This window comes from Malus sylvestris, chromosome 2, assembly GCF_916048215.2.
Source record: "Malus sylvestris chromosome 2, drMalSylv7.2, whole genome shotgun sequence".
In the NCBI taxonomy this organism is placed as follows: Eukaryota; Viridiplantae; Streptophyta; class Magnoliopsida; order Rosales; family Rosaceae; genus Malus; species Malus sylvestris.
Genome location: NC_062261.1, coordinates 2,291,356 through 2,430,684, shown reverse-complemented (window position 1 = coordinate 2,430,684; position 139,329 = coordinate 2,291,356). Strand labels below are relative to the sequence as shown.

The following is a 139,329-nucleotide window of genomic DNA, read 5'->3' as shown; positions in this document are numbered from 1 at the left end:
CTTCCAAAGAAAGAGATCAAGTCAAAACGTAGTTCAAATGCATACATTTTTTTTTTGGTATTTTTCTTTTTGTGCCGTTTGCAGTTTTGACTCATGCAGGCAAGGAGTGTTGGTGTCGTTTGTAATTTCAACTCGTGCAGACAAGGAGCATTTGGTGCCGTGTTGCAGTTTCAGCTCGTGCAGGCAAGGAGCGTTGGGGTTGTCTTTTATGCTCGTGCAGACCAGGAGCGTTGATGTTGCCTTTTATGCTCGTGCAGACCAGGAGCTTTGTGCCATGCAGTTTAGACTCGTGCGGGCGAGGAGCCTTGTGTCTTGCAGTTTAGGCTCTTGCAGACAAGGAGCTTTGTGTCTTGCAGTTTAGGCTCTTACAGACAAGGAGCTTTGTGCCATGCAGTTTAGACTCGTGCGGGCGAGGAGAATTTGTGAATTTTGTCAAGCAATCCGGGAGAGGCGTTCCTCACAATTCTCATAGCAAGGAGCTTTGACCGCGTGATTGAAGAAGTCTTCGGGCAAGAAATCGCGCATCGTGATGGGGATGGACGATCTATGTGTCGAAATTTCATCATCTTCAACAAGTTCACGTTGCTTTGAAGGTTGACAAGAGCTGCTTTGCCCCCTTTCCGATTGGCGGTCTTGTGGAGGAGACGTATGCTTCTTGTGCAATTTCTTAGAAGTGACTTGAGTCCATCCTTCTACTTTGCTTGTCTTGGAGGATGCCCCCAGTGGTTGAGGTGAAAACTTTGAGTCGGAAGAGCCAGAAGTGAAGGTGGTACAGTTTGACTCCCCCACATCGTCGAGATCTAGCTCGATGATTCCTTTCTGAGCTAGCTTCATGATGAGATCTTTCAGCACGAAACACTTTTCTGTCGGATGACTGATGAAGCGGTGGAATTTACAGTACCTTGGACTGTCGGTGCGATTCATTTCTTCTGGCCGTCTGCATTCAGGCAAGCCGATCACCTTCTTTTCCAGCAAGTCTTCTAACATGGCAACCACATCAGAGTCGGGGAATGGATAAGTTTTCTCCTCGAGCTCCTTCAAAGTGCGTCTACGCATCTCTTGATCACGAAAGCCTTCGGCTTGAATTGCCTTGCCTCGTGTGGATATTTTGACGGGAGATGTGTTGACCGTCATCGCTTCCTTGGTGGGTTTCCATGCAGCCTTTTCCACCTTTGTCTCAAGAACTTTGTCATTCTTGTAGTTGGCGATTGGTTCCTTCTTCCCATGATGGGCGATGCTCAACTCCATGTCATGGGCGCGAGTGGCTAATTCCTCGAAGGTCCGTGGTTTAATGCCTTGAAGGATGTATTGCAAACCCCATTGCATGCCTTGGATGCACATCTCGATTGAAGAGGTTTCCGAGAGCCTGTCTTTACAGTCGAGGCTTAGAGTGCGCCATCTGTTGATGTAGTCAATGACTGGCTCGTCCTTCCACTGCTTTGTGCTCGTTAGCTCTAGCATGCTCACAGTGCGGCGGGTGCTATAGAAGCGGTTGAGGAATTCCCGCTCTAATTGTTCCCAGCTGTTGATGGACTCAGGCTCTAGGTCTGTGTACCACTCAAAGGCGTTTCCTTTCAGCGAGCGCACAAACTGCTTGGCGAGGTAATCCCCTTCGGTTCCTGCGTTGTTGCAAGTTTCAACGAAGTGGGCAACGTGCTGTTTCGGGTTTCCCTTTCCATCAAATTGCATGAACTTTGGTGGTTGATAACCCCTCGGCATCCTTAAGGCGTCGATCTTCTTTGAATACGGCTTTGAGTACAACCCGGAGGTATTTGAGCTCCATTCGTACTGTGCCTTGATGGTGTTGGTGATCATCTCTTGCAGCTGCTGGATAGAAAGAGATCCCATGAGTGCCGCTGCTTGGTCTGGCTCCGGCTTCGCATCGTTTTTCTCCACCTGAGGCTCATCTTCTTCGTCATCTCTTCTTTTTAGTGGATCATTCTCTGGGTCGGGTTTATCGCCGTCCTGCGCCTCTAGTCGATTGACGAGTGTTGCAATTTGCAAGTCTTTTTCTTCCACAGTTCGGGTTAGCCTTGCGATTGCTTCATTCATTTGAGCCAGTTGTTCTTCAACGGAGGTAACGCCGATAGTCATGACTTGTGCGACCAATAGACGTGACTTTCCTTTAGACATCCAGGATGCTGATGAAGAACGTCGTTGGCTGCTTTGGGATGTCATCTTGTGCGCCCCAACATCGTGTTTCGGTGCCCCCAGTGAGGTCAGGTTGATGACATACTCACACCTTGGATGCTCCCCTTGCTCTTTTAGCAGCACCAATTTTGAAGTGGCATGTTGAGGAACGGTTGTGGCGCCAATGGATTGTCCGTTTGCGGCAAAAGTGTTTAGGATCCTTCCCTCAGTGGTTGCAAGAACGGCTTGTCCCTTGCTTGATGCCATTGACTTTGAGGTGTGCTTGGATTCCTTGAACGGAGAAAGAGATGAGAGGTAGAGATTGTCCCACTGGGCGTGCCAATTTGTGAACACGGAAAATTCCTGAAACGAAAGAGACAAGAACAACGTGCACAAACAAATATTTGTGTTTTGATGATTTTGGGTTACAATCTCTCTCTAATTTGATCCTCTGATTCGATCTCCGTAAGGTGTGTATTTGTGGATGTGTGATTGATCCAAAGGGCCGTTGAGCTTGATCTAAGGATGAACGTTCTTCAAGGGTCGTGGGCTTGATCTTTGAAGGTGGATTTTGAGCGGGTCTTCAAGGAGCCGTTGGGGCTTGATCTTGAGGATGAGCGTTTCTTCAAGGGGCTTTTGGGCTTAATCTTGAAGGTTGATGGATGAACGGATCTTCAAGGGCTTTTGGGCTTGATCTTGAAGAATGGTGATTGACGGATCTTCAAGGGCTTTTGGGCTTGATCTCGAAGAACAGTGATGAACGGATTTCCGATGGCTTTTGGGCTTGAACTCGAAGAACAGTGACGAACGGATCTTCGAGAGCTTTTGGGCTTGAACGGATCTTCGAGGGCTTTTGGGCTTGATCTCGAAGGACAGTGATGAACGGTGAACGCTTTCTTCAAGGGTTGTCGGGGCTTGGGCTTGATGAACAGCGAATGAGCGGATTTGTTGATGTTGTCGATCCAAAGGGGCCGTTGGGGGCTTGATCCTTGAGGATGAACAGTTGATGAACGATGAACGCTTTCTTCAAGAGGCCGTTGAGGCTTGGGCTTGAAGGTGGATGATTGTTGATCCAAGGGCCGTCGGGCTTGATCTTGGAAGAACGATGAACGAAGAACGCTTTCTTGATTCTTCGGGAACCTGGATGCTTGAGAGCTTCGGAGTTTCAGAGCTTCAGAGCTTCAAGAGTTTTTGCCTAATGATTTTGGTCCCCCCAAAATGAATGAAATGGGCTTGTATTTATAGAATTTTCCAATGCCTAATTTTGAATATAATATCCCAGATGAAATAAGTCGTTTCTGCCAGGTGTTGACACGTGTCATATTTGATGACTTTTCCAACTCATTTCAATTTTCGTTGAGTCACACGCTACGTGTAAAATTTATGTAATACATGAGCGTTGAAACTTTGATTTATCGGTCAACATTTATTTACCGAAATTTCGATGTCTACAAATGCCCCCACTTCAAGTCGCGTCGTGTACATGTGCTTGTCGCGTGTATGAGATGCGTTTTGAAGTCCCTTACTGTAGATGTCGATCCAAGGGCCGTCGAGGCTTGATCTTGAATTGGGCTGGAAATTTCTTCAAGGGTCGTCGAGGCTTGATCTTGAAGGTTGAAATTGGACCACAAGGAGCTTCATGTGGTAGATGATCTTTGGCTTTGGTAGTGGGTGAATCGGCACGTATTTTGTTGCGCTTGTTGACTTTCCACAGCTTTGATCTTGAACTGGGTTGAAGGATTTTCTGGATTCCTCCAATTGTTGATTTTCCACAGCTTATTCTTGAACTAGGTTTTGATTCAAGGGTGGTAGACACTTAAATCTTGAATCGGACTTGTGATTTCTTCCAGGGCCGTTGAGGCTTGATTTTGAATTTGGCTGGAAGCTTCTTCAAGGGCCGTTGAGGCTTGATTCTTGAAGGCTGACTCGAACACATGGCAAGCAGGCACGAGGTGAAGGTGACGACTTGTTGCTTTGTTCAATCTTTCTAATTCACACCTGAGCAGTTTGGTCAACGGTATGATCTTCAAGATTGATGGGGCTCTTCTTCCAGTTGGTGACTTGGTCTTTAAGGATTTGATTCAAGGGTGGTGAATCGGCACGTGCAGCCCACAACGCCTAGTAAGTCGACCCAAGAATTTGAGGGTCAAAACGAGTTCACCGTCCTCAGGCAGATGCGGCATCTTCTCGAGTTCTTCATCTCAGACTCTTTCTGCCGAGTTGGCTGTGCATGCTGCATTCTTCTCTGCTTGTTTCTTCAGGCAGATATGGCAGCTTCTCGAGTTCCTCAGTTCGGACTCCTTCTGCTGAGTTGACCGTGCAGACCGCATTCTTCTCTGCTTGTTCCTTCTGCACCTTGTCTCCACATGCTGCAAGGTATCATTTTCACTTGCCTTATCTGTTCTTCAGGCAGATGCGGCAGCTTCTTTGAAAGTACAGCAGCAGTGGAAGGCGAGTACTCGAGAGCAGTGCTAGGTAGGCAATCAGGGAAGGGTTCCAAGCAGTCGGTTCCTTACCCGAGTTTGAGTGGAAGTTCCGGCATATTGTTTTCTTTATCCTTGTCTTTGTAGGTAAGAACAAGGACAAAGGAAAGGACAGGGAGAACGCATGATATGAGATACTCTTGCTTTCTACCCTGGTGATATGAGATACTTTTGCTTTGGAGTCATTGGCTTGCAGAGGTACCCCAAGGAATAAGGAACACTGGGTAACTCAAGAGGCTTCGTTGGGAAGACATTCTCAGAGATGAAGAAAGGTTCTGTATGTCTGCTTTGCTATGGAAGGTGAAGATGGACAGTTATAGGAAGTTCTTTAACACCTGTAGATGTACTATTCTTTCACTCGTGTCGGCAACCGTTGGATGATTGAACAGTATACTTCACGTGCTTTCTCCTTCACCGAAAATCTTCGACAAATTGCCCGTGATTTTTACCAAGCTGAGTGTGCATGTGACAGGTGTTGACGCGGCTGAGAAAAGGATGGCGCCTCTTCGATAACTGGGATCGGCGCTTCGACAAATTACCCGTGATTTCCGCAAAGCTGAGTTTGCGTGTGATGGGTGATGACGTGGCTGAAAAAAGACTGGCGCCTCTTCGATATCTGGGATCGGTGCTTCGACAAATTGCCCGTGATTTTCGCAAAGCTGAGTTTGCGTGTGACGGGTGCCGACGCGTCTGGAAAAGCAAGATGCTTCTCCGATTTCTGAGCTTGCCTCTTCGATTTTTGAATGGCCTCTTCGAATTCTGAGCTCGCCTCTTCGATCTCTGAAATCCCATCGAGTGCTGATTTTTTATAGAGGCACGCTGTTCATTTCAAAGCACACTTGAATTTTCGCTTGTGAAAACTCCCTTCTTGCACTTCTAAGATCTTGATTTGTCCGATCTCTTCTTTCTTCAATACTTTGAAAATGTCTGGACCCTCCGACCGTCGTTTTGACTTGAATCTTGGTGAAGAGGCAGTCCCGCCTTCTCCAGACAACATATGGCGCCCATCCTTCATATCCCCTACTGGTCCTCTTACCGTTGGGGATTCGGTGATGAAGAATGATATGACCGCTGCGGTGGTGGCCCGGAACCTTGTCACTCCCAAAGATAGCAGACTGCTTTCCAAGCGGTCTGATGAGTTGGCTGTTAAGGAGTCTCTGGCCCTTAGTGTGCAGTGCGCGGGTTCTGTGTCCAACATGGCCCAACGCCTATTTGCTCGAACCCGTCAAGTTGAATCGTTGGCGGCTGAAGTGATGAGTCTCAAACAGGAGATCAGAGGGCTCAAACATGAGAATAAACAGTTGCACAAGCTCGCACACAACTATGCCACAAACATGAAGAGGAAAATTGACCAGATGCAGGAATCTGATGGTCAGATTTTACTTGATCATCGGAGATTTGTGGGTTTGTTCCAACAACATTTGCCTTCGTCTTCTGGGGCTGTACCGCGTAGTGAAGCTCCGAATGATCAACCTTTGGCTCCTCTTCTTCCTGGAGTTCCGCCGAGTACTGAGATACCACCTGAGCAATAAAGACTCCCTCCCGTTTGTTTGCACATTTGTAAATTTTTTTTTTTTTTTTTTTTTTTTTTTTTTTTTTTTTTTGGTATGTAGAATGCAATTTTATGTAAAAATTCCCAGAAAAATAAATAAAATGGACTTTATTTCTCTCAATGCAATTTTTTTTTTTTTTTTTTTTTTTTTTCGGCTATATATATATATTATGTACATATACTCTTTTGTTTTTTTGTTTTTTTTTTTATCTTTTTCTTTTGGCCAGACGCACCAAAGATCCCTTTTTTTTTTTTTTTTTATATATATTTTGCCTTTAATTATCTTTTTCTTTTGGTGCTGGATGCACCAAGTTCCATATCATTTTTTTTTTTTTTTTTCTTTTGTTTTTTTTCTTTTTTTGCACATGGTGCCCATGCATTACCAGAAACTTTTGATCTGCCATGGGGCTGTACCCCATCTTTGATCCACCATTCCTCTTTCCTCTTTTTTTCACGTGGTGCCAGATGCACCACCACCTCTTCTTTTTTTTTTTTTTTTTTTTTTTTTAATTGTATTTCTTTCTGTATAAATTAGGATGCTTGGCGGAGGGATTTGTAGGGAAGGATGAAGACGACGGAGATGCTGCAGTTGAGGCTTCATGACCGGCTAGTCGTTTGACGGCGGTTATTGAAGTTCTCCGCCGTTTGACGTTTTGCCACTGCCACTACACAACCATTGCTCCGCCACTGCATTATTGCTACCTTACACTGCCGCCATTGCACAGCCGCTGTACTGCCTGCCGTCGCAAAGGAAGGGATCATATTTGTAACCTGGGCACTTCCCACCAGACCACCAAGCGTTGCCACAAGACCCTCGAAATCCACCTCCATGAAGGGACTTGCCAAGCCGTTGCTGTTCATGGTGGAGTCAAAGACCGTATCGCCAAACTTGAGCTCATGTGAGCTGTCGGACGTGGTGTCGCAGCTCACCCAACCTCCAGGGTCTCAACCTTTCCAGGTGCTTCAGCTACAGAAGCTATCTTATCATCCAGTGCTGGCATTTGGTTAGTAGAATCGGGCATTTCTGGCATTTGGTGAGAGGATGACTCACTCTTCCGAGATTGCAGTCCAGTAAAGCGTGCAAGATCAATCCGTTGCTGAGTTCCCCAATATGAGTTTATTGTCCGAGAAACAAAAGACAGCAGATTTACAAGTAATGTTTGAGAAGCAAACTCGTCAGAAATTCGATGCTCTAGTGTAGCAGCTGTGAAACGCTGGAGTGTTCTAAAACACAAGAGCTCCTCTCCAAACGACTTCTCAATGACTTCACCTTGGACAGTGACACGGAGTGAACCATGAATTGTATCCGGTGGTTGAGACAATATAGCAAGATGGGTGGGACCACCTCCCCTTCCAACAGTGCCACCATGACCATGGAACATAGTTAGCTTCACACCAAATTTCTTAGCAATGTTGATAAGCTCCTCCTGTACCTTGTATAACTGCCAGGCTGCAGAGAAACGCCCTGCATCTTTACCAGAATCTGAGTACCCAATCATGATTTCTTGCGTTCCGTTGATCCGCTCTCTATACCAATCAATCGAGAAAAGCCGTGACAAAGCAGCAGGAGCAGCCTCCAGATCTGCAAGCTTCTCAAACAGTGGAACGACTCTTAGTGGTTTCTTCACGTGGCATTCACGTTGCAGGAGCTCAACTGCGAGCACATCAGATGGAGCAGTCGCCATTGAGATGATGTATGCTCCAAAGTTATCAGATGGAAGTTCTGATATCACATGTAATGTGTCCAAAACATCAGAGATTTCTTCCGTTTTTGGAAGATCAGGACCAAACAGTAGGCGCTTGCCACATAATTCAGATAAAAGCCACTCCTGACGGCGTTCTTCAGACCACTCACGATAGGAACCAATTTCCAGATGCTTGGTGATGGCGTCGATCAGTCCGTCGGCGCAGAACGAGAGGGAGCAGTGGTCGATCCAGATTTTGCGAGCGCCGAAGAGGGAGATGCCGTCGCCGTCCGATTTGCCACGCCAGCCAACGTGGGTGGGGCTGGAGGCGATGTTGGTGTTGTCGGCGGGCTTGCAGTGGGTACAGCCTCATGTTCTCGCACAGCACCGCGTGGGTGTACACCATCTCCTTCACCTCGTCGTAAAACTCCTCCCGCTGCTAACTCAGACGACGCCGCTTCGTTGATCTGCCTCAAGATCTCGTTTTCTACACATGGGTTCTGCGAGAGAAGCCAGAAGAACCAGGTTAGAGCCGCCGATGTGGTGTCCCGGCCTGCGAGGGTGAAGCTGATGACGATGTCGGTGACGAACTTTGCGTCGGTGTGGCCAGAGCTCAAGAACCGGGAGAGCAGATCTACAGATCCCAACACCTTCGCCTCGCTCAGATCCCGCTTCTTTTCTCTGACAATGGCTTTCGCGAACTCGCGGACTTCTGACTCGACGGCACGGAGGCGCTTTTCGGACCCGATTCCGAGAGCCCTTTTGAGTTTCCATACTGGGTGCAGCAATCTGAGCCTGTCGCTGCTGATTTGCACGGCTTCGTCGAAAGCCACTGCGAATTTGGCTTCGGGCAGAGAGGGCAGGAGGCAATCCGGGTCGTACCCGAAAGCAATTCGACAGATGTTGTCGAAACCGAAGCGCTGAAGAATGTCTTGGAAGTCCAGGACTGAACTGCTGGCGGCGGAGGCGGAGAGAATTGGAATAAGGCGGTCGGAAAGCTCGGGGTCGACCACCTGTTCGACAAATTTACGCAGAGACTTGGTGTTGAACTCGTGGCTGGAGACTTGGCGCTGGAACTTCCAGTTATCTCCATCGGCGTTGAAAATGCCGTCGGGAAGAGGTCGGCGAGGGTGGTGCGGAAGGTCTCGCCTTTTTGGTAGTTGGGGAAGTTTGGTCTTCAGGATGTGCTGGACAATGTGGGATTGGCGGAGACGACGAAGCGGCGGCCGAGAGAGTGGTGGAGAGCGAAGGTGTTTGATGGGGAGTTGATACGGAACTGATCTTCTGGCCTTTGTTGCCGAGCTACAGGTCGTATCGCCGGTGCAGACCCGTCTCCAGTAGCCAAGGTGATGGTGTTGCTGCAAGTCGAAGGCACGGATGGAGGAGAAAACTCGGATTGGAGCTTTGAGAGCCGGGCTTGAGCTTTGTTGGGCTCATGGTTTGGGTCTAAAGAGACGGGCCTGATTTTGTAGCTGGGCTCAGACATGTATATATATATATATACATTTTTTTTATTTTTAGATAACATATGTATTATTATTATTATTATTTTTTTTTTTTAAAGAAACTGTAATTTAATTTGTACCAAGAAAACTGCAAGTAATTTTGTAATAAAATTGACCTTCACCAATGAGACTTTAATCAAATCTTTTTTTTTTTTTTTTTTTTTTTTTTTTTTGATGTGACTGAACTCGAAATTGAATGCTCAAGCTGCCTACGTACCCTTCCAAAGAAAGAGATCAAGTCAAAACGTAGTTCAAATGCATACATTTTTTTTTTGGTATTTTTCTTTTTGTGCCGTTTGCAGTTTTGACTCATGCAGGCAAGGAGTGTTGGTGTCGTTTGTAATTTCAACTCGTGCAGACAAGGAGCATTTGGTGCCGTGTTGCAGTTTCAGCTCGTGCAGGCAAGGAGCGTTGGGGTTGTCTTTTATGCTCGTGCAGACCAGGAGCGTTGATGTTGCCTTTTATGCTCGTGCAGACCAGGAGCTTTGTGCCATGCAGTTTAGACTCGTGCGGGCGAGGAGCCTTGTGTCTTGCAGTTTAGGCTCTTGCAGACAAGGAGCTTTGTGTCTTGCAGTTTAGGCTCTTACAGACAAGGAGCTTTGTGCCATGCAGTTTAGACTCGTGCGGGCGAGGAGAATTTGTGAATTTTGTCAAGCAATCCGGGAGAGGCGTTCCTCACAATTCTCATAGCAAGGAGCTTTGACCGCGTGATTGAAGAAGTCTTCGGGCAAGAAATCGCGCATCGTGATGGGGATGGACGATCTATGTGTCGAAATTTCATCATCTTCAACAAGTTCACGTTGCTTTGAAGGTTGACAAGAGCTGCTTTGCCCCCTTTCCGATTGGCGGTCTTGTAGTTTCGGGCTTGGTCAAGTGCGATACAAACCCTATAGTAGGAGTCCTCCAAGTCGCCGAGCTAGAAGATTTGCCGAATGAGGTAACAAACAAGGTAAATAATCAGACTTCTAAGCAAGCAACCTGGATCGGAGGTTCGACTTCGGCTTCCGGTTGATTGTTCTCATTCTCATTGTGTCGTAAACAGCAACAAGGATAAGGAGAAGCAAATGGAGAAGAGATGATATGAGATATTTTTGCTTTTGACAAAGTAGTGGATGTATCGACACGTGTTCTGTTACGCTTGTCTCCATATGTTTCCTTGTATCCTTCTCACTTGCCCTATATGTTCCTCAGGCAGATGTGGTATCTTCTCTGGAAGCATAAGATGTTAAAGATGAGTACTCGAAAGCAATGCCAGATAAGTAATCAGGCAAATGGTTCCAGGCAGTCAATTCCTGACTGGAAGTTTGATTCCAAGTGCTAACTGATTGCTCTCTTTCTTCTTGTCTTGCAGGTAAGAACAAGGCCAAAGGAAAAGATAGGGAAAAAGCTTGATATGGGATACTCTTACTTTTAACCCTGATAATATGAGATACTCTTGCTCTGGTGTGGCTTGTTTGCAGAGATATTATCGGGAGGAAAAGAAGCTCAGTATTTCAAGAGACTCTACTAAGAGTGCCCTCTCGGATGTGAAGAAAAGTTAAGCTTTTTTATTTTATTTGCAGGTCTGCCTGGCTGTGGAGGATGAAGGTCGACATATACATGAGTCTCCCTAACAACAAGTAGTAGTGTTATTTCTTTACCCTTCTTGGTCATAGCAATGTAGTGGAAGCTGCAAGCTTCACGTGTTTTAACTTTGTCAGAGCACTTTGAAAAAGTGGTATGTGGTATCTGGAAAGCTAATGTTGCGTGTGAAGATTGCAGACAAGCTTTATCCAAGGAAATTTGGCTCTCGAAGTTCTGAGAGCGATGCATCTTAAATTTTCGAACAAGCAATCCTGTCGGGGATCTGACTTTCGAGATTCAAAGAACGGTGCCTTTTCGATTTTTGAGAAAGCAATCATGTTGGGAGTCTGACTCTTGAGATTCGGAGAGCAGTGTCTCTTCGATTTTTGAGAAAGTAATCTTGTTGGGAGTCTGGCTCTCAAGATTCGGAGGGCGGTGCCTCTTCGATTTTTTAGCACGTAATCCTGTTAGGAGTCTGGTTCTTGAGATTCGGTGAGCAGTGTCTCTTCGATTTTTGAGAAAGTAATCCTGTTGGGAGTCTGGCTCTCGAGATTCGGAGGGCGGTGCCTCTTCGATTTTTTAGCACGTAATCCTGTTGGGAGTGTTTTCTCGAATGTGAGTAAAGGTTGGGCATTTTTGCCAATCTGCCTTGCTACGGAGCACGGAGGTTGACACATATTAGGACTTTCTAGTTATCAAGTAATAGTGTTATTCCTTTACCCTTGTGGGTAATAGTAGGGTAGCTGGACCTTCAAACTTTTTGTGTCTAAACTTTGTTAGATATCTTTGGCGAAGTTATCTGTGGTACCCGAGGAGTTGATGTTGCATGTGGAAAGTGGTGCCTCTTCGGAATCCAGAGAGTGGTGTCTTTTCGATTTTTGAACCAACGGCCATGTTGCCTTTTCTTTTATAAGGGCACCAATTGTGTGCAAGAAGTACATTCAGAGAGTTATTTCTTGTAGGAATTTTCCCCTTACTTCAGAGATTTATTGCACCTCATTTCTCCTTCATCATTTCTGAGAATGTCTGGCCCATCCGACTGTCGTTTTAACTTGAACTTTGGTGAAGAGGCAGCTATGCCTTATCAAGACAACATATGACTCTCATCCTTCTTATCCCCTACTGGTCTTCTTACCGTTGGGGACTCTATGATGAAGAATAATATGACCGCTGCGGTGGTGGCCAGGAACCTTCTCACTCCCAAAGATAACAGACTACTTTCCAAACGGTCTGATGAGTTAGCTGTTAAGGATTCTCTGGCTCTTAGTGTTTAATGTGTATGTTCTGTGCCCAACGCCTATTTGCTCGAACCTGCCAAGTTGAATCATTGGCGGCTGAAGTGATAAGTCTCAAACAGGAGATCAGAGGGCTCAAGCATGAGAATAAACAGTTGCACAGGCTCGCACATGACTATGCTACAAACATAAAGAGGAAGCTCGACCAATTGCAGGAATCTGATGGTCAGATTTTACTTGATCATCAGAGGTTTGTGGGTTTGTTCCAAAGACATTTATTGTCTTCGTCTTATGGGGCTGTACCGCGTAATGAAGCTCCAAATGATCAACCTTCGGTGCCTCCTCATTCTGGCGTTCTGCCTAGTATTGAGGCTTCGAATAATCATCCTTTGGTGCCTCCTCTTTCTGGGGCTCTACCGACTGCTGAGACTTCTCCTGAGCAACCTTTGTGAAGGCTTCCTCTTGTTTGTTTATTTTGATTCATGTATATGTATATATTTGTAACTTATCGAAGATATCAATAAACAAGTTTTGCTTCATTTCAACGTATTGTGTTAAATACACCAAGGCCTTCTTCACTAAGTTCTTTGAATTTTTCCTTTTGTTGAAGCTTGTATGTTGAAGCTTTATGAGTGAAGCATGTAGGTTGAGGTAGTGCTCCCTTAATTTCCCGAGTGAGGAAAACTTCTCGTTTGGAGACTTGAAAAATCCAACTCACTGAGTGGTCGTGAGACTTCCGAGTATCAAGGTGCAGTAGCATATGGTATGAGTCCCCCAAGTCTCCGGTCGAGGGAGTTAACGAAGGAGGCATTTCTTTTCTAAGTGGTAGCCCAAAACTCCTTCTTCATATATATTTGTTATGAAAGTTGTTAGGCCTAAAGAAGAGGATGCCTAGGCAATTTTTTTTTCGAAATATTTTTTTCAAATTATTTTTTTCGAATTTTCGAATTTCGGAATTTTTTAATTTTCGAATTTTTGAATTTTCGAATTTCCTAAAAAAAAAAAAATATATATATATATATATATTTTTTTTTTAAAGCTTTGTAGGTGAAGCTTTGAGGTTGAAGCTTTGTTGGGTACCATGAATTGATTTTGCTTCACACTATCTTGATCAAGATAGTGTGAAGTTTTTGTAGGTGAAGTTTTTGTAGGTGAAGCTTTTGTGTTGAAGCTTTGTAGGTGAAACTTTTGTGGGTGAAGCTTTTGTGGTGGGGGAAACTTTTGTGGGTGAAGCTTTTGTGGTGGGGGAAGCTTTTGTGGGTGAAGCTTTTGTTGGTAAAGCTTTTGTGAGTGAAGCTTTTGTTGGTGAAGCTTTTGTGGGTGAAACTTTTATAGGTGAAACTTTTGTGGTAGGTGAAGCTTTTGTGGGCGAAACTTTTGTTGGTGAATCTTTTATTGGTGAAATTTTTGTTGGTGAAACTTTTATGGGTGAAGCTAAGCTTTTATGGGTGAAGCTTTTGTTGGTGAAGCTTTTATGGGTGAAGCTTTTGTAGGTGAAGCTATTGTGGGTGAAGCTTTTGTAGTTGAAACTTTGTAGATGAAGCTTTGGAGTTGAAGCTTTTGTTGGGTACCATGAATTGATTTTGCTTCACACTATCTTGATCAAGATAGTGTGAAGTTTTTGAAAATTTGTAGTTGTCCTCCATTGATGAAGCTTTTGTGGTGAAGCTTTGTTGGGTACCACAAATTGATTTTGCTTCACACTATCTTGATCAAGATAGTCTGAAGCTTTTGAGAATTTGTAGTTGTCCTCCATTGATGAAGCTTTTGTTGGTAAAGCTTTTGTGGTGAAGCTTTGTTGGGTACCACGAATTGATTTTGCTTCACACTATCTTGATCAAAATAGTGTGAAGTTTTTGAAAATTTGTAGTTGTCCTCAATTGATGAAGCTTTTGTGGTGAAGCTTTGTTGGGTACCACGAATTGATTTTGCTTCACACTATCTTGATCAAAATAGTGTGAAGTTTTTGAAAATTTGTAGTTGTCCTCCATTGATGAAGCTTTTGTGGTGAAGCTTTGTTGGGTACCACGAATTGATTTTGCTTCACACTATCTTGATCAAGATAGTCTGAAGCTTTTGAGAATTTGTAGTTGTCCATTGATGAAGCTTTGTTGAATTTCCTTTTTTTTTTTTTGGGAAACTAGAAATTTGAAAATGTGGGAGAGACAACATATACAAATTTTGCTTCCACACTGTTGAGCAAGAGATTGTGATGCAAGTCACACCTTGTAATAGTCGAAGGTTTGGATGAACCATATAAATTGAATTTGCTTCGAACAATCTTAAATTTGCTTTGAAGGTTTAAGAATTGTAGTTGCCCTCCATTGATGAAGCTTTTGTTGGCGCCATAAATTGGTTTTGCTTCATACTGTCTTGATCAAGAGTGTGTGAAGCTTTTGAGAATTGTGGTTGAACTCCTTTGATGAAGCTTTTATTGGCACCATAAATTGGTTTTGCTTCACATTGTCTTGATCAAGAGTGTGTGAAGCTTTTGAAAATTGTGGTTGCCCTCCATTGATGAAGCTCTTGTTGGCACCATAAATTGGTTTTGCTTCATATTGTCTTAATCAAGAGTGTGTGAAGCTTTTGAGAATTGTGGTTGCCCTCCATTGATGAAGTTCTTGTTGGCACCATAAATTGGTTTTGCTTCACACTGTCTTGATCAAGAATGTGTAAAGCTTTTGAGAATTGTGGTTGCCCTCCATTAATGAAGCTCTTGTTGGCACCATAAATTGGTTTTGCTTCACACTATCTTGATCAAGAGTGTGAAGCTTTTAAGAATTGTGGTTGAACTCATTTGATGAAGTTCTTGTTGGCACCATAAATTGGTTTTGCTTCACACTGTCTTGATCAAAGGTGTGTGAAGCTTTCTACGAGTTGTAGTGTTTGCATTGTTACGGAGGGTAAATGTCTGAAGCAGGTGCAAGAGGGCTGAATAGCTTGATCTTCGTATGCCATGCACTGAAGTTGTTGGCTTGCAATAAGACTTTGTTGGTGACTATAACTCTTGTTGGGCATAAGTGCTCATCTGGTTGAGTTTTCAAGCTTGAGGGTGTTTAATTATTTGTGAATGCTAGGAGTTCACATGTACAAATTGTACCACTCGTCTTCTGGTAGGTGGAATGAATGGTGAGTTGCTTTCATCACTTGGTTGGTGGTACGAATGTGAGTTCCTTCATCACATTTCATCACCTGGTTGGTGGCACGAGGATGAGTTCCTTCTTCACCTGGTTGGTGGCATGAAAGAGAGTACGGGTTGTACATTTCATCACTTGGTTGGTGGCATGAAGATGAGTTCCTTCTTCACCTAGTTGGTGGCATGAGTGGCATGAATGGCAAGTTGCCAAATGATATTATAGTACTGGTTGTACATTTCATCATCTGGTTGGTGGCATGAAGGAGAGTACGGGTTGTACATTTCATCACCTTGTTTGTGGCATGAAGATGAGCTCCTTCTTCACCTGGTTGGTGGTATGAGTGGCAAGTTGCCAAATGATATTAGAGTACGGGTTGTACATTTCATCACCTAGTTGGTGGCATGAAGGAGAGTACGGGTTGTACATTTCATCACCTGGTTGGTGGCACGAAGATTAGTTCCTTCTTCACCTGGTTGGTAGCATGAGTGGCAAGTTGCCAAATGATATTAGAGTACGGATTGTACATTTCATCACCTGGTTGGTGGCATGAAAGAGAGTACGGGTTGTACATTTCATCACCTGGTTGGTGGCATAAAGATGAGTTCATTCTTCACATTTCATCACCTAGTTGGTGAGAATAAGGGCAAAATGTTGAGGCATATTGTAACAAGTGTCAAAGACGCAAAGTATGTTGAACCCTTTCGAAGCACAGTTGGCTTATGTATGGATGTGTTGGAATGTATGATGTTTATGTATGAATGTGTTGGAATATATGATGTTTATGTATGACTGTGTTGGAATGTATAATGTTTATGTTGATTGATATGAGTGATGCTTATGAATATTTTTCTATGCTTGAAGGGATCCGTGTTTTTGATATGCGAACCATGTTGGTTGTAACACTTATTATCACATACTTTGTGTCAAAGTACGCATGTTAAAGCTCTGTAATTGGAGTATAAAGGTAGGTCAGCGTAGACCAAGTGTTCCAGTGCTAGGAACGCAAAAGACTCAGAAGAAGTTGTCTGAATTTCCTCTTCTTTAAATATTTTCCGAATGGCTTGTGTGACAAAAGATCTCAAGTGGTTGAGAGTCAAAACATTTGTAATATGTATGCCTTCTTATAATAGTATTTCCTTCAGTACCTAGTTCTCCACTTTGAAAGAGTGAGGCTTGGCCCCATAGTCATAATAGTCGACGGTTCATTCACCCCTGGTTGTCTTGATACAAACTTTTATCCTTCTTGTTGTAATGGGCTTGTTGAGAGTAAAAATCATTCCTCTTACCAAGAGACAGATACGTTTGGTGACTTAGTGAGTAGCTAAATGAGGCAGGAAATGATGCAATGGGTGTCTAAATGGCCAATATCTCCTCACTTGGTAGAACTTGACTTCCACTTCCCATTTGTTGATAGGGGTTAACCATATGGGGGTTCCCTTGGTATGTTCTTGCTTCGACGAATGCGTGGTTGTAAGTCTGTGCCATCACCTCAGAGTAAGTCTTCCAAGTGTTGGCATTGATCATGTACTTGAAGAAACAATCATGTAAGCCTGCCGTGAAGGCCTTGTGGGTGGTCTTGTCATCTGCCTCAGCGTAGCGAGAATACTCATGGCTGAAGTGACTGGCATACTCTCGTAGTGACTTGTCCGGCTTCTGGCGAATAGTGTACAAGTCATCTGCAGAATGCAAGTGATCGGTCTGGAAGATGTGTTGAGAGAGAAGCAGTTTCCTCAATTCCTCAAATGAGTCTACTGTCTCAGGTGGAAGACGGCAATACCAGTTTAGAGCTCCGTCAGAGAGGGTAGAGAGGAAGAGAAGACATCGCTTTTCGTTGGTGTGCATCTGATATGCCATGGTGGACTTAAAGAGGTTAATGTGTTCAATTGAGTCCTGCATTCCAGTATAGAGTTGTAAACCAAACTTTTGTTTTGTCTTCGCTTGAAGGGGTGTCGATGATCCTTCTTGTGAGAAGGTTATGCCTGGGTTGGTTCGAGTCAGGTATCTCGGCCTGCCGTTCGGCCTTCAACTTGTTTACTTTCTCAATAAGCTGTAGGACAAGGGGGTCTTGAGTGAAGTCATGTACCACTAGAATTTTCTTTCGTAAGTTTCCATCGCCTCTTGGAAGTAGGAAAGTTTGAGCAAGGACGTGTGGTTTTTTCTTGGACTCGCCGTACTGACTTCTAAGGCGAGTCTGTTGGAATACCTCAGAGTCCCCCGTACCTTCATGTTCCTCTAGGACATGCCGTTCATTCCCTAGATTGGCAGCTGGCCTGGGTCGTGGGAGGGGACCGAGTCTTTCAGAAACCCTTAGATCATTTATCTTCGAGCATATATGGATAGAATTCTCTCAACGTTGCTTTAGTAAGTCTCGGCAATCACGATAAACGACTTTCGATCCTTCCAACCCTTCTGCAAGGAGGTGTCTTCCTCCACTTTTTCTACTTCGGGTCGAAGCATCTGGGTTGGGAAAAGTCTCATGTTGATTAATGTTTTGATGATTAACTCGCTCCTCATCAGGGATAACCATGTCGAAGGGAGGTGACCCTCCGTGTTGGGGGGGACCCAGATGATGGTTGATGTCCACAGGGGCAACGAGCTCGCGTGTTTGGGTATGCCTAGTTTCGTGGAGCGTCTCAAAGAGCTTCTCATACTGCTTCTGGAGGACCTCATTCTTCATTGCTATCTTGTTGTTCTAAGCTTCTAGCTCATCGACTTTAGTTTGAAGAGTAACCTTCTTTCCTTCCTTCTTTCGTTGCTTCGCACTAGGTGCAAGAGGGGTGTCATTCTGTGTGTTGTGGCTTTCTTTGCTCCCTATGTTGGAGATGGATGCATGGTCAAAAGAGAGTGTATGAATGGTGGAAACCAGCTTGGCAAAGCTGAAGAGAGTGGGAATAAGTGTCGTTCCCACAGACGGCATCAAATGTTGATGCACAAAATCAACGAGGACTTTGGTGCAACAAAAAGTATTAAGTTTGTGACCTTCGCTAGATTGCTCCGGTCACTAGTGTGGATAAGTATGTAAATGGATAGAGACAGAGAAGCAAACACAAGATGTACGTGGTTCACCCAGATTGGCTACGTCCACGGAGTAGAGGAGTTCTCATGAATTGTGAAGGGTTTATACAAGTACATAGGTTCAAGGTCTCATTTTGTGAGTACTAGTGAATGATTTAGTACAAATGACATTAGGAAATAATGTGAGAGAATGATCTCTATTTATAGAAGAGAGTTTCTAATTTCATTATGACATTGACACGTGTCGCGTTGTGATTGGCTTCTGATGTTGACACGTGTCGCACTATGATTGGCTTATGATGTCAACACATGTCGCGCTGTGATTAGCCTCCTGGTTGGAGGGAAACTCTTCTAGGTCCTTGACGGTATAACGTTGACCGGTGCTCAGTAGTTTCGGAATTGGTCAAGTATGGTACAAACACAACTTTATAAACCAAATTTCAAATTCTGTGATATGTCACTAATAGGAAATAAGCACGTTAAACAACACTTAAGCAATAATTCAATCATCAACAATCATGTGAGACCCTGAAATTTTAGAAGTGTTTTTATAAACTTTGGAGTACCTACGAATTTTACAATTTATAGTTCATTTTAAATGGGTGATAATTTTACTTGAGTTCATAGATTATTTTGAGGTAAAAAGATGAAAGTGGACGAGATTATGAGCTCGTGGCATCGTTTGGATTATTTTTCAGAGCTCGAACGAACTTACTATTGAAAATTTGAGTAGTTTGAGTAGAAATTTCTTTGTCCCACATTGGCCATTCCCAAGAGATTTTATCACTTTATAAGGCTTTGTCCTTTATAGAAAGTGATTGGAGTAATAGGCCTGGAGACTAAAATTGGGCTTACCCTTGGGGTTGGGCTTTGGGGTGTACTAATTAATTGGTAATTAATATATAATTAATTATAATTAATATATATTTAATTGTCAAAAGATGGGCCTTGGGATGTACTAATTAATTAGTAATTAATATATAATTAATATATATTTAATTGTCAAAAGATGGGCCTTAGGCTCTAATAATTAAATTAATTAATTATTTTTAATTTCGAATTTAAATTAATTAATTATTTTTACCAACAGACTCATCTTTTCAGATGAAGTCTGAAGTGTGAAAACGCAGAAATAAAAACACCATTTTCAACAAATGTTTCCCAACAGATGCATCCTTTCCTTATACCTGTTGCGAACAGGTATAATCGCATTATATATACATCCATCTGCATGGCATTTAGTACACAGAAAAAATCATAAATCTTCTCCTGCAATCATAAACATCCTTTATGAGAGAACCACATTAATATTCGCCAGAAGTCAATTTTCCTGTGCTGGAATTTCTGACTTAGATCGTTGAATCCTGGTGAAGCAGACGTCCGTAGAACTACAAGCACTGAGTAGGGGCGAAATTTTTGTTTCAATGACATTGCGGTACGCAAACCTCGATCTTTTATTACTCTGCTTAATTAATATTTCATCTTGTTGAGTCTCTGAAATATATTTATTCGTATTTATTATTAGCATATTTATTTTATTACGGATTGTTGACATATATCCAACACTTACAATGGAACTTTAAATCTGACGGATTGAAGAACACCATGGCAACCAAAGAATGGCTGAATTGATGGCACATGGCAGGCATTGAGTGACTAAGTTTGCCACAAGGGATTAACCAACATGCCAGCACGAATACATTTGTCATGTTAGTAGCATGCTAGGTGGAAAGTGATTAGATGGGGTAGTCAAATTGCTACACAAATATAAGCAGGAGGCGGCCTTTCTTTACACGTGGAAGTTTAAAAGTTAATCAAACTTTCTACAAATTACAGGTGGAAGTAAGTTTACATGCATGCAAAGGAGATGCAAGTGATTCATGTTTTTAGTAGTAGGACGTGTTTGTATGAGAGAAACTACTACCCAAAGTGGAGATAAAAATATCTAGCAAGTGACTTGCTTAATGCCCAAGCCTTTATCTGATTGGCCATGTTTAGAGCAGATGTCAATCTACACTATTGGCATGTAGTTTGTAGCCGCCTCCTATTGCTGTAAATATGAGATCATCACCATTTGTTTTCGAGGGAGAGCTAGCATGCAATGCATGCTCTGCAGCTCATGTGTGTATATATATAAGTGTTTATATATATATACCTTCGTTTTAGCTAAAACGAAGGTATATATGGTCAGTGGTGACGTGAATCTTCGTTTTAACTTCGGAATTGAGGGTTTTGAAGCCTGTTTGATAACTGGACAACGATTTCTGAGACATTAAGGTAAAGATTTACATATGATCAGATTTCAGGGATTTTGTACAAGTTTCATATGGATGAGATTTAGAGAAATATGATGTTTGACTCGAAATTCATCAAATTTGGTCTTTAAATTACGTTTGTATGGAAGAAGTGAGTTGTACTATTGATGGATTGTGTTTTGGCTTGAAAGATATATTGAATTTCTGGGAAAACAAACCTCAAAGTCGCTGGTTTCATACCAGGGATTGAACTGTGAAAATAGTTGTTGTTATGGGAATAAAGTTTAGTCATTATATATGGACATATAGTGACATATTGTAATTGTTGAACTAGGGACTCCAATTACTCGTGGTGCTTGCGTTTAATCGAGGTATTGGTGAGGAATATTGCTTGCTTGGCTTGGAGACCAGGTAGGGGGATCCTCACTTACCCTAGTTATGAAATTTTGTGCATGTATGTATATGTAAATATACGAATGTCTATGAAAGCTGCATAGATTTTGTTGTGATAGAAACATGAGGAAAAATGATTTTGTTTTTATATCATGATATCCATAATTATTTTATGCTACAAATTAAAGTGATGACTTGAGAGTGAAGGGGGCATAGCGACCGTCTTGGGTTTCGATCCCTTAAACCTTCGGATGGGTTACTACGAAGGGATTAGTATCGCTACCTTTCTAGGATAGGTACTATGATATCTAAGGGTAGAGCATTAAAGGACACTCTCGCTATACCTTACCATAAGTATGTTTGTTCAGAGTTAGTCCAGGTAAGGGGGTAGTTGGTCATTGGACCGGTCATCAGGCATGTAGCGATTTATTGGGATCGTTGTTTTCTTTTTAAAAGGAAATTGTGTGAGCATACAATCTATATTCAAAACTAAACAAAGCTTTTGTTGTGCATCAATCATTTTTCTATAGTATATAAAGTATCATATACTATTGTCAAACCTAGCTGGGGTGGATTCCTTGAGAGGGAGCGATGAACGTTTGTGATGCTCACCCCTACTTTATTACAGGACCGGTGCACCTACAAATATACGTTCTAGACTAAAGTCAGGACAAGCGCTATTTGTTACTTGTCAACTTCTCGATCGTTCATTGCCTCACCGTCTTGAAGGGATTTTTGTAGCCAAACTCAACGTTTTGCATTTTCAAATTGTACTAAGGAGTTGGTTTAGTATGATAATTACCTTAAACTCTTTGGTTTTGTTGTAGATTGTGAAGTTCTTTTCCTATGTAAAAATTTCATCCAAATTCAGTTGCCCTTTTTATTCTTCGTTTAACCAAAATGATTTCTGATTCCGTACTGCTTAAAAATATATTATTTTATTCCCCTCAAATAGCCTTACGTTCTATTAGGAATGTAGTGCTATAGTGTTGGATTTTAACACTATAGTATTGTGTTACTGATAGAGCGTGGCACTGTTAGTGCCTGTTTTTGGGGTGTGACAAATCACGTACAAAATTTGGTCTAAGTAGTTGTTGTACCTAGAATTACCGTTTATTGTATATTTATAGAGCGCATTTTTACTCACTACCCTAAACTAGTGGTGATGCATATCAACCCATTAGTTACCGTTGGATTACTTCAAGTTTCGAGATTTATATAGTAGATATATTAAGTCAAACTATCCAATAGTAATTAATAGGGTAGAGAGTATCAATATCATTTTAAGATGGTGCTAAAAAATATTCCCTGTTTAAGGTGTATTTGGGAGTGTTATTCAATCAGTGGACATCCACCCTTCTCAATTCAAAGTGTGTCATGTAATTGTTGACTCATACTGTATTGGCTCAAGATTGCAACACTCGCCTCTTATTTTATACAAACGCGTTATTCCTAGATGAATGAACCTGATAGAGTAAGAAGTCTTATCTAATTTCCAACTATATAAATATAAAAGAAAACTAATTAAAATAGTTTGAAAACTTTAAGTTTTAACGATAAGGACAAAATAAAGGGTAAAGTGAATAGTATTATGATTGACTTTTTAATGTAAAAATATGGTTTTTCGTTAAAGTGAAAAATACTAAGAGTTTTTCGTTAAAATTCCCTAAATATAATTGAGCCAGAGCAAAGTATCAGCGTAATCAGATTTTATATTTATTTATTAATTAAGGTGAAATGATAAGATGAGAGAAAATTAGTTATGATAGTTTAGTCACATGAATCGAAAATTTAAGATGTTTTAGTTGAAAAATGTGACTGTGAGACGGAGACTCAGAGGCAAAAGAGTAAAGGAAGGAAGACTTGGCGCAAAACTGAGTCCAATAACGTTTTAAAATTCATATAGTCAACCCACTTAATAAAATAAGGCTTGATTGTTGTTATTGTAAAGTGAAATGATTCAATCCCGCACGATAACACTTAAGAGTGTGATTTGATTACAAAATTTAATCAGAACTGTTAGAACCGACACAAGTTGTGCCAAATGATTATGCTTTATAATTTGGATGATTAAGAAAGTGATTAATACGTAAAAGTATAGAAAGTGATAGAAAGGGATTAATCCCCAAGTTGCTTTCAACTTAATCATGCCCTTTAGGTTAGCCCAAGGAGTGACGGAATGACTATGTGATTATATTCGGTTTAAATTTTTCCAACGTACATAGCAATAAAAATCTTGTTCGTCCAAAAAAAAAAAAAGAGAGAAATCTAGTAGTGGTCAATTTTTCCTAACATAACTAAATAGACTACAGAGTAAAATTGGAATCCCCAATACAATTAATTCATATTTTTGGGGAGTAGGATTTTTTCTTTTAAGTCACGATTAAATTTATAGGGAGATAAAAAATTAAAAAAATTGAGCGGTCTTTTTCAATTTGAACGATCACGATTAAATCACGTCAAGATTTTGTGTTGACTTATTATAGGGAGATAAAAAAAAAGTGAGAGAGTAAGGGACGGGAGGAGATTTCGAAAAGAGATAATCCTGCTCCTACTTTCTGCACTGTTGCAATTGCAAAGCCACTACAACGGTAATGTACTAGAAAGTAGTACTCCATACTAGGAAAGCACACAGCGTCACTATCCCATGTATTTAGCTATGTCCACATACGTATAATCAGAATTCCTAATCCAATTAAGTCATATTTTTCCTATCCAAAATTCTCGTTAATTAATACTTAAGTAATAATTTAATTATCAACAATCACGTAATATTGATTAACAAAATTTTATTTGAATAGATGATCTCTATAGCATTGCTCTCTTATGAGAGAATAAAAACATGACTAGATGTATCATGCATCTATGCAATATCTGTCAATGTAAAATAGTCACAATCAGCTCATTCGAGTACAGATCATCTCCGGATCTAAAAAAACTGAGTCTAAAGATCAAATAATCCAGGCCATTGAAATTTGATCAAACGGCTACAAACAGGGGATCCCTCTAAAAGTTATAATAATTGTAGCCGTTGAATCAAATTTCAAAGATCCGGATCATTTGATCCTTAAGTTCAATTTTTTTAGATCCGAAGAGGATTTGTACTCAGCTAATTCATATCTATAAGAAAGTCACAAATAAAACAACCCAAAATTAAGAAATGTATAGAAAAATACCATTTCAATTTTTTTAGATCCGAAGAGGATTTGTACTCAGCTAATTCATATCTATAAGAAAGTCACAAATAAAACAACCCAAAAATTAAGAAATGTATAGAAAAATACCATTGGCTATAGTCTATCCTCTCAGAATTTAAGGAAAAAAAATGGGAAAGGATAACCACCAACAATTTTTCTCTCTTTGCACTTTCATGATTAATCTTGTTTGTTATTTTTGTTTAATTTTTATAGTCAAGAATAAAATTGTGTATAAAAAGAAAAACGGTGTGTGCAATTGTCATATCCCGAAAAAGAATAAACCCATCGACTTAACGAAAGAAAGAAAAGCCAAGTTTTGTATCACGTCTGGAGACTTCGAAAGCGATCCATTGATTCTAACCCACACAACATTTTCCTAAAGCTACTTAGTATGAAAACGTCGTTCTTTTTGAGGCTTGAGCCATGCATTGGACCTACAGACAACTTCCCAAATTAATTTTCGTTTCAAATTCATTGCACATCCTCACAAAGCCTCTCTTTGTGCAAAAGAAGAGAAACAGATTGCATATGACATGTGGGTCCCTCCCACTACACCCATATTTCATTTTTAGGAATATTTTTGCTCAAGAAACTCAAGTGATGGTGGTTCATTGGTCGTTGTTTTATTTATCATTATTGAATGAGTTTAAATTAAAAAAATTATATGATGAATAGACACAAATTTAAAAGATTTAAACTCATTCAATAATACTAAAAAATGTAGTGTTTCAATAAATAAAAATAAAGTGATCAAATTATTACTGCTCGATGATGGTGGGGAAACTGGGTCTTCTTTTCTGGTTTGAAATTTCTTTTCTCCAAGGCTACCGACATGTATGTGGACACTCTCTTTGGGAAACAATTTTTGACCACCGCAGGTTTACTTGTGGTTTTGGTGTAGTTTGAAGGCTACTTGTCAATGGATGTGAAAGATTTACCTTTTTCTTCTTCTTTGTTTTAGGGATAGTTTGGAAGTGAGGTGCTTAAAAAAAAGGAAACTTTAACGAAAAGCACCGGTACTGTTCACTTTAACGAAAAACCACATTTTTACACTAAAAAGTCAATCCCGGTACTATTCACTTTACCCTTTGTTTTGTCCTTTTCATTAGTTTTCCTTAAAAAAAAGTATCTATGAAAAAAAGTTATGAGGGATTTAGGTGTTTGGTAAACTAAAAAAAAAACTTATTTTGGAAGCTGCTGTGAGAATAAGCTGAAATCAAAGAAAAAGCTGAAGCAGCTATTTGCAGCTTTGGAAAACTGGCTTTTTTTTCAAAGCACACGGAGCTACAGTGCTCTTTTAATGAAAAGACCCACTATCAGACTGTTTTTTTTCTTCCAAAAACACTTTTACAAAAAAGTTTACCAAACACTCTGCTGATTTATTTTACAGCTGCTTTTCTCACAGCACAACCGCTTATTCTCACAGCAATTTTTTTTCAAAACACAGTAATACCAAACTAGCTCTTAGTGCTATATGGATTTTAACTATGAAAAATGCTATTTTCACATTTATTTTTCTCACTTTACTGTTAGATTAAATAATGAGTAATTGAAATTTAGAGATACAAACAAGGCGGCGACGGTTAAAGAAGAAATTAGAAGTACGAAAATAATTCCCTTTTATATATGATAAGACTGAATATTTAACTCATATTAACTGTCACATTAGATTTCAAATTAGGTACAACCTTATCATTACACATTTGGAGAGCATGGGACCTCTCATTTAGTATTGTGGAAGAAAGAGATTATTAATCTAATAAATAGTTGGTACCAGTAACATGCTTAATGACGCTCAAAGATTAATTTGAATCTAAATCATGATAAATTATATTATTTAACATTGACATTCTAATAACCTTCTTTTGTTTTCTTCATGAAGTTTCCATTTTTTTGTTAGGTCTAGTATGAACATTTATTCAACTTTGTGAAGAAAATCGTTGTTTTTTCATATTAGAGAGTGCAAGTTGAATCATATAAGTTAAATGTTTAGAGTGTTGATGGCTGTCACATTTACAAATCCAAAGATATAAAGGAAGCCCCATAATCCACCAATCTTTATCCCACATAAATATATGCAACTTGATTAGACATGCCACCACACTCAGTAATGTTGTGTCCAACTTATAGCGGTCCAAATAAAAAGATAGTAATTCTGAATTTTTTTTTTTGGAAGGACAAATTAAAAGGGATCTAGCATAATAATTGTATCAATCTATGGGGATGTAATATCTACGTACAATTTTTTCCCACAGTCACACCCTTGATAATTTTTAACTTTGAGTTGGATAAACTGTAAAACAAAAGGTGTACATAAAATTAAAAGAGTTGTGTGAAAATTATTTCTCCGTCATGCTTCTTTTATTTTTATTTTTTTATTTCTGTGTTCCTTTCTTCATAGTCATTAGTCAAAGTTTAACCTTTTATTGTAGAGTAACGCTAACTTGACGAGTTTTTTAAATTAAATTTATAAATTATATAATATGTCATTAATAGGAAATAAGCACATTAAAGGGCTCAACACTTTTCCACGAGAAAGGTAAAGAGCCACATCGTCATGCAAAAGTTCAATACTTTTCCACAATGATGGTAAAGAACCACTTGCACCTATTAATTATTGTTAGATTACTTTAAGTTTTGAAGTTTATATAGCAGATAAATTAAATTAAACTCATTCAATTCAATGATAACTCATAAGGTAATGTACATCACCATTTCTTTAAGATCGCAAAAAAAAATTTCGATTTTCTTGAGGGACAAGGATTGTCTGCCCTTCCGTGCCCTCTTGTTTTGTGTGGTCACGATTAAGCCACGTCAACATTTTAAATTATTTTTTATAGAGATAATAAGATAAAAATAAATAGTAATATAAAATATTGATGTGGTTTAACTGTGACCATATAAACAAAAAAGACACGAGAGGGTATCAAAAGTAGAAGGACAGACAATCCTTGTCCTTTCTCGAGAGGGTTACCGAAATACTAGACATTCACCATTCTGAATGCAAGTGTTAATTGTTGACTCATCATGGTGTTTTGACTCAAGATTGCAAGACTTGTCTCTTATTTATACAAAAGCGTTATTCCTAGATGAACGAACCTGATCGAGTAGGAAGAATAAAAACAACAGAATATGTATAAAGTATAAATAGTGTTTGTTTATATATAAAATGATGATTCTCTTTGGATTTTTTTGTGTGAGAATTTTAGAGATTTTTTAATTATATTTGTTTATCATATATTGTGTAATTAATTTCGTCAAGTATTGTTTATGTTTAATTTTTAATAAAAAACTTAAAAATATTTCTAATCGTACAATATATGATGAACGAATACGATAAAAAATTCTTAAAATCCTCACAAAATGAAATCCTGAAAGGATCCTATTGGTTATATTAATCTTATCTAATTTCCAATCAAATGATTGAGTCATAGCAAAATATCAGTGCAATCAGATTTTATTAACATTTATTGATTGAGGTGAAAGGATTTAATCCTACACGATATCACTCAATCAGTAGAACTGTAGAGCCGACACAAGTTGTGCCAAATGATTATGCTTTATAATTGATGATTAAGAAAGTAATTAATAGATAAAAAAGTATAGAAAGCGATAGAAGGGTATTTAACCACAATTTGCCTTCAACTTCTTGTGTGTTAACCTAGGTGAGGATACCGAATTATGCCCGTTTAACCTATGGCATGGAGAGATTTTTTAGTGGGTCCGGAAACACATGACGGTACGCCACATATTATTATACAAACGAAGCAATTTTTTTTCTTCAAGTGTTCCTCCAATTGTATAATGATGTGTGGTGTACCCTCACGTACAAGCACACTAAAAAATATCTCTAAAGGGTGAGGAAATAAATATGATTACATTCAGGTTTAAGGTTCAACTTTTCCAGCGAGATAACAAGAAAAATCTAGGGTTCATCCTAAGATGATAAATAAATTGTCAAGTAAAATTGGAATCTCTAATACAATTAAGTCGTATTCCGCACCGTAGCAACGTCGTTACAACGGAAATATGTAAAGTATTATTCCCAAACTACGGAAGCACACAATTTCACTATACTCATGTATTTAGCCATGTCCACATACGAATAATCATGAGTATATAGTTGGAATCCCTAATCCGATTAAGTCATATTTCTTCTATCCAAACTAGGAGAGGAGCTTCTCTATCCTCGTTGCATATTAGGGAAGAATTACCTAAGGAAAGCACAAAGATTCAGTGTACCCATGTTTTTAAGCCATGTCCATGTACATTTAATCATATATACAAGAAGAAAACACAATACAATAGTTCCATTTTTTCGTTATTTATCTATTTTTAGGGCATATATCTTACAATGAAAAACTTGTTGGATTCTCTTTTCCTAATACAAGGGGACTTTGGACCACAGTATTTGATGAATGTATATACATATATACATATGGGGAAAAAAACCCAATGAAAATCCAGCATCCAATTTGATGTAATGTATGGAAAAAAAAAATCGATCTTAACTTTTATAAAATTTCGAAATGCAAATAAAATTACCAATTAAACAAACCATTATGCATGACACAAGAACATGCAAAATTCAAGGTTCTTCCCCCCAAAAAATATAAGAAAAAAAAATTCCATTTAGTATTCTTATGAATACATTACACACTATATGTATCCATAATGACACATGCATGATACTTACAATAAACTCCTCATTACAAACTTAATTAGGCTTAAGCAAAACCATTCAAAACCAAAAGCGTATAACACGGTAATCAATCGATGCAATTTGTAAGCAGATGTGAATTAAGTCAAATAAACGAACTAGCATACCCATTTCATTATCTCATTTCTTCGTATATATATGTCTATTTAGGGTAAAACAGAATATCGTTCAATGCATCTTGTTTTTTTTTTTTTTTTTGTTTTTATAAATATAAGTTTGTAGAGATTGAGAAAAACAAAAATGTCTTAAAAAGTTTTCCCAAAAAAAAAAAAAGGGGAAAAAGGGAAATGGCGGTTTCCGGTTTGGCGGTATTGGGCTTAGGGGAGGTGGTTAGAGCAAGGGGAGACTGGTATCCAAGAAGGATACAATGCATGTAGCAGAATCAGATGTATGAGAGGAGAGAGAAAGAGAGAGAGAGAGAGAGAGCGACAGGAGGAGGGAGAGAGAGAGAGAAGGTGAGAGCGACACCTTCATATTTCCCCTTTCTGAGTATAATCTTCTCCGAGTGACGTATATATATACCCAGTGTCCCCCCACACCTTCCCCCATTCAATTTCATTACGCTCCTCCTCCTCCACCTCCATTTTTTCCCTACTCGCTAGGGTGCTTCCTCAAATGCTCTGCGCCTTCGTCGCTCTGATCTCAACGCTTTTCGTCTTCGACTCGTTTGTTTTTGAAATCTCTGGATTGTCGTGGATTGTTACGAGCCTGCGATCATGCCTGCCCTCGTTAATTACAGCGGTGAGTCTCTGTTTTTTGCTTCTACTTTTTTGGTTTTTTGTGGGATTTTGATCTAGTTTTGGTGGATTTTGGTTAATTGGTTTAATGGGTTTTGTTATTCTTGGTTTAATTTTAATAGGTTGGTGTTAAAGTTGTAATCTTTGTACCTAGTTCGTATTGATCTGTATGTTGTATAGCTGTAATCTTTTGGTCCCTTAGTGGTTGAAGAATACTTAGATTTAGTGCCTGGTTGAATTTTCGATATATTATGTTGTGATTATATGCTTTGGATGTTTGCTCTGTTCAGAAATCTCATACCTTTCTGAGAATTTTTAGGGGGAAAATTTAGCTGAGAAATCCCAATTAGTAGTTTTTAGATTCAACAGGATTGCATAATATGTTACACTGAATGATAAATCCATACAAATTGAATTCAATATGAAAGCCTGTAGTTTTGTTCAGACTTAAGGCTTGGCATGCAGAATTTCTTCATCAGATGTTATGATTTTGGCTGGTTTTGAACAAATTTGTAAATACTTGTAGCTGAATTTAGTTTTTGTTTTCGGGTTTTTCAGGTGATGATGATTTCTACCCTGGGGGTTCTTTTTACTCAAATCCCATGGATTTGGGTTGCCTGTTGTCAATGGGCTCCCATGTGGATGTGTATTGCCCTCCTAGCAAGCGGGCTCGCATCAGTTCCCAATTCGCCTCAGGAAGGAGCGATTTCGAGCAAGTCAAGAAGCCTTCAATCGACGTTCTTCCCGATGAATGCCTCTTTGAGATCTTCAGGCGCCTCAATGGAGGTAAAGAGAGGAGCTCGTGTGCATCCGTCTCTAAGAAGTGGCTTATGCTCTTAAGCAGTGTCCGCAAGGTTGATCTATGCAAGAACCCTGTTGCAGACAATTCCGATGGCACTGAAATGACCAACGGTGATGAAGATCCAGAACAGGAAAATGATGGTTTCCTCACAAGGTGTTTGGAAGGGAAAAAAGCAACAGATATTAGACTTGCTGCTATTTCTGTTGGAACCAGTAGCCGTGGGGGACTAGGAAAGCTATCGATCCGAGGTAGCAATTCATTCCGCGGAGTTACCAACCTTGGCCTCTCAGCAGTTGCTCAGGGATGCCCTTCTCTCAAGTCTCTTGCTTTGTGGGACATTTCTTCTGTTGGTGACGAAGGCCTGATTGAGATAGCTAAAGGATGCCCTTTGTTGGCAAAGCTTGATCTTTTCCAGTGCCCGTCAATTTCCAACAGGGGTTTGATTGCAATCGCAGAGAACTGCCCAAATTTGACTTCTTTGAATATTGAATCGTGTTCAAGGATTGGGAACGAGGGCTTGCAAGCTATTGGAAGGTCTTGCTCCAAGTTGCAGTCCATATGTATCAGAGACTGCGTTCTAGTTGGCGATCATGGAGTATCTAGTCTGTTATCATCAGGTTCGTCCGTGCTGATGAAGGTAAGGCTTCAGGCATTGAACATCACAGATTTCTCTCTTGCCGTGATTGGACATTATGGCAAGGCTGTTACCAATTTGTTTCTCAGTGGTCTCCAGAATGTGAGTGAGAAAGGCTTTTGGGTCATGGGTAATGCTCAAGCTCTGCAGAATCTGGCTTCATTAACAATCACATCTTGCCGGGGAACCACAGATGTCAGTCTCGAAGCCATTGGCAAGGGATGCACAAATTTGAAGCAGATGTGTCTTCGCAAGTGCTGCTTTGTATCCGACAACGGGCTGGTAGCTTTTGCCAAAGCTGCGGGATCACTTGAGAGCCTGCAACTGGAGGAGTGCAACAGGGTTACCCAATCAGGGATAATTTCTGCCCTCTCGAACTGCGGAGAAAAGCTGAGATCTCTTACCCTAGTGAAGTGCATGGGAATCAAGGATGTAGGTGCAGCAGTACCTATCCCCTCTAGTTGCAGATCGCTTCGATCCTTGTCCATCCGAAACTGCCCTGGGTTCGGTAGTGCTAGCCTGGCCATGGTAGGAAGGTTGTGCCCTCAGCTCCATAATGTAGACATGAGTGGTCTATATGGAATGACAGATGCAGGGGTTCTGTCACTTCTTGAGAGCTTGGAGGAAGGGCTTGTCAAAGTGAATCTTAACGAATGCTTGAATTTGACAGATGAAGTCGTTATGGCGTTGGTTAGGCTACATGGGGAAACTTTAGAAGTACTGAATCTTGATGGTTGCAGAAAGATTACTGATGCAAGCTTGGCGACAATCGCAAACAACTGCTTGTTTCTTCGTGAGCTAGATGTGTCGAAGTGTGCGATTACAGATTCTGGGCTTGCTGCCCTTTCTTCCGCAGATCAGATCAACTTGCAAGTCCTCTCCATTTCTGGCTGTTCTGAAATCTCACACAAAAGCCTCCCTTCCCTGAAAAAATTGGGCCAGACCCTGGTGGGGTTGAATCTCCAACATTGTACTGCACTCAGCTACAGATCAATTGAGCTACTTGTGGAGAGCTTGTGGAGATGCGATATCTTGGCCTAATAAGGAATAGAACAATAAGCGTATATAGCGAAGGAGAGAAGCAGATATGAAGTAGGGGTAAGATCAAGAAATCAAAAGAATTCGGGTTAGATTCGTCAGTTCGTAGATGTTAAGCACTCACACGGGTATCCACGTTCAGCATACAACATTTTTGGCCCGTTGGTAGTGGCCTTGCTGGTAGATCAGCGGCTTGGTTGTTATCCAGGGGGGGACTTTGGCAGATAACTCCATCATCATCTTTTTTGCAGGCTTTCTCAAACAGGAAAGCCTGTTTCCGCTGTTTAGCCTCTCATCAACGGGAGGTTGCCTCTTTTCACCGCCATGGTTCCCCGAGAATACAGTCCACCAAGCGCCGATGTAAGGTGTTTCCGCTCGCGTTCGGTCCTCTTTTTGTTCCGCTGGATGGTTTACCTGGTGTTTTTAGCTTCGTCCCACATTCCTTAGCCGGCGTGTTAGATTAAGCTTTTACCTATTTTCAGTCTTATGGAAGTCTGTTGTCTGATATCTTAGTTTTCGATTCCGGTCGTTCTGCCATGGCAGCCTTGTTTAAGGGCAACCAAGTCGTAGTTTTGCAGGTTTCTATGAATTGTCCTTTTTCCTCTATATATTATGGGATGCATTTTTCTTGTACACATGTATTTGATGATTTACTATCTCTTGGATTTGATGTCCTCGCTAATAAGTTATGAAAATTGAAATCCAAAAACAAATGATCATGGTTTGGTGTTGGAAATGAATGGTGATAATAATTCATAGAGAAATGAATTGACACTTTTACTTTAAATAACGCGATATTCTAAATTACTCTAGTTAGGAATCTAGAAACGGGGTCAAACTAGGGTAAATGGCAAGTTCTAGGGTACTACCACCACTTGCATAAAGAGGGTCTTTTTCAATCCGTGGTTCCACCCGATTGAGAGAGGCAACATGGGGCGGTGGTACACAAGATTCTCTTAGAGCAATTCCACCCCAAAACCAACTCCCCAGCACCCAGCCAAAAAAATAGGCCAGCCCCCTGTTTTTTTGCTCCAGCCCGTTACATTGCCTGGCACCCAGCCCATGCCAGGCAACAGCCCAGCACATTTTGGACTGACCCAGAAGCCGGCCCGTTTCTCAGGAGCGTGCAACACAAGCGCGCAAGGCGCGAGTGGGTTTCAGTGAAACCTGAAAAGGTGTCAGCCCACTTGGGCTCAGCGACGTGGCTTCATGATAGCCGTTGGATTTCCAACGGCTAGTTTTTCTAGACCGTTGGATTTCCAACAATAAAAAAAATTTAAATTTTACTTTTAAACTGGACCGTTCGATCAAAGATCAACGGTCCAGATTAATTAACTTAATTAAAATTTATTAAAAAATACAGAAAATTTATTAAAAAATACAGAAAAATTATTAAAAAATACAGAAAATTTAAAAAAAAATTATTTTTTCTTTCTATAGTTTATTTGATGAGTTTATGTAATTTTATTTTAGTGTGTTTTTTTTTAAGTTTATTTGATGAGTATGTAATTTTATTTCAGTGTGTTTTTTTTTTTAAGTTTATTTGAAATTTTATCCAAAATTGGTTAAAAATCATATCCGAAATAAACTTAAAAAAAAAAAACATACCAAATAAATGCGCTGGGTGCCAGCGCATTTTTTAGGGGTGGAGATGCTTTGGTCTGTTACTGTTCACTAGGGTCTATTACTGTTCACTTGAGTGGATAAATGCGCTGGGTGCTGGCACAAAGTCCTTAGGGGTGGACTTGCTCTTAGGGTAAGAGCGGAGCCAAGATTTTTTTCATGAGTTTCATGGGTGGGCTGACTAAGATAATTACTATAAAGTAACATAATTTTTTCGTACCTACATAAAATTATATAATGATACATGAATATGAAACTTTAAAATCTGAAATAATAATCCAAACTAACATAATAGGTAATACAAATTCATTTTTTTTCTTTAAAAATCTTTATTAATTACATATTAAATTTTAGTTTTTATGAGAATTCGGTGGGCTATATATAAGTATAATATGTTAAAATAAGTTAATACATAAAGTATTAGCAAGAGTTCAAACTAAGGCTCCGCTACAGCCCACCTTAGTCGTGGGTGTAACTCTACCACTGCCCTTAGGGTAAACGAGTGGTGTACCCTTGATCAATTCATCTAATCTGTATTTGAAATGAATGACACTTTATACAATGAGGGCGTTTTGTATCCTTTTTTTTCTGTCTCTACCTGCGGTTCCACCCGATTGAGATACAAGCAATATGCGACGGTGGTGCATCTACTATGATCAATTGGTCTAATTCACATCGAAATTAATGACACTTTATGAGACGATTTAGAGGGCAACAGTTGAAAGTGGTGGTGGTGGTATCCCCTTTTGTTTACAGTGAAGACAATGGTGAGGTGGGGTGAGGTGGTGGAAATGTCAGGGTGATGCAACTGGTGATCAAGTAGAGTAGTTTAGTCGCCCAAGGTGATGAAAGCAAGCAAAGCAGCCATCTTTTCTGGTCTGGTGAAAGAATAACAATATGGCTACAGTGTTGATTCTTTTATCATTTGAATGACTCTTTGTCCTTTTGTACCTCAAAGTACCCGCCAAAAAAACTCCGGTAGGACTATCAAATTCCAACTAGGGCAATTGGATGGGATCACATGTTGTCGAATAAAACTAAAACATATCCGCGCTAATAGAATTTTTGATAAAGCTATTTAATTTGCACAATTAGATGGGATCATGTGCGATCAGATAAGATTAAAATAAAAAATAATCTCGTATTTTTTGTAAGAGTTTCGTGTTTGGGACCCGTGATTTGTGGTAGGGGGATTGATAGCCTACTATTGCTGCGTCCTCTCAACATGTGGTTCTTCTGAGGCCTGATATGTTGAGCAGTAGGACTGTCTCTGTGCACAGATTCTTCCCTGTTTCTATGAAAAGAAAAATATAGGAATCCCACCCGTGTCGTTCTTAATCTATAAGAAAATGAATGGATTGATGAGGCCTTTTGAGCAAATTGTTGTTTCTCTTCCACTAACTAAAATCGAAAATTCTAGTATGCTTCGGTGTTGTATATAAATATATCAGAGTATACTAGAACATCGTCTTACCACAAAAACATAGAATTTAATAAAAGTGATAACTGCGATTAATTTTTATTTTTTTAAGACACACCGCTGTAAAAACTTTCGAAGCATGGGCTCTTCACTTTTCAGTCGGTACAAATGAGACTTTTTTGGGTATTTCAGAATATTTATTATTTTAGATGTTTTAATTATTTAAATTTTATTTTAAAATATAAAAATTAAAATCGAACAGTTGATGAACACCCAAGAATTTTTGTGGTAGACATTTCCTCATCAATGAACGTGACCATGGTGATTGGCATGGCAATTAATGCAAAATTTTCAACTTAAGAAAACTTGATAACACCGTGTAGAAAAATGCTTTATTTCAAACCCTACTATCTTTGGACTCTTTGTGGAGGACTCAATTAGACAACTCTGACACTAATAGGATTAGTAGAGGGTTGAACGTGGTTAAAATGTAAGTGTAACTCATGTTTTTACAAGAGTTGTTTTACGAAACATGATTGGACTGCTCTATTGAAGATTTTTCTTCGAGATTGAAGACCATATATGTTTTTTAAAGAGAAGAAAGCAGATGGGAATGGAGGCAGATTGTCTGCCCTCCTAGTTATGGTGTCCTTCTATGCTCTTCTATTTGTGTGATCACGATTAAGCGACGTCAATATTTTATATTTATATTACTTTTTGTCTTATTATCTTTATTAAAAAATTAATATAAAATATTGACATAACTTAATCGTTACTGCACAAAATAGGAAGACATAAAAAGTCACCACAGGAGGGAATAAAGGGTTTGCATGATGACAAAGTAGAGGACAATTGTACACCAATAATTTGAAAAGGCAAAGGCAAGGAAAAGTCAATTCAGACAGAAAAACTTGTAACTTCAGTTAAAAAACAATATCATCGCTCCATCAAAACTCAGAAGATGCATTGCTTCAGACGGTGGTCAAAGTCACACTCATAAGCCATAGCTTCTTCTTCTTCTTTCCTTTTCCATTGATGGCTTCTTCAAGAAATCACCCCAATGGGTTAAAGATCACAGTCGCTGTCATGTTTCTCATCTTTTTTCTCACATTCTTTCCTTCCATTTCAGGTAACCGAAACGAACCCATTTAAGCTGAGACATCGCTCTGCTAAAAAAAAACTGTTATTGGCACTCCAAATTACTCCTCCCTCCAATATGATGACTTTTTTGGCATGCGAATAACAGTTCTCCGCTAAATGTATATCTTGGTTCTTCTAATTATTTTTTCCTTTCACTCGTAGCTGAGTCAATGTTGAAGAGAGCTGGTGATCAACGGTTAAAAAATCAAATGAAGATGGTGCTGGGATCGAGTCCGCCGCGGTGCGTGAACAAATGCATGAGTTGCAGGCCTTGTACGGCCACTCTCGTTGCTTCTTCGCACCACAAGAGTAGTAAACTCAAGGCAGCAACTTACCAGGGAGATGAGAGCTATTATCTCCTCTCATGGAAATGCAGATGTAGGAACAAGTTGTACCAACCTTGAATATATTGGATTTTAGTTTTAATGTAACGATGTTTCTGCAAGCAGCTTGTAGCTTAAGTGATTAAGAGCATTTATTCGGAGGTCATGTGATCGTCTGACTCAGATTCTGCTTTTGCCGGATACGGCTTGTATTCTAAATAATCAAGTTTACGCTTCCGATGTACTCTAGCAGCTATGATACTGATAGACTGATAAGCTCTCACAGTTTTAAGTCTACGAAGTCCTTCCATGGATTGTTTTTTGAGTTTCAGGTAGGAAAGCTCTTTAGATTGTTGCTGTTTCCATTGTCATCAAAATCATTACATAAACAGTGATATAACTTTAAGAGACTCTTGAGTCTCGTCGGTGCAAATGACCATATGTTTGTCTCTCTCGTCAAATACCTATATAGTGACATAATTCAATAGATGAAACTAGGGAGAGATTCTCGTGTCACGCCAGTGGTATACAACCATGTGTCGTGATAAGAGATAAACCCGTGATTACATATATACAACTAGTGATGGGACATTCTCTAATAACTCGAGGCCATGACATGGACATGCAGTGAGAAGAATTGTAGTGAAAAAGGTTGATGCAAGAAAGAATACTTGTGAAAGAATTCAGATCCTCTTCGAATCTCAGTCGAAACAGATGGACCGAGTAATCCAGACTGTCCAAGAGAGAGAGAAATCCAGACCCTTGGTTTGTGTAAGTAGGTCCAATGGGAAGAACTAATAGGGGCCATAAATTTTAAAATAAATGGTCCGAATTACTCGGTTCGTTGGCACCAAACTGCGAGATCCGAAGAGGATCTCAATTACTTGTGAAAAACATTAAGAAACTCCTATACCGGTGGATTAAATCAACAATCTTCATGATTTTTACATTCTGAGAATCCTTTGTATACTAAATACATGGCGATCTCTCTCAACGTAGATTAAATACATATCGAAACGAAAAACATACAAAAAAAAATTACAAGCAAATACAACATGTGGAGGACACACTAGTTTGTTGCCACTAAAACTTGGCCAAGCTTCAGGGCACGTTCCTTGTGATGTAGCCTTCTTTTGTTAGTCTGCTCACTGATTTGCTTCACACCCAGGGAAATGGATCAGTAAGTCATTGTTTTAAGGAGATTTGAATGACCCATACCCTCCTTCGGTTTCCAAATAATCTCTTCTAATTTGGCACAGAAGTTCTTGTAAAACTGCACAAAGAACCGAAACGAATCACAGGAAAGTTAAATTAACTGTTGCGGGCATGCAATCTTCAAAGAAACATTGTACAAGGAAAAACAAAATACGAATCCAGGAATGCCATGTTGTGTACTTGAGACCCGTCAAAAGATCGTACTGTTGCAGTCAAGCATGATAGGCAAACAATAATGAACTAGATTTGAATTTATGCCATCCACTAGAAGCTAACCTTATGATATTCAAGAGTATCTCCGGCAGCCTTTCGAACATCTACCATGAAAAGGGATGGTGCAACTTCATAAACCTATATGCAAAAGATAACGATCATGTTAAGTAGTAGTTGTACTGAGATCGGGCTTCCTTTGGGAAGATAATTACAATGGATATGCCGACAATCTTAAAAGATTACCTCTAGGACCACTGCAAATTGTCCCGTCCTATTTGCGGATATTCCTTCAAGTCTTGTCTGCGGTGCAAAAATTCAAACACTAAATTAGAACATGTGATATTAAATAAAGGTAGGAAAAATAACCAAATGATTTTCGGTAGCATCATCCAAAGTACATATTAGATTCCAATACAAAGCACTACGGTAACCCAACCGGTAATACTCAAACCTAAACCGAGATCATTAGTCAATGTTGGGCTGCTTAAGTCAAGGTGCAACAATACCTTGTAATTGCGCGTATGGACCTTGAGACCCATTGATTCCGCAACAGCTTCTACATTTGAAATTATAACATGAGCTGGTTTGCGGGAAACAAATCGGGTTTGTCGATTTACATAATCCTGCAAGAAAAAGGTGACATTTGAGAGAGGACAACAATTGGGAAGGGGAGGAAAAGTGCGGCAGCAGAAGTGCTGAAAGTATACAACTATACCTGTCTCCGGTCAAACAATGCAGATAGATTTAGCCCTTGGGATAGGGTAATCATCTCGAACGCATTCATTAACAAAGGACCACCATCCTTAATTTCTGACCGCTCCGCTACATATTGGTCCTGTGACATACATACCAATAGTGCAGAAATACTTTCTTCTTTAGTAATCAAATAGACCTTGAAATGCATATATCACTACTTTACTGCATCCTACAAATCTGTACACAATAATAATGTAAATCACAAAATTTTACAACTTTGCATTTGAAAGTTTCTTACTTATAGCACAAAAGAAACATTAACCAACCTCAATATCCTCAAAAACTGCACGAACATCATCCAAGCTTACTTCCTCATCTTCCCTATATGTGAGAGGGGCATAATTTTTCTTGAACCATGGATCCTTTCTGATTCCATCAATCCGAATTCGCTGCATTAACACATGAACCAGTAAAACAAAGTTAGGAGATTCCTTAACCCTCCAAAAAAATGTAGATTTTTTTTTCCTTTAACTGATTGAGAAACCAGTTTTCTCTCGATTATAACACATACTTTATCACCATATGGCTTCCGAAAAATATAGGATCGATTTTATATATACTTGTGTAATGCTGCTGAATTTGATCAATAAATTATAGTGTGAAGTTAATCATATAGACCTTTAATCAACTGGCACAAAAATTACTAATATCTGAATGTACTCACAGTTTTGGGATTGGGATCAAGTATCTTATGTATCAATTTATTTGCCTCGGGAGAAAACCAAAACGGACAGGAGAAGTCTGCATCATTAATCTACAGACAAGACAAAAGAAGAGTTAGAATCTCCTATCACTCTAGCGATATCCATACAGTTTATAGAGAAACACTGTAGGAGTGGCGGGCAGGACCAAATCCACATTCCTATGGGTGATAAAAGTGTAACTGTGTTCAGAAGCCTATGTTGGTTGCATTTCTGATACTGTGATACAGCATCTCCAAGTACGTGAACAGGCATGCAATAGGATAGTTACAAATTACAATATGACATCTCAGAAAAAAAAATTGAGAAAAATAAGTTCCCGTGCAAGATATTCACAAATAGTGAAGGAAACCATAGTGTTAGGCATGAACATTGCAATGCGCAATTCCAAACGTTGTATAAGTTGACATAATTCTTACTAAATCAAGCAATGGAAGCATACTTTTCTATAGAGGGTGGATAGGTTTGTCTCATCAAATGGGAGGTATCCAGCCATTAAAACAAATAGGATAACCCCACATGACCAAATATCAGCAGCAGAGCCATCATAACCCTGGTCACCCAGCACCTGTTAGGCAATGGTAACAGAACATATTTAGCATAAGATTTTGTTCTCTCCAACTGAATTCTATATTATTGTTTTTGCACAAATTATCAGTTAGCTATCTCATCAAGTGGATGGTGTGAATTCAGTAAGTTTCAAGAAATTTTACCTCAGGCGCAATGTAATTTGGGGTTCCACACGTGGTATGAAGAAGACCGTCCCCCTGCTCAAGGATTAGGCAACACAGGACCATTGGTCAAAGACATAGGAGAAAAGACGAAAAGGTAAAGTATAAGAAAATCATGCACGTAAAATTAAAATTCTCAAGCTTGATTGAATATTAAAATAACAAGATCATCCTTACTTGCAGGGGCAATGCACTTAGTCCAAAGTCAGAAACCTTCAAATTTCCATAAGCATCAAGGAGAAGATTTTCAGGCTGTAAATGTACATCACAAGGAAAAGAAATAAAAACTAATAAGAACCACAGCACTGTACAGAAACCACAAAAGCAAGTACAATCAGCGTCAACGGGATATTGGTTTGCACCTTCAGGTCTCTGTGGTACACACCCTTACTGTGACAGTGGGCAACTGCATCTATAAGCTGTTGAAAGTATTTCCTGGATTCATTTTCAGGAAGCTTTCCTTGGTGAACCTGTAAATAAAAATACAATTGTTAATACAGAGATTCACCTATACGAATTATAATATGGGTCCCAATCTTGAATAAGTAGCCTTACAATTTTATCAAACAATTCTCCTCCAGTTACAAACTCAAGAATTATAAATATCTTCGTCCGACCAGCCAAAACCTAGAATTTGGAAAGGAGAAAGCATATAGAAACAGGGGCGAAAAAAAAAATGCATATCAGCATACAAATTTCCAAATATTAACAGAAGTTCGGAAATGAGGCATTAATCCGGGACAGCGTAAACATACCTCTAGCAGCCTTACAATATTAGGATGCCTGACAATCTTCATTATGGATATCTCTCTTTTAATCTGAAACAGAAATTGAATAGAAGTTAGCCTACTCCATAAACACAACAATTTTTTTTTATACATACAAGCAATATTTTACCTAAAACTAATCTAAAAACTATATAAACTAGAGATATGGGGATTTAAACTCGGTGTATAGGAAGAGCATCCTCTATATCCAATGTGGCTACGCCCGCGTCTGCAATCCAAAACACAATAATTTAAGAAGGAACAAGTAAATCACCTGATCAACCATTCTGTGCTTGAGAATGGTGCTTTTGGCCAAAACCTTCATGGCCACGCTTTCGCCGGTCTCGCAGTTCCTCGCAAACTTAACCTTGGCGAATGTCCCTTCACCGATCGTCCGCCCCACCTCATATTTCCCTACATTTCTCGACTTCTTCTTCATTGTCGTCCCTCTGAGCTCATTTCCCACAAAAATCACAGAACCAAACTCTCCGATTCCCGGAAAACTCAAACTTTCACGATCTAGCAAGACAATTTCAGCTTCAATTTCACTAAGAATTCAAAATTAACACGAAATTAGAAGTAAATTCAGTCAACCCAAGTTCCAGTTTTCATAAACAAGCATAAAAATTAAATCTTTTCCAATTAACTTGAATCAACACGAAATTTATGAACCCTAAGACATTGTTTGGGATGCTGAACGATCAGTCATGGATCATGGAGCATAAACAGAATTGGAAAATTGGTCAATTCAATTCACGTGGCTGTGATTTTCACCACAAACTAATCAGGAGTTGGAGAGTCGAAGTCAGAGAGCATAATTTGAAAGAAAGGAGAACGATGCATTCATAATGGGGAATATTCCGGCGAGGTACTTACCGGAGAATGAGAATATTCTGGTGGATAGTCACCGTGGGGATAAAGGTACGTGCTTTCGGTTGCTCTGGGTGCCCCAATTAAACGGTTTGTCGGAGCGGCTCCGACGAGGCTGAGGCTGCCCACAGAGATGGAGAGTCCAAATTTAGCCGCTGAAACTGTGAAAATAACGTCGAAGGTTTGCAAATGATGACGTGACGTAAGTACGACCATTTTGTATATTCATGTCCCATCAAAGTATACATATACCATTTTTCTTTTCTTAAGGAAATATAACGAAAAAGTTTTGAAAATTTTAAGTTTTAAAATAAATGGTAAAATAAATAGTACCACATTTGATTTTTTAGTGTAAAAATATGATTTTTCGTTAAAATAAACAGTACCATGAACTTTTCGTTAAAACTCGATTTTTCTTTTGTTATATAACAAAATCTATTTCATTAGAACTAATTCAAAATCCAACATCGATTATAATCGTAACTCATTTCTCTATATTGTCTGCTATTTGATTACATTTAATAGAACCTAGCATACCTGTTGTTGAAACTCGATATGTAATCCCTCAAGGATTTGCTCGAACCTTTATATACCAAGGCAAGAACGATCTGTGTGTACTATTTTTTGGAAATAACCATATAAGTATCAAAAAAGACTTGCCTAAGTCGAAGGAAGAGGTAATCGATCCCGGAGCAATCTGTTTGAACCAGTCCCGGGCTGCACATCTGAAAGTGGTCAGGAAGAGACGACACTTGGTGGCGTCGTTGTTCCCTCTGCCCTCAACAGCATAGATGAAGCCGGTAAGGTGGTCATGCGGGCCTTTCATAGCTCTGCATTTTGAGGGTCCATGTGTCGTCCCTCGTTGTAAAGCAAACTATGATTTTGCCTTTATCCATTGTTTTTGGGATGTGCTATTCACACATCCCATTTTACTTCTCACACATCTTGATAATTTATGTTCATTGATATTCTTCAATTCATCTGATCTAACGACTGAAAATTAAAAAAATATATGAGAAATAAATAAGGTGTATGGATACCACATCCCTACTTTTTTTTCTTTTGGTCAAAACTTTATCCGTTACTTTGAAATTATACAACAATCGCAGTTAAATCCAAAATATGTGATGTGATCGTAAGCATGAAGATTGCAAGCCAACAACAATAACATGAAGATAATATAGGAATTTAGCTAAAAAACAAGATACTGAGGGATAAAAAAAGGGGAATTTTATTTAAACCTATCTAACATATTTCTACACCTAATTTACTCTTTTCACCCATTTAATTTTTAACTAAACTATTAATATCTCTTTAAACCCAAATTTAATACCTAATATACCCCTATAAACCTAATTTAGTATGTAGATTTATTTTTACACCCATTCAATTTTTTAGTCAAATGTAAGATTGAAATAGAAGAAGAAGACTAAGAAGGAGAAGGAGTTGCTGCTCCATTTGTTAGCCATCACTCCATCAAAGCCTCTTCTACCCCTGCTAAATCTTCCCGCCACCGTGAATCTACCGCTTGGCAGCCTCTAGATCGTCAGACCCGCGGGGAGTCGAATCGGCCGGCACTCCGTTGTCGTCGCGCGGGGATTTGGTACTTTGGCTGTTTCTCAAAAACAGCCATGTTGGCAAGGCGCCGGGAATACCTTTACCTGGGGGGTTTGCTTTCTTCTGGCCTTTCTATGCTAATTTGGTTACACTTTGCTTCTTCTGTCTTTGGGGGTTTTGCATCTCTTTTCAAGTTTGAGGTAAGGAATTATCAATTAGTCATGTGAATGATGGGCAATGCTACATTTTATGTATAAAAGCTAAAACAGGGTGATATATGCAGTTATCTAATTGTTCTCTGAAATTGTGTTGCAGCTGTATTTCGGTCTTGTTGCTGTGTTTGTCCGTATACTGGTTATCATGGTAAGTTCTCGTTAATGCTTTAAGAGCAAAATCCTCATCTCGGTCTTGTTTTCTATCATATTTATGACTGTTGGTGCTTAGACCATTTCCTCTTCTATTTTATATTGTGAGATGTTATATCTGTTAGGCTAAGTATACCTGTTAACTAAAACGGCTATCGTTTCTTTACCACAGTTGAAGAACTCGGTCGAGAAGAATGAGAATAAGAAGAAAAGAAAGGATTGATGCTCCTCCTGTAACCCTGGTGATGCAAAGCAATGCAAAATGAGATCATCACTTGTCTATATAGAGTTCTCCATGTGACCTCAAAAACAAAATGTGTAGTTGATATATTCCCTACTCTTTGGTGGGTGGTAGACTGATAGTGATTGTCTAGTGTTGCTGCCGTTAAACTTCTACTTACTGTTGTGAATGACATCGTTTTAATTCGTGACGACGTTTATTGTTGTGCTGTGTTAATAAACTGGCTAGCTCCTCCATCTGCACTACTTGTATGTTGGTATAGCAGGTAATCTAGTAGTGATTTTGATACTTCCGAGTCCTTATAGGGACAAGGCTCACCTAGATCCCGACATGTATCCCTCAAAGTTAGTAAAACTAAAGATGGCAATGGATATTTTGTAATCCAATAATTGCTTAGTGTAGAGATTTTCCAGTGCAGGAAACAATGTTGGAAACTTTGAGCCGATAAATCATTTGCTTCTAAAATGTTTTAGTCATTGGGAAATCGAAAAATAAACCCTCAAAAGAATCAGCAAGACTGCAGAATAAAGGTTCAAGATTTTTCTCAAAAAAAATCCCTTCACATCAGTGGCAATTCAATGGGAAAGTCCAGACTTCCTCAACTCGAAAAATCTTCCATAAAGCAAAAAATTATAAGCTCATGAAGGACTCACCACCCAACCAAACATGCCTGAAAGATATACACATGCAGAACCAGAAACCTTAAAGACATTGTTCAATTCGACAAGTAAACTTTAAAAAATTGAAATCGAACGAACAAAAAATTTATAAATTGAGTCATACCTTGGTTGGAGGATTCAAAACTTCAAAATCACCATCCATCAATAGAAAAATTTATTTTTCTCTATGAGAGCTATTACAGTTTTAGCAGAATGAAGAATGATCGTAGGATTTAATTATAGTGTTTGGGTTTATTGATAAATTTGAGTTTTATTATTAATTTCATTTTGTACTTAATATTAATTATGCAATAAGGTAAAATAGACAATTAACATTCAAAATTTTAAGTTGGGTGTAAAAAGAGGTTGCATGGATTTAAATAAAATTTCCCTAAAAAAAATTCTTATCTAAGCTATTGTAGTTAGCCTAGTGGCGAGGGTGGGTAGGATAGAACATGGTTTGAAACCCTTTAGAAATGCAAGTGAAAGTTGTTCATTTTTAGCAAGAGATTTTTTAGTGTACAGAACATAGTTTGGTATACCAAGTATACAAGTGGTTGAACACTTGAAAAAACAATTTCAACCACTTATATTATAACACATGATGTATTGAACGGTATTCCGGCTATCCCACTTGACGAGTTCCTTTCATTCTTATTGGAGGATGCAAAGAGATGTAAGATTTATATTTCTCCCATTGGGTGTTACAAGATTATATGGATTGAATTTGATTTGGTTGTTTGCTTTCGATCTTGAGGTCTATATTTTGACTACCACCCATATGCATGGAATCTCCATCACATAAATTGGATCGTCAAATTTTCACATCTCTTTCACTCTATTTTTTTGCTTTATATCTCTTTCATTCCACCTGATAAAACTATGCTAATTAGAGGTCTATTCTAAATAGGATTTCTATCTCTTTTGTGGCATTGTTAGGAGTCATTTTGTTCACTAGTCTACTACCCAACTTTTGCAAGTTGGAGTCTTCTAACGTTTACTTGGTTTCCAACATCAAGTTAGTGACAATCTACAATCTATAATCTCGACCTCTCGATGCCTCGAATAATGTTACTTCTTTTTTCCTCTCCACTTGAATTATTGGCCCGTACATCTAAACCTTTCATTTAGCATAAGGAGAATTTTCTTTTGCAGGATATAGCATATTTAGTTATCGTGATCGTAAATTTTGATAACAACGATATTGCAAAGGAATAAGCTTACACATACGATTAAGATTTGAACTTTACAGCAGTAGTTAATTACGTTATTTGAAATTGAGAGTCTTCATCTTTGGAAGTTGGAAGTACTTGTGTAGAAAATGACCCTTCACCAAGTCATCTTTTAAGACTACTGATACTTTGGTTCCATTTGCCAAATAATGGTGTGTGGGTATGAGATGCAGGCAGTTTGTGAGAATTAATTCCAAATCATGTCCATATTTGAGAGATAAAGACCATTATCCACTTCATGCATCTTTCACAGGTGAAAATAGCATCTTTGGGAAGTAAGGGTAAATCTACGTACGATAGACATTTCTTATCGTTCCTCACAAAGAGGGAAGCCTTGTTAGCCTGAGGTCGCCCTTTTTATGGGACAGAGATCCTAGCCGAATCTTACCCCACCAAATCCTAAGGATTCGGAGATCCGGACCATTGAAATTTGATCCAACGGCTGCCCTTCTAAAAGTGATAATAATTGTAGACGTTGGATCAAATTTCAAGGATCTGGATCTCCAGATCCTTAGGACTTAGTGGGGGAGATCCGGCTGGGATCTCTGTCCCTTTTTATGCATCTTTCACAGATAAAATACAATTCTTTTATTTCTTTGTGGTTTGTCACATAAAAGTTAAATAAATCTAAAGTTGTGGTTTATCACATAAAAGTTAAATAAATCTAAATGACCCTAAAGTTACATAATAAAATTCCTCAAGGTAATATCGCCCATGAGCTCGCGGGTGAATCCTAACCCTTAAATTAAGTAGGGCGTACAATACATTAACGGTTGAGAGTCATATGCATGTTAGAAAAGTGTGTGTGTGTGTGTGTGTGTTAGGAACGATGAGAACTTCATATGCTGGTGGTTAACGAAAGATTATGCCACTAAGATGGTTGAGAGTCATATGCATGTATGCATGTTAGAAAAGTGTGTGTGTGTGTGTGTGTGTGTGTTAGGAACGATGAGAACTTCCTATGCTGGGGGTTAACGAAAGATTATGCCACTAAGATAACACAACAATTAATGATGATTGTCAATTCTACCCATATAATCAACGGCTATGATCGAGCCATGCACGCAAACAACCCTAGCACAACTGCATGGGCAAGTACTGTAGAAGAGTCATATTTGACCTAATAATTTTGGACCCTCGTTGACTCACATGACTTGTAAAACTTTGTAGCAACAAGGGCCGCACACCGCACCTGACTTACATATACAACCTCTCCCCGCAATCCCGTCACTTTCAACTAGTGAAAACTGAAAACCAAAAATTAAAAAACACGGCACATATTTACCTCGATAATAACTAATGAAAATGGTAAATTGAAAACTTTTCTATGTGCGGCGCACACATATTTGCTTCTTTCAACATAAATTAGTGAAAATTGAAAACTAAAAATCTTCTTAACGCACATATATTTGCTTCTTTCAACATCAATTAGTGAAAACTGAAAACTAAAAACCTTCTTAACGCACATATATTTGCTTCTGTTGTATTAATCATTCACATAAAGACGAAGCAAGATTTGTCAAAACACTCGAAACCAAACAAGAATGAAATGACGGCTAATAAACACACAGGAGATACAAAATATCTTCCCCATCTTCAAATGACAAATTTACCCTTGACGGAGCAAGTTGGCCGCCCCGTGACAAATAAGGTTCTTTCATGGGATCCCACTAAACATATAGGCTGAACCATCCGTAAGTCTTGCTTATGACGTAGTCTTGATAATTGTTTACACGACTTGTTAATTTGACACGAAATAATTTAAAAATAACATATTATAGGTCAACTTGTTACGAGTTGAGTTGTTATCGAGTAATCCGTTAAGAACGCATTAACCTGTTGAGTCGTTATCATGTCACCAGTTATAAGATATCATTTGACATATATAGACATTAGGTTTTACAATTTCTTATATGACCATTTAACCTGATACGAAACAACATGACCTGGTAACGAATTGGATTTGAGTCATCTGTTAAAAACCCATTAAGATAACATGTTTAACATGACACGATCCATTAAAATAACAGAAATAACACGAAAATGATACAAATACGATCAATTTGCCAGGTCCACTATGACGTCATGACCAGCCCTTCTATGGCACAGCTCTACCGTTGAATCCGTCGCTGGTGGCCCATGGGCACCACCTAGGATGCAATACTGGTCCCAGCTCGAGCAAAGCCTGGCCACTAAACAGTTCCAGTGGCAAAATCGTGAATTTGAGTAAGACAAAGGGGCTTTTAGGGGACAAAACTATTTACCCGCAATAAATCAGGCCGTTACTTTATCGAAGGCGCCAAGAAATGCCGGTTGTTTGGGATAGGGGGAAAGGATCACGTGACGAGAGCCCATCCGGCCGTCCGATCCACCATGCATCAAATCTAACGGTTCTAATTTAAAGTTGGTGGCATGCGAAGTGGGCAATTGGGTTCTGTCCCGCGTACTTACGGAGAAGCCTAGTTTGATTTGGTAGGACGTGTTTGTTTATGGGAAAAAACGTTTATTTTTAGATTTGGCTAGACACTCCCCAAAATAGGAACCGATATCATCTCCGGATCTCGAAGTTTAAAGCCAGTGGACTCAAAGATGTGGACCGTTATAAGGAGAGAGAGATTCGGATTTTTGATTTGTATGAAATGAGCTAAGAAGATGTTAATAGTGTCTGTAAATTTTTAAAATGTGTGGTCATAAATCTTTAAATCCGTTTGCTCCAAACATAGAAGTACGAGAGGATATCCATTCGGTATTCTTTTAATCAAAATATGATTTGCATGCTTTTGTTCAAAGAGTTCGTTCAAAGTTAGTCATTTTCTGTAGCACAATGCGATTAGCCTATTATTTGGTGCTACCCATTTTTTTGGTAGATGGTCACATGAAGTTGTTTTGCAACATATTGTTAGATGAACCCAATTTCGGGATTTGGCTACAATGTTTAACGTACTTAATATAATCACCATTTCAACGGTTAAATTAATATTGTATTAAATATGTATATTTACATGAATATATATGACCATCAGATAATGATTGTATACAATACATATAAGTGTTGTAGTCATCCCCAAATTTTTTATCTAAAATCAAATTATTAGGGGTTCTTGATTGACTTCTCATTATATTTTATCAAGTTCTTTAATCAATACCGGAGGAGTGATTCAAATACGGGATCTCTTATAATTAGAAATGATAGAATCATCAAATTTGTTCACTTAATGATGTGTTAGCGTACATGTCATTATCTTATTTGTTAGTAATGAATAAAGTTTAAAATGTGGAGTTTAAATCAATCAGATATTGGTATCATTTGATAAACAAATTTGACGTACGTAATATCAATTGGAAATAAATGTACCATTGGACGTACCTTTTTCTTTAAACGAGAACATGGTTTGTGATTGTGGAATAGTGTTATTGTGCGGTACTAATATGATCACATGTTATAACTCGTCTATGTAAGATGAATGAATTTTTATTGATACTATAACTTAAACTACGGAAGTATTAATAAGAGCAAGTCCACCCATTTTAGGAGGGCAAGGGCAAGGCAAAGGTAAGGACGGTGAAATTGCCCTTACTAATCACTTTGAACAATTTTTTTTTTTTTGTGCAAGTCCACCCGTTTGAGAAGAAAAAGGGCAATGACAAGAATAAGGACAAAAACAATGTCGTCCACCATTATAATACATGGACTAACTATAATGCAACTGCATCCAAACTTTTAGTAACACAATAATTTTTGTGATTGTCGTGAACAAGTTGACGATGTGCAGGTTTTCTTGACCTTTATTTCTCATTTGGACCTTTGGTTATCCATCACCTCAAATGAACATACCATTGGTGGTTGCGAGGAACAAAATGGAAGGGAAAAAAGGTCATTGGTCGCCTCTTACTTCCACTAATTACAAAATTATGCAACTTTCCTAATTTTTGTACCGACTAATTTTAGCAATCTTTTCCAAAATTAAGCTTGAAATAATGTAGCAATTGCAGGTGCATACCGAATAGACTTTTCATTTTTCCTTATTTAAATGAATTGAACATTGACATGAGATTTAGCAAATAAATTTGGCTTCTTTATCAATATATGAGAAAATGATGTGCGATTACACTAAGGGAAGACTAACAAAAACATTTCAATCTTCTCTAGAGACCATGACGTGTTATGTAGAATACGAATTTGAAATTCGTCACCAACCACAGAGCCACCCGCAATTTATGTCGAATTTACCCCTCTTACTATAAACACAAATATGCAAGTTTCCTAATTCTTGTACCTACTGATTTTAGTATCATTTTCCAAAATTAACCTTCACAATTTGGAGTTAGCAAAATGAGGTGGATAGACTTTTCCATTTTCCCTCTTTCCTTATTTATACATACTTTTATTAGAGACTATGGAGGAGAGGATCAAACCACACTTTTTTAGGGTTTCCATTGAGCTATTCTTGCGCTGAGATTCTGACCAAACAAATCAAAATTCAAAAGCCTAAAAGCAGAAGCCCTTTTCGGCTTTTGCTTTTACCCAAGCCATACCACCAAACGCGTCCTAGGCCCCCTAGGCCCCAATTGCCAATTAAACCACGTGCCTCAAAGTATCAACTATCAAACCATCCCATCTCACTCCAATTTGTATGCAGAGACAATCAACGGCTGAGATCTCATCCCTACCAACGCCCTTCGCTCCTCCTATATATGACCTCCCCATATAGTCCTTTTTCATCCATCCTCACCTCCCACCTGCAAAATTCTCAAATTCCATCGCAAACCCTGATTTCTCTGCCCCTCAAAGTTTCAATCTTTCCGATCGAATTTTGGAATTTTAGGGTTTTCAAAGGAGTCTGAGATTTGGGTTTTTTCTCAGACGCAGATAATATCAAGGAAAAATGCTTCTACGGAGCTCATCGACGCCGGTGCTCAATTCATTGCTGCCGCACTCCAAAGACTCGACATTTTCCGATCAGCAACCGGAAATAGTCCCGCAAATTTCGAGAACTCGCTCCGTTATCCTCTCGGCGTCGTCGCGGTCGCCCTTTTTGCTGTCGCCGATCAGCGACTCGACGAGGAGGTTGACCCGGGCGGTCTCCGCGGACGATCTCAGAGATTTCTCAGTTGCGTCGCCGAGAAGAAAGGCCTTTAGCAACCCGTTAAATGGGTTTGAGGAGAGAGGAGAGGAGGAAGAGGAGATAGAGATGGAGATGGGCTTTGCTGCTTCTGGGTTTGGCGGAACGGCGTCGTGGGGATTGGCGGAGTTTGAGCGGTGTGAGGCGGGGTTGAGGCAGAACAGGGGGTTGCTGAGCGTTTTGGATGGGAGTGGCGTTGGTGGAGGAGGCGGCAAGATCTGCGGTGGTAATGGCGGAGGGAGTGGTGGATCGGACGAAGGAGATGGTGGGAGCAATGGGTTTTGGGAATCGAATCAAGGCGGTGCCAGCACTGATTCGTACTACCAGAAAATGATCGACGCTAATCCTGGAAATCCCATGCTCCTTAGCAATTATGCTCGATTTTTGAAAGACGTAAGCAAATTTATACCAAAATCTTCAAATTTAAGTACAAAAGATTGAATCTTTATTGAAGCTAATGATGTTTTGTGATGACAATAATTACAGTTTCGAGGGGATTTCGAAAAAGCCGAAGAATACTGCGGGAGAGCAATTCTGGCGAGCCCGAACGACGGAAATGTTCTGTCAATGTTTGCGGATTTGGTATGGCAGATTCATAAGGATGCTCCCAGAGCTCAGTCTTACTTTGATCAAGCTGTTCAAGCTGCCCCTGATGATAGGTAATGCGCCGTCGATATTGTATCTGTATTGTCTATATAATGTATCGATAACATGCTGGTACGTTTTGCGAATCAATTGTACTGACAGTGTTTTATGATTTGATGGTTTGCAGTTATGTTCTAGCATCATATGCGAAATTCCTCTGGGATTCGGAGGAGGAGGAGGAAGACGAAGAGGAAGACGAGGAGGAGAATCTGAAAGAAGGGGCGAATAACAGAGCTTCGGCAACCAATTTGTTTCATGGAGTTCCTCCCGTACCACCTCCATTAGCTGCTGCTGCATAGATACATAGAGATATATGTATCTACATGTTCAGAGGCTGACCTTTTGTTTGTATAAAGTTTAACCTTTTTGGGTGATCCTTTGGATGCTGCTGCTTTCGTGATAAATTGGGTTGGGTTGGGTTATGTTAACTGATAGCTCTGTTTTTGTTGTCAACATCTTTTCTACTAAAATCTTTGTAAAAAGCAATGTAACAAAAATAAGTGATGGAATGGAAATTTTTGAAGGCATAACTCTATCTGCAACAACCCTTAATCGAAATTTTCGATTTGATTCAGAACTATATTGATCTTTAGCTTGAAGGAGAGGATTCGATAGTTGGTTCCTTTAGGATTTCGGTTTGAATCCAATTCCCTTCGAATTTTAGTATGAATCGAATTCAAGCATGAACGCTGGAAAGATTTAGTACCAGTTTGGTACTGCTTGCTTAACTTAAATAAAAAGCAGGTATGAAAAAAATCACTCAATTTTTTTGTATTTGGTAAACTTTAAAAATCAGGTTATGGTGAAAAAAAAGCTAAAAAGACAAAGCAGCAAAACCAAGCTTTGGAAAACTAGCTTTTTATCACAATACACGGGTGAACAGTACTATTAAATGAATTTTTCAAAATGACAACCTTACCCTCTCTTTCTCCTTCATCCCAGTTTTGAACTCCACCCCCTTTCTCTAGTCGCTTTCCGGCGCCGTACTACCCAGATTCACCACCCCATCCCCTCCATCTCTTCTTACTCCCCATATTCGCCACCCCATTTCTCTCCCAATCCCCACCCAATACACCCATCGCCACCTCATAGACCATGATCCCAACCCACTCCCTGCTAGATGATAACCCAGATCCCACCCACCCATTCACCACCGCACATTCCAAAACATGTAATGCCCTGGAAATCGAAATGCAGGAGATAGAAATGGGAGTGAGTATGAAGGTTCCAGATCGTCGGAACTGAAAGTGAAAAGCGAAGGGACGAAGGGGGGTGAGGACTTTGAAATTTCAGGAGGGATCGTTGATGAAAAATGGAAGAAAAGCTAGAAATATTTTGGTAGAACGAAATATAAAGAAAGAAAAATGAAAAAGCTAGAAAGAAAGGGAAACAAAGAAGAAAGGAAAAAGGAAACAACCATGAACTTTTTGGCAGAAAGAATAGAAAGGAAGAAAAGCCCATAAGTTTTTTTTTTTGTTTTTTTATGGTTTGTCATTTTACACAATCACTGCTATTTTACATAAATATTTACTAAACACTATTGCACTGCTTATATATATATTAAAAGAACTTTTACAATTATCGTTACCAAACACTTTACTATTTTATTTCACAACTGCTTATTCTTATGGTACAGCATAAGCACACAGCAATACCAAATAACCCTTAAGTAGAGATTGAGTTTTGAGAACACAATAAAACGCACAAATCGAGTTCTTAATCAAACCCGAAAAAATGGAAAACGCCTCGCTGTCGTCATTTTCGAAGGACGATTGACCACATCCGGAGTATGAATGCTTTCACCATCGTCTCCCTCACTCGAAAAACAGAACTAAAGCAGCAGATTGCTTGAAGGGTTCAGCAAAAGGTGGTGGAGAACGGTGAATTTGACAAGTTTATCGTGTCTAAAGCAGCAGATGGTTTTGCCGAGCATGATGCCTGCAAAACCCTTCAGCTCTTGGGGTTTGAGTGGTGTTATGACATTGGTTAGGGAAAGGCAACATGCCAAGAAGCTCACCGATTCCACCTTATACTAAAGGGCAGTCTACCGATGACACAGCGCAAAAGTCAGGCGCCTTTACAGCCTGCGTCAAGCGTTTAGCACAACTTGTCAACAAGAAGAACCCATTAAATTTTTTCATAAAATTTCTTGTATTTTAGTTGACAGATGTAGTCTTGTTCGAGAGTTGAGTTATCAAAATTTCGAGTTAGTTGAGTTCATTTGAGCGAAGTAAATAAATCTTGGAAAGTGGCAGAGGCAAGTTTTTGATTCAAAAGCAGAACTACGGAACTACACACCAGGGCTAAGTCATCGGACTACGAAAACACTACTAATAGAGACACGAGCTTACATACATTGACAGGGTTTTTAGCATTTCTAACAAAGGAACTTCATAAAATCCAGAACCACCCGAGAACCGAGCCGCTAACCAAGCCAACTCCAAGGAACACCACCATGACAATGGCAGATAGCTCCGCTTCAGAAGCCAGCACAGTTTTCGGAACAGTCATCATGAGAACACTTGTCAGATACCCATTGGTCAATCCAAGCATAAATGTGAGAACCCCCATTGGAATTTCAGTTTTCAGCCATGGCGGTCCATGGAGGCAAGCAGTGAAGATTGGATAAAATAGGAGCCTTGCAATGCAAGCCAAAGTTGCCCTTTTAATGCTCTTTAGAAGATATACTGCAGTCAATGATTTTCCCACTAAATCTGCAACATTGTACACCGTGATCAGCAAAATAGGATACCAATCTCCAAAAAGCTTGGATTCGAGATCTTCGGCAATAAATCCTGGAAAAATCGACAGAGTCACTGTATAGGTTACGAAAATCCCAAAAGCTGGCAAGGGGACTTTTCGCGCCACTTCCCAAAATTTTGGTCTTGCGCAATAAGGTTCGTCTTGAGCAAGCCTGCAGTGTTCCTGCATGACTGTCAACCTGTATAACAAGTTGCAGGCGAGCAAGCAGCACAGGAGGAATATGGTGCTGACGATGAAGTACAAGTGCGCGCTTGTTTGTAGTCCTTTCGGGGTTTGTGGAAGCATCGCCTTGGTTGAAATCCTCAGCAGAGAAATTATCACACCTGCCAATACAATCAGAAGTGAGGTTTTCTCAATGCGTCCTATTTTTATACGCTATGTATTTAAGAAAGACATGACGTCCTGCACGGATCAGAACAATGTTGGATTGGAAAAGTAAAGCATGAAGGTGTAAATTTGTGTACGTAGTTTATAGTTACCTGAAGAAGCGGTTCCTGCAAAAACAGCTTGCATGTATTTTTTCGGAAGCTTTCCGGCGGATCCCATCAAGCTTCCTCCTACCAAGCCATCAGCTAAGCCACACACTACAACTGATGCAACTGTCACGCCATAACCTGCATTAGCTCTCCCACTGCTAAACGCAGAGCTGCCCGAAAGCCAGTCCGTAATTGGAGCCACCATTAACGAGAGAATAAACAGAGAAAATCCCAAGCTGAGTCTCAGCCTAGGACTCATCTTCTCCCACCAGCCACTCCATGTCATCATCACAAGCAATACGAGTACCGAAGAACTCATGTAAGCGACAGAGAATACCTTCTCGACATGCTTGGTGGGATAGAGATGCCCGAAATAATCAACGGCGGTGATGAATGCATTCCAAGGAAGCAAATTGCCTGCTCCCAGCAAGAAATGAATAATGTAAGCAATCTTGTAAGCATCTCTTGGCTGGGCTTGATATTCAACACCCTTTACTCCACCTTCCATTTTTGTAGCTCTAGATGGCCTATTGGTCTGCGTCGGAAGTTATAATACACCATTTTAAGGAGCGATTAAACATCGCAAAGCGATTTTTGACAAGATAGGAATATCCAAAGCTCGATAGATCCTAGCTCTAGCTAAACTGAGCCAGTTAGGACGTGATGAGAGAGATAAACACATGGTTGTATAAACCTGGTGATATGATTAGTAGAGTTATGTGCTTGATTTGATTGATAGATCTGGAATCAGCATCAATGTGGCTATCTCATTCATGTAGGGAAGATAATTATGCTGAGTAGGGACATCAATGGATGGGTGGTATTACAAGTACATGAAATTTCACCACTAATGGAAATTCATTGGAGGAGAGACAGAACCTGTTTCTGTCAAGAGACTTTAAGAATGATCATTCTATCGATCGATGTTAAATGTGAAATGAAAGAAGAGGGACCTATATGTGTGTTCCCGGTGTCACATTTGGTTGGTTTTGATTAGCCATCAACGAACTTGATTCTCTTCTTCTCTACTTTCAGGGATTCATATTCACTGGTTAAGTGAAACCGATCTTCTTTCGAGTTCCACTATCTGTTGCTGTTATTCTTGATGCTTCTGTACACAAGTGGCAGAACATAGTGCTACTCAGAGATCACCATTGATCCTACACTTACATATGCATTCGTGCAATTTGATGCAGCAAAGGCAAACTATCTTGATACTTAGGCATGTTTGAGACGGTTTGTGCAAGAGTTAAAAGCAGTTTTTGACAACCAAAAAATCGTTTCTGGCTATGTTTAGAAAAAAAACTTAAAAACAATAGCTTATGGGTCATAGAATCTCATCTGACTATGTTAGATGATTCTCGAGGAAGACCTCTTCCCAACAAAATCATAGCTAGTAAAAACGTTTATGAGCAAAAATGTTTCTTCTAGAAGCAATAACAAACGGTCTTTCCACTAATCATAAACTCCACAAACAATTGTTTAAGACATGTCTTGTTATAAATGGGTACCAAACGACCATCTCTAAAGTCGCTAAAATTATAATAAAAGGTGTACTATAAACAGGAACCATATGCAGTATTTGATGGCACATTTAAGAAAGAATAATGATTGGGTGTTGAAAGAAGAGCAGCAAGTCTTTCTGAAATGAATAAGTGCCCAATTATAACTCGACACGTGACAAAATGATTACAGAATCGAAAACTTGAACCAACATCACTCCAACAAATGGACACGTGTCAATTTTCAATTGAGTTTTTGGCAAAATATGCTGCCCTTCTTTCAACACCCAAACATTATTCTTTGAGAAAAAGATGCTTTTGTAGTACCTGAAAAAAAAGATGCTCTGCTAATGGTGCAACCATTATTAGGGTTCAATTATACACTTCACTTTGCTTGTTAATGAACACACTTGACTAGATGTTGACTTTGAGTTCAAGGCTTTTTCACCCTTCATCTTTCTTCTTCCAGAAGGTGAGAGGGAGGGAGATGGCAGTGGTGTACCATTAAAGAGTAAAAAGCCATTGAGATTTGAGGTATATTTAGATACCAATAATGTAACACTTGAAAGGAAAGCTTTTGAGTTCTTGGCATCAAATTTGCAGAAAAGAGATTTTTCTTTGCATATTTAGATGGTTGTGATTCACTTCCTCCTCAAAATAGTATGTGACCGATTTATTGAACTTCGTGTTTCAGGTCAGAATCGTTTATGTTGTAAATCATTTTGTAAAGATTATTTATGCAAAAAATCAATTAAAAATAAGATCATTTAATTAATTAACTTTAGCAAATATATAGACGGTTTGTAATTTTTTTACTGGATCTGTGCATATGTTTTAAACAGTTCGATGGTTAAACAATCTCATTTATATTTTTTTTTGCAGAGATTATATTTACTGAATAATTATAATATGAACGATTTTTATTATAAGCATAAAATTTCGAAAACCGGCTACGAAGTATCTGGAGAAGAAACACGTCCTCAATCTTAAGGAGCCAAGTTAATTCCATATTATATAATAGGAAAAATCAAACAGTGATACATAAAAATCTTGTTCTTTTCTTTCTTGTAAAAGAAAAAATATTTGGGCAAATATTCTTTTTGGTCACCACAATCAACCCATAAGGTAGACGTTTTTTTGAGATGGATTAGCATTTAGATCTCGCTAAGCGGAGGATTTCTTGAATTGGAGAGCAACTTTTATAGTAAGGTGACGCCGAGAGATAATATAATGTCATGTGACAATAAACTTATACAAAGTATGGTATTATTGACATAAAATACCACAATAACAATGTGTTCGTCCTACTAAAATAATTATGTACCCCTATCCTGGACTTCATTATTCATCTTTTTTCTATTTCAGGTACGTAACATAGGGGTGAGTTTGAAAAACCAACAAAAAAAAAATTCAACCGAATTCCAAAACTAAAAAAAAAATCAAACATAACCGAATTAAATATATTAATTCTATTTATTTATTTACTATTGAATGTTTATATTCCAAGTCCAATTTTAAATTTAGACCCAAGTTTTAAGTTTTTATTTTAAACCAACCATTAGCGTATAAAGTCCTTTTTTTCTCCCTACCCGACCCTCATCTTTCTTCCCTGCATCTTCTTTTTGGTTTCTTCCTGCATCTTCTTTCTCTTTCTCTTTTTTTCTTCCTTTACTTTTGTTTGAAATGGAAAAACTAAAAGCAAAGTTGTAGAGCATAGACCAATTTTCATATTTCGAAAAATTTAGTTTTATAGAAAAACTGAACTAAACAAAACCGAACCAAAATTAAACCGAACTTAATAAAAACAATATAAAATGAACTAAACCAAACCAAACAGAAATTTCAATTTCGTTATCAATTTCGGCAAAAACTCAAATCGGTTGGAACCGAACACACCCCTAATATATGTCAACTTAAATGTTAAAAACAAAGAACATTTGAACAATTAACTAAAAATAAAAAAATTGAAACGGCACCGTTTTAAGAACGCGTGCTTCTACATTGGCATGCAATAATTCCAAATCACAAACTTAGGGGTGTATTCAATTGGAAATTTGAGAGATTTCAATGGATTCATAAATCTATGAATTTTTATGGAGTTTAACTAATAGATTCTATGTAAAACTTTAATTCAATTCCTTCGAAATCTCATGGGGAGATGTGAGATTTGTAGATGCTTAAAATACACTACGAAATCTCTCTAATTCCCTCTAATTCCTTAAATTCTTTAAATTCTAATTCTAATTGAATACACCTGTAATGTTATAAACTTCTTTTAAATTCTAATTAAATACCCTTAGATTTATTAAAAGAATTAAAATCCCACAAAATCCCAATTAAATACATCTCTAAATAAAAATCCAAAAAAAGAAAAAGAAAACAGGTTTCCGAGTTTCCGCTTCTCATCAGAGAGTCCACAAAGAACAAGGGAAGAACAGTGCTAGTCAAAAAGCGAGAGTTCAACATCGGATCCACCACAAGCTCTGTGCAAAGCACACAGAGGATTAAGGAAGATAGTGAGAGAGAAGAGAGAGAGAGAGGAATGGAGGCCGGCGCCGAAACGGCGCGTTCCGCAGGGCTGTACGGAGAGAGAGGTGCGGGAGGGAAGCTGAGGAAGCCACCGTCTCGAAAGCCGAATAGGACGCCGTATTCCCGTCCGCCTTCGAACCAAGCTGCGATGGGACCGCGGCGGTGGCTGTCAGGTATTGTCGATCCGGCTTATCGGCTGATATCTGGAGGCGCCACTCGGCTCTTCCCCTCTTTCTTCTCCAAATCGAATTCCCTCAATGCCCTACCACCGCCCATTGCCCAGCATCACGGTCAGCCCCAATTCTCTCCCTGTTAGGGTTTTGGACTTTTTGTTCCTTACTTTTTTGGGAATTTATTGGTGTTTTGGTGAATAAAGTTTATTACTTTGTAATTGGATTGACTAAAAGCATTGATTTTGTATGCTTTTTTATGCATTGATTGGATTGTTCCTTTGGTTTTGTTGAATTGATTGGATTTAGTAGTCACTTTATGTTGCTTTTGAATACCCTTTTACTGATTACTGGTTAACATTGTGGATTAGTCTTTGGATTTTAACTCAATGAGTTATTCTGGAGCAGATGAGCAGCACATGGAGACGGAACAAAATGCTATCGCTGATCGTGAGGACAATTCCGAGTTAAATGTGAGGCCTTTTTTCATTTAGTACAACAGTTAGACCACACGGGTTGTATTTTGTGTATACGTAGCAACTTCAGTTTCTGTTTCTCAAGTCACTTTGTGCTTTAGTTTCGGTCATTGGTATAACCGTTGTAATTTTGACGGGTTGCGCATGCGACTGTGTTTTCATATATACGTGATTCTTTCATGCAAAATCTTGTTTATGTGACATTAACAAGTATTCGAATTCAGATTCGTTACCTTTTCATCTGTTATGTTATGTGGTGATAGGTATAAGATTCAGTTTCTCTTTGTTTTTTCTTCTTGTGGTATATATCAAGTACAATTAATTTAGATTATCTTCTGACTGATCTAGGCATACCTAGTTTTTCGCTATTTTGTGTGGTCTTCTTGACAGCTACGGATGGCTATGTCTTTAATTGTATATGATTTTTTTTCCCAGCATCAAAATCGTTTCTTATATTCAATTCTTCTTCGGCGTTTATCTTTGCAGAATGGGATATCCATAATAACTGAAATAGCAGGCCCTAGCAAAACAGCCGATAGATTAAAAAGTGGTTCGGATTTTGAAGGGAATAAGAAGGGTGACCAGTCGGAGGATATTGGACTTTCTGAAATTGAGCAGCTATTGAAGGGGAAAAAGTTTTCTAGGCAAGTTATGCATGTGATGTATTTCTTCCATTTATGATTATAGCTATGCATAAAACATCGATTTTCTAATAGTTTGCCACTAAGATGCTAATGAGTCAAAATGGTGGAGCTTAGTTTTGGTTAAAATGAGTGCTTCTTGTTAATGTGTATAAAGTAGTTTCTTATATGAAAAAGTGTGAATAAAGCGGTTGCTTTCCCACATAGATTGCATTAATGAATAATGGAGAAACCTGTTTCTGATATCAAAACAGTGAATCAGATTCCACCATTATAATTGACCGAAATTCAAGTTTCTCTTCCATTTAAAGATCAGGTTGGAATTTTATTCACTGTGGACACCCATGCATACAGTCATGGTCTTAAAATGCATTATCTTACCAGTCTTTTCTTGCCCTCTCTAAGCTCACTCCATCTTTCTCCAGGAATGAAGTCAATCACTTGATGGAAATTATACATTCGAGGGCTGTTGAACTTCCTAATGTGGATCACAAAAAGAAAAAACAAAGCTTTAGTGCTGCTGAAAAAGCCAAGTGGCCTGTAATTACAGATGATATTCCAAAGTCATCTGAAGAAAAGCAGGAAGACTTGAATAAAGCTATTTGGGCAACCTCAGCCCCTCTACCACAGTCAGCTGTGAGTGTCACTATCATCTTGCTCTGTTTATTGTGACATGTCATCAGGCAGAATCAATTCTGTTACGCATCTACATTTATGTGAAATTGTGAAATTGCACAATCTGTTTTCATTCTGTTTGAGTCTGCATATCCGTGAAAGGGAATTATTTTTTTTCTTATAGAAGTTACAACATATTTGGTAGGTAAGTATTAACTTATTAATACACTGAATTTTTATTTTTTATTTTTTTTATATTTGTGGATTGTAGTTCACTTATATTCTTAGATGACTCTATTATTTCTCTTAAAATTTTCAGATGCGAGATCAAGTTGGTGCTTCACCTGTTGATATTGCAAGAGCGTTTATGGGAAGCAGAACATCAGAAATTGATCCTTCGTCTAAGAATGCAGTGTCAAGAGATGAAATGGCCACACTGCATGGCGATGAGTTCTCTTCCAAACCATTTTTTCCAACACCATCTAAACCATCGGCGTGCTGGCCTGGTTCTATGGTACAGGATTGGCGTGATTATTCAACTCCACAGACTGAAAGAGGCAGATTTGGCCTTCATAATCTTCCTCGAACTCCTTATTCTAGAACTATCCCTTCAAAATCCAAATCCAAGGTATGTTAAAGGTCTTGATACTTGTTTTGATTTCTAACATTTTGATTCTAGTAGACAGACTTTGTGCTTCAGATGGTAATTTTGCTTTATTGCATGTCATCAGTTAACTCAATTACAAGGTGGTGATGATAAAGCCCCAAGAACTGTATTTACTCCATTGAAACAATCGCAGACTCCTATATATGGGAAGGTAAATTTACATATCAGTGATCATTGCCAATGGTTACATTACAAGTATTGTTGATTACTCAGATTAGGAAATTGATTTTAAGTTAGATTTTGGCATCACAGAACGTGTTTGTTTCTGTAGTTGCCAGTGCACGTGTGCAAATAGTTTTTTGATATCCAGCATACATTTATAGTCAAGTTTAATATGTAATTTTGCATGATAATTGACGTTCTTATAATCATGTTTTTGGCCTCAACTTGATTGTTTATGTATTTGTGTTTCAATGCATTGGTGAAGCCAAGGGGTGATACATTGGATGGTGGCTATGGATCAGCTGGACCAATTCGCAGGTTACGACATAAATCTGCTGCGCAAACTCCTGCTAGAGGATCTCCTTATGTCCATTCCTCTTCATTTGGGCCTTCACGGGTGGAGAACTCCAGTGCTACCAAAGGCTTCTTGCCTGCCACCAAGAATTTTGAACTTGGAGGATTAAGTGGGAACTCCCAAACCCAATCATCACACAGGAAGTCTTCCAGGTTTGGTGTGCCAACTGTTCATCCAGAGTCTAGTCAGATTGCTAGGACAATCTTGGAGCACATTGATAGAAACCCTCCCACTCCTAAAGAGAAGTCAGAAGAGTTAAAGCTAGCCTTTGCATGGAAGAAAACCCCGTCTTCTGGTGTTTCTTCAGTCAACCAGAATGGACATGATAGCTTACCTCTTGTAGGAGGGTTCAATTCTCGTAAACTCATGAATCAAGATAACCAGAAAACTTCTGCACATGAGAATGCTGACAAGGGGAATTCTCTGTTTAAGATTCCACCTGTGCAGAACACTACAAAAGCCACGGCTGTTGCAAACAATATCACTGCTGGTGATGGGAGGGATGGAAGATCTCTGAACAAGATTACACATGAGGTGTTTATTCCTTACCCATTGTCTCAAAAGCAATATTGCCTTATGGTGCTAGTCTGCTAGAGCTATACGAACATAACAGAAATAGATCTAACTAAACTAATTTGCAGGATTTTTCGAAGTTTGCTTCATCTGGCTCTGAGGTACTAGATCAACAAAAGAAGCCTGCATCTCAATCTTCAGGGGCTAAACGTGCGTTTCCTTCTATATCCGTTGACAAGCCCGAATCAAAATGGACATTTTCTTCTGATAGTAGCTCTGGCTTCAGTTTCCCTGTCTCTACATCGTCTGAAGTGTTTTCCGAACTACCGACACCATCCCTTATGCCATCTTTCCTGGCAAGCAGTCAGCATCAGTCCAACGAAGATGGATACGCTGTTCCTACTTACGATTTTGGATCCAAGAAGTCTGATCCCCTTGTGTTTACATTCCCTTCTACAAGTGCGGAAATTCAGAACGATGCTTCAGATATTAAGTTCCGCATTGGATCAGATGAGCCGAAGTTGTCTTTCGGTTCAATAGGCAAAGATGCCATCTGTTATTAACTAATAGGAAGGCACATTAGCATTTCTTTTCGAGTATAGCTTTAAGATTTTCGCAAGGGTTTTGTCTACCTAAACCCATGCCTCATTGTACCTTGGAATTGGAGTGAAATTGCGGGACAAGTAGTTTAGTAGTGAGTTTGAATTTCCCTCACTCAAACAGTCATATTGGGAATGAATTGGTGGGTTTTGGCTAATTTTCCTTGTTTGCTTGTACCCCTAGATGTTTACTACTTTTAGAGCACTTCCACACTTTAGGGCAATAATTGTCCGCCCAATTAGGTTGCCTATTGTATTATCCTTAAGTACATCTCTTCTCTATAAAATAAAAGGAAAACTAATGAAAATGGCTTGAAAACTTTGAGTTTTAATGATAAGGACAAAATAAAGGATAAAGTGAATAGTACCATGATTGACTTTTAATTTTAGTGTAAAAATGTGGTTTTTCGTTAAAGTGAACAGTACCGGGTGTTTTTCGTTAAAGTTCCCTAAAATAAATTGCCGCAATTGGTATTAAAAAAACTGATATTATTTTATTATTAATTTTATTTTTTTCTCACTCTTTTTTTCTCTTTTCTTTCTTCCTATGTCTTGAAACCTCTCCCTCTTTTTCTCCATCCCCCTCCCAATCCCTCCCCAGTAGCAACAGCGGTGGCGGCTTCGCCTCATTCCTCAACCTTCTTCACTTCAAACCACAACTCACCATGGAACTCGACCTTAATTAGAGTTTTCGAACCAGCACGACAGTAGTGTAAATTGTAACAATAATGTTATTCTTACCATGTTTTTGTACCACAATTGTATACCACCTTAGATGGCATCTGATGTGGACAACCACATCATTTAAATTAATTAGCATTTAATTTTCATTAAAAAACTATTCAATTAATCAATAACTAATAAAATGATGGTTAATTAAATGATAATTGTGGTATACGAGGAGTCTCATCCTTCCTTCCCCTTTCAATTCTTCTTCCTTTCCCTTTCTTTTTCACGCCAGTTTTTTTTATTAATTTTTGTTGATTTCCATGATTATGATTAAGCTTTATAGAATTCACTCGTATACCGTAATCACCATATATTGATTTCTAACTCCAGACTCATGCCCCTTAGTCCCAATCCTCATTCTACTTCAAGTATTTCCGTCTCCGATGTTCATTGGTACACCATGGTTGTTCATCTAGTGATTTTTTTTGTCTTCTTCTAAAAAAAATTAAAAATAAATTGTGGTTTAAAAGAAGGATTTCATTGAATAACGCATATTAGCTTTCATGAGAATTAGGAGTCAAATTCAAATTTGTTTATCGGATTAGGGTTCATACCCAATTAAGTTATTAACGCCAGTGGGAGACTTGAAGTCTACAATTTTCCTTATTTAAGTGTATTAATTAATAAGAAAATTGAAATTGAAATTAAATGATGTGGCTTGTCTAACTCATCTGCCACCTAAGATGGTAAAAAAATATGGTATAAAATTGTGGTAAGAATAGCATTACTCAAATTGTAATGGATACTTGACAACACATAGAAGGGCATTTAATTTGATGTGGTGAGAGAGCCAGCGCATGGATCAGCCTCTGCAGAAGCATAGAGAGTCGCATGATGTTTTAATTTCAAAAGTCAGCGTAATTGATCATGAATGTCCTTCAAATGGTCCTGCGTTATGTCTCTCATCCTGTTTCTTTTATGATATGATTGAACAATCAACATGCATACATGGTAGGTGAATTGAAGCACTCATGACTCACAACTGTGTGTACATTACCTACATATAAAGATAAGTTATATATGCTAGCATGCATCAGTTGCCTTAAGAGTGCATGTGGGTTGTTGATGCGTTCAGAAACTCACTGACATCAACGACCTACAATAACTTGCGTATGTGTGAAGAATTGTGTTGTGGCTCGTGAATGACTGTGGTCCGGTGATGCGGGGAACCAACTCTTGCATCAACGACCCACATTAATTCTCGTATGTGTGGACGAGTGATGCTAGGGTTTCCGACAAACGTACTTGTCAAAATTTGTCACCACACACATTGGACAAATGGGAGATAGAGAATTTATTGTAATGAACAAATGCATTCCAGACACGGAACAAGATGCCATAGGAATCACATGTTGCCTCAGTTTTTCGTATTGAAGAAACTTTAGTCGTCTTTAGCCTTCTCTTCTCTCTCTATCATTTTCAGCTTACTAGCCAGTCACTCACCCTGTGGGGCCCACCTTCGTGATCATCATGAACCTCATGATATGGTATGGGGTCCCGCAGCACGTAAATTAGGGTTGGAAACCCCTCCCCTCGGAGGACACCAACATTCCAAACGAGAGAGAGAGAGAGAGAGAGAGAGAGAGAGAGAGAGAGCGGAAGGGAAGGGGGGGAAGTCAGAGGTGAAATGACAATGAAATGAGATGAATGCTTAACAGGCATGAAATTGACGTTTCAGATTCTAAATGTCAGAAATGTGGGAGGGCGTCAGAGCTGAGCGGCAACCTCTCAGCCGTATTACTCTGCCCACCCCACCACCACCAGCTCCACCATATTGTACTATATGTATAAAATATATATTTCCCGTTACCTTCTTTTACAAAAAAAAAAAAAAGGGAAAAATGAAAACTTGCCAGCTTGCGGAAATCTACCGTAACCCACTTCAAGATCCGCAGGACATCCAATGGTCCCCTCTTCAATATCTACCACCCCAACCCTAGATATTTCACTCCCTTCTTCTTCTAAATTTTCTTAAATTGGGCTGGTTAGTGTCATTACAATCTAGTAATACCATTATTCTTCACTTATAATACGAGGTCTCAAGTTCAACTTTCATGATTGACGAGTTCGATACTTAATTATAGTTAGCCTGAACTCTAACCCCTTAATGTCGCTTGTATCAAAAGCTAGCTTCTTACCTCATTTATCAAACGAGTCATTCTTCATCCGTGCAAATAATGATTGCAAATATAACTCATCAAAAATATAAAAAGAAAAAGTTTTTTCACATGTGTCAAACTGTATAATTACCATGAACATAAAAGTCTTACTTTCAAAGATAAAACTCATTATTATTGACTAAATAAGATCAAAGTTGGAAGCAACTCCTTGAAGAAATTAAATAAGAAATTTTTTTTAAAGTGCTTCCTGATGATCGCTAACAAGCTTTAGTGCTTTGGCTCAGAACCAAAATGGTGGTCCATGAATTCCTTTTCACAGAGGGTCATAATATTTATGAGTTGTTTGCAGTCCATGCTTGGACAGACAATGGCTTTTCTTAGATATTTGCCTTCTTTTAATTTTGAAAGAAGAAAAAAATGAAGGGAAATAATACCCTTTAATTTCTCTTTCCCCATCATCACATTACATGCAATAATTCAGAAGGAAATTTGGACAAATTATGTAAGGTCCTGGTAGCTTTAGCTTGTTGATATGCTTGCTGCACGGTTGGAATTTTACTCTCAAACCATGTGTCTTCAACCAAGGGTACAATAGGGACACGTGTGAGTCTGTATGGATATAAAGTGGTTTTTGCAGTAAAAGGATCCTCGGATCCTTTTCTTAGGGATCTAGGAAACCCGTGATCGTGATCGTTCATCGTACATCGTGCGGTCAGAAATCATTTCAAAATTTAAAATTTAAAATTAAATATAAATAGTACTTAACAAAAACTAATTGCACGATGTACGATGAACAGTCACGATCACGTGATCCCTAAGATTCCCAGGAAAAGGATCCGTCCGTTTTTGCAGATGATGACTAGCTATTAGGTCTAGCTGCAGTGAAACATAAGCAGATTGCTAACTACAATTAATCATATACCCCTTATACTTCAATTTTCTCACATATTTCTTCTTAAAGTTTTGAAAGTGTAGCAATATATATCTTGTCTAATAAATTATTTGAATTTTTGTTAAATTCACGACATGGTATGCAAAAAATTCGTAATTGGGCAAATTGATACAATTTTAAAAATTTAGAGGGCAACTCCCATTTCGAAAATCACCTCACCCTTGGGAGTGTAAATTGTAGTTAGCCCTTAAAGTTCACTTCAAAAGAAAGAAGTAGTTTACATGGATGAGTTTAGTTTTGAATAAATAATTGATGAGGTTTACACATTTTCGTTTGTAAGCCAAGCTAAAAAAAAATTAGTAAAACCCTCTTTGTATTGTAAGTTTGAGATATATACCATTATACCAAGGAGGAGGATTGGAGAATGTGTTTATAAATCTTGGACATGGGATTCTTAAACTTATTAAAACTATTACTTCTTCTTTTTTTTCCTGAAGTGAGCGTGACCAAACACACATTTTATTTGTGAATAATGTTAGTAGATCAAATTTTTAAACCAAATTTATAAAATCATGTGAGTGTTACCAATAGGAAATAAACACGTTAATCAATACTTAAATAATAATCCAATTATCATCAACAATGTCATATAATTTACCAAATTGATCTAAATAATTAATCTTCCAAGAATTACCCTTTAGTTGTAGGTCAATGCTTCTTTTTTTTTTTTTTTTTTTTTTTTTTTAAAAGAGAAAGGAGCCATAGTAGAACGTGAAAAGCTTTAAAATTTAACCCTGAACTTAACCAAGAAACATATATAGGCTAAGCCTACCCAACAAATTAACATATATACGTAGTTCTCCTATATATGCCATGCACGGGCTACAAATTAAGCGTGTTAATATGATGATAAAGTTTTAACAAAAGTATGATGTTTAATAAAGTCCATTTCCATTAATGGAATGATGTACTTCGTAAACATATATTATAGTACGTGGTCACAATTCTGCATAAATATACTAACTCTGCATAAATATACCAGCTCTGCATGTTCCAAACTGTACACTAAGTAATATATATATATTGATAGGGAAATGACTTTCACACTCCTTTTTAGGTTTGGCCATTGAATTGAATAAATTAAATAAAATCAACAGTCAAGATTAAATAAGAATGTGTAAGAGGCTAAAAATTGTGTGTGTTTTTCTTTTCCCTATTGATATAGAAGAGAATATATTACGTCGACTTTGTCATTATAAGGAAGCGATCAAAGTTAACAAAAAGGAAATTTATTTAATATAATGTCATTGTGTCATTAGGAAATCAAAGATTGATGAAGATGACAAATTAAATTAAGCAAAGCAGCGTATTACTTAATTTTAAGTCACGTAGCAAAAGAAACCCTAATAAGGGGGACTTGACAAGTACAAAGAAGAAGGATATTGAAATGTCCTTATAAAGAAACAACCCAGTAGATCAGTCAAGGCAATTCTTGTATACTAAGAACAACTTTGATATGACCGAGTGTCTTTGCCTGAAATTATCGTGGCCATCAGTTATTCAGTAGTGCAGCCCTTGACATAAGATGTTTCTCAGGGTCCTGCAACATATATATTTTTTATTTTAATAAAAAAATTAATTAGGCCAAGGAAGTAGTTTAGAAACACATAAATTAGTGAAATTAATTACTTACATTGTCCAGCTTAGCCTGATTGTTGGCCTCCAACATCAGCCCAAAATGAATATGAGGGAAGTGCGCCCACTAATTAAAAAGAAAGAAAGAACAAGTTCATCAATATTGCTTACATAATCTAAAAAACAACTAGTAGAGTAGGATTCTCTCCACTATAAATCTCTTCTCCTTCCCTCCCCTCTCACTTTTCTCTTTGTCTTTCTCTCTATAAAGAAATCAACATAAAATGTTGACATGACTTAATTGTAACCGTTCAAATAGGTGAGGACCGAAGATAAGAAAATTTGAAGGGGATATAATCCTACTTAGTTTTTTTTTTTTTTGGTCAATTCCTACTTAGTTTGCAAATGCATGTCCACTTACATTTTTGGCAGCAGTGCTGAAAGCCTCTCTATGGCTAATATCTGGATTATTAGCCTTGATCCTCTGAATCTCCTCCCTATCAATGTAATAAATCAATACTCATATTTTTAATTAATTATAAGCAAAACAAATTAAAAGAAAAGAAAATTTAAAATATTAGGTATAAATTATAATGGTTTAGTTACTTTATGAACTGGTTATATGCAGAAGGTACACGTTGCCTCTTCTCGGGAGCTGAAATGGAAAATAACAACTCAGACCATTTTTATCAGTATGTATTCTAGCAACAGTCGACACTAGACTACACAGAGGCACGCAAACACATTAGCAATAAAAGAGAGGCATATATATTATATGCATAATTATCTTTTATTTTTACAAATTATGGGATGATTAATTGATGACTCACGTCGGTTCACACCCCTTTCCTCAGTGAGATGATCTGAAGTTGGGTCTCTGGTTGCATTCTTCTTGTTGCATTTGGAAGAGGAGCCCGAATCAATCCGGTAATTCTGAGAGTTATAGTTGTAGTTTTGTGCCTAAAAGTAAATAAATGCATAACACAAAAACAAGGAGATCAATTTTTTTTTTTTATAAGAACGGTATTCATTAGTTAAACTGCAACAGTTGAAAACATCAAATATATACATAGCTTTTAATTGAATACCAACCATGAAATTAAATAAGGAGGCAGATTGCTATTTTGTACGGTCATGGTTAAATTACGTCAATATTTTATATTGATTTTTTTATAAAAATAATAAGAGAAAAAACATTAAAAATATAAAATATTGACGTGACTTAACCGTGACCCCACAAATAGAAAAGGATGAAAAAGGCACCCAAACGGACAGACAATCTGCCTCCATTAGATAAACCTAAGAAACCAGTTTTTTATATATACATAACTTTTCTAGTTTTTTTTTTTTTTCCGATTAATATAGGGCTAGTTAGCTACCCTGCCAGGTGGCCGGGCTCGGTTTTTTTTAAGGGGGAGAGGGGAGCACGAAAAGAAAAGCAGCACTGATAGGACTGATTCAGTTAAGACTGTCATATAAAATAAAGCATATAAAACCCAGATTGACAGTTGGTTTGAAAAGAAATAAAAAAACTCTGTAAGGTTTGTGTTTGCACAGTAGAGGACAAAGTTGATGGAAAATAAACCATTGAACTTAAGAACCCTGTCATTTAATCGTGTCAATCAAATCAAGCAAAAGAAAAGGAGACTATAAAATGCTGATTAAGGGTTAGATGGGAGAGATATTTTTGGTGTATAAAAAATTGTACATCGGTGTTACCATTTTACCAAACTAATAAGCTGCCTTTCATTAAATATTATTAAAAATATAATAATTATAGTGTCTACACATATTATGTTAAACATGAAGTGATCAGATAGACAAACAAAAAATTCTCGTCAGGAGGGTTCAAGCCCTGACCTCCACCTATTAATAAAGCAAAAGTTTAGGTGTTGGGCTATGGGTTATGGCGGCTGCTGTCTGAGCAACCTAGCTAGTTTTTCTGCACTACTGCAAAATGCTTTGAAATACTCGATCTATGTTAGATCCTCGAGTCTTCGGTTTCCTAAAAAAAGAAGTAACACCCAGAAGAAGCTAGACCTAGATTTCAGAGGCGGTTCTTGTATTAAGTCTTTTAATTGAATGATTAATTATTTTCTTGGAATTACTAAATAATAAATAAATCAATAAATAAATGGGCGAAAAGCACACCTGAACATCTTGCCAGGACGGTGACTGAAAGGCAGCGGCCATGTTCACGGACCATAAATTGGTGCAGTGCCCGCATCGGACGGTCACAATGTCAAATAGGCTGCTGCATGGAACACTCACCTGCAGACACAAATCATCACCTCTATATGAGCCCATTTATAAAGTATGCATCATCTTAGTTATATGTTTCTCAACTCGTTAACTTCACCCAAAAATTATCATACACCGATTTAAAAGCTGCGCATCAGGACTGCATGAGTAACCCGGATCAAAGTAAATGCAAAGATGCATTTCTCAGAAATTAATAGAAGAAGAAAGTACGAATTGGGTACTGCTAGATAGAAAATGAATTATTTATTTGGGGTAATTGTATGAAAAGGTGTAAATTTGATTACAAATTATTTATAAGCACTAAACCCTAATTTTTCCCCTTAAAAACACATAATAAAGGAGATTAGGTGAGATTCGAAAACCTAAAGATGGAGAAGAAAAAGTGTGTTCCTTTCCAACTGATTGCTATAAGGGGAGTTTTCTTAGGAAAGAACATAATAGATAGTGCCAGAAGAAAGCTTCATTTTCTGTTTTCACCATCAGGTTATCAGAAATAAAAGAAGGTAATGAGTTTGGACGAGACGATGCAGTGTTTTTAGAAACGAAAAAGGTCACAAAGTGAGGAAATCAAAGGGAGGACTTGTCTTCGTCAGTGGATTATCCTCAAACCCTCTTGTTTCTTACGTTAAAAAGAAGCACCACTAACTTATAACTACAAAACACAAATTAAACAATCAACTCTCTCTCTCTCTCTAGAGTCTAGATCTCTCCCTCTCTCTCTGTGTGGTCTTAAGCGTTTCAGGAGGACCTTCAGGTATGATGACTTTTCTTTGACTGCAAAAAAAGAAAAGTAAAGTCCAACGATGGAGACCTGACTATATACGTACCCTAGCTCGCTGATTAAAAAAGAAACCCTGTTTGTAAAACTATTAAATTGCGTACTATTCGATTTCACCACTGAAATAAATTATAACACTAAACCCTGATCACAAATCAACCCAAGCCTGCTGTTCAATTTCTCAGGATCGGCTTTGTTTTTTCTTCTTGTATATATGCTAGAAGGATATTTGGAAGAAATAAGATAGGCAGTGGGTCTTGAGAAGATCACTGAAAAGCAGATCTCCCATTAAAGAAAGAAGAAAGAGGAAAACGTCATAGATATGTATGAATAGATAGATAGATAGATAGATAGAGATCGATACCGCGAGAACAATACTGCAAAAGTTGCAAGGGATGTAACAGAGTTGCTCAGTCGCAACATCGACGCAGCTCGTCATGTCGCTTAGTTATGATCACCTGGATGCAGTTATCACCGAATTAAGAAACTCCTCCTTTCCTTGAACAAACCAAGCTCAGCAGCTTTTACAAATTGCACTTTCTTCTTTCTCAACCACTCCTTGCTTTGTAGATAGGTTATATACTTTCACTCGATACCTCAATGGCTAACATATATAGAGCTAGAAATTTAGAGAGAGAGAGAAAGAGGGGTAGGAGGGTAAGGTAAGTGGTAAGGGGTGAGGGGTAAGGAAGTATAATGATTAAAAAAAAGTGGGTTATGAAGTGGCGAGGGCAGGCAAGGAATGCTGGGACCGGGATTGGAAAGCAAAAGTGGGTTTTATGGAAAACCGGGTTTTGATTTATTGGACAACATATGCTATTCAGGTACTACCGTAGGATATCTAGCTAACTATCTATTTGAGTTGAGACTTGACAGAGTTATATGAGAGGGAGTACTTTTGGATGCATATTGCCTAATCTGTTTATGATGCATGTTAACTATTTCTGATCCAATATAGAGTGTGAGTGTGACCACTCCTTCTTCCTTATTAAAAAAACTTATATGAAATGAATTCAACGTTTACCATAACGTCTTTATTACAGTCATTAAAACAAAACTACATATGATAATGAACACGTTTTATATAAATTGCTCTCCCTCATTTTCCTCTTGCTAAGTTTAAAGTTCTAAGTGAATTCCAACTACAATCATCGTAATTCAGCTTCGTTTGTTTTAGAGTGACTCCTGCACTAATATTAGCTAATCATTATTTTTTGGACTAATTATAGTGGGTAAATTACACTGTGCCCCCTCATGTTTTGGTGCAATTTCATATATTCGTTAGTCAAACCGTTAGTTTGATTGTTAAATAATGATGTGGCATTTGTAAGACCCACATTTTTGCTGACGTGGATTTCACTAACATGCCACATAGGAAAGAAAATAGGGTAAATTACACAAAACTATCTTTACTATTGGGTCAGTCATAGTTTCATGCCTCATCTTTAAAAAAATGTCAATGTCATACCTCATCTACGAATTTATTACAATTTCATACATTCCGTCAGTTGTCTGTCAATTCCTCTGTTAAATGCTAACGTGGCTTGAGACGGGACCCACTTTCTATTAAAAAACTGATTAAATATTTTAAAAAGGGACACTTAGTTTCCAGTCCCTCTTGATCATATATTATAGACTCACATCTTATTAGTTTAAAAACTTTGATTCAAGTCCTCCATTTATTACATTGTGATAAATTACATTCTGCTAGCTCACCTTAACGATGAACATATATGCACCTTAAATTACTAACCTTTCCACTGAGACCTCCAAATTATCCAATCTAATTAACCTCCAAATTATCCCAAATTTATTTCACATATCAGTGATATTAGGCACACCAAATATCAGTTTAATTTGATTTTCAAATTTGAAATAATCTGCACTGCTTACAACCTAGCCAACTAGAACCCACACACAATTTTCTTCTGTAAAATCACCCAAGCAATCCAAAAGTTGATTAGAGTTCAAAATCATAACACCGTTAATTGTAGTATATTTGCCGTACAATTGTTTATGTTTCAATCTTTGTACCCATGAACCAAAACTTTCTTTTGTCTTTCTACCCACAAAGTGCAAATTAAACCTGCCTTTTGTGTTCATCTTTGTACCCTATTATCTCATATTTATATGTACCCACTGTAATTGTACTCCAACAAAGGAATTGTGAGAAAGAATATACCAATTGTAATGTGGAATTCAAATATACACGTTATACAAATTGTATATGTAACAAGTCTAGAAAAACCATAACATGTTTATGGGTGCAAATATCCCAAATGCATCAATGGGTACATTTAAATTCACATGTACCCGTTAAAGAAATAACTTGAATTCAAACTAAGATATAAACGAAATAAAAAGCTATGTACCAAAACATATTTTGTTTTGCCTAATATGTAGGAATTGATTAGTTCTCATAATCTTATGAAATTTTGAAAAGAAATGAATTAATTACATTTAAGGGTGGCATAAAGTTTTAAATGTAAATATGCTGATGTGTATAATGTTGAAGGACTTTGATCAAAAATTTAAAATCAATTGGATTTCAATCAAAGGATATTGGTGGTTGGGGATTTCATCCTAATTTATCCTTTAAAAAAATAAATTAAATATTAACTAAATATTAAAAAAATTTAAATTAAAAAAAAAAAACAAAAAACAAAACCCACACCCATATCTTCCCCATCGACCCGTCCCCCCCCCAAACCTTCCTTCACCACCCCACCACCGCCTTTCTTCCTCCATCTTCACCACCCCACTGCTACTTAATCTCTTATCCTGAGCCACCAACAAACCGACCTCGAGCGAACCAAGAAGATCCTTGACGGTGCGTGAAACCTTCTCCTGGATCACTGTTGTCTCATTGTTCAACTCGGACCCGAACTCCTCGAGATCGTAGTGGTAGTTCGGGATGACAGACTCGGACTTCGTCGCAAATCAGACATTTGAAGCTTCATGCCCCGATGCCGTAATTCGGACGCGGACTACGGTCTAGTTCCCAGTCCGGGTTCAGGTCGATGTCGTCGTTTTGGGCGTCTGGGTGCAGATCGTCGGAGGGAAGGGGTCGTCGAAGAAGACCGACTTGAAGAAATCCATGGGTGAAGACTGACTTGAAGATTTGGGTGTAGGATCGGAGGAGAGAGGGTTGGGTGGGACGCGGTGGAGAGAAGGTAGAAGGGTGATGAGAAGTTTCATGAGGGGGAAGGGGATCTGGGTGTGGGTTTAGTTTTTTTTGTTTTTTTTAAAATATTTAGTTAATATTTAATTAATTTTTTTAAATATTAAATCAAAAATTTAATAGAAAGTAGGTCCCGCCTCAAGCCACATCAGCATTTAACGAAGAAATGGACAGACAATTGACATAAGGTATGAAATTGAAATAAATTCATAGATGAGGTATGACATTGACATTTTTTAAAGATGGGGTATGAAATTGTGATTGGCCTAATAGTTGAGGTAGTTTTGGGTAATTTACCCAAGAAAATAATTAAGAAAAAATTTATGTTAATATTTTTAAACATTTATAATGGGCCCCGGCACTACTTCTATTCACCTTCAACCTTCTCATTCCCCTCACCTGCAACCCAACCCCACCTTAAAACAACCAGCAGCTAGGATATCAAACAACCCACCCCCAAAAAAACCCATATTTGTTTTCAACACAATATCAACCGAAAATAATATATATATATATATATATATATATATATATATATATATATATATATATGATATGAGATAGATTACTTAGAAGAAAAAAGATGGAACATATCGCCCCTCCCCTACACATCATTGTCGCCCTCCCACCTAATCCCGGCGGCCTCCTTCATCTCTTTCTCTTCCTCATTCTTTCACTCTAACCTCGAATTGGCCTCGATCGAAACCACGAGACGCACCCAGCAACAAAATCGAAGGTGCAGAGAAATATGAGTTTTGGGGATTTTGACTTTAGGTTCAGTGCCGATGAAAATCACGAGTTTGAGCTCACCTTCGATGACTTTTGGACGACTCTACATTCTGTCAGAGGCAAAATTGCTGATTCATCACATTCGAGGTCGAGCGTCTGCTAGGACTCTTGGTCCTTAAGTTGGCATGACCTCTTTTTCATCCTCGTCAATGTTCTCATCGTTCAGTTGGGAGATGAAGACGATGACAAACCAAGTGGCGATGGAAGACCATGAAGAGAAAGGAAGTTCTGGGTGTTTTTGGAAGTTTTATTATTTTTAATTATTCAATTATCTTTCCAATTTTTTTAGATGAATTTCTAATTAGAATAAAGAATTAACTTTTTTATCCACATGTCAGAACTGCTACAACCACGTAGGCAGTTGACAGAATGACTAAAAGAAAAAGAGACGATTGTATGACGTTGAAATGAAATAATAAAAAATGTATGAAATTGAAATGTTTTAAAGATGATGTATGAGGTTGCAATTACACCAAAACCTGAGGGGGTAAAGTGTAATTTACCCAATTATATTTTACACCTTTGTGGTTTAAGGTGATTTACAAAATTGTTCATATATATGGTTTCAATTTTCTAAATATTGATAAGTGAAGAAATGGAAAACGTACAAGTGTCACAATTGTATTGGCTAGTGTCCATGTCATCATAGAGCAGCTAGATTGGTTAGAGCTTTGTTAGGAATTTATTAGGTTGTTAAAGAAGTCTGTTAGTTTGTTAGAATCGAGGTGTATGGCTACTGCATATAAAGTAGTGAATGTAATCTCTCCTACTCATCAATTGAAGCTTAATAGTCTTTCTTCTCATTCTCCTTCACGCTCTTTGCTTTTGTTTCTTTTTCCGTGTTCAATTCTTAAGCTCAATATTGGTTAAGATTGGTACTGTTAATATGGTATTAGAGTAGGATGTCTCACGTGTGAAGCCCAATGGCCACATGTGCTCCACGTCACCTGAGTTGTGTTGTCCACGTGTTAAGCTTGAAAATTCGCTACACGTGAAGGGGCTTGTTGAGAATGGATCCCACATCGATGAGAGAATGGGCCTTGCATGTGCTTATAAGTAGTTGGGCTACTCCCTATATTACCAATTGGTTTTATGATGGAACCCCAACTTCTTCATGGTATCAGTTCCAATTTTAAGATATAAGTTGAAGAAGAACCCTGATATAAGTCAAAGCAGAAACCCTGATGGATCAATTTCAAGATATAAGGCTCGTTTAGTGGCTCAAGGGTACACTCAAGACTTGGCCTAAACTATTTTGAGACATTTAGTCCAGTTGTGATGCATACAACAATCAAGTTAATCATTTCACTTGCAGCTCATCACAAGTGGGAATTGAGAGAACTTGATATAAAAAATGCATTCTTGTATGAAGAAATGAAAGAAGAGGTATACATAAAGCAACCTCAGGGTTTTGTGGACTCTACACATCCATATCATGTTTGTAAACTGGTGAAGTCACTGTATGGTTTGAAACAGGCACAAAGAGCCCGGAATGCAAAGTTCACAGGGTCTGGAATGGGATTCCAAATGTCACATTCTGATACCTGTTTATTTGTCAAGCATGATGGATATGATGCTATATTGCTCTAATGTTATATGTAGATGATATTATATTGACATGGTCTAATTTTGTCAAAGTTCAAGCCGTTCTTCAAGAACTTAGTGGAGTGTTTGAGTTAAAAGATATGGGCAAGTTGTCATATTTTCTGGGATTGCAGATACAGTATAAAGACAATGGTGATATCTTCATTAATCAGTCCAAGTATGCAAATGACTTGATACACAAAGATGGGATGGATACTTGGAAACCAACTATAACTCCATGTAAGCCATATACTTAACTATTAGCATCTGAGGTTACATTATTACCTGATCTTACTGAGTGCAGAAGTTAGTTGGTGCACTTCAGTATCTAAACTTTACTATACCTGATCTATCATATGCTGTAAATGTAGCATGTCAGTATATGACCGATCCAACAAATATAATTTTGCTCTTGTAAAAAGAATATTGAGATATGTACAAGGTATCATACAGTGTGGTTTAACATATGCAGCTTCACCAGATTCATCAATTACTGCTTTCTCAGATTCTGATTGGGCAGCTGATCCCAACATAAGGAGGTCAGTCACGAGATTTGTGGTTTATGTGGGACACAATCCAATATCATGACAATAAAAAAAGCAAGCATCAGTGTCCAGAAGTTCTACAAAGGCAGAGTACAAGGCTTTTGCACACTGTGCTTTAAACATGGTGTGGATAAGGCTTCTGTTAAAAAATCTACATCAATTTATTGATGAACCACCAATGTTACATTGTGATAACCTTTTTGCTTTGGCCTTGTGTTCCAATCCAGTGTTTTACACTAGAATCAAACATTTAGACATAGATTTTCACCAGAGAGAGTGCAAAGAAAAGACTTGGTGGTATAATACATTCCAATAGAAGAACAAATAGCAGACGTTCTCACCAAAAAACTGCATGGACTAACATTTGTTAAACACTGTTGCAATCTCAGGTTTGAATACCCCAGCTGAGATTAAGGGTGGATGATAAGTGAAGAAATGAAAAATGTACAAGTGCCACAATTGTATTGGCTAGTGTCCATGTCTTTTCATAGAGCAGTTAGATTGGTTGGAGCTTTGTTAGGTTGTTAAAGAAGTCTGTTAGTTTGTGAAAATCAAGGTGTAACGGCTACTGCATATAAATCAGTGGATGTATGCTATCTTACTCATCAATTAAAGCTTAATAGTTTTTCTTCTGCATTCTCCTTCTCTCTCTTTGCTTTCGTTTCTTTCTTTGTGTTCAATTTTTAAGTTCAGTATTGGTTAAGATTGGTACTATTAATAAATATTACACAGTATATGAGGTTTTGAATATCGATTTATGGCTTCAGATTCACTAGCATCTATCAACTTTATGTGATTCATTCCTTGCTAACTTGACCTCAATCCCTTGAAACTTAGAAATCCCTCACCTAAACATTCCTAAATGCAATTCTGAACACAACCCGTTTGAGCTACAATTCCTTACATCCCTGATGTCAAATTGATTTTGTTGGGCATATAATTATAGGCCATGCTTAATTAGTTTTACTGGTTTTTGTTGTTGGCTCCCTCATTACCCCAAACATAAAATCATACCAGAAGAATTTATGGAACTTCATCCAATTGATCTTTGTTGACTTAAAAAATGAAAACAAACAATAGCGATAATTAGACATTCTGGCAATTATTATTTGAATCTCTCTCAATTTATGCCTTCAGAATGGAATCAATGGATCACATGTCTTTGCAATGGTCATGGAGGGCAATTCTAATTCCCTATGTCTAACATTTTGTAGTCCATATATTCCTTAATAATTTGGTATCAACCCATTGGGACTTGAAAATCCCTTACCCAAAAATAGCGTTAAGAACAGTGTAAGAGTTTTTACAGAGCTAGGTCACTTTATTTATTGTTAATTGGTTTTATGGTGGAACCTTAACTTCTCTCAGCATATCAAATCAGGTTTATCCCATGTGTGAAACCAACGACCATAAGTGCTCGATGTCATCCACTATGTGATGCATATGTGTTTGGCTTGAAATTTCTCCACATATAAAAAGGCATGAGAAGACGTAAAGAATTGTCTTACATCGAAAAAAAGAAAACATTGCAATGAATCATAAGGTGTTAAGGTACTTCCCTTTATGATCAATTGAATTTTTTTTTTTGAACAAACGATATTATTTATACTAAGGGGAAGGGGTGGGCTTAGCCTCATAATAGATCAGCAATAATGTGGTTCAAACTCGCATTTGGCGAGAATCGAACCTAAGACCTCTCACTTACAAGTGAAAAGGAATACCACTAGACCGTAGTACTAAGTGGCTGATCAATTGATTTTTAAAATAAAACCTTAGGCTTTCTTCTGTTAGGAACATTTACCCCTGCAATTCTCTTAATATTACACCCAGAAAATCAAGCCATTCAATCGAAGAACTAGAAATAATAGTCCCCCCAAAATCCTCCTCATAGGATCTGTTGATCACCACATCCCAATTTTTTCCTAAAATTAGAACTACAGAATTATTGAACTTACATTCATCAAAGTCTCGTCCTCTTTCTATTGAATTATTGAACTTGAATTTTTCTGGCCGAAAAAAAGTTGTACATTTCATTGCTCACATGCATCTTTAATAATCTAGGAGTCTCATTGGCAAGTGGACTCGATGGGATTGCCCCATTCTTTGGGGCGTCAGATTGACTTTGACAATGACATCCTAGCAATTTGAAACTACATTTAGAATTGAGAGATAGACATTGATGATGATGAGTTTATGTATGCACACACACTTACATATACGAAAAAAATATAATCAGATCAATAATTTTGTTACACCATCTGTTCTAAAAATCCATATGCATAAAAGAAAAACAAGAAGAATAAAATATTGTGCCTAGTGGAGCCCCATATCCATGGACGATGGATTATCAGTGGGAATAATGCGAAGTGGGGAGAAGGGAACAACAAAAGTAATTCTTGCTCATAATTCTCCCATCTGCTCTTTCGCTATGCTAAATTGCTGAGGGATAGGTGGGATTCAGAAATAAAGGTGGGGTTACCATCCTTATCTACATCTCATAGGCTTAAAGGGGCTTAGCAACAAACTACGTATGTAACTTAGAGTTTAGGGTTTAACGTATGTTTGAATGAAACAAATATGATAGCAATCTAAAACCCTAATAATAAGAAGTAGGAAAGTAATTATAGAATTGTTGTCATTTTGCTATCATGTTTGTTTCATGGTCAAATCTTTACAAGTACGTACTGAAAGTCCATAGGCATATTAAATTTCTTGTCATTTTCGTCTTGAAAAATTTGTGGTATTTTTATTTCCTTTAGTCTATGGTATAAGATTCAAAGTTTTGCCCAATTTCTCTTCTTTCACAAGATTTGCTTCAAACACCATACCGACCAACCTAAGAAAAATAAAACAAACGAAAATGGACACATGAAATCAAGAAGGAACTTAAACTATACGAAATGACAAGAGGTGTATTTATAAGCATCCAATCTAGAAACAAAATGGAGAGACTTAAACCCTAATAACAAGTAAGAAAGTAATCATAAACCTTATTCTACTAAAAAAATCTAATACATAATTAAGTATAAAAAAAAAACTTCAAAAATTAATTAAAGAGGTATTTGTTGGTTTGCCTCCCGAACTTGTATAGAGTTGCCAATTTTCTCCCTGAACTTTAATTTTAGCCGATTACCCCATGAACTTCTACAATTGGTTAATTTCCCACTGAACTTTAACTTTAGCTCGTTACCCCTCTAAAATTTTATAAATAGCCCATTCCCCCCCCCTAGCGTTTAGATTTTAAAAATTTTCATCCAAGTTTTCATTCTTTTTGCCCCATACAGTTGTTATTCGTTGTCTGCGTGATCAAAATGGACAAAAATTAGATGAAGTTTTTTAAAATCTAGCTTTTGGGGAGAATTGGCTAATTATAAAAGTTCAGAGGGTAATCAGCTAAAATTAAAGTTCAAGGAGAAAATTGATAGCTAGCTCTATACAAGTTTGGGGAGCAAATCGACAGATATGCCATTAATTAAATTGATTAACTGTTGATTTTCCCAACATATTCATGAACGATCGACTATTTGTGGGAATAATGGAAAGTGGGAAGAAGTTAAAGTATTTTGTCCTCATAATTATCCACCCAGTGATTTTTTTGGCAGTAGGAGCTCATTCTCAGTCTCTCGTGTGGACTGTCTTCTTCGCAATGCATACACCCAATAATTTTTTAGCAGGAGGAGTTCACTCTAGCTTGCATCTAATGTTTTGTAGGGACATTTCTCACTAACCTAACCTAAATCTCTTATACTTTGTAATCCTTCATATTCAGCACAACATAAAGCAGAAATTTTGAATATGACGATCGTATTGCCTAAAATAAAAGTTAATGGATGATATTGGTGACATGGGTTTCAACTATTACTAGCCATACAGATACTCGTCTGTCCTCTTTCCAGAAGAGCTACACACGGGTCTTTTGGGATTTTCATATGCAATGTTTGTGGATAACAAAAATAATAGGAAAACGTTTTTTGACAAACGATACAGGATTAGTTTGTTAGTTGTTAGGTGGGAAGATGATCAGTTGGGATCAAACTCGCATCAAAATGCATATGCATAATTATTTTTCACTACTACAGTAAAACGCCATCTGCATAGAAAAACTTATTCAATGTTGTCTTATCTGTGTTGGCCATTTATATCCACATGCCTATATATTAACCCCTGCATACATCTATGGTCAAAGTGAAGCAAATCTCCCTATATATTAGTTAGAGCACTCTCATCCTTTGACAGCTGGTACAACATTAGGGAAACTAGATGCATATGATTTTGTTGAGACTCTAGAGCATATTAATTAAGTTTGAAATGAAAGTTTTGCACAAAGTGATCGAAATATATTGTATCTTTTTCAGTTATTGTCGATTGATTTTGAGTTGAATGTTTGAATTCTAACAACGTAAGCCACCGTATGCATGCGATATCAACACAATAATTTTGAATGGTTTGAAGTTAGAGAAATGCTAAGGGGACTCTCTCATAGTGGGACTCTTAGCCACCTTACAGTTTAAAGTCAATTCTGGTGCCAACATTATAAAATATTGTGTCAAAAGCATAAGATGATAGAGAGCCTATGAAGAGTTTATAAGAGTATTCGTAACATTTCTCTTGAAATTAAAGTTAACATACACACACATATGGATCATCCATGCATGTTAGGGGGGTAGTAGGATTCCCAACATAAATAGACCAAAACCTGAAGCTCCAAACTTTCCGCAATGACAACTTAGTGCAGTATCGTGTACAGAATGCAACATACAGTAGAGGGTCAATATTGATACAAGCCATGAAAATGTAGCCATGCGCTGCATGTGGAAGGTGTTCCCTAATTAATTAATAATGATAGCTAAAAGTAGTTGGTTTTATCGACAAGGACGACGATTGCTCCATTTGCCGGTGGTACGTACTCTTTGAACACTATACTATTATGGTATAAGTCCTGCACAAAATGCACATATTTGATCCATGAAATGAAAGGACGTGGTTCCATTTCTTGAAGGGCATCCATGTATTTACACAAATACTATATAAATTCTCTTGCATGCATACTTAATTTGAAGGTCAGATCATGTGATGGAAATGTAGGGATAAGTTTAGATCAAATTAAGATCAAACGAATTAGAAACGTATGATGATTGAAACACTGAAAATAATGTGCGTAAATTCATGTACATATTAGCAGCTTAGTGATTTTCCCACTTAATCTCGTGAGTGTAAGATATTGTAAACACTTAATTTAGAGTGTTAGACTTAAATGAGAATGTCCAAATCTTTACTTTTTTTAGGATAACGCTAGGGAGATCAAAATTTTAAACCAAATGCGTAAACCAAATCATGTGTAACCAATAAGAAACAAATACGTTAATCGACACTTAATTAATAATTCAATAATGTACAACCAAATCATTTGATTTGCAAATTTAGTTAAAAAAATTTGGTCTCTCTAGCATTATCCTTTTTATATAGTATCCAAACTCTAGACGGCCTATTTAAATGGAGAGGTTATGGAATTCAAAAAAAAAAATCGTGTATGATTTGCAAGATTTTGGGGACTAATATAAAAACCTTGCAAATTAGCAATCAAGTAATATTTTTTTTGGTTATTTTTAGAATTAAAGATATCAAATAAAGCCAAGAATAATATTAAGTAGTTAAGTTGATAAAAGTAAACTGTGAGGATGTAAAGAACAGTCACACATCGAAAAAGTTAAGACACCTTGTAAGACCTTATAAGTCAGATTACTTTCTCAATAACCAATTGGTTATGATGATATAAAATTTCAACTTCTTCATGGTATCATAACAAGTCCTTCACATCTTACACTTGAAGACTTGAAGTTTCGACACATATGACGGAGAATTGAGAAATACCATCTATCAAGCAAGAAGTCTTTAGCCTATAGAGGAAAAAGTACCCACTCCACTTTAATTGGGTCAAGTAGAATCCAGGCCTCTTCCCTCTTGTAGCCTCCATGGAGTCTCCACATACTCCCATGAAATTGGGCCTCAAGGTCTGCATGAAATGATTTTTATTTTTTATTTTTATATTTTATGCCTATCTGCATGAAATGAATTGAAGGATTTGGTGTCAGCTAGCAAATAAATAGCGAAAAAACAAAAGCTCTGGAGAAAGGACATGGATCATCTCCTGACCAGTTGTCCTAATCCACCTAATTAAATTATTTGGATCATTGGAATTTGATTAAACAGTTATAAACAGAGGTTAATTTTAAAAGTTATAATACATTTAGCCGTTAGATTAAATTTTAATGATCCGGATGATTTGACTAGGTAGATTAGGATAATTGGATCTAGAGAGGATCCATGTCCCCGGAGAAAATCCCAGAAAATATTTTAATTATTATTTTATTTCTTATTTCTTTTTTTTTAAGGATTAAAAAAGAGGGTATAATCCAGTCCATCCGAATAAGGCAATTATGGATAACCCTAAATTTTGTGTTGTTTTATAACAAACCCGGACGCGGGTGTTCTTTGCTTGTCTCATAATTAAGTCAATCCCACACTCTACACTCTAACACACACAATCAAATGGTAACTTAAATTTTAGGTCGACTCGAAATCTTACGTACAAGTTTTTTTAGTATGCTTAGATATAAATTATATGCATGAATTTTTTGTAGTTAGATTCTTAACGATTGAATTTTGGCTGCACATCAAACCCTCCGTTCACTTGAAGCATGAAATATACTAGAAATACAATGGGTTGTTCGAACAACATTTTGTTTTTTCTTATGATAAATCGTAATTAGAAGCGTGTCATAAGACATGCATACATAGAGGATAATGCTTTAGCAAATACGAGTTTTGAGACTCCATGTATACTAGCATTTGTAATCTTCGACCGATGATGAATGTTGTATAATTAGATACGTAAATGTCTTAACGAGACTAAATATCTACACCAGATATGTCATTAGGACAGTATCTCAAAACAAATGATGGATAAGTGGATATTCTTTTCTATTGTTTAATTAGATGCCAAGACAAAAGGGAAAAATATTTGAAATTCAAAACAAGAGCTCCTCTCCTGCGTCTCATGTCCACCATAGTGATTGTATGGTTGTGAATGCAAAAGCAATCACATGCAAGCCAACCGTCACAACCCCTAAGCGGTGACTCACAGCTCCTCGAAGTCAAAACCAACGAACTTACGTACATGCAATCCCAACCGTCCATAATCCCCTATCCAATCCAGGTGCCATGCCCACATGACGCCGTCACGTTCCAAAATGCCCAGCACAAAAATCACAGACGAGCTCTCGAAAGAGAAGAAGCACAAATGCTCTGATTCAACAACGTGTATATTTGGTTAGCCCTCTTTTTTTTTCTTCCCTTTCAATCGAATTTTTCACAGCCTGCGAATTTTACAGAGAAAGTAAGGAGCTTTCTCTCTTTCCTTACTGTTCTCGCATTTAATTTAATTTTTTGACAATTATTTAATTTGTAATTTGGTTATTAAAATTCAGGGTTTTTGTTGTTTTGGAAAATAATTGTTTAAATTTTTGCAGGTTGGAAGTGAAATGGCGAGCTCAGTGGAGAAGGAGGGTGGGAAGGAGGAGGTTGTGTCCTTGGAACTTCCAGCTCCTTCTGGTTGGGTGAAGAAGGTTTATCTGCTTTCTATCTGTTTTTATTGGCTCTGTATTTTTTTGCCCATATAATTTTCTGAGCTATGGAATTTTGAATTTTGAATTTTTGGGTAGCTAAATTAGTATAGTCATGTTTATTTGGGGAAATTTCAATTGGGTTTTGTGGATTGGTGGGTTTTTGTGGTAGAATTTGAGGATTTGGTAATGGTTCTGTTTTAGGGTTTGTGTTGAATTTTCAGGAATTGTGCTTAATTTCTGGGGCTTTTGCATATAGTTTGTGAGGTTAATTTGTCTGGTAGGGTTCGGGGGGAAGCGATTTTTGTACTGGTTTCTTGGAATTCCGCATTGCTAATTGTATGAGAATTTTCAAATTTTCATGGAGGAATGCAGTTTAGAATTGAGGGTTTTGAAAAGTGGAGGCAATTACAATCTCTGTGGTTTCATTTGAGGAGATTCTGCTATTCAATATATTGCTGATTTGTTTCAAATGCCTTTCGAATTTATCTTTGTTACTTTTAATTACTCGAATTCTTTTTGGTATGACCAAACGATTAAGATGTTAGGTGAACATGATATTGCCTATATAAAATGGAAATGACTCTTTTTCCGGGATTGATTGGCTTCCGCCTAACAAGAAACTCAAACGGATTAGTTCTATGTGTAGTTGGATTTAAACTGATTGAGTAATAGGAATATTGGTTGTTTGCAATTATGGAAATCGTGTTGACCAAAAGACGTTCAATTTTTTACCATATAATTGATTTGGCAAATGAGCACATAACTGACAACGGAATATTCCAAAATACAAAGAAAAGGAAGTAACTTTTAATATTTGGCCTTCTAAGTGTACCCGCTAGTTAGAGCTCTAGCTGATTCCATTATGAGCCTTCGTAACTTTCGCGAGTTGCTTTACTTAAAATCTTTTGTGCACTATGCCAATGAACTTTTAGGTCTCCGTGCTGGTTGATTTCATAAGGTGCATGGTCACTGTCCTTTGTCTCTCAAGTGCAATTTCAATATCTGCCTACCACGGTGCAATAGTTTATTTCTTATTCCATTTTCGCATAAGTCGTCTCACAGCACCTTTTTCGAATGTTTTTCATACAATGCATATTATATTGTTATGTATTTTTTCTATTTTATTGAGTCAACTTAACACGCTGAGTTTGGTCTGTGTAACATGCAGTTTCTGCCCAAGCAAAGTGGAACTCCTAAGAAAAATGAGATTGTGTTTACAGCCCCAACGGGAGAAGAGATCACCAGCAAAAGACAGTTGGAACAGTACCTGAAAGCACACCCCGGTGGTCCTGTGGCATCAGAATTTGATTGGGGCACTGGTGAGACACCAAGGCGGTCAGCAAGGATTAGTGAGAAGGCCAAAGCAACTCTGCCGCCAATAGAAAGTGAGCCCCCAAAGAAGCGAAGCAGAAAATCAACTTCGGCAAAGAAGGAGGACAAAGAAAAGGAAGCTGCTCCTGAAGGAGCTGAGGAGACAAAAATTAGTGATGTGCAAGATGCTGAAAAAGCTGAGAAGGATGCAGATACTGAGATGGAAAAGGTTGACGTGAAGGAAAACCAAGATGAGGAAAAAGCACCAGCTCCTCCTGAACAAGCCAAAGTTCAACAAGAAGTTAATGTACCTGGCGATGCTGCAGCTCCGGGAGATTCAAAAGCATCTGTTGATGGGAAGGAGGTTGAAGGGAAAAAAGAAGAAATGGTCGAGCAACCACCTGTTGAGGCAGGGAAAAAGGAAGTGGCAGGGGATCAGGGCAAACCCGGCATTGCTATTGCTGATGATGACAAACATGAAGGAGAAGGAGAGGAAAAAAAGAAACATGGCAAAGAGACCGAAGTAGAAAATATGGAGAAAGCAACAGCGAAAGGGAATGGTGAGGAACATATTAGTTCAGGTGTTCATGAAGCGGGAAGAAGGTTGAAGAAGTGACTGAGAATGGCTGCCCCGGCAATGAGGCTACAAAGGTCGAACCTTGATGATTCATCCAAACCCCGTGTCTCTTCCGTCATTCTGACCCTTGCACATTTCTGGGAAAACTCATTAGTTTCAGTGTTGTTAATTTTAGATCTTTGATTGTTCATTGAAGCCTCCGTCCATAGGATCGGTAGTTTAGACGTATAAAATGTACCCTCCTTTTGTTGTGTACTAGAGAGAATGTAGGTGGCAGTGACCTCTGTAACATTCTGTTGTAAAATACTGGTGATGTAATTTTAATATTGTGCAGCTCTGTACTATTGTAGTGAGAACTTTGTCTTTCGCTCGATCTAGTTGTTGATTTCCACAGGTCTGGTTAAGTCCGTGTTTTTTTGGATGAACAAAGATTTGAGTTTTGGGATCGTAAAATGCTGAAACATCCATAGCTGATTGAGTTGTGCAGATTGGCAAATATATGAAAAAAGTATCATTGTTTCAATTCAATGTACAAAGAACAATGAAATCGGAAGTCGTAGTTTTAGCGAAAACTGCTGTAGCCGGAACTCAATGGAGACTGTTGAACTCCTTTTTTGTATTACTGATTGATAGAAATATTGGAATTAATAGTCTTGCTCTCATAAAAAAACGAAACGAAGTGATCAAATGAGCGGTCTTCTGTGTGGTTAAAGTCCCTTAAGCTGGCCAATGAGCCCTGTTAATGTCGTCCATTTCTCAATTGCACTTGCAGAAGACACAAAAGCAAGCTTGGAGGACTCCACATCGTTCCGGGTTACTGCAAAACAAGATTGACCCACGAAAAAGTATGTTAAACCGAAGATTTTCCAGTCGGATAACTGATGATTTTCTGTAATATAAGTGAGGCATTGATGTTGAATGCAATCTCATTGAATAATTTCTAGTGATGGAGTAACTCACCTGATAATATCAATGAAGCTAGTGAGGAGTTGAATGTATCCACCTCAGTCTTCTCTTCAGGGCTAGAGCTTAGCTGTTGAGAAGGTACACGAAAAACAGTTGGAAAGCTATGCAATGAATGCCAACATAACAACTAGCAGATGCTATGACTGTTCAAGAAACCGAGACTAAGCACAATGTAAAATTCAAAAACAATACACAACGAATGAGGGTAGAGCAATGCTTTCAGTTTTCATTATCGGAGTTTTTTCGTGCTGTTCTTGTAAACCAGGATGAGGGATGACCTTATTCAAAGCGATATTCGCCTTCTGAACCCAATCTGTGTCAGTGCTGCCCCCAAGAACCGAACTGGCTGCAGGCAAATCGTTACTGTCAATGGCTTGGCCTGCTTTGCTCAGCCTGTACACCAGTTCCTGCAGATATCCTGCAACAGATGATACTATTGTTGTAAGTTTCTAGCATGCCAACAAAACGTTTTTTCATAGAACAAGAGAATTACACACTGATTTGGTTTATGTTGAGATATTAAAAGAAATTTAACTAGGGAACAACCATCTGATGGAAAACTAGTTTCGTGTTCGGTGCAAAGAGCATTTTTTCGTCGAGAACTACACGATGTTGATATAGAAGGTGCATGCTCTCCAGTTTGAGTTTTCAATACTTCAAAAAATGAAAGGAAAACAGTCTCGAGACTTGACCAAAATCAGGTAGAATGCAGCTTCCCATGGCACAAAATATGAACTTCCAAGCCTTCAAGCTAAAGCCTTAAGCCTAAATTACAGAACATGGACAATACTTATCGGGTAATGTGTAGCGCATATAGCCATTGGTCTTTGGACTCTTCACACAGTCAACCTGTTCTGATACTACGAGAAAAGTGAAAGTTTGACACCAGAACTAATCATCAATACGAAGAGTGACCCAACTCCTTATTACCCGACGGGGATATTTTTTCACATCAGCACAAATATATATATAAACTATCACTAGGAATTATATTTTGTTGAATTTTAAACATCAAGAGAAAATTAAGCATTTTATATGGGATCTTGAAGTGAATTAAAACAAAACCTGTTTCTTTCTTTGATGAGCTGAGAACTCCTTGCCTTTCAAGCCTCTTCTTCCTGTCCTTCTTAACCTTCTCCAACAGTTCCTCGTCATCATCAGCTTCCAGAATTGCTGCTTTAGAACTGCTGAAATCTTTGCCAACCAATGAGAAGGCGAAGCTGGTGAGAAAGCAGATGGACAGGCTTCTTTTAGTGAGGATTGGAGCAGGTGATTGCGGCTCTTCACTCAGTGCCTGACAAAAAGTCAATCCTCTCCTTGTACTTGTTTTTTGGACATGAATTAGTTTTGGTGTTGTTGTCAGTGAAGAAGGAGGAGTAGCAGAAGATGAAGGGAGGAAGGATTTTGCAGTGGAGAGAATGGCTGTGGCCATTTTCTTTGATTGGTTTTTTTTTTTTTTTTTACCTTATTTTTTCTGGTGTTTTTTTTTTTTTGTGGAAAAATTCAGAGGTATTGAATTGACATGTTAGAACTTTTGAGGATAAGGTTGCAGGATTCTGTCCATCTGATATCCAGTCATTTTCTTCCCTAGTGCTTAATGGTATTTTTGTAATATGCATGGACAATTTACAAAATAAAACCTGTTTATTAGCGGATAAGAGATTCGGACCTTGATGTGTAACATAAATTATATTACCTTAACCAACTTGGCTACATTTAGTTTGCAAAATGTTAGCATTGTTAAAGTGACTGCTTGCTCGAGAAGTGGAGAGGGAACACGATTGACATATTTCATTTTTTGGGGAAAGTATGATAGATATATTCCTGAATAAGTTTTCGTCAAAGCATCACGAGATGATATACTCCTAAAATTTATGATTTTATCAAAACAAATCACGTGATAAGTGATAAGTAAGAAAGAAACATAAAATCTAACTTTTTAATACGACAATAGTGTTTGACGTGAAATAACGCCCACAATCGCTTTTCCCTTTTTATAAAAGTTACTATTTTGAAATAATACCTTACAAATGGCGTCCTCCAATTGGCAAATTGTAAGTAGAAAGTAGTAAAAGTAAATTCCACGCAAACAACAGTAAAAGTCCAAAGTGGGTAAAAAAAGGAAAAGAAATTGACCGACTAGAGCAAGAGTCGACAACGAAACCGCCAAAACGCTCAATACCTCAACTCTCTCTGCTCCTCACAAAACACCCGCAAAACCTGGACGTCAGAGAAAAACAGCAAAAGGGCATCACTTATAAATGTCTCTCATGGAACCCCCCAGGAAGAAGAAGCACTGCATTCAACAAGTGTTCGTACTTGTCGGATTTCCTCTTTGTTTGGTCCTAAGATCGAATCTTCGTCGCATGTTGAACATGGGAAGCTTCTGGTTCTTTGTTCAGTTTGGTCACTTGTTCTTGGTCTTGTTCCTTCTAATTGGTAAATTTCTACTTTTGATTTTCCCCTAGGTGGTTGTTTTTGAATTGATTTGTGGAGTTGCATTTTGAGTTTTAGACTGTTTTCTGCTTGAGTTTGATGAATTGGATTGTTATAGAACTTCTAAAGGTACAAGTTTTCTTACCTCCCCATTTACCATAAGTCGCTCCACACGGAATGCTATGTTTTTGTTAATACATCAAATTGTTTTTTGTTATCTGAATTCGTATATTGTTGTAAGTTCTTCCTCTATCTCATTGGTTTCTTTATGTACATTTCTTACAGGATATCGGAGCTCAACAACATTGGTTTCATTTGCGATACTTTTTGTTCCAGATCTCCGCTGCTGCATTGCTTCTGCTCTAAAAATGACAACAGTAGTCAGTAGAGAGATTGTCTAGCCATTTTTTTCTCTTTGTTTACCTTATTTTCTGCTATGTTTATGGGAAAGCTCAGTCATTTTTTCTGATGCTTAAACAATCTAAATTGACACAATATTTAGACTCAAATTCTAAACCAAAGTCAGATGTCCCCATCAATCCATATACTTAGATATGGCCATCCATCGTTACTAATTATCAAAACCAACTCGGCATTTGAAAATGGTTCATAATTTTGTCTCTTATCATCATAATCTAAAAGGAACAATTTTACTTCTTTCTTAAGTTTAGTACTCAAACTTTGTCCAGAACGTAAGAAAATATTTTATATTCGGCTACAAAAGATATTCCAAACTAGCTACTCTAATTTACGGAAAGAGTGAATCGAACATACAAAGTGCCCTAGTCAACTGGTCTAACCCACGTCTGCTATTTGAAAGTAACTAAAATTTAAGAACCTACATATCAAATAAAGGTACAAACGGGCTAGAAAATGGGCATGTGGGGTTCTAATTTACCAATCGTGGATCAAGGGGAATGTTGTAATGGGGTCCCTGGAAGGATTTCCCAGTTCTAAACGATGAGAAAAAAGGTAGCTTCATCCATGCTCTTATGACTGTTATATAATCCACGATCAGTGGATTTAAAAGTAGATTCCCATATACGTGGATCATATCAGTTGGTATGGCAAAAGGCTGAGGCAACCTTTTTTTTTCTTCTGCATTTTATAACGATCTTTTGATCCATCACTTTCGTCTTTTCACATTTACCAGAATATGTTGGCGAAATGCTCTCTCTTTAAACCAGCTCAAAAGACAACCCTCTCATGTCATCGGATGCAATAACTAATCAGATTTTAATTAGATACCATATGCCTTAAAACATCTCACGCATCACCAAACTCTCATTTATTTTGATGTACACAAACATATTAGAAGGAGAAATTGAGCAGATGCCCTAGCTCGAATTCAAAAATGAATATTGTTAAACACCTGAGCTACAAAACCCTACCATCACCGATACCCAATTTTAAGTCGGATTCTGATTACACTTACGACCTAGGAGGTCACTGATATTTTCTTAAAAAGGTACACCAAACATTACAAAGGAGTCTCTACCTCTTACTTTCTTGAGAACTCTCAGCTTTTTCCACACTTTATGAGCATATATTCCAAGAAATAAACAAAAAAGTCTCCACCTCCACTGCGATTATTTGTGACTGATAACCTTCATTGTCCTTCTGTAATTAACTGACATTATAGTGGGATCATATAGCAACATACGCGTTTAATTAACTCATTCTTTTTTAGAAAGAGAAAAAAAGATCGAGAAAAATAAAACTAAAAAGACAAAGTTTTAGTTGAGGAAGGCTACCAAGTGCCTTGTCCTCTAAGAAAACTATCCTTTGCTTCTTTCCAGAACATCAGTTAGCTTTTAGAGTGTAGTGTACTACTACTATATCAATTTATTCATGCAAAATAAGGTTCAAACTTTTAGACAAATATTATAGGCTAGTATTTTTCTTATACAATGATATTTACATTATGCGGTGGAATTGGATGAATTGGATTAAGCCGTAATAATTAGATATTAAATTTACTATTACGGGGGTTGAATTTAAAATGTTCCGCTTACAAGTTGATCTTTTATTTGGATGGGGAAAAAAATTAGAAAATTTAAAATTGTCACATGTTAAATTGCTAAGTGAAAATCATACATATAGTGTTGCTTTATGCATGTGAAGAATAATTGTGTGGAGAGATAATATGAATTCTTGACACGCCCCGACCCTGATATTCTCCGAATACCAGGATAGACACGTGCTGGCCGACACCCGAGGGTGACGAAAGCCATTAATTGATACAAAAGCTAAGAATAAGAAATAAATACGGGTTATGAATTTAAATACAATGAATTAACAATTTAGGAACGTGTTCAGAGCATACAACTAAACCTAATCACTAAAAAGAATTAAGATAAAATTGAATGAATAAATAAGTGGGTCATACATCGAGAGGATTCAAAGATGCTGTTGAGGAAGTGTCTTGACGCCGGGATTAGGTGCCTTGATCCTAAGTCCTGAATGGGGGGCGCAAAGCAAAGGTGAGTGGACCCTTTCTAAAATTACATGATTTTATAGTCTAATTGCATAAATGATTAGCATGCCTACAAGTTATGTTTTGATTTATGTTAAGCTTGTTTATCAAATATATTGATTTTCGTCTCGTGTTTTTGGTGAGGAATTAATTGTTAGCCTATATTGAGCTATATTTTAATATATCATATTTTCTATAAAAACCATGAACTGGTAGATTATCTGATGGATGACGATAGGATGCTAGAACATGTTTTAGAAACCCCTCTTTATAGTATAGACGATGGATGACTTTATACTATGAAGTAGTTATTTATGAGAGGTGTAACTATTTGTGCGTACCTAGTAAACACTATGCCGTCTGGGGCGAGGATCTGATGTTGGCAGATAGGCCGGGAGAAATAATCCCTAGCTACGGGTTGAGGGACACGGAGCAGGCATTGAGCCGGGAGTTGGTAATCTCTGGCTACGGGTGCAGAGACCACGGAGCAGGCATTGGGCCGGGAGTTATATTTATTCAGTGATCTTTCTAGCAGCACAATACGCTTACGAGACGATCTATGAGACGTTTACTGTTTTGATTTCTGCAATGTTATTCCGCAATATGACTTTTGAGATATTTTGGCATGCTAGGATTTTTATTAAATCAATCACTTATTATGCTAGTAGTTTTCATTATATATAAAATGTGGGGGTTAGTATGTTGATAACTGTTTCATTATTTCCTTGGACGGAAGTGTGCCGACGAGGATGTCAAGCCCCTAAGGGAGGTGGATTGTAACATCCCATATCGCCCATGGGAGTGATCTTTAAATGTATATTCCCATCCCTATCTAGCACGAGGCTTTTTGGGAGCTCATTGGCTTCTGGTTCCGTAGAAACTCCGAAGTTAAGCGAGAAGGAGGCCAGAGCACTTCCATGATGGGTGACCCACTGGGAAGTTGCTTGTGAGTTCCCAAAAAGGCCTCGTGCTAGGTAGGGATGAGAATATACATTTAAGGATCACTCACCTGAGCGATGTGGGATGTTACAATTCTTCCTTCAACATCTCTCTTCTATTAAGAAGCAGAAAAGAAAAAAATAAGAAAATAAAATGAGTTTAAGAGTAATGCTAGGAAGACTAAATTTGTAGACAAAATTTGCAAACTAAATGACATGTCATTAATAGGAAATGGTTACATTTATCAACAATCATCAACTTCCATGTCATTTAGGTTACAAACTTTTGTCTATAAATTTAGTCTCCCTAATATTACTCAAATAAAATTACAATTTGATATGTGGATTTTACTTTTGTATTTCTTATGGCCAATCATTAAAGTTGACAGATATCATATATTCGTTGAGCAATAAGCCAATAGCATTTTTTTTCTCTCTATTCTTTTGAAATAAGAAATATGAAGTCCATGAGGGATTGCGATCCTTCAACTTCCACATATAAGAATCTCGATAACTTTTCTTTCATCTCTATATGCTCAATTCACTATTGAAACATTTGAGAAAAGATAACAAAAATTATCGGGTTGGAAAAGAGTTTTGACAAGTCAGCAAAGAAAAAGATTGCTTTTGCTAAATGAAGATACTTTCAAGTTAAAGTGAATAATAATTAGATTCAGAGAAATTTTGGCAAATTTATCTGACTAGGACAATTCTCACACTAAATGAGACCAATGAGCCGATATTCTTGCTTCCGCTTCATCCACCACAGCTCGCGCATATATTTCCCTCTAAGCGGAACAGAGTTGAGTGAGTGTGAGACCAAAATACATACAAGAGTTCCATGTTTTTATGAACGTGGTGGTTAATCACCATTACTCAAGTTTTTCATCTTATCGCACAGTTGGTCATGACTCATGCAGGTCGGCAAAGTGTCAAAGATTGTTATCATTTGTGAAGAACATGCAATAACTGAAGGCTGAAAGCCAACGTTGTGAGAAATAATGGACCAACTTTTTAATGCTCATGTCGACAGTGGACAGACTACAGCAAACCCAAAAAAGTTGTTCAAAATATTTCGTTTTCTTCCTACGTGTATTTGGGGCAACTCTGCAATATGCAGTACCAAAGGACAAGAGGACAGGTCCCAAAGATGTTTCAATAGGACAAATGATTTTTCGACGCGCATTTAAAAAGTTCGTAAAATTATAATTGCCGTTGGACCATAGTAATCAATAAATAAACTTTTTCTTTCCCTTTTATTTGTGCTAGTATGTCGCTTTTAAATCACTCATGTTTTCTTAGGCCAATTCATTCATGTATTTTCTGAACATTCATTCATCACTGCTCAATTGTTGAGTCCAAGTCGATCATAGGGTTAGAAAGACAAGTATCAAATGACATTTTCAAAATGCTAATATCCGTACCTAACGATTTCATTGTGTATCATATTTATTTAACTTGGTTTTCTTTACCAAACAACTCCTGCGTGCTATAGACCTAACCCATTGATTTAAACAATAATTTACCAAACAATAGTCCAATTATTTTTCTAAATTAGCATTTTTTGTTTATCTGGTTAGAGTTATGTTTTGTTCCCTGTTTTTAGTAGAATATATATATATATATATATATATATATATATATATTTATTTATTTAAAATAAGTCCTCATCACCAATGAATTCGGATCTTCGTCGGATACTCTTTGTAATGATTCCAGAGATTCGTGAATCGTGTCCGTTCATCGTACACTGTGCAGTCAAAAGTCATTTTAAATATTTTTATTTAAAATTAAACACAAACAGTACTTAATAAAAATTGACCGCACAATGTATGATGAACAAATACGATTCACGAATCTTCAAAATTCTCATAAAAGGATACGGACTGTTGGCATCACCAATACCACTAGTCATGGTTCCAAATCTGCTGACGACCAAGGTCGGTGTTGTGGGTCTAGGAAGGGAAGATAGGGAGGGGTAAAGCCATGTTTCTTATAAATAAAACCTTATAAAGGAAAAGATAATTAATCAAGCCTCTTTAGTATTCTAAACGACATATTTTAAGTTCGATTTTTTACATTGATAAATTACATAATGATGATTAAAAATAAGTTAAAATGCTTGTATGAATCTTTTTTGCCGATACAAAAATGTATTATCGTGATAAAAACATCAGCTGATTCTCTTCTTAAAATGAAGCCGATAATTAAATTGATTAATTGGGTAAATATGATCATCCTCTGAGAAACCCATCTAACCATGCGACTAATTCGATCATTCAATTTCAAGAAATAGAGACACATTCTCGATTATCAAATGCTTTTCATATTATTAATACCATCAATGTTCCAATTACGTATTAAAATATGTTTATCATTAAAAAATGAAAAGTAACATGGTAAATAACTTACGACGTGACTTCGTACTCAGGTGGTAAAGCTTTTTCTAAAGCATGCGCGTGAGATTACAGAGACAAACGAGTTGATGTAAACGTGGCATCCTCCTATTTTCCAATTGGGAGTAGAAAAGTAGTCAGGCGGAATTCCGCACCAACAAAGTGAAAGTCCAAAGTGGACAACAAGAAAACCCAAAAAACCAAACCAAGAGCAAGAGACGTAAGCAAACACTCACACACCGTCAAACGGATTCGATAAAAGCAGCAAACCGCCCAGAACCCCAACCCCTTTCCCTTTTGATCCTCCCAAAACGACGGCCAAAACCCACGTTTTGTTCATCTTCTCCTTCTCCAATCCTACTTTTCTTATCCAAGGAGCGTCCTTTCTGCCAGATGAGGGCAAGGATGGAGGGAAAAGAGTAAAGGGTATTTAGACACTGATGTCTTATGGCATGCCTGAGGAAGAAGAAGCACTGCATTGAATTTGAAGGGTCTCTGCTTTTGGATCTTTGCCAAAGATTGAATCTTTTCTTGGTGGGTTTTTGTCTGTGACCATGAAAAGCTTCTGTATTTTTGCTCGGCTTTTTCTCATCTTCCTGGTGTTCTTCCCTCCAATTGGTAAATTTCTTTCTTTGATCTGAATTTGATCATAGATTGTTGTTTTTTAGTTGATTTGTGGAGTTGGGTTTGAGTTTTGACTGTTATCTGCTTGAATTTGATGAATTGGATGGTTATAGAACAGCAGTGTGTGTGTGTGTGTATATGTGTGTGATTGTTTGTAGTGGAAAAGTTTGATTTTTGGAAATTGGGTTTCGATGTTTTAGTGATTCTTGACTTCGATTGGTCGATGAGGTTTGTATTCTATTGATTGCTTTCTGTTGGAAACATTGGTAAATCTTGATAATTGGGTCTCTATCTGTGTGTGTTGTAAGTGAGGATTGATTGGCTTTCTCCTTTATTGGTTATCTGATGCTGCTTTTTGTAGTTTCCTTAGTGAAAAAGATATTGAATTCTGGGTTTGTGCTTTTTTGTTTTTAAATTATTGAAAACAAACAACACTGTAGAGCCTTGTTCTGGTATTGATTTGATAGCATGACTACTTGAAACATAGTTACGATTCCCATGGATTGATCTATAACAACTACTGCCCGAAGTGCCTGCATTTAGACCCGTCGCAGTTTAAGGTGAAGGTTCAATTAATCTTGCCTTGTAGGTAGGTAGCGCCTCGAGAAAGACCATAACCATAGAAAAGAGGAACTCAAGCAGAGGTTGAAAGGCCCTTTCTCTTTCCTTACCGTCTAGTGATACCATTTACATTTGTAGGAATGCATGAATTTGTTCGGCTTATTTGATACGAATATCGTCATGTATGGTGAGGGATTATGCGCAAAATCAATGTTTTTGTGGCTCACCGCCAGCTTTTAGTCTATTTTTGCCCAAATAGAATAAACTTTTTCTTGATTATACAGGTTGACAGAAGATACTTGTCCTGCTTATCAACAAATTTTTTCGTTATACCTATTCAGAGGGATTGGTACATGAATAATTCATATTATATATTATAAATTCTCTTGAACTAGTTGTGGTTATGAACAATCTGTAAATTTTCCAGTTGATGGACTCGTACTTTTCAATGTTAATTTAGATGATACTACAGTCTTAACAGTTTATCATAATATTGAGCAAGATAAATAAATCAAGATCTACTCTTTATATCACAGTATCATGAAAGTTAGTGATGTTCAGTTGGATTATTCCATTTTCGTGGTTCACTAGAGTAGATTGTAATGTTAGTTTGAGTGTAAATATAGAACTTTGTATGTTTGCCATCGTCTCTCAATACCACTTGATCACATGATTGATGGTGCTGTTTCTGTTCTTTCCCAGCCTCTGTGGCGGTGCAAGCATTCACCGGAGCATATGGAATCAATTATGGAAGAATTGCAGATAACATCCCTTCTCCTGATAAAGTTGCTACTCTTCTCAGAGCAGCAAAGATAAAGAATGTCAGGATATATGATGCTGATCACAGTGTTCTCAAGGCCTTTAGCGGGACTGGGCTTGAATTAGTGGTTGGACTTCCAAATGGGTACCTGAAAGACATGAGTGCCAATGAGGATCATGCAATGGATTGGGTTAAAGAGAATGTGCAGGCATTCCTTCCCGAGACACACATCCGCGGGATTGCTGTGGGTAATGAAGTCCTAGGTGGGGGTGATTATGAATCGTGGGCAGCTCTTTTGGGCACGGTTAAAAACATCTACAATGCAACCAAGAAGCTAGGATTAACTGATGTAGTTCAGATTACGACTGCACATTCACAGGCCGTTTTTGCTAATTCTTATCCACCCTCTTCATGTATATTTACAGATACTGTTAAGCAGCAGTACATGAAGCCACTTTTGGAGTTCTTCTCAGAAATTGGGTCTCCCTTCTGTTTAAATGCTTACCCGTTCCTTGCTTACATGAGTGATCCGGAGAATATTGATATTAATTATGCTCTTTTCCAGAAAACTCAGGGGATTTATGATCCAAAAACTGACCTTCATTATGATAATATGCTCGATGCTCAGATTGATGCAGCCTATGCAGCATTGGAAGATGCTGGGTTCAAAAAGATGGAAGTTATTGTTACAGAGACAGGGTGGGCTTCACGTGGAGGTGACAATGAAGCTGCAGCTACTGTAAATAATGCAAGGACATACAATTATAATCTACGTAAAAGGCTAGCAAAGAAAAAAGGGACCCCTATGCGGCCAAAGTTTGTAGTGAAGGCATACATTTTTGCATTATTTAATGAGAACCTGAAAACTGGTGCAACCTCTGAGCGAAATTTTGGACTGTTCAAGCCTGATGGGACCATTGCATATGATATTGGGTATCATGGGCTTGTATCATCATCTGCAGATTCATTGCTTTTATCTTCAAAGGTACAAATTCCCTTACCTTCCATAAAAGTCATTTGAACGCTCATTTCTTGGCGATTGGGTTGCTTATTCTGAGTTTTTCATATAAGTAAATGAAATATTGGTTTGAAGAAACAATGATTAATTTCAAATCCCATTACATTACCTTAAATTGTCATTGCGTTGCTTTGATCTTTGCCTTTAGAAATAGGGTTAGATGCATACGAAACATATAAAGGCATTTCGGTATTAGAATTAAAACAGTAGTACTTAGCCGCCAATAAGGAAGTGATTGAGCACCTTCACCAAGAAGAGGTGCCTAATAAACTGAACAGTAGGATGTCAACCTCAAATGTTAAGATGCACGTCTTTGCTATCCTCTAAAGTCTAAAGGAATTTATGAGATTCTTCATCACGAAAGCTTTTTGCCTTGTATAACATGTTTTGAGTTTCAGCAGTTGTGGTCGTGCTAAACACATTAAACGATTTTTATTACTGAATTACCATATTATTGGAAGAGCTTCCTCATCTCATTGGTTTCCTTATGTACGCTGTTACAGCACATTGGAGCGCAAGGTTGGTCTCGTTTGCAATTCTTGATGCTATCAATTTCTTCTGCATCATTGCTTCTGTTTTTAAAATAATGATTGAGCAAACCGGGGCAGCAGCAGCAGTCGGAGTTCAGAGCTTGGTTATCGAATCTCCTTCAAAGTACAGACACCGTAACTGAACGGACTCTTGAGTTTCGTAAATTATATGCTAGCAGCTAGCCATTGCTTATCAAGTGTATCCATATGATGAAATGTATATCAGTTTTGCTTAGAAATCACCTTTCTATGCAGTACCATTGGATAAACGACGGGAAAAAAGAGTGTCGCTTCCCGATTCGTATTCACTAAAGCACGAGGAAATTATGTCACTCGTCATGGATCACATGGAAAACTTCCGTTGTTCTTTCTTAATCATAATAAACGCCGAATCGTTTACAGCAAGAACAAAAAGAAAAAAAGGGTAATGCCGGCCACGGCATTATAAAAAATAAAAAAAATCTGCTACTCTGGAAAAGAAAAGTTCAAAAATTATATAGTTTCTGCTTGTCTGGAAAATAAAAGGTCATACTTAAACAACACGAGAAATTCTTGAATGTGCTTGAAACATGGAGTAATACACCCCATCCCGTATTCGGAGACACTGAAAAATTTCTCCAATAACAAATAGTTTGTCTCAAATAACAATTTTTCCATAGAATAAAAAACTTAGGATAAAATAATTTAAAGTTGCCAAAGAATAAGTCATGCAAAGGGAGTAGATAAATCATAAACAGCAGGAAGCTTCCTATTTCTTTCTCACATTGCAATTTTAATATGCTTGCAAGGAGTGGATAGATGCATTGGTTTATAGTATGGTGTGGGTCTCAATACATAATTATTATTGATTTGGTCTCACAGACATCTATTTGTATAAAACAAATTTCGCTTACTCTTTCAAAGTTGCCGCATTTCATTCTCAACCGAAACCTCTAAGTGACATAAAAAACGTATAATTAGTAGTTAACCAAGAACGGAGTCAGAAATTTTCACGAAAGAGACATATATAGTCCGACTTTTAGTTATCTGGGGTGAGCTTATTTTCATTAAGTGGGTGAACTTCATAAGGATTAGCACCAAAAATTTGTTTACCCAAATTGTTTACTGATCTAGTGCCCACCCTAGCCTATGAGCGGCTTCGCCTTTGTGTATTAACTGAAGAGTAATGCGGGAGACTAAATTTGTAAACTAAATGACATGGAAGTTGATGATTAAATTATTACTTAAACGTTGATAAACGTGCTCATTTTTTATTAGTGACACATTCATTTAGTTTGCAAATTTAGTTTACAAATTAAGTCTCCTTAGCATTACTTTTAACTGAAAGACACGTAAAGGTAGATTTGAGATTGAAGTACATAATGATGAAGTTGGAGAAATTTTTGCGATTATATATATTACGGTCACGTGATAATACTAATTCACGCTTAATAAACGAGTTGATATTACAATTTCAGCATGGTAAAAGTTCTTCCCAATAAATTTATATGCCTCATGAGATGTGAAGTTGCCAAGTCAATCAGGAATAATTCATCGCACCATTTGATATCAACATGTTTCCAGTCATTGACTTCGGCTTCACATGCTGATAATGTTATTTATATAAGCCCATTGCAACCACAACCCAAATTATGCAAGCAAAGGGCAGTCCCTCTCTATGTCTATATATTGTAAAGAGAACCAGTATTGCCAACACACACCAAAATATATACCAAACAGGTAGCTTGATAAGTGGGGGCAACCTGTGGACACACAGATATCCTGCAGAATTTGAGAGATGGCGCCTAAAATGCTTGGTTTTGTGACAGCTTTTGTTGTAATAACAGCAGCAGCACTGATCACACAAAGAGCAGAAGCTGAAACACACACAGTTGGTGATGCTACTGGTTGGACTAACATTGTTGATTCCGACACTTATTCTTCCTGGGCTGCCAAACATACCTTCAAAGTTGGCGACACCCTAGGTAAATCCAAATTTACCTTTCAAGTTCATTAATCATTTTTTAACCTTTTCTGATTAGTTTAAAGTTTGTTTGATAATCATTTCGTTTTTTGTTTATTTTTTTTGAAAACTGAAAACTTGTTTAATAGATTTTCAGTTTTCACAAAAATGAAAACTAAAAGCTACTTTTGTGACTTTTCAAAATTCGGTTTGATCTTGGTTTTCAGTTTTCAAGAAAACTAAAAATTGAAAACTTGGTTATTAAGCGAGCTGACGTTTTTAAGGCTAGTGATTTCAACACTCATTCTTTAGTTTCTAGTACTATTCCTATGAGAGCTGAAAAATCGTAAATATGCAGTTTGAGGTGTAGATAACTGAAATATAAGGGTCAAAACGCTACCTAAATTTTTACTATTCGTACAAGTTCAATATGATCTTAGTTTGGTTTTTTGTTTCTGGTAGTGTTCCAGTTCACAACTGGACGACATGATGTAGCCACACTTACAAAGACAGCTTATGATGAATGCAACAATACCGATATTCTGGGCGTACTAAACCAAGGACCAGCCAGTTACAGCCTCAACAAAACCGGCGATTACTAATTCATCTGCTCCTTCCCAGGCCACTGTAACGAGGGTCAGAAGTTGAGCATCAAAGTGACAGCTAGCCCTGCTGCCCCTCCTCCTGACAGTGAAACTCCTGCATCGCCGCCAACCACAATGGCTCCTCCTCCTTCTGACACTAAGACTCCTTTGTCGCCACCAACCACAACGGCACCTCCTCCGTCAGCAGCCTCTTCCCTAGCTTCTACTTTTTCTACTGTTTTTATGTCCATTACCATTGCTCTTTTCTGCCTCTTCTAGTACTCTTTTGTTCTTGAGTGTTAAGTTAATATTGTGAGTTCAATGCTTCATACTGCATTTCCACAAGACTTCCATTAATCCAATATTCATGATGATTTTAATTTGATCTTTTGTGTTGAAATAAACTGCTCAATATATGTAACAAAGGAATTACAATTGGTCCTGCAGTAATACTTAACCCAAAATTCCAAACAATATTCGGGAACACGTGCCTTGTTCAACCCTGTAATTCGTTTATTTTCATCTTTATTTTACTTTTATTTGTGCACTGAGTGTGGAGTTATTCTTTTTCCACCGACCTCGAATTCAGGGTGCGACATGATACTTCAATACTTTCTAAATTAAAAGTGTCTCACCCAAACATAACTTAATTGCTTTCTGACATTGTTTATTCCGCTATTACAAATTGAGAGGCGTAGAAAAACTTTGTTGAAAGGAGAAAATAATTGTGCTTCCTTGTGTTTTGAAGCAAAAATAGTTTAACTTACATACAAATAACAATTCACCATATGTATAATCAAGAGACATTAATATTGTTTATCGATTACGATCGAGGACAGCTAAATAATGGTTTTAATCATGCCAAAGGTCAAACTCTTCTTGCCGGATTTAGTCATCATCACCCTTTGTTTTAAGGAAAAAAAATTGAGCAATATTAAAATAATAACTAGTTCCTTTGAACGAGGTGCCCCATTTCTTAAGGTACCGTTTAGTACGCGGACGGGACGGGACGAGACGAGACGAAACAGGACGGAATAGTGGTTTCATGTTATGTTTGGTATGCGCAGGACAGAACGGAAAAGTTGTTCCGTTCTGCATTTGGTAAGCAGGATGGAAGAAATCAAAATATTAAAATGACTAACTTACCCTAGTCCGTACATCTCTCTCCTCAATCACCTCCACCCTCCGAACCAATCAACCCACCGTCTCTCTCCTCCACTTCCCCTCCCTCATCTTCTCTCCGCTTCCTTCCAACCAAGGTACTCTCTCTCTCTCTCGACACTCATACACACATTTCTAACTCAATTTTGTGATTTGAATTTGAAATTAGCGCTCAGGCTTGCTCCGTACAATGTTCATTCGCGACCGTACGCTTCAATTTCATCCGAAGCAGCTGCCGCAGATTTCACAGACGAAGCTCACTCCGCGGACTCAACCCTAGAACCGCCGGAGAACCCGACTCAGGAAACCGTGGAGGAGCTTCTGAGGAAGAAAAACGAGGTCGCGAAGGGAGGTTTACAAGCAACAGCAAACACCAAACCCGTTCTAGGGATTGGAGGATTTACAAGCAGCATCAAAATTAATTAAAGATAAAGATTGGAGGATTTACAAGCAGCAGGGGAGATGGGCAGGGATGAAGAGCTGAAAGTTCGTGAAGGGGAGATGCGCAAGGATGAACGTTCACAGCGGCAGAGAGAAGAGAAATGATAGTTTTAGGGTTTGTTGGATGATATAGATGGTGTAAATATTGAAAAAGTTAAGGGGTATTTTTGTCTTAAATTTTATGATTTTTGTGTTCCACGGGATGGAAAAACCCGTTCCAGGGGGGAGCGCGGAACCAAAATTTAGCCCATTTTCGTCCCGCGGGACAGCCGTTCCACATAATTTTAGCACGCCAAATGTGGGACGGAACGCGTCCGTCCAACTCTGTTCCGTCCCATCCCACGTACCAAACGCACCCTAATTGAACGGGGTGGCCAATTTTACATTACTTGTCAAAATTCTTTGCTAGGGAATCAGCAATGCTATGGCCTGCAGGTTTGTGTTTTATATACACCTCAAAATTCACAAAAAACAGTTTAAAGTCCATATATAATTATATTATTGTATGGTTCAGTAGCTACCATGATTTAAAAGTTTAAATTTGTTTCTTTTCAAACATAATTAACATCGACGCCTGCTCATTGAAACATCCCTAATTAGTGATTTGATCTATCTAGCACTGCACCTCATATACACACCAAGGTAGCTAGCTTGCAACTCCGGATGTCATAGACAATGCATTTTGGGCGGACACCCTGAACTGCTTCCTAAAATCCGAGAAGTCTCCCCAGTATAAATTCTGACCTCACAGCATCCCAACATCGCACTGCTAACTTCCTACGTACAAGAACAAAACACGAATACGGGAATTAAAAGATAGTTGAAATCATGAATGTGAGTAATGTGTTAGTCCTTGTTCTACTTTCAAATATTCCCTCCTGATGAATCCAAATTATATGTTACACATTCTACTTTCAAACCTGACTTCTGCGTAAAAAAAAAAAAAATCATAAAGGAAAACCATTACAGAACACTGAACCGTGGCCATTGGCGGTGGCTAGTAAGTAAAGACGTGCCCAAAATCCACCGTGTTGCAGGAGTCAAAATCCTCCTTAAAGTTGGCACATTTTACTTGACCTTCACCTTTGCCGGCCATTGCTTCAAAGGCCAAAAGATTGCCCTTTTCTCCTTCTCCAAGTCCAACTTCAAGTGAAGGACAAAGCCAAAGTGCTGCTCAAATATCTGTTGCGGTTAAATTTGTGTCCAAGAAAGAAAACGGGTTCAGGAAACAATTGGGGTCAATTGGCTACTAGCTATATATGCCAAGAGGAAAGAGGAACATTTTTATTATTACCTTAGTTACTAATATCTAGAGGTACTTTATATTACGTTCATTGGTGTGACCCCAAATAGTGAATGTATGTCGTGTGATTCACCAAAACAAAATAATGAAGCTATGATTGATTTATTCAAAATTAAGTCAATTTCATTTGATGGTCAGAAGTGATTTGAAAGCTAAGCAGTGGTAATTATAAGGATTTTCCAAAGGGAAAATTAGACCGTCCACCCAGTACCGCTACCCACATTCTTTCCTGGGTTATTTTGTGACGGGATATTAATTGATTAATCTTTTGTTCTTTGTCTTGGTGCAATGCTTTTCAAATATTCCTGGTGAATCAAGTTACTCATTCCAATTTCCAACCTGAGTTATGCCCAAGTAAAAAGAAAAAAGAAAAAAAAAAGGTTACTCGTATTGAAAGTGTTTGAAGGACCAAAGTATTTATATGTAATCAAACAAGCAAAGACTTCGCAAGCGAATCAATACTCGCAATGAAAGTGTTTGAAGGAGAATATATATATGCAATCAAACAAGCAAAAAAAAAAAAAAAAAAAAAAAAAAAAGCAGCAAAGACTTCGTAAAAGAAAGAAATCACTAAATATTTTACAATATTCGTGATTATATCATATAAACTCGAAGTTAGCATCTCCCGATGAGCTTAATGCCAAATTTGTTAAACTCAAGTACTTTGGTGCACTTAATTTAAAGAACTCGTAGAATTTAGATCACCTGAACAAATTATATGCTTACTGGCTAATTACATTTTGCATGTAAAAGTAAACCTTACCAATGTAGCTTAACTACCAGAAACTGTTGGATAATAAACCACAATCAATGACAAATATATATATTTCAACCCTATACATGGTTAATCTTAGTTTACTACTCTAAAGTTTCTTGATTTTCAATATTTAATACATCAGGTTTATTTCGTCACAGTCTAGTACCTAAAGTCATAATTTTGGGACACTTTCATACATCCGTTAATTTTTCCGTCAGAACTTCCATTAATTGATGATGTGACGCTTATGTGGACAATAATTAAGTGCCATGTGTCAATCTAGTGCCACATGGACATTAAAAAAATTAGAAATTAAAAATTAAAAATTAAAAAATTAAAAGCTAGAGTAAATCTCAATTTACTATCCTAAAGTTTTTTGGCTTTCAACATTTCATACATTAAGTTTTTCATCCCAGTCTATTACCTAAAGTGATAATTCTTGGACAGTTTCATACATTTGTTAAGCTTTAGGTTAAAACAGCAGTTAACTTGTGTCGTGGCGTCCACGCCGACAATGATTAAGCGTCACATGCCAATCTAGGGCCCACGTGGATACGAAGAGAATATGGCATTTGCATTGAACCAGGAGAAGGATAAGACCCTAAATTGGATGATGAAGATCCCTGTTGATATGAACCTCCAAAAATTGAACCTCCATTTGGTATCTGTGTAAGAACACCTCCAGTAGTTAAAATACATCTTCATTGCTAGAAGATCCTTGAGTCATTGAAGACTGAGAATAAGAGCCAGTAGCCCATTGCATATACAATCCAACAAAATTAGGAGATAAATTGCACCACCGAGTCAGCTTCTCTTTCTGCATAGAACAACCGTTCTCTGGACTCTCTTAAGGACATAGTTGTATCTCTTGTAAATATCACAGTTCTAATAACAGAATATTCCCTTGGCAAACCAGATAATGCAGAAACAATGAAATCAATATTGTCACTCACAACTTCACCAACACCAATCAATTGTTCTTTAAAACTTATGAGCTTAGACAAGTACTGATCAATAAAACTACCCCCTTTTTGCATGGTCTGAAATTCTGTTTTCAGAATATTAACTCTAGCTTTAGAAATAGAAGCATATCTATCATGTAAATTGGTCCAAGCTTCTTAGTTTTAAGGCCTAAAACATGTCCAATAGACTCATCTGACAATGTAGCAATCAACAAACTCAGAAGAGCAAGATCCACAGATTCTTATTCCAAGAATTCATCAGAAATTGTATTAGTGACCCCCTGATCAGTAGTAATCACAAACTTAGATGGACACTTAGCAGATCCATAAAAAAGACCGAACAATTTATACCCTTTTAGTACAGATGTAAACTGAAATGTTTTCTTATCATTCAACTATATTGTCAGCATACCCAAAAACCCTTCAATTTTCTCAGAAGGTGATGTCATTGTCACTGAAAGAATGTAATTAATCAACAAAGTTTATTACAATTCTTCAAGATTCTGAAGATGTAAATCACCAAGCAGCTACCTGATACAATCCTTTTCAAAGAAACTCAGAAAATCACCAATATTCAATCAAACGGAAATGACTTCATGCCCACAAAAATCCAACTAAATAAGCAGAAATGACTTCGTGCCCTCAACAGAACTTCAACTAATCTAACAGAAATGACTTCGTGCCCACAAAAATTTCAAGATTTAATCAAGAATGGCTTCGTGCCCTCAAAGAAAGATCATTACTTCTCTAACAAACTGAAATATAAACTTTCTGAACCAATCTTCAAGAATTACCCAGAAAACAAGAATTCCAAATCTTTCAACTTTGAAAGAAAGAATCGCAGAAACCTTCATAGAACATTGAGATTATGAATATTTTGGAACAATTCACATGAATCTTCAATAAAGTCGGCACTGACACTTGAAACCCAGATCGCCATTGTTGCCGCAGCTGAAGAAATCACTAGAAATAGAGCTGGAAATATAGCAAACAATCAAACCTCACAGCAGAATCGCTGGCTCTAATACCATCTTAACTATTCTGAATCAACGAAGAACTGAACTAAATTAATGAAATGAAGAGAAGAATGCTCAGCAAGAAAACGAAAGGAAGATGAAAAGAAGAGTGAGAGAGAGACTGAATATGTTTTTTGTTATAGTTTTTTTAATGAGGTTATCTCTGGATTCTCTTTGTGAGGATTTTAGAGATTCTCAAATTGTGTCCGTTTATCGTATATCATGGGATACAAAATTATTTTAAATATTTTTATTTAAAATTAAACATAAACAGTACATGATGAAAATTAGTCACACGATATACAATAAACAGATACGATTTGAGGATCCCCAAGATCCTCACAATCAGGAAAGGATCCAGTCAGATTGTTTTTACAACGGTACAATGCTATTACACTTAGGTTGCTATAGAAAGGGATCTCTGGATCCCTTCCATCTAATCCACCAAGGCCACAAATCTAAGCTTTTGAAATTTGATTCAACAATTAAAGTTATTATAACTTTTTATGGACCCCTTATTTTTAGCTGTTGGATCAAATTTCAAAGGTCCGGATATGTGAACTTGTAGGATTAGGTGGAAGGAATCCGGAGAGGATGTCACATCCAAACCCAGGCTCCACCACATCCTGAGCTCGACTCTGCCGTAGTACGATATTATCTGCTTTGGGCCCCGACCACACCATCCCAACCCGAGCTTCACCACATCCCGGGCTTCACCACGATATTGTCCGCTTTGGACCTCAACCATGCCCTCACGATTTTGTTTCTGGGAATTCACGCGAGCAGAACTTCCTAGTGGGTCACCCATTCCAGGAATGCTCTCGCCCGAACTCACTTAACTTCGGAGTTTCAATAGAACCCAAAGCCAATGAGTTTCCAAAAGACCTCGTGCTACTTGGAGGTGGGCATGTACATAAAGCACAACTTCCTCTCTCTGTTGATCGATGTTGGATGTTACAAAAATTCCCTTTCCAGGTTGCTATATATTGCATTCTTACACTCTTCGATTACATAGCACTCTCTCATTCCAGCTCTCTTAACTAACCATTTCCTAATAGTGCAACTAACTTCTAATAAACCACAGCTGACATGACAAGGAGGCCTATGGAGTTGTCATATGTCTTTAGTTATTACACAAATCAAACTGGAACGAATTTTGAGTTTTAAAAAATAAAGTAATAATTTTTTAGTTACAAAGGCAAAACGATATCAAAATAGAGTTCAATAAGACGTAGCTAAAAATAAGCCTAATATACAATGTAATTTGTTAGCCTGTTGCCGGTAATATGACTCACTAAAACTTTATTTTTTGCTAATTTCTAAAAAATATAATTGAAATCGTATTTCTAAGGAAAACCTGTATTATCCCCAAACTGGCTCCGCCCAATTGAGATGTACTTTTCTAGCGGAGGATCCTATTTTCGTCTGAAGCCCTTTTAGTATTATTCATACAATAAAACAACTAGTTATGATAATTACAACATTTCTTCAAGTACTATATATCTCCCATACAGCTTTGCAATTATTTAATAAATTATAAACTGCCGGATATCATACACAATGTGCACATATCATATTCGGATATTCTCACTCAACCGTTTCCTAAATTCAAGTTGTCTTCTATATGTACATTCAGAAACTAATGCAATTAGGACACACATTAACATTCATTTCAATATACAAGGAAGAAAGAGCAGGAAAAGATGGTTAAAACCATGAATTTTGGGAATGTGATGGTTCTAGCTATGGCATTGGCGGCAGTATCAATGATGTTGCATACAACAGAAGCTGCAGAGTATGTAGTAGGAGACGACTTGGGTTGGACTGTCCCGCCAGGCGGCGCTGCCAGTTACGCTTCGTGGGCTGCAAAGTATAGCTTTGTAGTTGACGATATTCTATGTAATCAACTTATTTCCTGCTTTCTCCATTTATTTCATTATCATTTTGTGTGAGTGCGAGCGCGTGTTGAAAAGTGTCATGCATGCATTGACCAATTTTAGCTAATTTACACGATGATATCCTTGTTTTGTGCAGACTTCAACTTCACAGAAGGAGAACATACTGTGGCTTTAGTAACCAAGGAGAATTATGAGATTTGCAACACCACAGATCCCTTGTCTAAACTCGATGGACCAATTGCACTTCAATTTCTTGCGTCAGACACATTTTACTTCACATGCACCTTCGCCGGCCACTGCGCTGGAGGCCAAAAGGTTGCGGTTTATATCGCTCCCTCTGCAAACACTCCAAGTCCAAGTCCAGGTGTTGCTCCTCTTCCTCCTGCTGCTGCTGCGTCCCTGCCCTTCACATTTGTGTCCAAAAAACTTGGGTTCAGGAAAGTGTAATCTGTAACATTCATTATTTAATGGCGTGAATCATACGCTTGTATTGGAATTCCTTAGCAAGGGGGAAAGAGCTAAGAAATAATAAAATCGTGAACGTGTACTTCTATTTATAATTAGCCTATATTTAACTGATTAAGAGAGAAACCCAAAGATTTTTTTGTTAGGCTAAAAGCATTCCATCTCTCCTGCATTAGTGATTAAGAATATAAGATAAAGAAGAACTACATCTCAAACGCAGACTTAATTTACTCAATAGGTTAATTAAGAACTGCCTTTGGCTTTAGCTAGATAATATGAAAAATACACTCTTTCCTGAATGCATCCCTTTAATTTTGAGATTCCACGGATTTGGTGACCAACGCTCACCATCATGGCTTTTTATTTTTATTTTTTATTTATTTTTGTTGGGGGGGGGTGGGGTTCGAAAGCACGGATAGTGTGGCATGTGCATTCAATAGCACTACCTAGTAAACAGCACGAGGACGGGATTCGTGCCTCATTCGTGTTCAACCTTTACTTGGCCACAAGAGAGGTTGTTAGTTAGTAGAAGAATGTAAGAAAAGGTTATTACTGTTAAAACAGAGTCTGTAATCACTTTATCATAATCTATGGAAATTAGTTTCTATCTTTCTTTAGAGCAACTCCACCTATGGAGCCTTCCCCTCTGGCAATCCACTATTCAATCCACCCTATTGAACAGTAACTGCCTTTAATGAATAGTAACTGTCATTAATGAATAGTAAATTGTCATTTGCATCTCCACCCTTGGAGCCCTCCCCCTGGCAATAGGCAATAAAATATTAGTTTTTTTTGTTTGTTTAAATAATACAAAATAAAATTATTTGTAATTTCGGATAAGAATTTTTAAATCGTTCTCGTTGCGCCACGTGTCATTGTGGTGTAAGGTAGATGGAGAAGAAGTGGTATTTATAGAAAAGTAAAAAGAATTTTTTACAAATTTTTTTTCAGATTTTTTACAATTTTTTACATTTTTTTAAAAACTTTTTATTCAAACAATTAATCTCTGCCGTTGGATTTAAAAAAAATTGAATTCCAACACTCCAGATTGTGCCACGTGTCACAACAATAACTTTTCTTAATTTTAAAACTATTTTTTCTTTTTATTACCCTTGCATCGGACAACTAGTATTTAAACCTTTTGGGATCGAACGGACCGTGGGAAGCCACGTGGCTTCCCATCGGTCACTGGGCATCTCTGCGCGCGTGGGCCCTAGCGCCTGATTTCCGATCGGGCGACGCGCTCCCACTCGCGAGTGAGGGGCACGCGCCTGACACAAAAAAAATTAAATAAGGCTTGGCCCTCGGGCTGCAGGCCTGTCAATTCCCCACCCCCCGGCCCTCGGGCTCCCACCCTCACTCAGGCTCTCCAAGGCTGGAGTATTGTCCACCGGGCCTCGGGCCCTTTCCTCTCCCCTGTCCCCCGAGCAATGTCCATGGGTGGACTTGCTCTTACAAGCAGTTCTCCCCTTGAAGAGAATCCCACGTTGATTAGATTACTCTTTATAGTGCTAATTGGTTTTATAGTAGAACTCCAACTTTCTTCATAGTATCAAAGTAGGTTACCTAAATGTGAAGCCTAACGGCCACATGCGTTCCACATCATCAATTTTTTGTTGTGTATGTATGTACATAGAAATTGAGATGAACTTAAATAGGTAGTCGTGTTTAAATAGAAAAACTCTTAACGAAATGTACAGTATAATCCCATGATACGAACCATTCAAATAGTAGGTCTTCAGTCAAAGGCCATTCCGCCAAAACTTTTATCCAAAATAAATCATTTGGCCATTTATTTATTTTGAAAGTATTTTTTTCAACTCGTATATTTTTTTTTTCATCTATTTGTTTGATCACAATATACTACACGTTTTTTTTCAAGTTGACTCAAACTTAACAGGGATGAGTTTTCAACAAGAACTAATAAATAAACAATTCATATTATACATATAATCATGTGCACAAAGCTTAATGCATACAGTTGAACGCGTATTTTGTGGCGTTTCTCGGTGCACAATACTTGTCATCAACACTTGTAGAACAATAGACGAATCTTAAGAAGATTAAGATTCGCTGGATCCAACTTCATATGCTAGGTGACATTAGATTTAGAGGAAAGTATAAATTTACAGGGAGGTTTTTGGGAAAATGATTCGATTAATTGAAAAATGAACGAAAAATAAGCGATGGGAACTCATATCTAAGCATGGTTTAGACAATGACTAAGTCTACAATATATTGTTCACTATGATGGACTAAAAAAGAAGAGGTGCTTCTCCTTCCTCCTCCCCTTATGACGAGTTTTATTCATGGCTCTCTCTAAAAAGGAAGGTTTCCCAAAAAGATTTCATTATTTTGGAATAAAACAAAACACATTATAATGATAGATAGTAATTAATACTACGCAAACCATGTTGAGAAAAAGTTAAGAGTACACAACTCTAACAAAAGTGTTAGAGAGACAACATAAATAAACAAATTACTTGTATTACACACACAAAATATTACAATACTCAAACTCTCAAGGACACACTTGAGAAGCTATGACACTCACTCACTTTCTAGAGACAAACTCTAAATCACTCACACTCCTCACAAGACTACTCTTACTTCTCACTCTCACTTAGTTGCCTACTTCTTCTTACAAGCTTACAACACCACACCCATATTTATAGGCATGGTTGCCGACTTTACTAGCACTTTCTAGTGCATATTCATGCACATACTGCACCGACATACAAGCCCTTCTTAGTAGCCGACTTTATTACTTGGCTAAGAATGCCCATCTAGATTATTCTTTAGTATTTTAGATTACTCTAGAATTTGGTTTGTTAACCAACTTCTTATTCTAGAGTTATGTAGGAATTTCTTCACAAATAAATTGGGCTTAATTAAATATGGGCCTTTTGGGCTGGTGTTGATTCTTCAACACTCCCCCTCAACACTAGCTCATTCTTTTCTCCATACCAAGTTGATAACGTTTTACCTCCCTTGGCTTTGGCACTAAGTTCCAAGTTTGATATTGCTCAAGTACAGTGACTTCTTCTCCTAACTTTGAGCCACTTAGGTTCAACTGCTTCTTCTTCTATGGCTGCATTGGCGTATTTAGGATTTGGCTTCCGGATTCTTGTTGACCTTCTTAGTTATGATTGTGGAGTTGATACTTCCACTTCACTAGGTCTATCTTCTTTTGGTTGTTGATATACGTCAGCTTGCCAAGGGTTTTGGGGCACTGCTTGCTCAACACCATCACCATCAAGTGAATCCTCATATTCATCTGGTCTTGATTGGATTCGAACAGTTTGCTCCCCCATCTTCTGTTGCAGCTTATCTTCAATCTCTCTCGAATAAGGCAATGCCTTTTTTTTCTGAAGACCACCAAGAAGATGCTTCATCAAACACCACATCTTGTGATGTGTAACACCTTCCAGTCGTAGGATCACAACATTTCCACCCTTTTCTTTGGCTGTCGTATCCCATAAAGATACATCGGACTGCATTCTTGTCAAACTTGCTATGTAAATGACTTGGAACAAATACGTAGCACACACAGCCAAAGACTTGAAAGTAACTAACTGTAGGTTTCATATCCCACAGTTTTTCAAAGGGTGAGACAAATTCTAACCTTGGTTGAGGAAGCCTGTTGATCACATGAGCTGCAGTTCTCATTGCTTCGGCCCAATACCTTCCTGGTACATTCTTGGCATGGAGCATACTTCGACATATTTATGCAAGATGCTGGTTCTTTCTTTCCGCTACGCCATTATGTTGTGGCGTGTTGGCACATGTGAACTGGTGATGTATTCTACATTCTCGTAGATACTGGGAAAAATCATTCGAGGTATATTCTCCTCCATTATCCGTGCGTATGCAACAGATCTTTTTTCCCACTTCTCCTTCAACTGTCTTCTTAAACTTTTTAAATTTTGAAAATGTTTCAGATTTTTCTTTCATAAAGAAAACCCAAACATACCTGGAGAAGTCATCAATGAACGTCACCATGTATCGCATCCCACTTATTGATGGTTGCTTGACGGGCTCGAACATATCAGAATGAACCAACTCCAATGGATATTTCGCTTTAAACTTCGACTCTTCGTATGGTAGTTGATGTGCTTTACCATACTGGCATCCTGCACAAACCGTGTCTATTCTCACGTCAAGCTGAGGTAGCCCCTTAAGCATTGACTTCTCCATCATCACATTTAGCTTGTGATAGCTAATGTGACCTAATCTCATATGCCATAAATCTGCTGTCTCATTTTTCCTTGTCTTGTCTACGTATGCAGTTTCTGCTGACATTACATAGATTGATTGCACTGCCGTCCCTCCATTGTTGGCGTCCCTAAGATATTGAGGTGTCGATACACCTTCACATCTCGTGGACCAAAAAGACATAATTTCCCAATGACGTCAGTTACGGCACTGAAAGTAGATTTTTCTTCATACCTGGAACATGGTAGACATCTTGAAGCGGCACATGGTTAGTGTTGTATCGGGGCTCAATTACTGTCTTGCCGATGTGAGCAATCGGTAGCCTCGAGTCGTTAGCTGTCACCACTAAGTGGCCTCCTTTGTACTTAGTCAGACTTTGTAACTTTTTCTCATCACCTGTCATATGGTTTGAGCGGCCTGAATCCCCAATCTAATCATTCTGGTAGTCAATCGACTCCGGACTTGCTGCTGTGAGAGCTGATTCTTGCTTTTCCATAGCAACGGATGCTCCAGCGTCCCATTCTTCCTCCAGGGCTAGAGACGCAATGACATCCCAATCATCTTCATTTTTCTTCTCTGAGTTGGCGACGTTACTTTCTGCAGGCCTTTTGAACTAGCAATCCTTCGACATGTGGCCATTCTTTCCACAATTGTAACACTTGCCCTCAAACATTTTATTATTCTGGGACTGACCATGGTTGCCGTGATACTTCGGAACTCCCCTTGGTCGAGAACTCCCTATTCCTTGATGACCTTTTTCCTTGTCACCATTTCTTTTAGATCCACTACCAGCACGCCGCTTAAAACTGCCTTTACTTTCGGTGTATAGTGCTTCCTCCTCACCTCTTGACAAGACCCCTCCCATTTGCTTTGCCAAAACTTCTTGATCGGCAAGCAAATTCTCAAACTCAACAAGTGATGGTTGGGTCGGCCATCCTTGTACAGCAGCAACGAAGCCTCGATATTCAGGTCTTAATCCATGGATAATTATTCCTTTTATCCTGGATTCTACAATGGAAGCACTAGGATCTAATTCATGTCTCGTTGGGCCACCGATAACAACTCGTTCTCGAGAAGCTATAGTCTTGTATCGTTCCTATTTGAAAAGAGTGTGGCGTAGGTGTCCTACGCTTTTTTCGGTGTCTAAGCCTTCCGTATGTGCTCCAACATGTCATCTTCGACTATAGTTTTTAGGGCAAACATGGCTTTCCCTGCCTTGATCTTCCACTTCCTCAAAATGCCACTGGTGTCTTCTTCCGGCTGTATAACTTCATTACCGCCGACGACATCCCAAAGATCTTGGCCTTGTAGGTAAGACTCCATACACGTCGACTATGTGTTGTAATTTTTGTTGTTTAACTTCTTGATTCCTCCAACAACTTGAAGATCTCCCATCGCGTCGGCAAAATTTTGATGAGCCGAACAAGATTAACTAATAATCTTGCGAAGTACTAAACTTCTCACAATTCTTAAAAACTTCACTAGAGACGGTCCCTGATCGTACCGCTCTGATACCAATTGTTGAGAAAAAGTTAGAGTACACAACTCTAACAAAAGTGTTGGAGAGACAACACAAGTAAACAAATTACTTGTATTACACACACAAAATATTACAATACTCAAACTCTCAAGGACACACTTGAGAAGCTATGACACTCACTCACTTTCTAGAGACAAACTCTAAATCACTCACACTCCTCACAAGACTACTCTTACTTCTCACTCTCACTTGGTTGCCTACTTCTTCTTATTACAAGCTTACAACACCACACCCATATTTATAGGCATGGTTGCCGACTTTACTAGCACTTTCTAGTGCATATTCATGCACATACTGCACCGACATACAAGCCCTTCTTAGTAGCCAACTTTATTACTTGGCTAAGAATGCCCATCTAGATTATTCTTTAGTATTTTAGATTACTCTAGAATTTGGTTTGTTAACCAACTTCTTATTCTAGAGTTATGTAGGAATTTTTTCACAAATAAACTGGGCTTAATTAAATCTGGGGCTTTTGGGCTGGTGTTGATTCTTCAACAAACCACTCATCTAGGCCTGTTCACAAAGTAATTTTTCATGACTGTTCACTCTTAAGGTCATCATCTCATCCTTATTGTTCACTCAAATCGGTTTGATTATTATTATGAAATTTTTTGTTTATTGACAATATCTTATTTGTCTATATATCGTGTCACAGATAGATATCTAAATGACTTTGGATTTCAATAAAATTTTGTAGGGCTAGTATTTAAATGATCACCTAATAAATAATGGGTTCAGATAAGAAATATTGTCAAGTAGGTCTAGACGAGTAGTTAGCACATGTTAAGTTAGTAACTATTATGAACACTTTTCTAGCTGTTATAGATTCGTTTAGAACATTCTGAGCGGCAGACGGCTAGGTCATTCTAGCGGAGGATCCTATTCACGATCGTCTGAAAGCATTTTAGTATGATTACAATGAAATAGTTTTGATAACTTCAACATTTGATCAAGTGTACTGTGTACTACATTGTATGCAACCGTGCAGTTAACTAGCTAACTAATTATACATTGCCGGATATCAGTATCATATATATTCGGACACTAATGCAATTAGGTGACCACATTGGCATTCGTTTCCTAATACAAGGACGAAAGAGGAGGAAAAGATGATCAAAGCCATGAACTTTAGGAACGTGATGGTTCTAGCTATAGCAGTGGCAACAGTAGCAACGATGTCACATACAACAGCAGCTACAGAGTATGTAGTTGGAGACGACTTGGGTTGGACTGTCCCGCCCGGCGGCGCTGCCTATTACGTTTCATGGGCTGCCAATCATAGCTTTGTACTTAACGATGTTCTACGTGTGTAAAAAACTTCTCTGAACTGATTCACCATTAGTTCATTAACTAGTAACTTTTATTTTTATGTGTATGTTGAAAAGTGTCACACATTGCCTTTAATTATAATTAGTTAATTTACATGATGATATCGTTGCTTAATTTGTGCAGACTTCAAGTTTATAGAAGGAGAACATACCGTGGCTATGGTAACCAAGGAAAATTTCGAGATTTGCAACACCACAAATCCCATATTTGAACTCCAGAAACCAAGTATTATTGGATTTACTGCGTCAGACACATATTATTTCACCTGCACCATCGCCGGCCACTGCGCTGAAGGCCAAAAGGTTGCGGTTTATTTCTCTCCCTCTTCAAATACTCCAAGTCCAAGTCCAAGTGGTGCTCCTCCTACCCCTGCTACTTCCCTGCCGCCCGTCAAATTTCTCTCTAAAATACTTGGGCACAGAAAAGTGTGATATGTAACATTTGTTATTTAATTGCGTGAAGTCCTTTATGATGAATTATTTTTCGATAAAAACCATACACATGTATTGGAATTCCTTGACAAGGGGCAAATAAACTAAGAATTAGTAAGATCACGGCAGTGTACTTTTATTTATAATTAGCCTATATTCTACTATAGTGATCAAGAGAGGAAAACCCAAAGATTTATTTGGTAGGCTAAAAGCTAGCACTCCATAGCCATGCATCAAAATGTTTACAATTTTTATCATTAACGTTAAGAAAAAGGACATAGACAGATTCTCAATAAATTAACTATGAACTGCCTTCGGCTTTTAGCTGCTAGTTAAAAAGAAAAATAAACTCTCTTGAATCGTCCCTTTATTTTGGGAAATTTCAGTAGAAGTTTCAACACACGCTACTACAAAAGGAAAGCCGAGCCACGGATGTCATGTCCATGGCTCACCACACGTGGGTTTTTTTTTTTTTTTCACAAGCCACGAATATTGAAGCGCGTACATTGAAATTCTGAGTTTTAGCGACAATATTGATCTTTTACTGACGAAATTTTGATACATTTATGGGAGTCTTAACGAAACACTTCTGGTACTGTTCACTTTTAACGTTAAAGACATTTTTACTCTAAAATGTCACTTATGGTACTATTCACTTACAACACCTTTTTGTCATTTTGGTTAAAACTCAAAGTTTTCAAGTCATTTTCTTTAGTTTTCATGCTGACTTCACAAGTCGTCAAAGGTTAAGGTTATAAAATTCAAAGTTTTCAAGTCATTTTCTTTAGTTTTCATGCTAACTTCACAAGTCGTCAAAGGTTAAGGTTATAAAATTAGTGGCCGGTTCACTCTTTGCTGACGTTGCTCATCGTCACTGAATATGTGTCGTGACAAAGTTTTAAGTTTGATATTTTTAGTTGAACAATACTTAGCCACTCAAAGATGAGTAGTAACTCCTACTGACACACCCTGACCGACGGAGCTCGAAGCATGTTGGCCGTCACCGTGAGGTGACGTAACCATAAGGGTAAGTGCTGTGAAAAAGTGAATAAATTAAAACCAAACCAGAAGTAATTTAAACTAAACAGTGAAAGAGTGCGCAGTCGTGGGAAGAACCCACTACAATTATTCAGAGCATAATAGACAGTACGACTACAATAAGGTGGTCAAAGTTGCTAAAGTACACTTATTACACAATAGTAGATAAGTTCATACTTCTAAACAGAGATAATGTTAGAACTGCCGAAAGTTCCTCGAATGCCACAGAGAGTACAGCTATCTAGGTCCTGCAGGGGCGAAAAACAAAGTTGAGCGAGTCAGCAAAACAATGTTCGTAAGAAAAACCTTTAATTTCGAACATAGTAACCATTCGCTGTAAAACAAGTATAGTTTCCTTAAAACATATTACATAAGTATGTAAACAATAATACAACAACAATATAACCAGAAATATGCCAAGTCATGATATATCAAATGCCACAATAATATAATCATGTGATAATCAAGTATAAACAAGTGCTCATCCATCTAAGCTGACACACGAATTCGTACAGATAATTTCTGATGCGAACAAGACCGGGTGTAATCAATACGCTCTAGTATTACGATCACGTGAAGGCTGGTGCAAAAGCACGGTCACATATGAGTCGCAATTGCCTAATGCAAATTGTGCGACAGGACTGGCACCTAACTTGGATCCAAGGCAAGCGAATGATGCGGATGTGAACATACACGTGAAAGACTGGCCCTGGCCCTGGGGCGAGTACTAACACGAGGGTGCAGCAAGATGAACATGTACAATTATGTATAAATGTCATTACAGTAATATCACAACCATATAGCAGCATTTATCACAATTAATAGCACAATAACGATACTTGGCAATATAAGCGTAAAAATTAAGTAAATACGCATTTATGGAAACTATAACTATGTATAGGTATAAAAACAAACTGCCAAGTCACAAATACGTTGTCAAATTGTAGCCCCCAAGCCTTGCCTAACCCCTCAAGTCCTCGGGATATGTTTCTCCTATATGTGAAATAACTATTTTTAAATTAATTAAAGCACATATACGGAAACTTAAATAAAACCCCCATAGTTTGCTCAAACCTAGGGTTTAAATATATGAAATCAATCTACTCGACATCACGGAGCTACATAAATTTTCAGAAAAATTTTTGAACGCCAAACGAGCCACCACGCGCCGGCTATGGCACGGCCACATGCGCCGACAACGCGCAGGTAGAGTTGACGGAGGCCTAACGGCCATTAGGAATATTCTGTCGTCTTCTCCAGTGGTCCTCGCCATCCACCGCCGTCTGAACTCGCCGGAATCTGGAAAAAGTAGCTGGTTTATGGGAAAATTTTCAAACCTTTGGAGTCCAAAAAATGGACGGATGTGGCCTGAAAATGGCTTGAAATATCTTACAAAAATCGGGCTCCTCGAGACTCGGTTGTTTCGACGTCAAAGCTTCTTCAAAATTGTCCTAGGAGCCTCGGGGAGTTGTAAGAGAGCTTCCTCGAGTCCTAAAATGCAGTTGATGAAGAAGATCCCTGTTGATGTGAACCTCCAAAAGTTGAACCTCCATTTGGTATCTGTGTAAGAACACCTCCAGTAGTAAAAATACATCTTCATTACTAGAAGATCCTTGAGTCATTGAAGACTGAGAATCAGATCCAGTAGCCCCTTGCATATACAATCCAACAAAATTAGGAGATAAATTGTTCGCCACAGAGTCAGCTTCTCTTTCTGCACAGAACAACTGTTATCTGAACTCTCTTAAGGACATAATTGCATCTCTTGTAAATATCACAGTTCTAATAACAAAATATTCCTCTGGCAAACCAAATGATGCAGCAACAATGAAATCATTATCACTCACAACTTCACCAGTAGCAATCAATTGTTCTTGAATACTTATGAGTTTAAACAAGTACTGGTCAATAGAATTACCCCCTTTTTGCATGGTCTGAAATTCTGTTTTCAGAATATTTACTCTAGCTTTAGAAATAGAAGCATATCTATCATGTAAATTGGTCCAAGCTTCTTAGTTTTAAGGCCTAAAATATGTCCAATAGACTTATCTGACAACGTAGCAATCAACAAACTCAAAAGAGCAAGATTCACAGATTCTTATTCCAAGAATTCATCAGAAATTGTATTAGTGACCCCCTGATCAGTGCTAATCACAAACTTAGATGGACACTTAGCAGATCCATAAAAAAGACCGAACAATTTATACCCTTTTAGTACAGATGTAAACTGAAATGTTTTCTTATCATTCAACTTTATTGTCAGCATACCCAAAAACCCTTCAATTTTCACAGAAGGTGATGTCATTGTCACTGAAAGAATGTAATTAATCAACAAAGTTTATTACGATTCTTCAAGATTCTGAAGATGTAAATCACCAAGCAGCTACCTGATACAATCCTTTTCAAAGAAACTCAGAAAATCACCAATATTCAATCAAACGGAAATGACTTCATGCCCAAAAAAATCCAACTAAATAAGCAGAAATGACTTCGTGCCCTCAACAGAACTTCAACTAATCAAACAGAAATGACTTCGTGCCCACAAAAAATCTCAAGATTTAATCAAGAATGGCTTCGTGCCCTCAAAGAAAGATCATTACTTCTCTAACAAACTGAAATACAAACTTTCTGAACCAATCTTCAAGAATTACCCAGAAAACAAGAATTCCAAATCTTTCAACTTTGAAAGAAAGAATCGCAGAAACCTTCATAGAACATTGAGATTATGAATAATTTGGAACAATTCACATGAATCTTCACTAAAGTCGGCACTGACACTTGAAACCCAGATTGCCATTGTTGCAGCAGCTGAAGAAATCACTAGAATATAGCTGGAAACATAGCAAACAATCAAACCTCACAGCAAAATCACTGGCTCTAGTACCATCTTAACTATTCTGAATTAATGAAGAACTGAACTAAATTAATGAAGAAATGAAGAAGAATGCTCAGCAAGAAAACGAAGTGGAAGATGAAAGAAGAGAGAGAGACTGAATATGCTTTTGTTATTGCTTTTACAACGGTATAGTGCTATTACACTTAGGTTGCTATATTTAGCATTCTTACACTCTTTGATGACATAGCACTCTCTCAATCCAGCCCACTTAACTAACCAATTCCTAATAGTGCAACTAACTTCTAACAAACCTTAGCTGACATGGCAGGGTGGCCTATAGAGCTGCCATGTGTCTTTAGTTATTACACAAGTCAAAGTGAAACGAATTTTGAGTTTCAGAAAGTAAAGTGATAATTTTTTAGTTACAAAGGCAAAACAAGATCAAAATAGAGTTTCAAGAGGCGTAACTAAAAATAAGCCTAATATACAATGTAATTTGTCAGCCTGATGCCGGTTATATGACTCACTTAAACTTTGTTTTCTTTGCTAATTTCTAAAAAATATAATTGAAATCGTATTTCTTAGGAAAACATGTACTATCCCCAAGTTGGCTCCTCCCAATTGAGATATAATATTCTAGCGGAGGATCCTATTCTTGTCTGAAGCCCTTTTAGTATTATTCGTACAATAAAACAACTAGTTATGATAATTACAACATTTCTTCAAGTACTATATATCTCCCATACAGCTTTGCAATTATTTAATAAATTATAAACTGCCGGATATCATACACAATGTGCACATTTCATATCACATGGCGGATAGTCTCACTCAACCGTTTCCTAAGTTCAAGTTGTCCTCTATATATATATTCAGAAACTAATGCAATTAGGACACACATTAACATTCATTTCAATATACAAGGAAGAAAGAGCAGGAAAAGATGGTTAAAACCATGAATTTTGGGAATGTGATGGTTCTAGCTATGACATTGGCAGCAGTAACAATGATGTTGCATACAACAGAAGCTGCAGAGTATGTAGTAGGAGACGACTTGGGTTGGACTGTCCCGCCAGGCGGCGCTGCCAGTTACGCTTCGTGGGCTGCAAAGTATAGCTTTGTAGTTGACGATATTCTATGTAATAAACTTATTTACTGCATTCTCCATTTATTTCATTATCTTTTTGTGTGAGTGCGAGCGCGTGTTGAAAAGTGTCATGCATGCATTGACCAATTTTAGCTAATTTACACGATGATATCCTTGTTTGTGCAGACTTCAACTTCACAGAAGGAGAACATACAGTGGCCTTAGTAACCAAGGAGAATTATGAGATTTGCAACACCACAGATCCCTTGTTTAAACTCGATGGACCAAGTGCACTTCAATTTCTTGCGTCAGACACATTTTACTTCACATGCACCTTCGCCGGCCACTGCGCTGGAGGCCAAAAGGTTGCGGTTTATATCGCTCCCTCTGCAAACACTCCAAGTCCAAGTCCAGGTGTTGCTCCTCTTGCTCCTCCTCCTGCTGCGTCCCTGCCCTTCACATTTGTGTCCAAAAAACTTGGGTTCAGGAAAGTGTAATCTGTAACATTCATTATTTAATGGCGTGAATCATACGCTTGTATTGGAATTCCTTAGCAAGGGGGAAAGAGCTAAGAAATAATAAAATCGTGAACGTGTACTTCTATTTATAATTAGCCTATATTTAACTGATTAAGAGAGAAACCCAAAGATTTTTTTGGTAGGCTAAAAGCATTCCATCTCTCCTGCATTAGTGATTAAGAATATAAGATAAAGAAGAACTACATCTCAAACGCATACTTAATTTACTCAATAGGTCAATTAAGAACTGCCTTTGGCTTTAGCTAGATAATATGAAAAATACACTCTTTCCTGAATGCATCCCTTTAATTTTGAGATTCCAGGAGAAGCTTTCAAGTTTAAACACACTACTTGAAAAATAGGCATGAGCCACGGATTTGGTGGCCAAGGCTCACCATCATGGCTTTTTTTTGGGGGGGGGGGGGGGGTTATAAAGCACGGATAGTGTGGCATGTGCATTCAATAGCACTACCTAGTAAACAGCACGAGGACGGGATTCGTGCCTCATTCGTGTTCAACCTTTCCTTGGCCACTGACGAGTCTGCGACTTTTAGACGTAATTGACCACTGACAAGACGAGAGAGGTTGTTAGTTAGTAGAAGAATGAAAGAAAAGGTTATTACTGTTAAAACAGAGTCTGTAATCACTTAATCATAATCCAAGGAAATCAGTTTCTCTCTATCTTTACAAGCAGTTATCCCCTTGAAGAGAATCCCACGTTGATTTGGATTACTCTTCGTAGTGCTAATTGGTTTTATAGTGGAACTCCAACTTTCTTCATGGTATCAAAGTAGGTTGCCTAAGTGTGAAGTCTAACGGCCACATGCGCTCCACATCATCCATTTTCTGTTGTGTATGTGTGTACATAGAAATTGGGATGAACTTAAATAGGTAGTCGTGTTTAAATAGAAAAACTCTTAACGAAATGTACAGTATAATCCCATGATAAGAACCATTCAAATAGTAGGCCTTCAGTCAAAGGCCATTCCGCCAAAACTTTTATCCAAAATAAACCATTTGGCCATTTATTTATTATGAAAGTATTTTTTTCATCTCATATATATTTTTTCATCTCATCCTTATTGTTCACTCCAATCGGATTGATTATCATTATGAAGCATTTTGTTTATTGACAATATCTTATTCGTCTATTTATCATGTCACATATAGATATCTAAATGACTTTCGGTTTCAATAAAATTTTGTAGGGCTAGTATTTAAATGATCACCTAATACATAATCGGTTTAGATTATAAGAAATATTGTCAAGTAGGTCTAGACAAGTAGTTAGCACAGGTTAAGTTAGTAACTAGTATGAACACTTTTCTAGCTGTTATAGATTCGTTTAGAACATTCTGTGCGGCAGACGGCTAGGTCATTCTAGCGGAGGATCCTATTCACGATCGTCTGAAAGCATTTTAGTATGATTACAATGAAATAGTTTTGATAACTTCAACATTTGATCAAGTGTACTGTGTACTACATTGTATGCAACTGTGCAGTTAACTAACTAATTAATTATACATTACCGGATATCAGTATCATATATATTCGGACACTAATGTAAATAGGTGACCACATTGGCATTCGTTTTCTAATACAAGGACGAAAGAGAGGGAAAAGATGATCAAAGCCATGAACTTTAGGAACGTGATGGTTCTAGCTATAGCAGTGGCAACAGTAGCAACGATGTCACATACAACAGCAGCTACAGAGTATGTAGTTGGAGACGACTTGGGTTGGACTGTCCCGCCTGGCGGCGCTGCCTATTACGTTTCATGGGCTGCCAATCATAGCTTTGTACTTAACGATGCTCTATGTGTGTAAAAAACTTCTCTGAACTGATTCACCATTAGTTCATTAATTAGTAACTTTTATTTCATGTGTATGTTGAAAAGTGTCACACATTGCCTTCAATTATAATTAGTTAATTTACATGATGATATCGTTGCTTAATTTGTGCAGACTTCAAGTTTACAGAAGGAGAACATACCGTGGCTATGGTAACCAAGGAAAATTTCGAGATTTGCAACACCACAAATCCCATACTTGAACTTCAGAAGCCAAGTATAATTGGATTTACTGCGTCAGACACATTATTTTACCTGCACCATCGCCAGCCACTGCGCTGAAGGCCAAAAGGTTGCGGTTTATTTCGCTCCCTCTTCAAATACTCCAAGTCCAAGTCCAAGTGGTGCTCCTCCTACCCCTGCTACTTCCCTGCCGCCCGTCAAATTTATCTCTGAAAGACTTGGGCACAAAAAAGTGTGATATGTAACATTTGTTATTTAATTGCGTGAAAGTCCTTTATGATGAATTATTTTTCGATAAAAACCATACACATGTATTGGAATTCCTCGACAAGGGGCAAATAAACTAAGAATTAGTAAGATCACGACAATGTAGTTTTATTTATAATTAGCCTATATTCTACTAGTGATCAAGAGAGGAAAACCCAAAGATTTATTTGGTAGGCTAAAAGCTAGCACTCCATAGCCATGCATCAAAATGTTTAGAATTTTTATCATTAACGTTAAGAAAAAGGACATAGACAGATTCTCAACAAATTAACTATGAACTGCCTTCGGCTTTTAGCTGCTAGTTAAAAAGAAAAATAAACTTTCTTGAACCGTCCCTTTGTTTTGGGAAATTTCAGTAGAAGTTTCAACACATTACAAAAGGAGATCTCAGCCACGGATGTCGTGTCCATGGTACAAGCCACGAATATTGAAGTGCGTACATTGAAATTCTGAGGTTTTGCGACAGTATTGATCTTTTACTGACGAAATTCTGATACATTTAATGCTGACTTCGCAAGTCGTCAAAGGTTAAGGTTATAAAATTAGTGGCTGGTTCACTCTTTGCTGACGTTGCTCTTCGTCACTGAATATGTGTTGTGACAAAGTTTGATATTTTTAATTGTAAAATATTTAGCTAATCAAAGATGAGTAAGAACTCCTACTCAAAATATTGTTCTTTTTAGTTTCCAAGATGTGACCAGTAAAAATTAACAACTTAAAATATATCTGTATATATATAACGACACATGATATACAACATGTGCTTCGGGTGCAATGAAAAATTTCTCTGGTACAACGAGTTTTGGTATGTACCTAGTGGCTTATGCCTTTAGCCGATAGAAATACTTATGATTGCCCTAATTTGTCAGTATTTGTTGTAAATTTTATTTTTTAAAGAAATTTCTACGGTATGAGAGAAATTTTATTAAATCAAAATGTTTGTTGTAAAATGTTTACAAAAGTGATATCTTAAATCATTCTAAATTTTGAAAAGTGAAATTTAAACTTAGGTGCTCTAACCACTTGGTTTAACACACAAATGCAGAAAAAAAATAAAATAAAAGGATAATATGCTTATTTACATACTAGCAATAATTGTTTATAGTTAATTACAACTACAAAAGTCTTATAACAAAGAATTTTACTTATATCAATAGTCTCCACTCTCCAACTAAGTTACTTTGGCTAGCAGCAGGTATATCTATAGGGGTGTGCTATCCACACACCTCATTTTAGTTCTCACACACCCCTTAATAATTTCTGTCCGTTAATCTTCTTCAATTCATCCAATTCGACGGTTGAAAATTAAAAAGGTAAAAAGGTGTGTGAGAAGTAAAATGGGGTGTGTGGATATCACACCCCTATCTATATTATTTAGGGAGTTTTAATGAAAAGGGTTTGGGCTAACAAATATTTAACCAAAATTCATATCAAAATATTATTTAACCAAAATGGCACAAAGTTTAATAAAAAAATCATCCAAAACTATTGTCCACTGGTCAAACTTACAAGCCCAACCCGTTATAAATCTACACTTCCTTAAATACCTCTAAATGATTCGATATTGTCTTGACTCTTGATCAACCTCAACAAATTGCCATAATAATTCCCTATCTTCTTATCAAATCGAATTCCCCCATTTCAAAAACAACCAAATCAAAGTTCAAATCAAATTTGAAAAATGAAGCATTCATCAGAACAAAGCCGCCGAAACAAGTTCAAAGAAGTTTAATGGCAGAAAGCGGCAAAAAAATGTTTGAAAAAAATAAACCAAAACATAAAACTGTTTCTGGAAAACCCAAAACATAACACTGTTTCTGGAAAAAAAAAAATCAGATACAATGTTTGTTTTGTCTGTGCACAAACAAACACTGTATCTGGTAAGAAAAGAACCAAAATCCAGAAACAGTAACTTAAATTCTAGAAACAGTGACTTAGATTCCAGAAACAGTCTATATGTTTTAACCTTTGATTGTTTCTTTTCTTTCATGCATCAGTTGATTATATTTAAGAAACAATGTGCTTATATTGCTTTGAATCCAAATATAGTGAAATTTACTATTTATTTTCTAGCTTACATTTAAGAAACAGCGTGTCTATTTCATTTGGATCCAGAAACAGTTTATTTTTACAGTCCAGAAACTGTGACCCGTCGTTATTATTGAATAACATGCATATCTCAAATTTATTTTTTGGAGAAACAAACGATAAACTCCACTGACGAAGAAAAATTGAAAAACAGTACATCGCATACACTATGAATAATAACGACGATCACACTTCAACGAAATAATACAAAATATAAATTAAATAACATGAGGATCTATATTTTTGTTTCAAAGAAAAAGAAGAATGTCTGCAAAACAACGATGAACTCCATTAACGACGAAAATATGAAACTCGACCTAAAAAAGTTAGGGGTAAAATCGACAAATCATAATTTATTATAGTTGGACCATTTTTAGTTGGACTACTTTAAATGGGCCTTGTACTAATCATTAAACAAAACTTATAACATGTTTTTTTTTTATTAAAACTAAAATTTTTCAAGCCATTTTCATTAGTTTTCCTTATTATTTATCATTAAAATTTGGGAACTGTTATTAGCATTGAAAAAAATATCATTCTACATCCCTCAGCAATGTATTTTTCTTTCTAATTATAGAAAATTTAGAATGCACATAAAAGTTTTAGAGTACCAATAATAATTCACTAAAAATTTTCAGTATTCACTTTGACATAATAAATATCGAAGTTCACCTACCCGTAGATCATAACGTGCCAATTAAACTTCACCAATACAGAGATTGGATTTGCCGGACGATGTCACCCAACCACACAATGCCATGCATATATGAGAGAATGTTTATAGAACCGGCCCCTTGTGAACGACCAATTGGCCGGCCGGCTGTCTTCCTGAGGTTTAAGATCGTTTCCCTTATAAATCCAAAATATCGAGCATAACCTCCATACAATTGCTAGAACGCAAGGACAGAGAACTTGAAAGATGATTAAAATTACTATGAATGTTAAGCTTCTTGTTGTAGCAATGGCAGCAATTTTTTTACTTAGAGCAGAAGGTAGAGAATTTTTAGTTGGAGACGAGTTGGGTTGGACCATTCCTCCGGGTGGCGCTGCCGATTATACTTCATGGGCAGCCAAGCACAGCTTTGTAACTGGCGATGTTATAGGTAAACTTCTCTATATTTTCCAGTTTAGATCTTTCTTTCTTTTTTTTTTTTTACAAAATTGGCCAAAATGATCATTTTTCAAATCTCAATTGCTCAGTTTTTCAGTATGTCGTTAATTTACATCGTCAATCTTTGATCGTTATGTTGTGGATATCTAATAGTACTACGGTTTAGTGGTATCCATCTTCACTTATAAGTGAGAGGTCTAATGTTGATTCTAGTCAAAGGCGAATTTGAACCACATTATTGCTAGCCCATTATGAGGCTAAGTCTACCCTCTCCCCCTTAAAGTAGATAATATCGTTTCAACAACAACAACAACAACAACAAAGCCTTTTCCCACTAAGTGGGGTCGGCTATATGAATCCTAGAACGCCATTGCGCTCGGTTTTGTGTCATGTCCTCCGTTAGATCCAAGTACTCTAAACCTTTTCTTAGAGTCTCTTCCAAAGTTTTCCTAGGTCTTCCTCTACCCCTTCGGCCCTGAACCTCTGTCCCATAGTCACATCTTCGAACCGGAGCATCAGTCGGCCTTCTTTGCACATGTCCAAATCACCGGAACCGATTTTCTCTCATCTTTCCTTCAATTTCGGCTACTCCTACTTTACCTCGGATATCCTCATTCTCAATCTTATCATTTCTCGTGTGCCCACACATCCCACGAAGCATCCTCATCTCCGCTACACCCATTTTGTGTACGTGTTGATGTTTCACCGCCCAACATTCTGTGCCATACAACATCGCTAGCCTTATTGCCGTCCTATAAAATTTTCCCTTGAGCTTCAGTGGCCTACGACGGTCACACAACACGCCGGATGCACTCTTACACTTCATCCATCCAGCTCGTATTCTATGGTTGAGATCTCCATCTAATTCTCCGTTCTCTTGCAAGATAGATCCTAGGTAGCGAAAACGGTCGCTTTTGTGATCTTCGCTAGATTGCTCTGGTCATTAGTGTGGATAAGTATATAAATGGATAGAGATAGGAAAGCAAACACAAGATGTACGTGGTTCACCCAGATTGGCTACGTCCACGGAATAGAAGAGTTCTCATTAATTGTGAAGGGTTTACACAAGTACATAGGTTCAAGCTCTCCTTTAGTGAGTACCAGTGAATGATTTAGTACAAATGACATTAGAGTACAAATGACATTAGGAAATATTGTGGGAGAATGATCTCGTAATCACGAAACTTCTAAGTATCGGAGTGTGGTATCATCTTGACTTGCCTTATTTGTCTCATAGGTAGATGTGGCAGCTTCTCTGGAAGTACTCTTCCTCCATCCAGGGGTGGTATCTTTAACTGGTGGAGATGCACAAGGTAATGTATCAATTTCACTTGAAGCTTACTTGTAGTTTCAGGCTTGGTCCAGCGCGATACCAACCATGTAGTAGGAGTCCCCCAAGTCGCCGAGCTAGGGGATCTGCTGAAAGAGCTGCCAGACAAGGTAAGCAATCAGAGCTCCGGCTGATTGTTCACCTTCTCCCCATCTTGCAGCAGCATGAAGGATAAAGAGAAGAAAAATGAGAAGAGATGATATGTGATACTTTTGCTTTTGAAGAAGTAACTTTCCACAGGCTTATTCTTGAACTGAGCTGGAGGGTTTTCTGGTTTCCTCCAGAGTATAAGGCCGACTGAAGAATTTGAGGGTCAAAACAAGTCCATCAAATCTAGAGTACGTTCGACCCTGCTGATATGGGATACTTTTGCTTTTGACAGAGTAATGGATGTATCGGCACGTGTGCTGTTACGCTTGTCTCCACATGCTTCCTTGTATCCTTCGCACTTGCCCTATCTGTTCCTCAAGCAGATGCGGTATCTTCCCTGGAAACATAAGATGTTGAAGATGAGTACTCGAGAGCAATGCCAGGTAAGTAATCAGGTAAGGGGTTCCAGGAAGTCAGTTCCTGGCTGGGAGCTTGATTTCAAGTGCTGACTGATTGCTCTCTTTCTCCTTGTCTTGCAGGTAAAAACAAGGCCAAAGGAAAAGACAGGGAAAAAGCATGATATGGGATACTCTTGCTTTTAACCCTGATGATATGAGATATTCTTGCTCTAGTATAGCTTGTTTGCAGAGGTATTATCGGGGGGAAAGAAAGCTGAATATTTCGAAAGGTTTCGTTGGGAGTGCCCTCTCAGATATGAGGAAGGGTTGAGCATTTTTGCAGGTCTGCCTGTCCGTTGGGGATGGAGGTCGACATATATAGGAGTCTCCCTAACAACAAGTAGTAATGCTATTCCTTTACCCTGCTTGGTCATAGCACGGTAGTGGGAGCTGCCAGCTTCACATGTTTTAACTCTGTCAGAGCACTTTGAAAAAGTGGTATGTGGTATTTGGCTCTCGAGATTCGGAGGACGATGCTTCTTCGATTTTTGAGAAAGCAATCATGCTGGGGGTCTGGCTCTCGAGATTCGGGGAGCAGTGTCTCTTCGATTTTTGAGAAAGTAATCATGTTGGGAGTCTGACTCTCGAGATTCGGAGGGCGGTGCCTCTTCGATTTTGGAGTAAGCAATCTTGTTGGGAGTGTTTTCTCGGATGTGAGTAAAGGTTGGGCATGTTTGCTAGTCTACCTTGCCACGAAGCACGGAGGTTGACACACAGGGACTTTCCAATTATCCAGCAGTGGTACTGTTCCTTTATCCTTGTGGGTAATAATATGGTAGCTAGACCTTCAAAATTTATGTGTCTAAACTTTGTTAGTGCTGTTTCTTTGCTATTCTTTTACCTTTCTTGGTCAGAGCGATGTAGTGGGAGCTGCAAGCTTCACGTGCTCAACTTTGGCAGAGACTTTGGCAAAGTTATATGTGGTACCCATGAGCTATTGTTGCGTGTGGGAAGTGGGTGATTGAACAGTAAGATTCATGTGCTTTCTACTTCACCAGAAGTCTTCGACAAAATGCCCATAATTTCCGCAAAGCTGAGTGTGCATGTGACAGGTGCTGACAAGGCTAGAAAAGTAGGTGCCTCTTCGATTTCTGAGATCGGCCCTCGTGGTCTCTGAGCAGCCCAGCTTTTGAGAAAGCGAGCGCCTCTTCGATTGATTCGGAGAACGATGCCTCTTCGATTTTTGAGAAAGCAATCATGCTGGGGGTCTGGCTCTCGAGATTCGGGGAGCAGTGTCTTTTCGATTTTTGAGAAAGTAATCATGTTGGGAGTCTGGCTCTCGAGATTCAGAGGGCGGTGCCTCTTCGATTTTGGAGCAAGCAATCTTGGTGGGAGTGTTTTCTCGAATGTGAGTAAAGGTTGGGCATGTTTGCTAGTCTACCTTGCCACGAAGCACAGAGGTTGACACACAGGGACTTTCCAATTATCCAACAATGGTACTGTTCCTTTACCTTCTCTTCGATTTTTGAGAAAGTAGTCATGTTGGGAGTCTGGCTCTCGAGATTCGGAGGACGGTGCCTCTTCGATTTTGGAGCAAGCAATCTTATTGGGAGTGTTTTCTCGAATGTGAGTAAAGGTTGGGCATGTTTGCTAGTCTACCTTGCCACGAGGCACAGAGGTTGACACACAAGGACTTTCCAATTATCCAGCAGTGGTACAGTTCCTTTACCCTTGTGGGTAATAATATGGTAGCTAGACCTTCAAAATTTATGGGTCTAAACTTTGTTAGTGCTGTTTCTTTGCTATTCTTTTACCCTTCTTGGTCAGAGCGATGTAGTGGGAGCTGCAAGCTTCACGTGCTCAACTTTGGCAGAGAACTTTGGCAAAGTTATCTGTGGTACCCATGAGCTATTGTTGCGTGTGGGAAGTGGGTGATTGGACAGTAAGATTCATGTGTTTTCTACTTCCCCAGAAATCTTCGACAGAATACCCATAATTTCCGCAAAGCTGAGTGTGCGTGTGACAGGTGCTGACAAGGCTGGAAAAGTAGGTGCCTCTTCGATTTCTGAGATCGGCCCTCGTGGTCTCTGAGGAGCCCAACTTTTGAGAAAGCGAACGCCTCTTCGATTTCTGAGATCGGCTTTCGTGGTCTTTGAGCAGCCCAACTTTTGAGAAAGCAAACACCTCTTTGATTTATGAGATCAACCCTCGTGGTCTCTAAGCAGCCCAGCTTTTGAGAAAGCAAACGCCTCTTCGATTTCTGAGCAGGCGCCTCTTCGATGTCTGAAGCTCCGTCGAGTGCAGCTTTTATAGGGGCTGGCATTAAGTTCCAAAGCACACTTGAATCTCCACCAGTAGAAGCTCCATTCTTGCACTTCTAAGATCTTGATTTGTCCGACCTCTTCTCTCTTCAACACCTTTGAAAATGTCTGGCCTCTCCGACCGTCGTTTTGACTTGAACCTTGTTGAAGAGGCAGCCCCGCCTTCTCCAGATAACATATGGCGCCCATCCTTCGTTTCCCCTACTGGTCCTCTTACCGTTGGGGATTCCGTGATGAAGAATGATATGACCGCTGCGGTGGTGGCCAGGAACCTTCTCACTCCCAAAGATAACAGACTACTTTCCAAACGGTCTGATGAGTTAGCTGTTAAGGATTCGATGGCTCTCAGTGTTCAGTGTGCAGGTTCTGTGTCTAATATGGCCCAACGCCTATTTGCTCGAACCCGCCAAGTTGAATCATTGGCGGCCGAAGTGATGAGTCTCAAACAGGAGATTAGAGGGCTCAAGCATGAGAATAAACAGTTGCACCGGCTCGCACATGACTATGCTACAAACATGAAGAGGAAGCTTGACCAGATGAAGGAAACTGATGGTCAGGTTTTACTTGATCATCAGAGATTTGTGGGTTTGTTCCAGAGGCATTTATTGCCTTCGTCTTCTGGGGCTGTACCGCGTAATGAAGCTCCAAATGATCAACCTCTGATGCCTCCTCCTTCTAGGGTTCTGTCCAGTACTGAGAATAAACAGTTGCACCGGCTCGCACATGACTATGCTACAAACATGAAGAGGAAGCTTGACCAGATGAAGGAAACTGATGGTCAGGTTTTACTTGATCATCAGAGATTTGTGGGTTTGTTCCAGAGGCATTTATTGCCTTCGTCTTCTGGGGCTGTACCGCGTAATGAAGCTCCAAATGATCAACCTCTGATGCCTCCTCCTTCTAGGGTTCTGTCCAGTACTGAGGCTCCGAATGATCCCCCTCCGATGCCTTCTCTTTCTGGAGCTCTACCGACTGCTGAGACTTTTCCTAAGCAACCTTTGTGAAGGCTCCATCTTGTTTGTTTATTTTGACTCATGTATATGTACATATTTGTAGCTTATCGGGGATATCAATAAATAAGTTTTCCTTCATTTCAACGTATTGTGTTAAATACACCAAAGCCTTCTTCGCTAAGTTCTTTGAATTTTCTTTTGTTGAAGCTTGTATGTTGAAGCTTTCTGAGTGGAGCATGTAGGTTGGGGTAGTGTTCCCTTAATTTTCCGAGTGAGGAAAACTTCTCGGTTGGAGACTTGGAAAATCCAAGTCACTGAGTGGGATCGGCTATATGAATCTTAGAACGCCATTGTGCTCGGTCCTGTGTCATGTCCTTCGTTAGATCCGAGTACTCTAAGTCTTTTCTTAGAGTCTCTTCCAAAGTTTTCCTAGGTCTTCCTCTACCCCTTCGGCCCTGAACCTCTGTCCCATAGTCGCATCTTCTAATCGGAGCGTCAGTAGGCCTTCTTTGCACATGTCCAAACCACCGTAACCGATTTTCTCTCATCTTTCCTTCAATTTCGGCTACTCCTACTTTACCCCGGATATCCTCATTCCTAATCTTATCCTTTCTCGTGTGCCCACACATCCAACGAAGCATCCTCATCTCCGCTACACCCATTTTGTGTACGTGTTGATGCTTCACCGCCCAACATTCTGTGCCATAAAGCATCGCCGGCCTTATTGCCGTCCTATAAAATTTTCCCTTGAGCTTCAGTGGCATACGGCGGTCACACAACACGCCAGATGCACTATTTCACTTCATCCATCCAGCTTGTATTCTATGGTTGAGATCTCCATCTAATTCTCCGTTCTTTTGCAAGATAGATCCTAGGTAACGAAAACGGTCGCTCTTTGGTATTTCTTGATCTCCGATCCTCACCCCTAACTCGTTTTGGCCTCCATTTGCACTGAACTTGCACTCCATATATTCTGTCTTTGATCGGTTTAGGCGAAGACCTTTAGATTCCAACACTTTTCTCCAAAGGTTAAGCTTTGCATTTACCCCCTCCTGAGTTTCATCTATCAACACTATATCGTCTGCGAAAAGCATACACCAAGGAATATCATCTTGAATATGTCCTGTTAACTCATCCATTACCAACGCAAAAAGGTAAGGACTTAAGGATGAGCCTTGATGTAATCCTACAGTTATGGGAAAGCTTTCGGTTTGTCCTTCATAAGTTCTTACGGCAGTCTTTGCTCCTTCATACATATCCTTTATAGCTTGGATATATGCTACTCGTACTCCTTTCTTCTCTAAAATCCTCCAAAGAATGTCTCTTGGGACCCTATCATACGCTTTTTCCAAATCTATAAAGACCATGTGTAAATCCTTTTTCCCATCTCTATATCTTTCCATCAATCTTCGTAAGAGATAGATTGCCTCCATGGTTGAGCGCCCTGGCATGAACCCGAATTGGTTGTCCGAAACCCGTGTCTCTTGCCTCAATCTATGCTCAATGACTCTCTCCCAGAGATTCATTGTATGACTCATTAACTTAATACCCCTATAGTTCATGCAATTTTGTACGTCGCCCTTATTCTTGTAGATAGGCACCAAAGTGCTCGTTCGCCACTCATTTGGCATCTTCTTCGTTTTCAAAATCCTATTGAAAAGGTCAGTGAGCCATGTTATACCTGTCTCTCCCAAAACTTTCCACACTTCGATTGGTATATCGTCTGGGCCTATTGCTTTTCTATGCTTCATCTTCTTCAAAGCTACAACCACTTCTTCCTTCCGGATTCGACGATAAAAAGAGTAGTTTCTACACTCTTCTGAGTTACTCAACTCCCCTAAAGAAGCACTCATGTCATGTCCTTCATTGAAAAGATTATGAAAATAACCTCTCCATCTGTCTTTAACCGCGTTCTCTGTAGCAAGAACCTTTCCATCCTCATCCTTGATGCACCTCACTTGGTTTAGGTCCCTTGTCTTCTTTTCCCTTGCTCTAGCTAGTTTATAGATATCCAACTCTCCTTCTTTGGTATCTAGTCGTTTATACATATCGTCGTAAGCCGCTAACTTAGATTCTCTGACAGCTTTCTTAGCCTCTTGCTTCGCTTTTCTATACCTTTCACCATTTTCATCGGTCCTCTCCTTGTATAAGGCTTTACAACATTCCTTCTTAGCCTTCACCTTTGTTTGTACCTCCTCATTCCACCACCAAGATTCCTTTTGGTGTGGGGCAAAGCCCTTGGACTCTCCTAATACCTCTTTTGCTACTTTTTGGATACAACTAGCCATGGAATCCCACATTTGGCTAGCTTCCCCCTCTCTATCCCACACACATTGGGTGATTACCTTCTCTTTGAAAATGGCTTGTTTTTCTTCTTTTAGATTCCACCATCTAGTCCTTGGGCACTTCCAAGTCTTGTTCTTTTGTCTCACTCTTTTGATATGTACATCCATCACCAACAAGCGATGTTGATTAGCCACGCTCTCTCCTGGTATAACTTTGCAATCCTTACAAGTTATACGACCCCCTTTCCTCATTAGAAGAAAATCTATTTGTGTTTTTGACGACCCACTCTTGTAGGTGATCACATGTTCTTCTCTCTTCTTAAAGAAGGTGTTGGCTAAGAAGAGATCATATGCCATTGCAAAATCCAAGATAGCTTCCCCATCCTCGTTTCTCTCCCCAAAACCATGGCCACCATGAAAACCTCCATAGTTGCCTGTCTCCCTGCCCACGTGTCCATTTAAATCTCCTCCTATAAATAACTTCTCCATCTGAGCAATTCCTTGCACCAAGTCTCCAAGGTCTTCCCAAAATTTCTCCTTCGAACTCGTACCCAACCCTACTTGAGGTGCGTACGCACTAATCACATTGATAAGTTCTTGTCCTATTACAATCTTGATTGCTATGATTCTATCTCCTACCCTCTTGACATCTACAACATCTTGTGTCAAGGCCTTGTCCACGATGATGCCAACACCGTTTCTCGTTCTATTTGTGCCCGAATACCAAAGTTTAAACCCTGAGTTTTCTAGATCCTTTGCCTTACTACCAACCCATTTAGTTTCTTGTAGGCACATAATATTTATCCTTCTCCTCACCATAACTTCCACTACTTCCATAGATTTTCCCGTTAAGGTTCCTATATTCCACGTTCCTAAACGCATTTTGCTCTCTTGAACTCTACCCTTCTGTCCTAGCTTCTTCACCCTCCCCCGTCTAATAGGATCAAAGTACTTCTTTTGTGTGTCCCGTGTAAAGTTGATAGGAGCATATGCTCCCAAACAACTTTGAGTGGAGTCGTTCGAAAAGAAGTTTCTACGGCCCCCTTGCTCATTTAACACTGCATCCGGGTGCCGAAGGAGATACAGCGACTCTTGCTCACTTATCATTGTGCTCGGGCCACACAGCGCGCCACTTACGGGTGACGCCCTAGCTTTAGCGCGATTTTGTTCTGGATTCATTTTCATAAGGATTCGACGTGATCATGGAGTGCCGGCTGTCGACTACCTGACGCCCTCCCCCTCCTCCTTTATCCGTGTTAAAAAAAAAAAAAGTTGCAAAAAAATATTTAATTTTGATTAGTTCATCAACAATTGAGTATTGGATTCTGATCATTTTAGCTACTTCTCTTCTTTTATTCCGTTGAAAATATATTGTCACTGAAATTTGGTTAAATTTTGTGATGATGACGATGACATGGTGCGTTCTTTGGGCAGTGTTTGATTTCGCAGTAGGAGAACAGGACTTAGTTTTGGTAACAAAGCAGAATTTCCACAAATGCAACACTAAAGATCCCTTATTTCTAAGGAAGGATCCAGTTAAAATCAAATTTGGTGGAAGTGGTATATATTATTTCACCTCCAGCTTGCCCAGCCATTGCAAGAAAGGGCAAAAGGTAACGGTTCGTGTCCGTGACTCTTCAACCATGTCGTCCACCTCTTCAACTAGTCCAAGTCCAAGTGTTACAGAAGCTCCTCAGGCCCTGCCGCTCGAATTTCTGCCTGTCTAAATTAGATGGGGAAAAGAAATTAAATTGTCTGTAACAATAGAGTCCTTGTATGTCCTTGTTAGCCAAGCAAGTATATTTCCTAATTTGCTTTTTGTACCAATTTTATATTATAATTATGGTTACGCCCAACTCTTGGTGATTTTTCTTGGGTTCTATGCAATGCACACAAAACTCTTTATTTTTCTTGCTCCTCTTTCAAATTTCCACCAAACCAAACACAAATATTCTCCATAAAGCAGGGAAGTATTAAGGAGAACTATCAATATCGTTTTAAACCCAACTTTTTTTTGCCTAAAACTACCCTTACAAATCTAATTTAATTTGTAAATTTATCTTCTTACCCATTTAAGCCAAATACATGGCAGTTGGCAATCCGTCACGCTAGTTAGTTAAGGTGCTTGGTTGATGGGAAAGTGAGAGGAAAACTGTTGATCCTAAAAACTACCAAGCTTATGTGGCGCGCAGACCAAGTAATTAGTAAGTTAACTACGTCCTTCGGTTGTATGCGGGGCATGCCAACTCGTCGCCCGAGCTCGGCCGATGAGTAAAATTTGTTGATATTGCGTTGGGTACGCTACTGACTTCTGAATCTCGCAACAGCGGCCGAGGAAGGAACTTGTCTCGGCCTTCGGGTTCTAGAGCCTGAAGACAAGGCTGCTAACTTAGCGAAGTTCAATATCAAATTCGGCTTTCAACGTGCCGAATGTAGTAACTTGTAACACCTCACTTTGCCGAAAAGGCTAATGAGATGACCTCGACCAATAAGGATTCGGAAATCCTTTTCGACCGAGACTTGGATAGATAACCAACTGTCATCGCCGCAGTACTGTTGATGCCAACGGAAGATGCTGTGAGATCGGCTGATTCTATGGTGACAGAGCTATCTATGCCGACTGAAGATATCACCGGTTGCTTTCACAGTGATGTTGATGCCAACGGAAGATGTGTCAGCGAAAAGAGAAAATAAAAAATCTCAAAGTTGTTGAGAGAGTTTGCGCAAGGCAGTTGTGTGTTGAATTGGAGGTGGTCCTAACTGTTGTCTGCGACTCTGTATTTATAAGTATCATCCTCATCCTGACGGCTCGCATTGTAAAGCTGCCGCCAACATCAAAGTCCTCCTTCATAACAATCTCATGCAAAATAAAAGATTGTTATCACTTACTAACACGAAATCACCTCGTGCTAATTAATAGCATATTAGCATATACCAATTAGTGCTGATAAGCATCTTGACTTGAAATAATGATATGCATGCATGGCTCCACCAAATCCACTCACACGTGGCTATCCATCTCCAATTTAACATCTTCATCTTCATGCAAGCATTAATATCTCTA

At 38.2% G+C, this 139,329-nt stretch overlaps 14 protein-coding genes, 3 long non-coding RNA genes and 3 pseudogenes across 19 annotated transcripts; 14 read left to right on the top strand and 6 right to left on the bottom strand.

Moving 5' to 3' along the window:
• Positions 1-7,091: 7,091 nt before the first annotated feature.
• On the bottom strand, positions 7,092-8,207 carry LOC126587795 (phosphoenolpyruvate carboxylase-like; the record flags this gene model as incomplete). Its single annotated transcript, XM_050252874.1, has 1 exon — positions 7,092-8,207. A coding segment is annotated over one exon (1,116 nt), but the record flags the coding sequence as incomplete, so codon positions are not given.
• Positions 8,208-8,211: 4 nt separating this feature from the next.
• On the bottom strand, positions 8,212-9,336 carry LOC126587787 (cytochrome P450 94A2-like; annotated as a pseudogene).
• Positions 9,337-29,277: 19,941 nt separating this feature from the next.
• Positions 29,278-32,714, top strand: LOC126592883 (EIN3-binding F-box protein 1-like). The gene is made up of 2 exons (XM_050258680.1): positions 29,278-29,611; positions 30,166-32,714. The coding sequence occupies exons 1-2, from the start codon at positions 29,587-29,589 to the stop codon at positions 32,082-32,084; spliced, it is 1,944 nt and encodes a 647-aa protein (XP_050114637.1). The 5' UTR covers positions 29,278-29,586; the 3' UTR covers positions 32,085-32,714.
• Positions 32,715-36,035: 3,321 nt separating this feature from the next.
• Positions 36,036-36,831, top strand: LOC126592877 (uncharacterized). Its single transcript, XR_007612820.1, has 2 exons — positions 36,036-36,253; positions 36,427-36,831. It is a non-coding gene; the product is annotated as an uncharacterized LOC126592877 (long non-coding RNA).
• A 652-nt stretch (positions 36,832-37,483) lies between these two features.
• On the bottom strand, positions 37,484-42,038 carry LOC126592854 (CBL-interacting serine/threonine-protein kinase 24-like). 2 transcript variants are annotated; one of them, XM_050258644.1, is made up of 15 exons: positions 41,847-42,038; positions 41,245-41,518; positions 40,959-41,021; positions 40,759-40,830; positions 40,566-40,673; positions 40,381-40,455; positions 40,186-40,239; positions 39,915-40,040; positions 39,436-39,525; positions 39,038-39,160; positions 38,731-38,850; positions 38,522-38,638; positions 38,259-38,315; positions 38,079-38,153; positions 37,484-37,860 (listed from the first exon to the last, which is right to left on the bottom strand). In XM_050258644.1, the coding sequence occupies exons 2-15, from the start codon at positions 41,407-41,409 to the stop codon at positions 37,765-37,767; spliced, it is 1,341 nt and encodes a 446-aa protein (XP_050114601.1). In that variant the 5' UTR covers positions 41,410-41,518; positions 41,847-42,038; the 3' UTR covers positions 37,484-37,764. The 2 variants fall into 2 exon arrangements, with proteins under 2 accessions (XP_050114601.1, XP_050114610.1); XM_050258653.1 differs by having other exon boundaries at positions 41,245-41,489.
• Positions 42,039-42,383: 345 nt separating this feature from the next.
• On the top strand, positions 42,384-44,260 carry LOC126592866 (bax inhibitor 1-like). The gene is made up of 4 exons (XM_050258664.1): positions 42,384-42,640; positions 43,239-43,597; positions 43,713-43,760; positions 43,935-44,260. Exons 2-4 carry the CDS (start codon positions 43,472-43,474, stop codon positions 43,983-43,985), a joined length of 225 nt encoding a protein of 74 aa, XP_050114621.1. The 5' UTR covers positions 42,384-42,640; positions 43,239-43,471; the 3' UTR covers positions 43,986-44,260.
• Positions 44,261-50,590: 6,330 nt separating this feature from the next.
• On the top strand, positions 50,591-52,192 carry LOC126592846 (uncharacterized). The gene is made up of 3 exons (XM_050258632.1): positions 50,591-51,410; positions 51,504-51,676; positions 51,790-52,192. The coding sequence occupies exons 1-3, from the start codon at positions 50,781-50,783 to the stop codon at positions 51,959-51,961; spliced, it is 975 nt and encodes a 324-aa protein (XP_050114589.1). The 5' UTR covers positions 50,591-50,780; the 3' UTR covers positions 51,962-52,192.
• A 1,719-nt stretch (positions 52,193-53,911) lies between these two features.
• LOC126592837 (equilibrative nucleotide transporter 8-like) lies at positions 53,912-56,211 on the bottom strand. The gene is made up of 2 exons (XM_050258622.1): positions 54,905-56,211; positions 53,912-54,748 (listed from the first exon to the last, which is right to left on the bottom strand). The coding sequence occupies exons 1-2, from the start codon at positions 55,407-55,409 to the stop codon at positions 54,054-54,056; spliced, it is 1,200 nt and encodes a 399-aa protein (XP_050114579.1). The 5' UTR covers positions 55,410-56,211; the 3' UTR covers positions 53,912-54,053.
• A 2,591-nt stretch (positions 56,212-58,802) lies between these two features.
• LOC126592829 (nuclear pore complex protein NUP1-like) lies at positions 58,803-63,288 on the top strand. The gene is made up of 8 exons (XM_050258617.1): positions 58,803-59,222; positions 59,511-59,575; positions 60,065-60,222; positions 60,645-60,855; positions 61,154-61,462; positions 61,566-61,652; positions 61,929-62,552; positions 62,660-63,288. Exons 1-8 carry the CDS (start codon positions 58,946-58,948, stop codon positions 63,092-63,094), a joined length of 2,166 nt encoding a protein of 721 aa, XP_050114574.1. The 5' UTR covers positions 58,803-58,945; the 3' UTR covers positions 63,095-63,288.
• Positions 63,289-68,144: 4,856 nt separating this feature from the next.
• On the bottom strand, positions 68,145-72,262 carry LOC126592821 (axial regulator YABBY 5-like). The gene is made up of 7 exons (XM_050258610.1): positions 71,911-72,262; positions 70,658-70,777; positions 69,337-69,466; positions 69,113-69,161; positions 68,928-69,003; positions 68,565-68,633; positions 68,145-68,471 (listed from the first exon to the last, which is right to left on the bottom strand). Exons 1-7 carry the CDS (start codon positions 71,983-71,985, stop codon positions 68,424-68,426), a joined length of 567 nt encoding a protein of 188 aa, XP_050114567.1. The 5' UTR covers positions 71,986-72,262; the 3' UTR covers positions 68,145-68,423.
• Positions 72,263-84,905: 12,643 nt separating this feature from the next.
• Positions 84,906-87,529, top strand: LOC126592793 (methyl-CpG-binding domain-containing protein 11-like). 2 transcript variants are annotated; one of them, XM_050258583.1, is made up of 3 exons: positions 84,906-85,041; positions 85,175-85,270; positions 86,439-87,529. In XM_050258583.1, exons 2-3 carry the CDS (start codon positions 85,187-85,189, stop codon positions 87,195-87,197), a joined length of 843 nt encoding a protein of 280 aa, XP_050114540.1. In that variant the 5' UTR covers positions 84,906-85,041; positions 85,175-85,186; the 3' UTR covers positions 87,198-87,529. The 2 variants fall into 2 exon arrangements, with proteins under 2 accessions (XP_050114540.1, XP_050114547.1); XM_050258590.1 differs by having other exon boundaries at positions 84,913-84,974.
• Positions 87,530-87,654: 125 nt separating this feature from the next.
• Positions 87,655-89,631, bottom strand: LOC126592809 (thylakoid lumenal 16.5 kDa protein, chloroplastic-like). Its single transcript, XM_050258601.1, has 4 exons — positions 89,190-89,631; positions 88,403-88,542; positions 88,119-88,191; positions 87,655-87,975 (listed from the first exon to the last, which is right to left on the bottom strand). The coding sequence occupies exons 1-4, from the start codon at positions 89,554-89,556 to the stop codon at positions 87,866-87,868; spliced, it is 690 nt and encodes a 229-aa protein (XP_050114558.1). The 5' UTR covers positions 89,557-89,631; the 3' UTR covers positions 87,655-87,865.
• Positions 89,632-90,302: 671 nt separating this feature from the next.
• On the top strand, positions 90,303-91,081 carry LOC126592789 (uncharacterized). Its single transcript, XR_007612805.1, has 2 exons — positions 90,303-90,563; positions 90,846-91,081. It is a non-coding gene; the product is annotated as an uncharacterized LOC126592789 (long non-coding RNA).
• A 5,442-nt stretch (positions 91,082-96,523) lies between these two features.
• LOC126592779 (glucan endo-1,3-beta-glucosidase 14-like) lies at positions 96,524-100,102 on the top strand. The gene is made up of 3 exons (XM_050258565.1): positions 96,524-96,988; positions 98,258-99,300; positions 99,837-100,102. The coding sequence occupies exons 1-3, from the start codon at positions 96,925-96,927 to the stop codon at positions 99,918-99,920; spliced, it is 1,191 nt and encodes a 396-aa protein (XP_050114522.1). The 5' UTR covers positions 96,524-96,924; the 3' UTR covers positions 99,921-100,102.
• Positions 100,103-101,542: 1,440 nt separating this feature from the next.
• LOC126592773 (mavicyanin-like) lies at positions 101,543-102,863 on the top strand (annotated as a pseudogene).
• Positions 102,864-103,424: 561 nt separating this feature from the next.
• Positions 103,425-104,168, top strand: LOC126592770 (uncharacterized). Its single transcript, XR_007612779.1, has 2 exons — positions 103,425-103,648; positions 103,720-104,168. It is a non-coding gene; the product is annotated as an uncharacterized LOC126592770 (long non-coding RNA).
• Positions 104,169-109,624: 5,456 nt separating this feature from the next.
• Positions 109,625-110,468, top strand: LOC126592740 (mavicyanin-like). Its single transcript, XM_050258515.1, has 2 exons — positions 109,625-109,928; positions 110,064-110,468. The coding sequence occupies exons 1-2, from the start codon at positions 109,733-109,735 to the stop codon at positions 110,372-110,374; spliced, it is 507 nt and encodes a 168-aa protein (XP_050114472.1). The 5' UTR covers positions 109,625-109,732; the 3' UTR covers positions 110,375-110,468.
• Positions 110,469-117,155: 6,687 nt separating this feature from the next.
• Positions 117,156-117,910, top strand: LOC126592753 (umecyanin-like). The gene is made up of 2 exons (XM_050258540.1): positions 117,156-117,455; positions 117,603-117,910. Exons 1-2 carry the CDS (start codon positions 117,260-117,262, stop codon positions 117,908-117,910), a joined length of 504 nt encoding a protein of 167 aa, XP_050114497.1. The 5' UTR covers positions 117,156-117,259.
• A 4,786-nt stretch (positions 117,911-122,696) lies between these two features.
• Positions 122,697-123,462, top strand: LOC126592747 (mavicyanin-like). The gene is made up of 2 exons (XM_050258525.1): positions 122,697-122,923; positions 123,058-123,462. Exons 1-2 carry the CDS (start codon positions 122,728-122,730, stop codon positions 123,366-123,368), a joined length of 507 nt encoding a protein of 168 aa, XP_050114482.1. The 5' UTR covers positions 122,697-122,727; the 3' UTR covers positions 123,369-123,462.
• Positions 123,463-125,012: 1,550 nt separating this feature from the next.
• On the top strand, positions 125,013-125,660 carry LOC126592760 (umecyanin-like; annotated as a pseudogene).
• The last annotated feature ends 13,669 nt before the right edge of the window (positions 125,661-139,329 follow it).

Excerpts from the sequence above, each read along its gene's own strand:
- LOC126592883 (XM_050258680.1), top strand. The coding sequence starts at position 29,587 with ATGCCTGCCCTCGTTAATTACAGCG. Across the intron at positions 29,612-30,165 it reads TGCCCTCGTTAATTACAGCG|GTGATGATGATTTCTACCCT; the intron begins GTGAGTCTCTGT and ends CGGGTTTTTCAG.
- LOC126592854 (XM_050258644.1), bottom strand. The coding sequence starts at position 41,409 with ATGAAGAAGAAGTCGAGAAATGTAGGGAAATATGAGGTGGGGCGGACG. Across the intron at positions 40,674-40,758 it reads GAGAATTGTTTGATAAAATT|GTTCACCAAGGAAAGCTTCC; the intron begins GTAAGGCTACTT and ends TTTTATTTACAG. Across the intron at positions 40,041-40,185 it reads CAAATTACATTGCGCCTGAG|GTGCTGGGTGACCAGGGTTA; the intron begins GTAAAATTTCTT and ends ATTGCCTAACAG.
- LOC126592866 (XM_050258664.1), top strand. The coding sequence starts at position 43,472 with ATGTTGGCAAGGCGCCGGGAATACCTTTACCTGGGGGGTTTGCTTTCT. Across the intron at positions 43,598-43,712 it reads CATCTCTTTTCAAGTTTGAG|CTGTATTTCGGTCTTGTTGC; the intron begins GTAAGGAATTAT and ends ATTGTGTTGCAG. Across the intron at positions 43,761-43,934 it reads TCCGTATACTGGTTATCATG|TTGAAGAACTCGGTCGAGAA; the intron begins GTAAGTTCTCGT and ends TCTTTACCACAG.
- LOC126592846 (XM_050258632.1), top strand. The coding sequence starts at position 50,781 with ATGCTTCTACGGAGCTCATCGACGCCGGTGCTCAATTCATTGCTGCCG. Across the intron at positions 51,411-51,503 it reads ATGCTCGATTTTTGAAAGAC|TTTCGAGGGGATTTCGAAAA; the intron begins GTAAGCAAATTT and ends CAATAATTACAG. Across the intron at positions 51,677-51,789 it reads CAAGCTGCCCCTGATGATAG|TTATGTTCTAGCATCATATG; the intron begins GTAATGCGCCGT and ends GATGGTTTGCAG.
- LOC126592837 (XM_050258622.1), bottom strand. The coding sequence starts at position 55,409 with ATGGAAGGTGGAGTAAAGGGTGTTGAATATCAAGCCCAGCCAAGAGAT. Across the intron at positions 54,749-54,904 it reads TGCAGGAACCGCTTCTTCAG|GTGTGATAATTTCTCTGCTG; the intron begins GTAACTATAAAC and ends TTGTATTGGCAG.
- LOC126592829 (XM_050258617.1), top strand. The coding sequence starts at position 58,946 with ATGGAGGCCGGCGCCGAAACGGCGCGTTCCGCAGGGCTGTACGGAGAG. Across the intron at positions 60,856-61,153 it reads CCCCTCTACCACAGTCAGCT|ATGCGAGATCAAGTTGGTGC; the intron begins GTGAGTGTCACT and ends TAAAATTTTCAG. Across the intron at positions 62,553-62,659 it reads TGAACAAGATTACACATGAG|GATTTTTCGAAGTTTGCTTC; the intron begins GTGTTTATTCCT and ends ACTAATTTGCAG.
- LOC126592821 (XM_050258610.1), bottom strand. The coding sequence starts at position 71,985 with ATGACGAGCTGCGTCGATGTTGCGACTGAGCAACTCTGTTACATCCCT. Across the intron at positions 68,634-68,927 it reads TCAGCACTGCTGCCAAAAAT|TGGGCGCACTTCCCTCATAT; the intron begins GTAAGTGGACAT and ends CTTTTTAATTAG. Across the intron at positions 68,472-68,564 it reads ATCAGGCTAAGCTGGACAAT|GACCCTGAGAAACATCTTAT; the intron begins GTAAGTAATTAA and ends TATATGTTGCAG.
- LOC126592793 (XM_050258583.1), top strand. The coding sequence starts at position 85,187 with ATGGCGAGCTCAGTGGAGAAGGAGGGTGGGAAGGAGGAGGTTGTGTCC. Across the intron at positions 85,271-86,438 it reads CTTCTGGTTGGGTGAAGAAG|TTTCTGCCCAAGCAAAGTGG; the intron begins GTTTATCTGCTT and ends TGTAACATGCAG.
- LOC126592809 (XM_050258601.1), bottom strand. The coding sequence starts at position 89,556 with ATGGCCACAGCCATTCTCTCCACTGCAAAATCCTTCCTCCCTTCATCT. Across the intron at positions 88,543-89,189 it reads CTCATCAAAGAAAGAAACAG|GATATCTGCAGGAACTGGTG; the intron begins GTTTTGTTTTAA and ends CATCTGTTGCAG. Across the intron at positions 88,192-88,402 it reads CGAATATCGCTTTGAATAAG|CTAAGCTCTAGCCCTGAAGA; the intron begins GTCATCCCTCAT and ends CCTTCTCAACAG.
- LOC126592779 (XM_050258565.1), top strand. The coding sequence starts at position 96,925 with ATGAAAAGCTTCTGTATTTTTGCTCGGCTTTTTCTCATCTTCCTGGTG. Across the intron at positions 96,989-98,257 it reads GGTGTTCTTCCCTCCAATTG|CCTCTGTGGCGGTGCAAGCA; the intron begins GTAAATTTCTTT and ends GTTCTTTCCCAG. Across the intron at positions 99,301-99,836 it reads CATTGCTTTTATCTTCAAAG|CACATTGGAGCGCAAGGTTG; the intron begins GTACAAATTCCC and ends ACGCTGTTACAG.
- LOC126592740 (XM_050258515.1), top strand. The coding sequence starts at position 109,733 with ATGGTTAAAACCATGAATTTTGGGAATGTGATGGTTCTAGCTATGGCA. Across the intron at positions 109,929-110,063 it reads TGTAGTTGACGATATTCTAT|ACTTCAACTTCACAGAAGGA; the intron begins GTAATCAACTTA and ends TGTTTTGTGCAG.
- LOC126592753 (XM_050258540.1), top strand. The coding sequence starts at position 117,260 with ATGATCAAAGCCATGAACTTTAGGAACGTGATGGTTCTAGCTATAGCA. Across the intron at positions 117,456-117,602 it reads TGTACTTAACGATGTTCTAC|ACTTCAAGTTTATAGAAGGA; the intron begins GTGTGTAAAAAA and ends TAATTTGTGCAG.
- LOC126592747 (XM_050258525.1), top strand. The coding sequence starts at position 122,728 with ATGGTTAAAACCATGAATTTTGGGAATGTGATGGTTCTAGCTATGACA. Across the intron at positions 122,924-123,057 it reads TGTAGTTGACGATATTCTAT|ACTTCAACTTCACAGAAGGA; the intron begins GTAATAAACTTA and ends TTGTTTGTGCAG.